The sequence below is a fragment of the Phaseolus vulgaris genome, chromosome 5 (assembly GCF_051622355.1).
Source record: "Phaseolus vulgaris cultivar YP4 chromosome 5, ASM5162235v1, whole genome shotgun sequence".
Lineage (NCBI taxonomy): Eukaryota > Viridiplantae > Streptophyta > Magnoliopsida > Fabales > Fabaceae > Phaseolus > Phaseolus vulgaris.
Genome location: NC_143502.1, coordinates 7,722,429 through 7,866,607, shown reverse-complemented (window position 1 = coordinate 7,866,607; position 144,179 = coordinate 7,722,429). Strand labels below are relative to the sequence as shown.

Genomic DNA, 144,179 nt, shown 5'->3' with positions numbered 1-144,179 from the left:
TACAAATGCGGTCATTTACCAAGACTGCATTTGTAAATGTGAATTCACTATTTACAAATGCGATCTTGGTAAATGACCGCATTTGTAAATGTGATTTATGAATGCGGTTTTTACCAAGACCGCATTCATAAATCCTAAACCCCTAACCCTCATTCCTCATTCAGAATAATATACAAATGCGGTTATTTTAAGTAACCGCATTTGTAAATTCCAGATTTACGAATGCGTGCTGATCAAATGCGGTTCTATGACCGCATTTGTAAATTTAAAATAGCCGCATTTGTTTTACATTTCTAATGCGTGATGATCAAATGCGTGCTGATCAAATGCGTGCCTAATTTTCGTAATATTTCATATTAAAATATTGGCACTTATGAGTATTAATTGCTAATTTACATATAAAATCATCCATAATTTATGAATATATATATATATATATATATCTTTATACATTTTTTATGATCTTTAATTGAATAAGAGCATTTTATTTCCAAATTTGGTGTTAATTGCAGGTTTCTAGGGAAGAATGGAAATTCAGACTAAAGAAGAATGATATATGCTAAAAGGAGAAAATTGGAAGGCTCATAACACACAAAAGAGAGAAAAAAAAGTCCAACTTAACAAGGAGAATGGAAGGTGCTAGAAGTAGGCATGGCTAATTCTACCCTTTGGGATTTGGAGTAATCTGCTCAAACTCTTATGCATTGAGGTGACATTTAATGTGATATAGTATTCCATTCTTGATTGATTATTGGTATTGTTATTTTACTTCTAAATTTCTGTGACAATTGAGAATCTTAAATCTGACTGAAAGGTATTTTTAGAGTTCTGACCTAAACAACTATACTTAACATATTTGAATGCTAGAAATAGACTTGAAATGTTAATTGCCATTAACGTTCGAGTGTGTAGTTGATTTTATAAATATGCGAGAAATTGATATCTAGGAAACATTTTTAAGAATTTTATATGCGAGATATCAATATAAATGAATTTTCTACGGGCATCAATTTCGATCAAAGAACTTAATGTTGACATGCTAATCAAAATACATGAGAGTGAGAGAGATGAAACTTAATCCCTATTTTTCCAACTTGAAGCAATCAATTTTTTGTATGTTTTCTTATTGATCATTGCCAACACAATCAATTTTCAACACTTTTTTTATTGTTTTGTTTTATATTTAGTGATTATTGTATTTGATAATTCATTGTTCCTTGTGGGATTGATATCCATCCTTAGGGACAATTATTACTTCTGACAACGCAGTGCACTTGCCGTAGAGAGTCATTAGTAGGTCGACTTATCTGTGCTTAAAAGTAAAACAAATCAATTCCCCATGGCGCCTATACTCAGGTATACACAGTTCACCCGAGGTAGGTCGACTTACACAAGCTTAAATAAATCAACAAACAAACAATTGAATTACAAATAAACACACTTACATAGACTTACACCGAGCTAACTCATCTTCACAGGGCGTCTATACTCGGATGACTCTATTCATTCCGATCTAGGTCGTCTTACCATGTGCTAAAACAAACAATTCAACAACAAATTCATCTTCACAGGGTGCCTATACTCGGATAACACTATTCATCCCAATCTAGGTCATCTTACCATGTGCTAAAACAAACAATTCAACAACAAACTAATCCCACAAGGCGCCTACGGTCAAGCATACATACTTATGTCGAGTTAAGTCGACTAACCGTGTGCTAATTCAAGTAGATCAACAAAACTAAATGCATCATCTTCTAAGAACAAATTTATCATTAGGTGACCTCATTATAAAACTCATTCAAGGAAAAAAGAACATCACCTTAACCATCACATTGTTCAAAAAGAAAGCATTAAACAAGAATATTTTAGCTAAAATACACTAACTAATGAATAAATTAATGAATAGAAAGGGAATATTTTTAAAAAATTAATGAATAGAAAGGGAATATTTTAAAAAAATTAATGAATAGAAAGGGAATATTTTAAAAAAATTAATGAATAAATTCTTTTACAATAACTAAAAATGAAATTAGCTCTAAATTATATTTTTCCCTCATAGCTTTAAATTATACTTATCCAGAATGATTCTAACTTATATTGAATAAATCATATTTATAGTATCATTAATAAATTTCTCTGTAAAAAAAATTAAGCAAAAAATATAAATTAATTTTCAGAAATTAAATTAATTTTTAACATAAATTAAAGTTACCAATTTTATATTTACAAATTAGATTAATTTTAGTTTATAAAATAATTATTTTATTTTCTATTAAAAATGTTTTAAATAAGAGGAACCAAACAGATTGGACTGTTTCTTTAAATGTAATAATAATAATAATTAACGGAAACATAAGTATATCCTATTTTTTAAAGTTTGTTGTGTTATTTTTTTTATAGATGCTAGCAGAAACACAGCCACAATGTTGTATATCCGTGTTTTCTTTTTTACTCAACTTTCACGATGATAGAAATAAAAAGGAAAAAATAAAAAATAGCAGGTAAAAGAAAATTGATGAATTAATTAAACAACCACTTTGTCTTCTTCTTCGGTTTGTGTATCTCTTTTTTATCAAATTTTTTCTCTTCTTCCATGGCTAGTTTTGGGATCGGAGAGTGTGATAATGTTCACGTTAAAGTTAAGATTGACTTGATGGTAGATACAAAAGAATAATGATTTTGAAGTGAAGAGAGTGATTAAGGATGAAAGTTATTTTATTTGATATGTAAGATTTGGTGTGAAAAAGTGTGAAAACGTGTGAGAATGTGTTTTCTCTTTCATAAACAAGACAACAAAAAGGGAGCTTAAAAAAAAAGACTTTTTTTTTTATATTTTATCTTATCTCTCTTTTTTAAGGAGGGGCTCTTATTGAAACCTAGGTTGGCAGTTCCTAGCCCCCCCGCCGTCCGCAATGAAGGAAGCACTCCACTACCTTCGAGAAAAATAGAATCCAAGCGGTCTAAACCCCGGGACGGACCCCAACCGAAAGAAAGGTACTAGACCGACTAACGACAAGCGAGATAAAACACCTGAGATATATTCTTCTTTTTTTTATGCACTATCTTTCTAAGATGACTCATAGACCTTTACATATTCGAATTCTATATCATTGATCATTGATTCGAAGCTCGAGTACGGTCTGTGCATCGTTTTCTTTTCCTGTTGTTACCATTCAATTTTCTCTCAAATTTGGTTCAATTTGAGCGATTTTCTTGTCATTGCACTCCAAAAGTACACACCTAACAAAGCAATGAAAGATTTTTTAGTTTTTTTTTTCTTTTATATGAAATTTTTGGATCCTGGTTTGCGGGCAAAGCTTTTATGCTTATCGTTGCTTTGATCTATTAGATATTACATAAGTTGAAAGTTTGGTAATTTGTATTTAGTTTATTATTTTATTTTTTTCAACTTGTTTGTCCTGAAAGACGCAGATTCAATTGATATGGTGATAAATTCTACAACTTCCAATATACAACCATTGCATAAGGCGTTTGATGAACATGAAAGTTACTCTAAACTTGAAATGGGAAGATCTTGAAGAACATTACCATCTGCATTATGTTTTGACATTGTTTGCTGCTCCAATTTTTTTAAGCCTTAATCTTAATTTTGATAACATTCAACATTACACTCAAGTCAAAACAAAATTTAATATTAAAAAAAATAAAATGAAAATATAAAAAATTAATATAAAATCTTAATAAAACTATCAGTGGTGCACTTGTATAATTTACATGTCTTCTCATATAATTTAATATTTATTAAAATTACATGAATACATAAATAATTAAAATGAAAAATGTGGATACACAGGCACATGAGTGTCAGTGTTCCCGCAAGTCTATACCTATATATAAGTGTTCCCGCAAGTCTATACCTATGTATAAAGGGGATTCCCCACTATAACTGCTCTCAAATTTTTTCCTATTTTATCTTTAGATTAATATTTGATTTTATTTCAGTATTTTGGGCATTACATCATTTCTTATTTTAGTGTTCCCGCTAGTCTATACCTTTATCTTTAACTTTAAGTGTTCTTTGACTCTGAGGGACATTGCTGAACTCTTTGGTGAGTATTTGTGGTTTTAATTTGATTGCTTCCATGTCAAACTCGCGGTGCCTCTTACGTCCTGGATCTCTCATTGGCTTCCTCTCCTCTTAGTGCCTTATAAAATGAGACGCGTCTCTACTTCGAATTTGGGAAGTGTAAGGAGGAGGAAGCAATGGTGGTTGTTGTTGTTGTAAGGGACTGAGACGGGTGAGAGTAGGAGAAGAACATGGAGCGTGAAGGAGGAGGGTTATGAGCATTTTTTTTCTTTGGAGTCGAAATCTAAAAGAGAAAAGGAAGTGGATGTAACTACTCCTTCGTGAGAAGTGGATGTAACTGGTGAAAACTACTTATGATAAGGAAGTGGATGTAACTGGTGAAAACTACTTCTTCTAAGGAAGTGGTAACTCATGAAAACTACTCAGTCGAATGGAAAATGACAATATAGTCATTCAAAATCTCACGTTTCCTAATATTTATTTCTCTCTCATCAAACAAACACTCCCCTCATTATATGCAATTAAAAATAAATTATCTCTTTCAATTTAAAATCGTTGCTCCATTTATTTCAAATATTTTATAAATTTATTTATCTCTCATAAAATAGACACTCCCTATCATTATGCAATTAATTTTCAAAATAAATTATTTCTTTCAATTTAAAACAGTTGCTGCATTTATTTCAAATATTTTTTAAATTTATTTCTCTCTTATAAAACCGACTCTCCATCATTATGCAATTAAGTTTCAAAATAAATTATCTCTTTCCATTCAAAACGGTTGCTATATATTTTTAAAAATAAGAAATGACGCAAGCCCAAAATATTGAAATAAAATCAAATATTAATAAAGTTGAGAGCAGTTAGAGTGGGAAATTCCTTTATATATAGGTATAGATTATTGAAATAAAAAATATTATTAAATTGTAAAAATACTTTTATTAAAAATAATTATAAAAGTAAATATTTTTTATTTTGTTGTAAGTAATTTTTTATCATATTTTTTTATGGAGAATTATATTAAATTTTAAAAAAAGTAGTTATTTAAAAAAATTGGGACTTTTGTTTTTTTTCAAATTCAAATTTTTTTATATTTTTTAAAATTCAAATTTTTATTTTAAAATAAATAATCATTAAATTTATTATATTTTAATATTATAAAAAATAAAAATAAAAATAAAATATGTAAAAAAAGTAAATATGTACACTAAAAAAATGTATAAAAAAATCTGTATATAATGTTATAGATAAATGAACGAAGTTAACATTAATACAGCGACACCCTTACTCTGTTCATTTCCCTATCTGTTTCGTAAATATCTCTTTTTGCCACGACAAATGCTACCATCCTCCACTGTCCTGTCTCTCGCCGGTGCCGGCACCGTCGTGATGGTAGCTTTTTCCGGCGAACTGGGTAATCTCGAAACCAAGTGTTCTTCCCGACCCAGAAAGATTTTCAGCCGTTCGTGCATAAAGGAGCTTCCTTTACAGCAACACACCATCAATGGTTTCAAATCCAAGAAGCGAAACTCAGTTTCGAGCTTCGCACTCGGTAAAGAAACCGAAGACAACTTTTTCTCGGTACAATAAATATTATTCTTTGCAATTTCCCTTTTTTTTTAAATTGTTGGTTAATTTAATATATGCATAATAATATCATGCTTAAAGTGCAGTTACAGTTTGGATAACATAGCAGCACTTTATAAATCTTCTGGGTTGAGTTTGAATTTTGGGTCCAAGGGAGAAAAAGACTTAGATACAAGTATTCTGTCTTGTTTGAATTGGAACTTTACCTTATTAACTAACAGTATGTTGATTACCAACCTTTATTATGACAATTAGTGATGTGAAACTCCAATTTTGGTTGGAAAACATCATAGGTACCTAAGGAACAACTAAGTTTTGTCTTCTCTGAAGATTGAGGTATTGAAAATTTGAAAGCTTAACTTTATATAATGTTGACTTAGGCGTGCAATTACTTACTTTGAAGTTTTCAATTATATAAATTTAGTACCCCTATTTAACCCTGATTTTGTTGGAAAAAAAAAAAAACTGCTTTCTGAGGAAAAAAGAGAGGACTAATCTCCATGTCCTTTATCTTCGTGACAACAAGTGAACCTTGTCATCTTCACCACATTTCTTTTTCCATTCCCCTCATCACTGGTGATCCAAATATGGTGTTAAGGAGGATTATGTAGGAATTTCATTCTGTTGTTATCAATCTTTTCTTGCTTTGGTTGTGTTGATTCTTTGAAGCAATGCTATTCATCACTATATATTCAAGTTTTGAAAACAGTGTACCTTATGAACTCACTTGGATGTTAACTGCTAAAATTGAGAATATAGAATCCAGTGTCTTTTATAGGACTGTTTTACACAATTTATTTATTTGTGTGCTGAATGGATTTATAACATCAAATTTCAACTGACTCCCTTTCTAATGAAATTTTAAATACTTCTGTAAAGCTAGTCATGTGAATTGCGGTCGATGATCATCATTAAGGGCACTTAAGTAACAAAAGTTGTGTACTTTGCAGGATGTAAATGAAGACACAGATGACATGTATGACGATTTAATTAATAAGTATGGAAAAGTGGTATTTAGTAGAAAAGACAAAAAGCCTGCTAGCGCAGAGATTGATGATGATGCTGAAAGCCTGTCATGTAAGCTGAAAAGAAGTTTTATCAAATAATTTATCTCCACCTTGTTTACATTACAATCTGTCTTTTCCAACCTTTTGGATTATATCAGGTTTCTTTAAGAAGATTCGTTTGTCAGATTATCTGAAGGATGATAAATAACAGAAGAATCTTGTAAAGCAATTTAGGAATAACAATATTAAAAGTATGCAGGTTGATTTGTATAGTTTATAGGTAGGCATATTACTTAGAGATTGAAAAATATATATACAATTTTTGGAGGTTAGGCAGTGATAGAAACTTGGTTATTATGGTGTGCTTAAGTCACACGTTGAGTAATATGGAATGTTTGGTCGAGTATCTAAGTGTTTTGTTCTTCCCCACTTAATTGCTATCTTTTGAGGTTGAGTTTCCAAGTTTTTTCTAGTACTATCAATTGGTATCAAAGCTAGTCGTTGGTGTCTCATGAAGGGCTACCTACGGTTGGTTCTGACCAACATGGAGTTGAATGAAGTACTGTAGAATGAAAGCAGCGATACGTCAGCTCTTATGAGTGGTGCTATAATAGGAACTTGGGTATTATGGATCTTCGGTGATGTATTGAAATGCATGGTTCTTTCCCCTTAATAGCCTAGTTTTTTAGGGTGTGTTCCCCATGTACATAGATACATATGCAGCTGTAAAACATAAATTTCTGGTAGAAAAAGGTTTTGTATAGTTGTCTGGCAGTTTTGTAACATAAATTGAGAATAAAGGTGGGATAAATTAATGCAGAAGAAACTAAGAATATTCTGCTGTCGTGGGGTTGTAAAAGGAAGTGGATACCCATAAATACCCTGATCTGCCTTCACCTTTGGTGGGTGATTGGAGCCTCATTTAAATAAACAACCTAAGCTCCAACTTTGTTACTGGACTAAGCTTGTTTGATATTTTGAATTGTTTGACATATCTATATGTTGATGAAAGATTTTTATTGATATGGTTGTTTAACTGATAAATGTAATTGTTTCCATGTGTGCTTGTGAACAAATCATGCTACTTAGCATGCCTCCATGGCCCCTCTCCACCATATTCCTGTTATGCTTTGATTGGGCCATGCACTCAGTTCTATGTCATTCTGACTTAATTGATGAGTAAGTAGATTCTGTTTGTAAGAATATTACTTCATATGTGTGAACACAGTTAATCTATAGTTTTAGAACATTAAACATATACAAAGAAATTTTCCTGGGACAATTTTAATTTTATTTAGTACTTGAGTGAATTTTCTTTGTGTGTGTTTCTAAGTAGAAAATCCTCTCTTCTAAGACCTAATTTGTAAATATGACTTCTCAGTTAGGTGCATTGCTTTTTACTTTTTTTTTAATTGCTCTGTACCATGGAATCCATCTGTAAGATCATGTTATTTTTTTCCTGAATACTAATATAAGTGTGTTCAACTGTTAGAAAAACTAGTTCAGTTACTTTCTGCTTATACAAAACTATTTAAAAGAGGGAGAAATATACCGAGCCTCAAGTACTATCTAATTGTTAAGTGTCATATTTATAGTTGCTGTGGAATTGGCTACGGTTGCAAGTGAGGTTAAGGCAGCAGATATTAAGGTCTTGTTTGTGAAGCCACTTGTTTACTGGACCCGATTTTTTATCATAGTTACAGCATTTTCTCGTCCCCAGATCGATGCTATCGGGTAAGGAGGGCTTTGTCATTGATATTTTATATTGAGAAGGCAAAGTTTGAGAATCTCATTTTTTGTTGATATTGCATTTTAGGTCTAGAATGAGAGATCAAGCTGAGAAGAAATATGGAAAATTTCCAACAGGAGATACAAAACCGAACTCATGGACCTTGTTGGACTTCGGTAAGTGATTTTAAATTATAATAGCATAACCTGCTAATAGAAAAAAAAAATTATCAGTTAAGAATAAAGCTTTACGTGCCAATGCCATCGCATTCCAACCTCCCTTTAAACAGGTGCCATGTAGTGCTGCCACTCAAGTTGTCCCAGATGGGTATTATTTTACTAAAAAACATGTTTCTTAAGTTCTATATTTTAAATTTCTACCCAGTTTCTTTTATGATGAAAAGAAGAAAACTTTTAGAAAGGGAGGAACTGTATTTTCTTGAAGGATAAAATATCCACTTGAAAATTAACAAAGAACAGAACCTGCTGCAGAAAGCAGGAGTACATCAATACAGTAAAGCCCTTTAATTGTCTGCATTTACCCCGAAGAAATCCCTTGAAGTTGGCTGTTGCACTTCAACAAGATGTATAAAAAATACACCTGCAAATACAAAACTTGTTAAATACATTGTACTCCAACATGATGCATAATCAGAAGCCTAAATACAGCATACCTAGAGAAGATTCTACCCTCTTTGATCCCACCACAGCCGGTTTAGCCAATCACCGAAAAATTGTGTCCGAATACAAAAAGCCTATATAAATGCACAGCTCAAGAGTTGACTTGGCCTATGCGTGTGTCAGTCAATTAATTAATGGAAACAGTTGCTTCACTAGTTCTGGATTAGGCTTGGTTTGGTAATCTTGTTAAGTACTGTCTGATCCTGGTTGGCCTTGGGATTGTTTATTGGTTACAGGTGATGTTGTTGTACACATCTTCCTTCCCCCACAAAGAGCTTTCTACAATTTGGAAGAGTTTTATGGTAATGCAACACCAGTGGAGCTTCCTTTTGAAAATCAACCACCATTTCGCAGTTGACAGCACCTTTGATTTGCTGGTAATTGAGAAAACTCAGGATGATCAAGATATTTATGACCAGCTTGGAGAAGTCCACTAATCACTGTCAGCTTTGGTTTGTTCATGAGTTATCAGCAGGAGACTTTGAGCATTCTTTTAGCTGGGATGAGAGTGGAGAATCACTCAATGGGGAAGCGAAAAGGCACAATTTCGCTGCATTCGGAAGTCTTTTTTCTGAATTTTTACATTAGAGTGGTAATTCCTCTAAAAAATCTTTTGCAAATGGGAATAGAGACAAATTGTTGATGCCTATCTTGAAATTTTATATCGGCTAGTTTGATTAGGTAGGGTTTGTGAAATCTTGTATTCTTTTTCTTCTATATTTAAAACAAGAAAGAGGACAAGAAAATGATGATTTAAAGGAACCTTCTACTCTTCTTTTCCTATTTCTTTGGACTAAAAGGTAAAATTTCCGAATATTTTATAATAGTTATTAGAGTGATCTTGATCTATGTATTTGAAGGTTGGTAAACGAGCAAGCTTAAAAGTTTGTGAAGTTGGTTAAAATTTTATTGACTTAGCAAAATCATTAAGAGAACAAGTTTTGTTACCTGTTGCAGGTTTCAAGTAATTAATACATTAAGGGTTCTTTTGGTAGTTAGGATATGATACAAGGAAAGGCTAGAGAATATAATATAAGAAAAGCAGGATAAACGTTAATCATATCTAATATTTGTTATGTATAGTGACAAATACTAAATAATAATAAGTTATTGTGTTGAATGGTAGTATAGTAAAGATGATGGTGATGATTATTTAGTAATGACAACTATAACAAAAGTAGTAATATATTATGATAATAACAATTTAGAGAATGAAAGTAGTAGTGATTGTTATGATAACCATGGTGATATATTTATGATAAAATAATAATTTTGATAATGGAAGTAGTAATGATTGTTATGATAATGATGATGATGATATTGACAATCGCAAAAATAGAATGGTGACAACACAATGATAATTATTAAGATGACAAAAAAGTGGAGATGATGTATATAAGGTTGGTGACACCAACAATAAGGGTGGTGAGAGTAGTTACAAGCATGAGAAGGATATCAAAAACAAAAGATAATGATGACAAAGGTGTTATACTAATAGTAGTAGTAGTTCTAAGGAAAGTAATTGATTGGTCTGAATGGAAGGAAAATTAAAAAATTATATTGTATTAATGCATTAAATAATTGATTACAAATATGATATTATAATTATCTACTATATCCTAATTATGAAAGGAAACCTAAGCAAAAGACTTAAAGCTTTAAGGTATTATAACTATTCAAACTTGTTGAGGAATTTGATCAAGACAAAAAAACACTTCAATAATTCCATTATTTAGTTGAATGAACTGAAAATTAGTGTTGCATGTGACTGAAGTGACATAATTTTATCTTTGAAACAAGAGGTGCACTGAAAACTGAAGTAAGAATTTGACTCAAACCATTGTAAAGAATTCTCATCACACTCTGAATGTTGCACTAACTAAATATTCGGTTTCATAAAAAAATTGAAATAACAGTAAATTGAACACAACGTGATGCATGTTCTCTCTGCTGAGATGTTGGGAGTTGTTTAACTTTTGTAGACGTTGGGCTAATAGAACTTTTTATAAATATTTTTGTAATATTTTAATTTAAACAATTTTATCTTCTATTAAATTAATTTCACTGTTTAATAAGATACGTACAATTTCTCTACTCAAGTAATCCTATAACCCTTCAACTAAATTATAAGGCATAAAACAATAGCATAACTCCTCAAACTTTTAGCCTAACAAATTATTTAAATTTTGTATTTTGTAAATTATACTATTTTAAAGTAATATAAATACAGACACTGAATGAGAATGAGATAATGCCTCTTGATATGCCCAGCCTCTAATTTTTCACAATAATGCAAAATAAGTAAACAGGTCAAGCTATAGCTGAACATGGCACAAAATGCAGCTCTATCTACAATGAAAAGAAAAGGCTACAACGCTATCTCACCACATAAAGCTATCATGTTTACACTTCCCGGTAGCTTGACATAACTCAAGGATAGAAAGTTCCAACCAAACTTGTTGCGATTTGACAGCCATTGCATTCCTCCAGCTTAAAATAGTTGCTCTATTGATCTGTAAACTGTATTCTTCATTTTATATATGGTTGATTGATAGTAGCATGCAAAACCTCCATCAGCTTTAGAGCTGAGTCTACCCTTCATTTTGATTGGATTGGCGTCTAATAATCCAAAGGTCTCTAAGAAATGTACAACAAACATCTATGGAATTCAAAGCAGCACGTTTCTTTCATTCATCTGTTTCAAATGTTGCATATATAGACACCAGGCATAAAACCTAGCTACAAATAGGTTCAGAGCCCTCTTGATATAGGCCTATCTTCAGAACCTGATCATATATCGCCCATACGTTGGAAATCAGGGGGACTGATTCCTGCAAACACCAAAATATGAACATATTCAGTTAAACTTATTTTGTTAAATTAACATAGAGAGTGGACTCCGTAGATGCTAGTGGACCTATACCTAAAACAAATGCATGAGAATAGTGTGCTATTCTACAAAATCCTAGAATCAAGGCAATGCATATCATTATATTAAAGTTACACTACCACAACATTATTTCTGGCTCTTCTCTCAACCACTTATCATTATATAACTAGATTTCAGGTGCCCATCAACAAGCTTCCGCTCTTTGTTTTTTTATTTTTCACATTACATAACCTCCGTGCTTTATGTCTCAAACATTGCTATGTAACATATGGGAATTTGGTTCATTCCAAGTTAAGTAACCAATTAAACACAAAAGGAAGTGAAGGGTAAAGGACCACGGGCTCACAGTCTTTCAACAAAAGGATATTTCAAAGGATTGGCAATCTCCATGGTTCTTTCAATATGTAATTAAAAGTGCTTAACATTCATGATGTTGCTAATCATAGCATTGAACACGCTGATTGGGTAATGAGGATAAACTACAATTGTGTAAATTAATCATTTATGTTAAGCTTCAGCTTCCCTTAACCTTTTCATCACCCTGAAAAAATTACGCATATTTTCAGCTTTAGATACACTACAACTATTTTACCAGACAGTTTTAGATAAAATGAAGCATGTGAATAGCCATATGGACATGAAACTTGCAAAAAGGAGTTACAGTTAAAGTTAGCCGAGTGTTGACTAGCCTGTCTGAGTTTTGATGGGCTTCTGTCCAACCAGGTTCATATGCTTCAAGAAAACCCAGCTTTGCCTTGTTAGGTAAATCATGAGGATGGACAAAAGGAACACCAAGAGGCCACCCTATCTCCATTCGTATATTTGCACATGGGCTATCTACACTGTGAATGTGACTTTCACATTCCTTGAGATTACAGAACCGCAGCTTGATGCCTTTCTTATCTGCAATATCCTGTACCCTTTCTTTCAAAACTCTTTGTGCCTCCAGCCTTAACCTCTTGGAAGGTGGCAAGGGTTTGCTTTTGGGATTTTGCTTCCTTCTCCGCATCAAAGTCTTCATAGATCCTGTACCAGCATTTCATCGATCCAAGGACCTGCTGTTAAAAACTTTCCACTAAGGACTACACTCAAAGTAGAATTGACACTAATTCATTCTCAATACAGTCATACCCATGAAACAAAAAAAATTGAAAAACCAAAGACGGAAATTTTTGTTTGAACTTCAAAAAATCAGGAAGAGAAAAAGCTACATTTCTGCCAGAAAAATAATCTAAGTGCAAACTTTATGAATTCTTGACCTTTTCCTTATTCTTAAGCAAATAAGCATTTTCACAAAAGCTCAAAATAGAATTGATATTAATTCAATCACAATAAATCATACTCATGAAACAGAAAAATTCTCAGTTCTGCCAGAAAAACAATCTAACTGCAAACTTCATGAATTCTGGACCTTTTCCTTATTCTTACTTAAGCAAATAAGCATTTTCACAAAAGCTCAAAGTAGAATTGACACTAATTCAATCACAATAGAGTCATACTCATGAAACGGAAAAATTCTCATGAAACACAAAATATGGAAATTTTTGTATAAACTTCAAACGATTAGGAAGCGAAAAAAGTACTGTTCTTCCAGAAAAACAATCTAAGTGCAAACTTTATGAATTCTGGACCTTTTCCTTATTCTTACTTAAGAAGATAAGCATTTTCCCAAAAGCAAATGAACATGTTACCATCTTATCACCTAACTTGTGTTGGGAGCTGATACACTACAAAAGATAAAGTAAGGTCATATTTGAGAGGCTTGGTCATACTATATGATATAAAGAAAATAAAGTTGTTTTATCATTTTAATTTAATTTCCTATTTTCTCTATATAGTAATATTCCTGAGAATGAGGCAATATTGGGATTTTCAATTAAAGGAAAATTAAGGAAACCATCATGCACTCATGCAGTGTGTAAGATACCTACATCCCTCACATTTTATTTTTTTTATCAGCATATCCCTCACAAAAAAAAGGATAAATGTTCCGCACATTCTTCTAGCAGCCAAATAATTTGTTGTGACATTCATTCCCCACCCAGCAGGAAAAAAAGAAAGCTTTAAAATTCATTCTAGTTCCTTGAATGACTAGGAGAGAACGGAATATAATGTGTTTCATCACAATCTAAGTTGAAAATAGAAAAAGGAATGATAACTGTTCTCCAAATTATTAACAGAACTCTTGAAGGCTAACGATATCTCTAATTAACACAGGCCTCATCCAAAATTAAGAATGTTCCTAAATGAAGTTTTGAGGAATACAAACAAAGTGACTTGTCGTCGTCCTATACTAGTATACAACAAACCTTACAAAAATATAATTAGAATGTGACATACCATCATGAGTTGGTTGGAAATTGAAGCACTGGAAACTAGGCCGGTTAAAGAGATGATCTGTTGGATGAGATCTTTGCATAAAATCATCCACTGGGACAGGAAGCTGGAACTGAGCTTCAATTCCAAAACCTGCCGCTCGCATTTCAGAACAATCCAAGTTGGTCATTGATTTAGGCAAAAGTTTGAATGCTAAAGAACATCGTCCATACATATTAGCCTCCATATTAATCTCATTTTTGTGCAATGCAGGGTTTACATATCCTGCAGTTGCTTGATAAAGAGCAAGCCCTGGATAAACAATAGCTTCTTGAGGTCCCAGATCTCCATCCACAAGAATCCATCGGCCTTGAAAGTCTCTTACATGTAGACCTGCCCTGTCAGACTTGACAAGTGATAGCAAACTTTTATCAACCTGGTGATCATGGTCAGGATACATAATCAATTGGCCATCCTCTTGAGTAGTTATATTATGATGCTGTGGCCCCTGGAATGATGGCCTTCCGTGACAGCAAACAGACAAGACTGAAGATGAAATTTCCCTATTTCTCAGGGGAACATTATCCAGTATTTCTACAAATGGAGAGCTGCGCAAATTCAAATGGTAACTAATTGCATCCAGAATATCCCTTGCTGCTTTTCCAAATAAGGCAAATATGTCTGGCAAACCTGCTGGGGTTAACTCAATGGAATTATTAGGTTCTGAAGGAGTCAATCCAGGCCTATAGTCATACGTTTCTTGCCACAAATGAGGATCTGCGTAATAACCAGATGTTTTGCACCACTCACGAGACTCGCTATTATGGATTATATCTTCAGGTGGGTATGTTTCCCTTTGATGAAAATACAGGCGAGCAGATTCTAAACCAGATCTCAGAAGAGCACCGTCGCTTGCTGGAAACTGGATGATGACCGCAGAAAACTGAGCCAGAGATTGTGACAAAATTGAAACTGATATTTTATAAGAATCAGACGGTAGCCCGTCGGAAGGGACTAAATCACTAAGCTTCACACGACCCAAAGATTGCAGGCCACTGCCAGCCATGAAATCTCTTACTCTACCTGCTACCTTAGTCTAGACAAGAAGAACCAAGCAAACTTTCAGCACATGAAAAAACAAAAAACAGAAAATCTGACAAATTCATGTGCAATGCTTCATCCGGAAATTTAGACTTGTGAGCAAAACAACAGCACAAAAATCCATATGATCAAAGGCAAATTCAGGATAAACTGGGAGCCAAACCAATGAAACCATCATATGAGTTTTCAAATTCTGACACCACAGTGCAGAAAAAAGAGAACATTAAATTGAGTTCAGATAAAGGCAAAATAATAGCAGGTCCAAAGCTCTGGCTCGGACCTGAATTATCAATTCTTCTACTAAACTACTAATGCATGAGACACTACTACGATCATACACACACTGCATAAACATAGGAATTTGACTGTATCAATAATAGCCAAATGAATATTTGAAATTGAATCAATTTCAGTAAAATTGGAGATTAATAAAGCTCTAAGATATTGACAAACAACAAAATTAGAGCTTCAAGACATTGAATAAAATTATGTCAGAAGAAAGTCTTTTTGTATAATTCTGTGATTACCCAAATTTTACCTCGTTGTGTCTGTCTTCTTTACCATTCTGCAAGTATTCAACTTGTTCAATTTCGGAAGCAGTGATCGCGAAGAGAAAGACCAATTTGGGAATGGATGTTCTTCGAACGAAGCTTCAAAATGGAAAACCTAAACAGAAAATGGCTGGAAAAACTGAAACCTAGAGAGAGAAAGACACACGGTGGCACTGGCAGATGACGAAATGTATTGGGCCGAAATATAGTTCCAAGTTTAGATGGGCATTTCTTCCTCCACCCCCACTGATTTAATCCTGCACTTCCATGAGGATAGTGAAATTACCATTTTCATCTTTCTCACCCCTTCTTCATCTTTTTTCACGTGTTGTTAATTGTAAGTTAGCATGGTTAACGCCGTGTGTAAAATGTTGTCATTCTGCAAAACTTGTTGCATGTTTTTGAAACTTTTTTTCCTCCCATTAAAATCTTTCAAGCTTCATCATCATCCCGAATATAAATGCATAACTCAAAATATTTTTCTTTTATATTTTTTATTCTGCAATTTAGAATAAAAAAGTATCAGGTGAGAAAACAAGAAGGAGGAAGAAAAAAGAAAAAGATATATAATGAATACGAAAAAACAAAAATATCGTAAAATGTGTCAAATGATATTAGACTCGATCTCTTAAAACAATGTTTTGAGTTCAAACCTTGTAAATGAGAAAAAGATTGTTGGGATGAGAGACTTTTTTAAACAATGATGAAGATTAGTCATAAACAAAGTTAGTATAAATTTTATATTACTGCCATTTTTTAAGAAAAAAAAAGTGAATAACACTTACATTTATAGGTATATATGTATCTATTAAGTATTAATTATAAATGAAGATAATTAAAGTTTTTACTAGGGAAATGTAGGTATTTTACCCAATCTAAATTTTACTCCCTTATTTCTATTTTACTCACCTCTTCTTCTTTTTTTCTCTTTATTCTTTTTCAATTCCTCTCGTCATTTTCTTCTTCTCGTCTCTCTCTTCCTCTCTTTTTATCTCTTCCTTCTCCAATATTACTTCTCTCTATTATTATTGTTATAAAAAATGTCAATATTTAATGTTTAAATTTTTTTTTCTTCTGAAAAAAAAAATCGTTATGTTTAAAAGACGATTTGAAAGAAAAAGTTTAAGAAAATGATATGTAAGATTAGAATAAATAAAATAGAAAGTGTCCTTAAAATTTATGAGAAATTTATGTGTGATGACTGTAATTAAAATTATATTTTTTTAATTGATAAAAAAATAAAATAAAATTTATTCTTTTATTTAATAAATTATTGAAAAAATAATTTTATTTACTTATTTATGAATTATAATTATTTTTAATTAAAATATTATTTTGGGATAATGTGAAAAAAACGCGATTTATCGGAACATATTTATGATTATTAGAAAAATTATTTAATATCTTAAATATATAAATTTTCTGAAATATTTAAAATTTAAAATAAATATAAATTCAAATTATTTAATGTCTTATTTAGATAAAAATTTAAATTTTTAAAATATTTAAAATCTTAAATAAATATAAATCTTAAATCACTTAGTTTTTTATTTAAATAAAAATATGAAATAAATGAAATTTTAAAATTATTCAAAATATAAAATAAATACAAATCTTAAATTATTTAATATCCTATATAAATAAAAAATATGAAATAAACAATTTTTTTAAAATATTTAATGTTCTATTTAAATAAAAATTTAAAATATATAAAATTTTAAACAAATACAAATTTTGAATTACTTAATGTCCTATTTAATAAAAATATGAGATATATAAAAAATTTAAAATATTTAAAATTATAAATAATATAAATTCTAAATTATTTAATATCTTATTTAAATAAAATATAAAATATATATAAAAAATAAATATTCAAACTTCTTATAAATATAAATTATAAATATTTAATGTCCTATAAAATAAAAATATGAAATATATAAAGTTTTTAAAATATTTAAAATCCTAAATTAATGTTCTATTTAAATACAAATATATAAAAAATTTAAAATATTCAAAATTTTAAATAAATAAAAACTATAAATATTTAATGTTCTGTTTAATTAAAAATTAAAATGAACTTATTATCAAAATCAATTATATTACAATAAACATCGATTTCCCATGAAACAAGCTAACGGATTATGAGCCAACAAATATCGATTTAAAAAAAAATACACAACATTGATTATTGATACACAACAATATCGATTATCCATAGAAAACGAAGACAAAATCAATTAAAACAAACTCAACATCAATGTTTGTCTTCCTGTGCATGAACATTTACCACTAAAGATAGCAAATCTTTAATCACAAAATCACAATTTTGAATGTGAATAAACAAGGATGGCGAAGTAAAACAAGATAGTCCAACCGTCTTTTTTTTCCTCTATTCTTCATAGTGCATTGTGTCAAGATAAATAATAATCAACCAGATCTTTGACCAAGAAGGTTTACCCTTCCCGATTCTTCTTTCTAACTTCGTTTTTACGTTTCACTTTCCATGAACAAATTTATAAAGTAATAAACATGTTAGGCCAATACCAACTAACCTAGTACAAATCTTACTAAAAGAACAATTAGCAAAATTTAAAATGCGACTTCCAGTACTAGTTCAAAAATTTAACCAGGTTTCCTTCAAAAAGTATAAATATTAACAAACAATCTTAATTTTTTTTTTTAAACTTGAAATAGCTCAACATATCTGGTGGCATGTATAGCTTGTTTTCTCAAAATTCACCTTCACAAATACATCATGGTCTGAATTGACATTAAGTCATAATAAAGTCTTAAAAAAAACATCATATTATTGTATCAAGATAAAGTCCTGCATTTCGTGTTAATGCTAAGAAACCAGATCACATTGAACATTTACTACTTTATTCGCATAAACATACTCAAATTTCTAAAGAAACTATCATTTACATGGAATTCCACAAAATTTCTAGAGATTATGCATTTTTTTAGCAACGAAACAAAGTAGGGTGGTTCAAACGAAAATGAACAGAAGGATTAGTTTCCCAAACAATTTTAAGTGCTAATAAAAAAAAATGTGTTAATAGACAACAACGAAAAGTAAATATATCCCAATCACATCGAGCTAGAACTCAGCTGGTACTACAGAATCTCGATAAATACACATCAACAGGAAGAGACAATAGATGTACATGAAATATCTATGGTTTGCGAGCTGGTGGTGGTGGTGGTGGTGAACTGCTGCTGCTACTATTGCTACTTCCTCTTCCTCTCAAAGGCCTACCCATTAGGAAATATATTTACATTAGCAAAGTACTGAAATGAACTATATTTACATTTCGATACAACAACCAAAAATTATAGAAAACATCATAGCAATCACCTAGGCAGTTTCCAAGTTAAACTTTAAAGCCAACATTGCTTATCAATATCCTTATAAGAAAATCTACAAATACCAAACTATTTTAACAATCCAAACAGTTTGCTCTTGAGACACGCACTTGAAATAATTATCTAACATCTAAAATCTTATTGCTGAAAAAAAAAACAGACCGAAGAAGAGAAAGTGATAAGATTTCCGGAAAAGATTAGTCAATCCTATTTACACGAAGCATATTTCAGTGTTTGCTTAAGATAGCATCCATGTGCCATTTGTGAAGCAAGGTGACAAATTTCAAGGCCTAAATACGGAGAAAACAATTGTCTGACAGGAATCCAAACCATATATCAGTTAATCTGCTTCCATATTATCTTACATACTAACTTTTGACCTTTCAATGGAGCAGGTGATGTTTCATTTATATGATATTTCTATGCGTCTTTTTTAAAAAACAAATTTTTCACCACGCAAAATTTTTAACAAGAGGGTCACCAGTGAAAATATTAATAAATTATTTTAATCTTGCTTTAAACCATAAATTATTTAAGTAATTTGGAAGTTGGTAAAGAAGAAAAACACATCAAGCAATGGATCAATGCAGTGAAACAAAATCACATGAATCTTCCGAAGTAAATCAAATAATAAATGTTACTGAAAGAGACAGGAATCAACATATTTAACAAGACAACATTATACCAAAATAATATAATTACCTTCTTGGGCTACGACTCTTTGATCTACGGGAAACCTGCCAAAGTTATGAAGGACTAAGCCATAGACTATTCCAAGTAAAAATAACACCATCCATATAAACAAGAAAAGAACACATACCTTGCGAGGACTTGGTGAATCTGAGTACGATGATGACCTCCCACGCCTAACAGGTGGCCTACCTCTGTCAAGGAAATAAAGTTCACAAAGTGCTCAAATATTTTCAAATTGCATTCAAACATACTATAAAAGAATAACAAGAAACTTGGAAAACTTCTTGTGTATTCTCTAGCATACTTTGTAAGACGTTGATGAACATTGAAAATATTCTCTGAAATAACATTTTTCAACAAATGCAAGTCTAAGGGCCAAGCTAAATTTCATCAAGAGCATGTATGATCAGTCAAAAGGATCTGGATAACAAAATATCTACCAAGTCCAAGCATTACATTTTCCATTCGCATTAACCATCTCATGATTTTTTCCTTCAATCTAAATATCCAATTATGCAAAAAGCAAACAAATTGCAAAATTTAAGACATAATATATGGAACAAAAAAGTATACAGCAGCTCATTTTAACAACCTGACTACTGAAACAAACAAAAGCATGAAAGAGAAATACCTGCGAGGTGAGAATGACCTTGACCGTGAACGTGCCGACCTACGTATTGGAGAGCGAGTGCGTCTACGACCAATTGGAGACCTTCTAGGAGGACTGCGAGCTCGTCTAGGTGGTGGTGATCTAGAGGAAAATTTTCATTTTTTTTAGAAGGCAATCAAGGGAAATATGTACTGTCTATCACAAAATGCAAAGTTATAATTGATGGAAATAACTATTAAAGAAAGCTACCGGCGCCGAGGAGGAGGAGGAGGTGAACGTCGTCGCCCTGGGCTTCCACGCATCCTTCTAGGTGAGATCCTAAAGAGGTTATATATAAATTAGTAGACCAGACTATAGAAACAGTTAACCAAAGTATGTGTTGCAACTTTGAAAGCCAACCTTGCAGGGGATCTAAGGCGTCTTGGTGGAGATGGAGAACGGCCTCTTCCAGGGGACACAGGCCGCCTCCTAGGAGGGGTGTCTCCTCCACGACGATAAGGAGAGTCTAATCGGCGACGAACAGGAGAATCTGCACGGCGGCGAGGAGAATCTGGTCGTCTTGGAGATCCAGCTCTTCGAGGTACAGGAGACCTCCTCCGTGGTGAAGGAGGCTTTCTTCGAGGAGCTGAAATTGAAAACTAAAGTTCAATATACATAAAAAAATTACCAGTATGATAATTAGAAACCAAAAAATGTCCAACACATCACATATATACATTCTCTCTGACGCTTTGGCCCATCCTTGTCAACATCTGCACTGGCATTATCAGTCCTGGGGGTGTCTCTCTTTGGAGCAGCGACAGAAGCCTTAGGGGGTGGTGAAACTTTCTGCCTAGGAGGTAAAGTAAATCTTGCCTTGATGACATTGCCATCTATTTGGGCCTGCATTAAAAAATAAAGGCTTCAATTTATAAATGTAGAAGCCAGCAAGCTTGATTACGGAAATCATTCCACACCAGTCACAGAAACCTACACCATCCATGAACAATAATGCTTTTTCAGCATCCTCTCTTGTCTTGAACTGCACATATCCATATCCCTTTGGAAGATTGACCTAGAAATGAGATGAAAGGAATGAAAATTCCATATCGCACTAAATTCTCTAACTATGCTGTTAAAGTAAATATAAACTTACGGTTCGATCCATTGCCAACTCCACACTTACAACCTCACCAAAGTTACCTGAAAAATAATGCACAAGGCTGGATTACTAAAAGGTCAATAAAAGTGGATAAGAGCACTTCCAAGATATAAATATTACTTAAAGAATTCTCTGAATTACTGATATTAGTTCCTTAAGGTCACTAACATGCCTCTCAATTATGCAATAAGATATCAGGCCAATATGCCTTAACAGTTGATAATATTAATATTACAAATATTGAAGTCTCGATGATTGAAAATAAGGTTTAATGAAGCCACATAAATAAAAATGAAACATAAAGGGAAGTTGCACTGGGCTTAATTCATAGATGCTACCCTCATGAGACATTGCTTACAGTCCTTGGACCAGACCGATTAGCTAAATTGCAAACAATATATTCCCAAGTATTTGGCAAACATAAGTAGCCTACATATTGCACTCACAATGTAAAAGCTACATAAAACTAAAAGGTAGGAATAAGTAATTAATAAATCTTTTCCCAGGTATTTGATTACCACAAGTAGCCGCCTATATTGCATTCACAATGTAAATGTAAGATAAAACTCGGTAGTAGAAATAAGTAAATATGCATTGTCAATTAATAACTCTCTTCCCAAGTATTTGGCAACCACAAGTAGCCAACATATTGCATTTAAAAAAAATGTAAATGTAGGATAAAAGTAGAACGTAGAATAAATTAAACGTACTGAAAATTTCCTTCAAATGACCCTCATTGACATTTCTGCTGAGCTTTTCCACGTGAAGAACAAGTGATTCTCGTACAGGAGAAGGTTTCCTGAGTTCAGACACCGGAGATAAGTACATAAGCAAGAAGTTCAAATAACAAAAGTGAAGAAAGATGTGAATAGATTAACTTTAGAAGGATCACATATAAAGAACCCAATAGAATTTAACATTATGAAGTGAAACACCAAAGTTTAAATATATTATTATTACAATGATCTGAAGTATCTGGACAAAAGGAACATTAGACTGTTAATGCCAGAGAGAACATAAAACTCCTCAACTTCGTTTTCCCAATACTAATTTACACCTTACCGAGTTGTTATACCATGTTAACTTTAATAAGGAACACATCCCAACTTTAACAATATTGACAATCCCAATAGCATTCAAATTATACATTGAAATAATAACTGACAATATATCCAATAACTATAACAAGTAAAATCAAAATACCTTGGGGGAGGTGAAGCTCTCTTGGACAGAGGTGGAGGCGACCGACCACGCCTAACTGCTGCTGCTGCTTCAGCTGGACTGTAGGACAAAAAAATGAAAAAAGCAGCACTATATCACAGCGCAAAACTCATAAAACACAAACAGCAAAAAGAAAATCGAAGAGACCCTTGTCAAAAGGTCCACAACCCCACAAAATCAAGATTTATAGAATCACCACAAGCACATTGCAGCCACAATTGATGCCAGCATACATACATACACACATCAACCATAATTTAAAACACTGACCATTAATCCTCTTCACAAAAGGAAAACAGAATGAACAATAAACATGACCGCAAGACTCCATTAAACTCAATTTCCACGTATCTTTACATCACACAGCACACAAAAGTCAACACCGCAGGGGAATAAAAGATAACAATAAAGATCTAATAAACAGCTAAGAGAACAGCGTATGCGTCGGACACAAATTGTAGAATGTCGAGTTCCTTCGACGCTCCGATCGAAGAAATCAACGGTACCTTTTGCGCTTCTGCGGCGGAGGGCTGCGGCTACGGGAGCTGCGGGAGGGAGAGGAGGAGGAGGATGAGAAGGATCTGGAGCGCGAGGGAGAACGGGAGCGAGAACGAGATGAGCGAGAGGAGGAGGGGGATGAGGAGCGAGAGGAGGAGTCGGAGACTGAACCGGAGGGAGAGCGACGACCTCGCCCAGGTTTCGCCATTGTTGCAGAGAGGAAGGAGGAAACCCTCTATAAACCCTAGCTCCTCCAAACCAAGCTAAGGTGTGAACGAAAACTTGAAAGAAATGAAAGATAAAAAGGGAAGGCAAGAGAGTGAACAATGAGTGTTTGATGACACGAGTGAGTATAGTGTGTATCCCTTGGTTAGAGGATTTTCTAACTACCTTTATTACACAATTAAATAAGTTTAAATAAATAAAATGATACACATAAAATTATAAATAAGTAATTAGGTTGATATTTAAATATATAATTCTAAAACAATAACATTATACATTTTACATACAATTTTAATGCTGTATTAAATTATAAAATTATACAAAATAATGTAATATTACATAAAATTATATTAATTTCTAGAATTATATTACATTAGAAATTATCAAATGATTAAAATTATATTATTATATTAAATTATGAAATTATATTTTAATATATTATGTAAAAATTATAAAAATTAAAAATTATATAGCTATAAAATCGTGTAAAATTATAAATTTCAATAATTTAAATAATAAAGTATTTAAAATATTATTTATGTAATTTAAACAGTAAAAATATTTAAAATATATTATTTACTAAACTAATTTATCATGGATTGATATCAAATTTTACTTTACTTTATGTGTTTTTGTATATAACAAATTTTAATTAAATAATTTTATTAGACTTTTATTTTCTTATGTTTTTATTTACATTTAATATCATTACAACATTTTGCAAAATAAAATTTTATTTTTTCATTTTTTTAATAATTATAATTTTAAATTAAAACCGTCTCATATCTTATAACACATTCTCTTCTTGATGATTTTTTATAAGACTCAAAATTTAAGTCCTATATATTATTTATAACTTCTATACTAAATATTACTATTTTTAATATAAATTACTATATTTATTGTAATTTTTTATAAAACAATGTAAATGAAAGTGAAACAAAATGAAAGTTAAGAAATGGTAATATGTCTAAAAATAGATGGAAATTATCATCATTTTTAACATTTTTTTTATCTTATTTCTACACTCATAAATACCAAAGCTTATATTCATTCATCTTTTTACCTTGTTACAAGGATACACTACAAGAAAAAATGGTTTTAACGGAGCTTTATTTTTATATTATCAAGGATTAAAATCTTTGTTAATTCATTTATTCAAGATTGCAATTTTCCCCACCAAATCATTCTTAGAGAACGTGTTTCCAAAGGTTTTTTTGAACCCCAGAAAAGTTAGTATTTAACGAAGGTTTCAAAATCTCCGTTAAATATCATGGGTTAAAGAACCTCCGTAAAATACTATGAGTTTCAAAGTCTCCATAAAATACCATGAGTTTAAGAACCTCCATAAAATATCATGAGTTTCAAAACCTCCGTAAAATACCACATATTCTAGAGTTAGGGATTTGTCAGAGATCTACTACAAATCCTCTCCAACCTTGACGTTTCTTAATCATGAATCAAGATTGACTTGGCTTAGGCTTCAAGAGAAATCTCCTTCTTCCCAAACATGGTGCATGTTGGCTTGAACCATTTCTGAGCAAAAACTGGTTTCTTCATGTTTAAGTATGTTAATTCCCTCAGTCCTTTGGTCTCTGGAATCCTTTTATGTACTGTCTCAATCCGCTCAACATATGTAAATGCGCTCAGCGTTTTGAGTGTTTTCCATGGAGTTTGCTCTCTGGACTTAATCCGCTGAGTCATTCTACATGTGTTGGGTAGATTGACTTTGTTGCTTCGTTCATTTTTGCTTGTTTTTTTGCAATAATTTGTGTAAATCTTTTCTTTTTTTCTTCATCTTCATGTGCAACTGTAGTTTTGAGGTTTTTGACATGTCTCTCACTCGCTTTGGTACATATTTTACATAATTTACATGTTTTTTATCTATAAAAATTACTACAATTAAGCACTTCTAAGTAAGATTTCATCTTGTGAGGCTTCCTTTATTTCCCTAGGCATTAATTTGAGATATCATCAACTTAGCAGTTTCATTTCTGAATGAAAGAGTTGATCCTTATGCCATCATTTCTCTCTCCTAAGATCTGATCTTCAGGATGTGATGAGACATATCTTCACTCTTTATAAAAAGATTGACTTTGATGAGAAGGTTCAAATGTACCTTTGTTTGGAGATGCATCTTTGTCTAATTTCTTGTATGCATTTGATCCTCTAATTGCATTAGCAGGCAATCCTTCATCTACTCTTTTGATTGTTGACTTGCTGATATGCATATCTCTAAATTCATAATCAAGACATGATAGTCTCCTATCAATCTGGGAGATATTATTAAATTTTACATTTATGGTTTCTTTTGTGATCAAAGTTTGAGAGTTATATACTCTTTAACCCTTTGATCTTTCATTAGTAACCAATGAATGTTCCTTTGTCAATTTCAGAGTCAAATGTCCCAATTTGATACTTGGAGTTAAGGATAAAACATGTACAACCAAAAGCATGAAAATAATTTATATTGGGTTTCCTATTTCTCCATTGTTCATAGGGAGTCTTTTCTAGAGTAGGTTTTATCAATATTCTATTTTGTACAAAGCAATAACGTTAGCAGTCTCTACTCATAAATGCTTTGGTAGAGAGTTTTCACTGAGCATGGTTCTAGCCATCTCCTAAAGAGTTTTTTTTCGTTCCACAACCCCATTTTGTTGAAGTGTTTCTAGTGAAGAGAAATTGTGGTGTATACCCTTTGATTCTCAAAATATTTGAAACTCTCCATTTTCAAACTTCGTTCCATGGTCATTTCTGATACTAGAGATTCAATAATCTTACTCAACTTGTAAGAAATCTTACTTCTCCATTGGATTCACCCATCAAGACTAACTTGCAAACAAGTCTCATATCTACTTGACCTTATCCATATGGAATGAAGTGATAACTATAATAAATGGAAGGATCATGTGGATTTGTTTGAACTTCAAATGATGCTCAAGGTGTTGTTGCATGAACGTCATAAATGTTACAAACACCATTAAGTTGCACAACATTTGTTCCTTAGGCAAAATCTTTGCTTATGGATCTATACATCCCAACATTACGTAGAAAATGAGGTTCTTTCTGAAGTTGGATAAGCAACACACTTACATGTCTTTTTCGTCATAAATAGGAAAATAAAAGGAATGAGTAGATAGAAATGATATTATTCCCCATTGTCTTGCTTGGAACCTCCCAATCAGATCAACCAAGTTAGAAATGTTGAATTTAATGGATAAAGATCAAACTTTTAGTCTACTTGTGTTCTCAGATGAATGCATTAGTTTTATGCATCGTCTGCTCACACCTTTGGACTCTCTGAAATCAACTCAACCCTCACCTTTTCAGGAACTCCCTATGTGAATTTGTTGTATCCACCTTTTTGAGCCAAGTTAAGTTGGACTACAAGGATGTACTTCCATCCCTTTCGTATGCAACATGTGTTCATAGTTGTCTTGCCAATGTGCTCCATTGTGTTCTTTCCTGAACCTACAAGACAAGCATTTGTTGTCCTTAGTGTTATATTTGAAGGTTTCCTTGGACACGGTCAATGCTTTGCTTCAGTTTGCACTAAAGGGTCATGCTCAAAATATCAACAAGCTCCTCAATGGAAGGCTATGAGTACCTTTTTGCTCAACCTCGAGCCTAAACCGATAAAGCTAACAACTTCCTTTAATCCGTAAGTTTTATCATGTGATGATGAAAAGATGGAAGACGTTATCTATTAATGGTCCGCCCCTTTATTTTAGGTGCTTAAGAATGAGGAGAAAGGTAACATGAGGGGCATAAATTAAAACCAAGAAGAGGGGAGTGCATGTAAAAGGGAAACTATCAAAGAGAAGTAAATATCAAGTTCAAAGGGAGCAAAGCTTGAAGAGCTGAAGTGAAAATCAAGTTCAAAGTTTTTGTTTCTTTTCTTTCTAATATTTTATTCTTGTGATTAAGTGTAACAAATTAGTTTATAAATTCTGATATGCTTGATTGAACAAAATAATAGATTTTTATATTGTAACACTTTGTACTAAAATTGTTTTGCCTTATGTCTTAGACTATTTATTGTAATCATTTATGAATTAACTTTTTAACCGAATGATAAAGATTATATATTTTTTATATGATAACTAATGAAAATTCAATTTGTGATTCAAAAGGTTTGATCACGACACTTCCATATTTACATATATCAAAGTTTGTTTAGTGTTGAAAAATGTTTTATGAAAACTTGATCTAGTGAACCTTGTTTTTTTAGAAAATATCATGTTTAAACTTTATTATTTTAAGCACTATAAAAAAGGTAGAAATTGTTAAGGAAAAGTTCAACACCAATGATTTTGATTAAGTGTTGAAAACAACAAAACATAAACCATGGTCGTACTTCACTTGTGAGACACAAACAAATATATCATGAAAGATGTGAGTGTTTAGTCTATCTTGTTTTTTCGTCTAATAAGCATTTACAATCTAAGACAATATGCACATAGTTTTTAAGTTAACATCATACTTCACGAATATCCAAATGCATATTCTATGTTGTAGGGAATGTTCGTTCCTTACATTTGACCAAGAAGATTAGCATTAAAGCTTCTATCACATCTACTCACACTAAAAATGTTTTGCTTCACCAAATCCCTGCTACTTGCTTTGTCAATTTTGGAAATGACTATACGGATGTGTCTTTACATAGATTCAAGCAAAGGTTCTTTAAGTTCAACCATCTATCAGAATGTTGCTTCAAGAAGTGAAGTGCATTAAATGCATGCATATAACACACTAAATGTATCTTCTCCGTCAAAGTTCATTAGATGCAAGTAAGTTTGAAGTTGACTTAACAACCATGAAAAGATTTGGAACGACTATTTTTCGTCCATGCCTATATAAAACCATCTTTCATAGAGAATAAGAAGAAAGAAAGATTTTAAAAAGTGTTGAACCCTGCCAATATATTTTATGCCCTAAAGCTTTGAAAAGAACATTGTTTATGTTCATTTTAACAAACTAGTAGATAGAGTTTAACCTTGTAAACATTGAAAGTTGTTACCTCTTCTTTAGTAAGCGAGTCAAGTGATCCATTGATCACAAAGACATTTGATTATCTTAAACAATGAGTGACTTGTTGTTTAAAGAATTCTTGTGTCGAGTTAGGAGTGACTTGTTGTTGAAAGAATACTCGTGCAAGGTTGAATGGATATGATCCAAAAGAACACTCGGGATTTCTAGCAAGGAATGGCTAAGTGTCAAATAATATTTGACGAAGTTAGCTAGGAGTAGTTACGGTCCAAAAAAGTACTCGTACGAGGTTAGTTAGTCATTATGATCCGAAAGAATAATCATTTGTACTTCATAGTAGTAGTAGTTTGCCTAGTGAAACTTACCTAATTGGTCAAGAATTGAACGTAATATATGTTATCATACAAATCAATATATATATATATATTTATATTGAGTAGTCATTTTCTCCTTAATTTATTATATTGCATGTTATATTATATGCACTAACATGAGAACGAAGAATCTTTTGAACTTAGTTTCTCATAAAAGGTTTTTCTCATAAAAGGTTTACACAAATCATCTGCCAAATAGAAAAATATCATCTATTATGCAATATTAGACAATACTTATAAAAAAAATATAATTTTTTTTTGGAATACATTTCAATGATCCCTTCTTAGATTCTCTTATTTTATAGAGGAAGTAAGGCTACTTGTGTAACTTTACATTGTGTAGTGAAGTAACGTGTCCACAAATTATTTGATCATAGGCTCACACACCAATTTTCCCATGGTAAACTTGCAATGTCATACTTTTTTTCTTCGTACCCTAACAAAAAAATAAAAGATTCCAAAACTAATAAAAGATTAGTATTTTATTCTTTATCTAAGTTAATAACCTTATAAGACCACATCTTTAGAATATAAAGGTATTTCTAAACTATTACAAACCAATGCCTATGATCGCATTGACTTCACACATATGTTTTGTTTGGATTAGGAGTGGAAATGAGGGAGTGGATTTGAGATGATTTGAAGTGAAAGTGTAAAGAAAGTTAGGGTGTTTGGATTAAGGTAAATTGAGTGGAAAGTGAAAGAAAAGTTTATAAAAGTTTGTGAGTGATGTGATGAGTGTGATTGAAATTGTATTTTTTTTAATTGATAAAATGTAACTTTACACATTTGCCCTTGCATTTAAAAATTGATAAAAAAAATAATTTGATTGATTATTTGTGAATTATAATTGTTTTTAAATTAAAATATGTTTTCGGCAATTGAAACATTATTTCCGATACCGTGTTCGTCAACTTCGAAAAAATATAAATTTATAAAATTTTCAGACTATATTTATGATTGTCATAAACTTTATTTAGAACAAAGTTGTAATTGTGAATTATTTATTTTTCAATTATAGTTGTATGCAATTAAAATATTATTTTTTGTACTGGATCAAATTATTTCTGATAATGTGTTGAAGCTATAATTTGATAAAAGAATTTTTTTTATGAAATAAATATTAATGTAGTTTTTAGTTTATTAAAGCAAAATTCATTGATAAAGTTTGTTAATAATAATAATATTTCGAAAAATCATATGAATGATACATTGAAATATGTATTATTTAAAAGAGTCATGGAAGTCCTTAATTTGTTTAGGGATTTGTGTTATAAATAAGATTACAAATTCAAAAAGAAAAACACATGCATAATAAAATACAACCAAATTTTTACGCAGTTTAGGGATTTGTAGTCATTATTTTCACCAGCTTTCTCCTTCGTCGCTCGAGAGGCAAGCCAAAGAGTTGTTTTACCACATTAGGATGACCACACAAGAAGTCGTAACAGTTATCCAACAAATCTCCATCCTGTATGTTCATCTCCACTAACATTTCCCAAATATTAGATTCAGAGTACTGGAAAGTCAATGTACGACGGAATGTGCACGTGTGTTCACGAAATATGGAGTTTCGTTCTTCTTCTACAACAACATGGCGTCTGTTATATTGCAAATTTTCTTCCGTAGCATTAGCCACTCGTTGTGATGACAAAGCGACAACCTCAAAGGAAATGGCTTGTCGGTCAGCAATATGACATAACCTATCTGATTGGTCACTACCCCTCCTAAGGATATCAGTTAATCCTTCAAACCTTGTGTTAACCCTTGAAGGCGCTAAGGCTCGTTAGGGTTAGGGTTTCCAAGGGTAGACTGCATGCATGGCACGTGAACACTTAGGGCACCCATAGAACAGATGGCCCTGCAGCATTGGTGCATGAGTTGATACCTTGACGATTATTCTGTTAGTCGTTGCACTCCAGTAAAGGGAAGTCTTATGTGCTAGATTACACTAAGATTGTGTAATAGCGGTGCAAGGACGTTCTCCCAGGGACCCTAAATATGGGTAACAAAACAAAAGCAAACCCTAGTGACAACCTACATAAAGGGTGGTAAGAACCCTAACAAGGTACACGGTTTCTAAGCTTGAAACTGTTGGGTTCAATAGTGTCTAAGTTCAAGAGGGGGGTGAATTGAGCTTATAAAAAATTCAACCAGATTCAGTTTTATCACAGGACAGAGAAAAAGAATCTATTTATTTAGCAATGAATAGATTTATTTTTCCTGCTTAGATTGACAAGATAGCTATTCAGATTTCTGATATTAAGGTTTCAATTGATTTTAACAAAGATCACGGAAGCATATTGATAATCACAGATGAGAGAAATCAGATTGTTCAATTCAAATCCAATTTATGAGAGTCAAACCAGAATAATATGTGCTAATAGATATACTAGGTTATATGCAAAACAGATTGCCTCAAATGAGTGCAAATTATTTGTCCAGATGCTATTTAGATAGTCTTATCAGAAAACAAGAACAAACCCAGAAAGAACAGATTCAATTTTAATCGAACAGGTTTATTTTTCTAACAGATCAACAAAGGAAACAGTAAATGAGTGCAGAGATTGAGAGAGATTTGAACACATCGAGATTATACTGGTTTACTCAATTGAGCTACATCCAATCTCACCTAATCCAAGGTGAAATCCACTAAAACACAATTCAAAACAATTACACAACCACTGTTCTTGAACCCTACAAGAACATGACACACCTTGCTGAAAAACACTATTCATGCACACACGACTCTTCAAGAAACCCTATCAAGAAGAGTCTTACAATCACACTTTACAAGATATTGAAAGATGAAATGAATACACCTGGAAAGAGAATGCAGAAATCTGACTTAGACCAGTAGAACAAATTGCACACATAGTGACAGCACCACCAACCAAGCTTTAGAACCAAACAAGAACAAACACAATTTCTGGTTTTGAAAATCTTTCAAGAACACATGCTAATTCTCATAAATCTCTTACTCTCTGTGTAAAAACCGTTTTCTCAACAACCACCCTTAAGTCAGAACCAACTCTCCTTTTATAAGAAACATTTTATAACAGACTTTTAAAAAACAGTTAAAGCAGTTATAAAATGAACAGATTGAAAGTAAAAAGAATAGATTTATTTTCAAAGGCAAAGAGAGTTTCTGAAAGGTTGCAACTTAGTCATAAGGGACTTAGCCAATCTACTTGGTGCAAAGATAAAGATGTGAAAAACCTTTTAAGAACCAGGCACCAGATTAAAAAGAATCTATTCATTTAAGAAAAAACATATTCATTTTCAAAAAGATAACTAGAGATATTTGAATAGATGAAACTCAGTCGTTTTGATAGTATGAAGACTAAGTCAAAAAACATGATGTACAAAACAAGGTTATCAAAAAATCTTAACAAAACATCAGTTTAAGAAAGAATCTATTCATTTAAGAAATAACATATTCATTTTTTGTGCAGTAAAGCATATTTTTGCAAAGCATGTGAAAAACATTTATAGAAAACATTGTGCTTGCTCTTATCACATGGTTAAGGGTTAAGAGGTGGGTCATGCAACAAAAAGCTCACTTTAAACAATCTCTAATCTAAACACAAGACAACCCCTAACACCAAACTCAAACAACAAAGCAAAATACAAAAGGCTTCATCAAACACATTGTCTTGAAGGGAACAACATCCATCTTCAACAGAAACTACTTTATACTCTTACTGCTTCTTTGCCCCATAATTGACTTGAGCATTGGAGTGCAAACGACCGATAGGGTGCCCTTTGTCTTTGCAGGTAAAGAGCGCTTTGATCAAGTGAAGTGCATACCAGAAGAAGACAGGCGGAGCCAGAAGCTGTCGTTCGAGTCAACGACAACCGAGTCAACCGGTGAGAACAGTCATGTGACCAAATGAATATTTATTGCACTTGAAAACACACTCAACTAACCTTCCAAAATGACCAATGGATCCTCTCGTACAAACGCATCCTTCAATATCCTGGAACCAGAGGTTGTTCCTTCCCACCCGACAAGCACATATGTGAATTTCATGTCAAAATCATAAGCAACAAATATGTTTTGCGTTGACCAGTCTTTTCTTCCACGAAAACGAGGAGCATCAGCTCGGGGGACTTTAACACAGACATGAATGTCATTTATGGCACCTAAACAATCCTAATACACAAAAAATTCACATTTATAAATAACTTACATTGCATACAACATGAATTAAATATTTAACTATTGTTTCTCATATTCATACCTTAAAGTATTGAAAAAATCAATTATTGTTTAAGATATGAGGTTCAATCTCGATCCCAGTTGGTTGAATTAAGAACTCTCCATGCAACATCAATATTGCCTTCAAAACATTATGAAAGTGACGAGACACTCTTTCTCCAGATAAAAAAGAAGAACGAAACACTTCGATTCTTGACGTTATGACCAATGATGTGTAAAATTTTAGTCACTTGTTCTTCAACTGTAGATCATAATGCATCTTTAACCATCCCCGTTCCTCTTATTCGTTGACATAAATTAATAAATGCTTTTGAATCCATGCGAATAATGTCACAACATCTTTCAATATGGACCAAGTACGATATCAATTCTTGTTGACGACGTTCTTTTTGTGGAACAAACTCTGGTATAACATTATTTGTCTCAGTTAATACACGCAACACATTCAATCCATATCCAATCATGCAAAGGATTGTCATTGTTGCTATTTGTGTCCACAAATTGATTTGCTCTTGTATTTGTGGAATTAGTGTGAAATCAACACCAACTACATCGGGATTCATCTCATTCGTGCTAAACTTCTTGACATTGTCGAAATACATATACCAATGATTATCGTTATCCATAATCACAAATCTTTAACAATCATATAAGTTTAACTATTAGGTCTAAATAACCACATTTTAGAAAAATAATAATACGTAAAATTAAAAATAAAATTATATAATTCATAAAAAAAATATTCTTTATACTATTTTTTTTTTTGAAAAAAATTAAATATTATATGTAAACTCTGTAAAGTGGAATACTTATAATTATTCTACAAATTCAGAATAATATTTATAAAATTATTTTACTTGATTTTAGAAAAAATTAAATATTATATGTAAACTATCTATTAAGTAGTATTTTAAAATATTTAAATATTCTTTATACTTATAATTATTTTATAAACTCAAAATAATATTTATAAACTTCTTTTACTTGATTTTAGAAAAATTTAAATATTATACGTAAACTATCTATAAAGTAGTATTTTAAAATATTTAAATATTCTATATACTTATAATTATTTTATAAATTCAAAATAATATTTATAAAGTTATTCTACTTGATTTTAGACAAAATTAAATATTATATGTAAACTATCTATAAAGTAGTATTTTAAAATATTTAAATATTCTGTATATTTATAATTATTTTATAAATTCAAAAATAATATTTATAAATTTTTTTTACTTATTTTAGAAAAAATTAAATATTATATGTAGAATATCTATAAAGTAGTATTTTAAAATATTTAAATATTTTATATACTTATAATTATTTTATAAATTCAAGATAATATTTTTAAAGTTTTTTAAATTTTTTTTAGAAAAAATTAAATATTACGCATAAACTCTATGTATTTTCAAATAGCAGAAAAAAATTAAATATTAATAATTTTTTTTTTATCTAAGTATCAGATAAAATTAAAACTCATTTAAAGAGTTTTATTCTCCAAATTTGATTATCCAGATTCCAAATCCATTATCTATGAAATTTATACCGGTAGAAAATATAGAGAACCACGGTGCCAGAACTACCAACAATCACCAACAGAACTGTCCACCAACCACCACCAGCGGAACTGTTCACCAATCACCACCAACGCCACCAACGGAACTCCACCACGAACGGAACCCCACCCACACCTTGCACCTCTGACAACCGCGCACTTCCAACGCTTGCGAACCTCTAACGACCGCAGACCTCCTACCATTGCGCACCTCCGACCACCTCTAAGATCCCCCCTCAACTCAAAACACATAACTCACCTCCTCTCCTCTCCCATATTTATCATCTCTATCATATTTATCACTCTATTAACTCATCACCCACCACAGTTAAAGTAACTCACCACAGTTAAAGAACCTTGTACGAATTTGTGTTCTTGCAGATGGAATCTCATGCAAAGCGAATATCTGAAACTTCATGACACTATTATGATACATGAGGATAATAGGAAGGATAATATAGTAAAAGTCAAAACTTTCTCACCAAATCTTCACAAGTCAACAAAGAAGCTTTCTTCATTTTCTTTGTTTCTCCTCTTCCTTTATTAACCGCAAACTCCTAGATGCAACATGAAGTTTACTTATTTTTCAATAGGAGTAAACCGAGTAAAAAGTATTAACCCATAGTGAAAATGATAACACTAATCAAATATGAGCCACAATGTCTCCACTTGAATGCCGACCTTCGCCTTTAACATGCAACCTACCTAATCCTATCGCTTTTCTAGTAAATTGTTCCCCTTTTTTGCCAATAAATATTACTTTTTCTTTCCCCACTCAAAACGATTTTTGTTTTCATCTATATCTATAGAAAAATGTCCTCATTTTGTCTTGTGAAAATAAAAGACGTCATTTATTTAAGACTTAAAACTTTCAGTTTACAAATCTTTCTTCTAATGCTAAAAGTGTTGCCAGGGTAAAATTTTACCTATATCATGATTAAAAAAATTAAAATTAAAATGATATTTTTAAAACTATATTTTTTAATTTATGGGAAAATATTAAAGTAGATGCAAAAGTTATTTGTGTGACACAATTTTATGATTAAGTCAAGGTAATATTTATTTTTCCATTTTATGTTTATTATGTCTTAGTTAATTTTACAATTATATATATTGCATCATAACTATTTCTAATTAGATATTCGGAAAAACGTGTTTAATAAATGTTCTTACAAAAAGGAACCAAGAACACTCGAACCAAAATGACAAGACGACCTTTTATACAAATCTTCCGGTCTCGGGCTGGACTCTCGGTTTCCTATTGGGCTGAACTACTTCTCGGGCTGGACTCTCGGTTTCCTCTTGGGCTGAACTACTTCCTGGGCTGGACTCTCAGCTACTTTTCTCGGCTGCTCCTCTCGGCTGCTCCTTTCGGCTGGTATTCCTCACAGGTGGGGGGATGTACCTGCAAGTCGCTCCGATGCCAAAGTCAGAAACAATTCAATGGTTTTTCAGATAAAATCACTCTTACCTTTTTCTTGTGCTGACCTCCTATTTATAGGGTTTCGTTGATGGGCCTTCTACAGTACTTTTGGACTTTCTTTTTACACCTTTTTATTATTTTTACACCCCCTTGTGCAAGTTCCTTATTTAAATTGGGCTTTATTATAATTTCTATTATCCTTTCAGGTTTCGGTTCAGACCTCTCGGTTTTAACTTATCACTTTGGTTATTTAACATGTAGTTCTCGGTCTATACCTCTCGGTTTTAGGCTAACAGTACACTGGCCCCCGAGACAAAAATAGTTTATTTATATTTAAAGAAAAGTATTTGTGTCTTAATATAATATAATAGTTTTGAGTTTTGATTTGATTTGGTATTTAATGCCTTGGTTTTCGTAATTTACTTTTCTGAAAATATATGATTTGACATGAAATGCCTATTTTAACCGTTAGATCATATATATTTTTGAATAGTTGTGTGATCACAACGTTTCAAATTCTAGGGTTCGCGTGGGTTATAAATAGGTTCCTCATTGAGCCTTTTTACGATTGTGAAACTTATTGCTATTAAACAAGAAGTTCATTTTCCATCTTCAGTTGATTCTGGCAAAGGTAATGTCTCTTTCAAGGTTTTCTGCTAGTGATGATTGTTCGAGCGCTGATGGTGAATCAATTGGGCGAGTGGTTCGAGAAGAGGATCATCCAGACTCAAAGTCTTCATCTGCTACCCCTTCTTGCATGAATGATTCCAATGGAGCCCCTACTATTGATGTTCCTCAAGAAGTCGAATTTATATTGCCTCGGAAAAACCTTCGTCCAGGTTATCTGTGGGTTAACCCTAAAGTTCGGGAATATTTTTCGAAGTATCGTTCTGCTACTGAACTTCGTAGTTTTCTTTCTCATTCTCAGATTTATTATTCTGACATTGAAAATGATATTATTTCTTTTCGGCGTGTTGGAGATGTTGATAATGTTTGCCATGGCCGAGAAGATGATAGCTATGAATTTTTTTATTTTTATGCTTGCTTTTTTAGAGACCTTCATATTCGATTGCCTTTGAACAACTTTCAAATAGGCGTTCTTAATTTTCTTAATGTTGCTCCTACTCAGCTTCACCCTAATGGTTGGGCTGCAATGCAAGCTTTTAGTATTTTGTGTAAATTACTATCGCTTTCTCCTAGTCCTGCTTCTTTCTTGTGTACTATTATAGTTCTCGGCCTGGTAAACGACCAGGATGGCTATCTCTTATTAGTAAATCCAACGTTTGCTTCCTTAAACCTTTTACATCATCATATAAGGATTTTAAGGGAGGTTTTTTCAAAATTCTAATAGAGCCGATAGGAAAAGAGTATTTTTTTAATGGAGATTCTCCAAAATTTCCTCTTTACTGGACAAGAGATCCCGTGAAGTTTAATTCATTATCTTTTCACTCAATGGGGGCGGCCGATCGTCATGTTATTGAAGTTTTCAGTCACCTCTCGTACCAAGTTCCCACTCGCACCTTGCTACAATTGTATACTTCATCCCATCCTCGAGAAGATCTTATTGGTAGGTGGTTGTTCTTCATTTTCTTGTTTTATAGGATGAGTTTTTTAACTTTGCTAAGTTTTTTATTGATTTTCAGCTTTGATGGCAAGCACAAATCCGAAAGCTCGGTCTTATTTTTCGAAGCTGCTAAACAAGGTAGGTGATGTAACTCCTCGGCGTGAAAATGTGGTGAATCCTGTTGTTGAAATGGAAGGAGCGGAGCGTGTTGCGCCTGTTGAAGTGGTTGAAGTTACACACAATGTTGATGTTGCCGGGCCTTCGAAAAAATCAAAGAGGCGAGATAGAAGCAGCAAGAGATCACACTCTTCTTCTCGGCGTCATCGCCGCGTTGAGAATGTTTCGTCTGAACCGCTCTCTGAAACCATTTTTTGTGCATCAACGAAGTATGCGAAGTTTGTCCAAACTTCTTTTAACGAATCGTCTTATAACATGTTGAAAAATATGGATGCTGCTTCATTAGCGGATTCTATTATTGAATTGTCGAGTAGAAGTTTGTTGATTGGAAAAATGATGAAAGAGAAAAATGGAAGCTGTGTGTCTTTATCTGAATTTGAGAAATTGAGGACTGACCTTGCTGAATATAAGGAGAAAACAAGCTCTTTGTTCGAACAACTAGAAGAGATGAAGAAACAGAAAAGTGAACAAGAAGTTGCAAAGGAAGATTTTAAAAAAAAAAATTGTTGAATTGAAGAATGAAAGCTTGAGGTCTAGTGAAGAAAACGCTCAACTTCGTAAAGAGAATCAATTGTTGAATGAGAAGGTATCAGCGTTATTGTCTACGAACGAAGCCGACAAGAGCACCATCAAACTTATGGATGAAGAGATAAATCAGCTGAGGACCAACGTTTTTGAAGCCGAAAGCTTTATATTTGAACAGCATCAACTTGGTTTTGAGAAGGCGCTTCAGCAAGCAAAATATTTTTACAAGATTCCACTTGATGAAGGCAACTTTGATGTTAAGAAGGATTTTTACAAGGGTGAATTGGTGCTGGCTAACGAGATTCCAGACACTGATGCTGAAGATATCAACATTGAGAGCTAGAGGGGCGTAGGTTTATTTGCCGAAAGTAGATTTATTTTGAACTACTAATCCATGTATGGATGCTTTTTGATATGCTAATCCATGTGGGGACATTCGTTTTGTTAATGTAATGTCTTTTTGAGAACCTTAATACGTATAAAGTTTATTGGTTTGTCAATTGTTATCTTGCGTTATTGATCGGATACTTTGCGTAATTGTGACCTGCCGGTTTAATTGTGACCTGCCGGTTTACATGTTTGAAATGTTTTAGTAAACATTTTGACGTTTATGTCTAGATGTTTACTTTTTTAGTCTCCTATCATGAAACATGTTTGTAACTACTTATTCTTTTCAATTGTAATATCTCTAATACAATTACGTTTTGTTCGCACCCCAAGTATCTTTCGGTTTTTATCCGAAAGTTGTTTCAAAATAGCGGATTCTTTGCGAATTTTGTAATCTATGAACGTATGAAATCAAGTTTATGCAAAATATTATAATGGGTTATTGATTCATAATTTATTATAGTGACCAAGAACATTTCTTATTTTGTCGGCTTTCTTATCCAATTTATTATCAACATAAGTATGGTATGCGAGTGAGTTTTTATTTGGAATGAAATCGTCCGAGACCACTAGTTTTATGAGTGTACGATTTTTCGGGTGGGTTTTCACTTAGAGTGAAATCATCCAAGACCGAAAGTTTTATGAATAGATGCTTTTTCGGGTGGGTTTTCACTTAGAGTGAAATCATCCAAGGCCGAAAGTTTTATGAATACATGTCTTTTCGGGTGGGTTTTCACTTAGAGTGAAATCATCCAAGACCGAAAGTTTTATGAATACATGTCTTTTCGGGTGGGTTTTCACTTGGAGTGAAATCATCCAAGACCGAAAGTTTTATGAATACATGTCTTTTCGGGTGGGTTTTCACTTAGAGTGAAATCATCCAAGACCGAAAGTTATGTAAATGAACAAAACATTGTTAATGGATAATGCTTCTTCATTGATGGATAGATATATACACGGAGTCTTCTTTTTACATCTTCCAATTCAACTAAAATAAAACTTTAAATGACTTGTATTCCATGTTCTTGGTACTATTTTTTCTTCTAAAGTTTCCAATCTGTATGCTCCATTTTGCAAATTTTCGAGTATTCTGAATGGACCTTCCCAGTTAGATGCCAATTTTCCATGTCATGGATCTTTTCGTGCATCAGTTCGCATTCTCCATACCAAATCCCCCTCCTTAAAATCTCTGAATTTTACTTTCGCATTGAACCTTTTCATTGCCCTTCTTTTTACTGCTGCCTCTTTTATTTTTGCTCGCTCTCTAAGTTCTTCAATAAGATCAAGGTCGGTTCTCAAGCATTCATTGTTAATGTTCCAGTCTTCTATCTGCCCTCGTAATGTTGGTTCATTCACTTCTACAGGTAACATTGCATCCATCCCATATGTGAGGTTGAATGGTGTTTCACCAGTTGAAGTTTGTGGTGTGCATCTATATGCCCATAAGATTTCTGGTAACTTCTCTGCCCATAAACCTTTGGCACTTCCTAACCTCTTCTTCAATTGTCCCAAAATAACTTTGTTTGCAGCCTCCGCTTGTCCATTCGTCTGTGGATGTTCAACTGAAGTGCTTGTTGACTTGATTCCCAAATCTGCATAAAATTCCATAAGTTTTTTGTCAATGAATTGTCGGCCATTGTCAGTTATTATGGTGTGTGGGATTCCAAATCGACATATTATATTTTTCCATATAAATGTTTGAACTTGCTGAGCTGTTATCTTAGTCAGTGCTTCTGCTTCTATCCATTTTGTAAAGTAATCTATAGCGACTATCATGAATTTAGTTTGTCCCCGACAGAGTGGAAATGGACCGAGTATATCAATTCCCCATTTTGCAAACGGCCATGGAGAAATAATTCCTTGTAACGCTTGTGCTGGTATATGGTTCAAACTTCCAAACTCTTGACACTTCTTGCATGTTTTAACATAAATTTCACAATCTTCTCGGAGTGTTGGCCAATAATATCCAGCTCTGCAAACTTTTGTTGCCATTGTTCGAGCTCCACAATGTAATCCACACATTCCTTCGTGAAGTTCTTTCACTACATATTGAGCTTGCTCTTTTGAGAGACATTTTAACAAAGGTATTGAATATCCGCGTTTGTAGAGTTCATCTCCAATTAACACAAAACTAGCTATTTTTTTTGTCATTTTTGTATCCAGTTGAACACCTTGCTCTTGATTCTTTATGGCTTCCATATATGTTTCTATCCATTCATCTTTTGTTGTGGTAACGTTGCAACATTCCTCGAAACCGACTGTCGGATAACTGAGGGTTTGTTGTATAACCGAATTGTGCTGGAGTTGCCGCTGTTGACTTGCCAATTTGGATAATGAATCTGCTTTCATGTTTAGTTCTCTCGGAATATATTTTATTTCAGCTTGTTTGAAACATTGCATGACATTTAATACCTTATGATAATATTGCATCAATAATGGATCTTTTACCTGATAATCTCCTCGTACCTGTCCCACTGAGAGCTGAGAATCACTTTTGCAAATGACGTTTTCAACTCCCATGTCTCTCGCCAATAGTAGTCCTGCAATAAGAGCTTCGTATTCGGCCTGGTTGTTGGATGTTCTGAACTCGAATCTCAATGCCATCTCTATTTGGAAGTTGTCTGGTCCTTCAAGTACTATCCCCGCTCCGCTTCCTTTTTTGCTTGACGCGCCATCTACATACAATATCCACTGCTCCTGTTGTGCTGTTGTCGGCATCTGGATGATGAAATCCGCAAGGGATTGAGCTTTGATTGGTCCTCTCGGTTCATACTTGATTCCATATTCGGAAAGCTCCATTGACCATGTCACCATTCTACCTGCAAGCTCTGGTTTTCTCAAAATTCTTGATATTGGATAATCTGTCCTCACAATTATTTGATGATTCTGAAAGTATGGCCGAAGACGTCTTGCGGCGTACACCAAGGTTAAGGCAATTTTTTCTACTTTGGGATATCTGGTTTCAGCATTTTGAAGGGATCTACTTACAAAATATATTGGTTTCCGGTCCGGATTCTCTTGGATTAACGCTGCTCCTATGGCTTCATTGGAAGTTGCTAAGTAAACTATGATGGGTTGGGTCAACTCAGGTTTGATTAGGATTGGTGGTTCAGCTACCATACTTTTGATTTGAGAGAAGGCTTGCTCACATTTTTCATTCCACTCAAAGGTTTCAGATTTTTTTAACAAGCTTATTATCGGTTTAGTTTTTTCAGCTAAGATTGGTAAAAACCTTGACAATGAATTTAGTTTTCCCACTAATCTCTGCACCTCTTTCAGGTTTTTCGGGTTCCCCATCTTCATAATTGCTTCGCATTTATCAGGATTAGCCTCAATCCCTCTGTTGGTTAACATAAAACCTAGAAATTTCCCACCTTTGACGCCGAACACACATTTTTCTGGGTTGAGACGTATATTGTACTCTCTTATGCGTGAAAACACCTCCTCAAGATCTCCCAAATGTTTCTCCACTTCTTCTGACTTCACAACCATATCGTCCACATATACTTCCATGTTTTTTCCAATTTGATCTTTGAACACCTTATCCATCAATCTCTGATACGTTGCTCCAGCATTCTTTAAGCCGAAAGGCATGACTTTGTAACAATAATTTGTCGTATCTGTGGTAAAAGCTGTTTTGGGCACATCCGGCTCATACATCTGTATTTGGTTATATCCTGAATAAGCATCGAGAAAACTCATCATTTCTTGTCCAGACGCCCCATCTACCAATCGGTCTATGTTGGGCAATGGATATGTATCTTTCGGACAAGCTTTATTCAAGTCCGTATAATCTGTACACATTCTCCACTTTCCATTCGGTTTTTTGACAAGCACCAATTGGATAACCATGTCGTATATTGAGCTTCCTTAATGAAACCAGCTTGCATTAACTTCTCAGTTTCTTCTATTGCTGCCTTTCGTCTCTCTTCACCCAACTTTCTTCGTTTCTGAGATATCGGTCTCGCTTCTCGACATACCGACAACTTGTGACAAATTACCTTTGGATCAATTCCAGGTATATCAGACGGTGTCCAAGCGAACAAGTCTTTGTTATTGCGTAACAATGTGATAAGTTTGTTTAACAATTCTTCGGGCAAACTTCCACTTATATAAGTGCATTGCTTCTCGTCCCGGCCTAATACTACGGCTGTAGTCTCTTCTTTTGGTTCCAATCTTTCATCATTTAATCTTGGGTCCAAATCCGCCATTGCTACCATTCTTTCGGTATCTTTGTGTGTCTTCAAATTCATCTTCAAACCGGCCGCATAACACTCTCGAGCATCTCTTTGATTAACATAGACTGTTGCTATCTCCCCCTTTTCTGTTGGAAATTTCATTGCTAAATGTGGTGTTGAAACTATGGCTCCCAACTTATTCAAAGAAGATCGTCCTAACAACACATTATATGATGTAGGAGCATCCACCACTGATGAGCATATATTTATTCACACACAATAGCCTTAATCATAGATTATTGGACTATAATAATAAATAAATCCATTGTTTTAATTAATATTCTTATAATTGGGTTTATTTGGGCCTTAACTATTATTATTGTTAATTTTGTCTTTTTAGAGTAAATTATCCAGAGGAAGCATCTACCTTTGTGAATGAGCCAAATATGCAAAAGTCCAAGTGCTTCTTGAACCAAAACAGAAAAAATATTTTGAGGAGAAGAAAGAGAAAATAAAAGCTACAAGATTCCAGAAACAGAATTGGAAGCAAATCTTCTGCAAAATAAAAAGAATTATGGAAAGATAGAAACTTGGAAACGGTTAACAAAATATAAACTACAATATTCTCTCAAGATCCTTGGAGCAGAAAAGCCTATAAAAGGACACAAGCATCAAGGAGAAAAAGGGGGAGCTTCATAGGGTTTTCTTAGTTTATTTTCTTCTTAGTAATTCTTTTGTTTTGCCTCCGCATGGAAGGCTAAACCTTTTTGGTTGATTCTTTTGTAATTCCCCATTGAGTTATGAGGTTTTGTTCAATAAAAGTTTCGATTTTTAATTCTCTATAGCAGTTGTTTTTATTGTCTAATCTCCTGGAAAACTGGTTTTTGTGAGAGGTTGTACTTAAACGCATGATTGAGAGTCTTCCTTATCTTAAACTTTGGTTTCTTAGTTAGTTCGCATTGTTCTAATTAATTTCTTGGGCGCATGATTCAAGGGAGAGGAGGTAAGCATTCCCATGGAGTATACGCATGGAACAAAGTGGGTATTGATTAAACTAGTAGACGCATGCTTTATTAGTGAGTTTCAGTTGAATCAGATCAGCGCATGTTCAATCTGGTTTAGCTCTGTTGGAGGATTGAGAAAAGATTAATCTTTAGAGAACCTGTGAAGAATTCAATGGTGGAAGAACTTGGGATCAACCGCTTTTTATTTGCTATTTTAATCTCTTTTATATTTTTTGCACAACTATCTCAAACCCCCTTTTTATCTTTATTGTTATTGCTAACTTTTATTGCTTGCAGATAGATTTTAAATCCTGATCAACTGATTTTACTATTGGATTCGTTGGAAGACGACTTGGGGTCATCTGACCACAATTATACTATCATCTCTCTAGTGTTAGACAAGTCTACGCTAGAATCATATTAATTTGACAGCAAAACGACAGCTATCAAAAATATCTGATTTTGATCTTTTTAGTCTTACTCCCTCTTCCAAACGTAGTCATCAAATCCACATATCCTTTCGTGCTGACTCTTTCCCCTGAGAAGCCAATGATTTGTTCTCGGAAAGGTACAATGTCTTCTTCTTTTAGATGCAATCTTTTGAAAGTATCCCAAAACAGAATATCAACTGAGCTTCCTTGATCAACCAAGGTTTTCATGACGGCATATTCGGCTATTTCTACTGTTATCACCATAGGATCGCCATGATCAGGATCAATTTCTTGAAAATCTTCATCTGTAAAAAGCATTGGTGGCAAAGTTCTTCTTTTGAAAATGTGGTTAATGGTCCTTATACTTCTCCAATGTTGTTTCCTTGCTGATGATGATTCTTTTCCAGAGAAACCACCTGAAATAGTATTTATAAACCCCCTGACGGGTCTCCCCAAACTTCGTTCCCTACTTCTCCTTACTGATTGTGTGTTTTGGTAAGCTCTATCATTTCTTCCTTTTGATCTCCCACCTCTTCTATCATCTCTTTTTTCTATTCTTTTTTCTCTTTCAAATCTGTCTGCCCTTCTCTCTCCTGTTCAATTCCTTTCAATCTTCTCTCCGGACTTGACCTCAGTCTAACATTTCCTCCTTGAACAAAACGTTTCAACTGCCCAGCCTGAATCAATTCTTCTATTCTATCTTTTAACCCAACACACTCCTCTGTATGATGGCCATGATTTTTATGATATTCACAATGTTTGGTGTGGTCGGCCATTTCCGGTGTTCGTGCTTTTCTAGGTGGTGGTATTATCTCTGCCGCCATGGCTTCTCTCAGGACTCTTGTTCTGTTTGTATTCAAGGGTGTGTATTGCTGGAACTTTCGGCTTCTGAATTCTTCTTTGGCTCTTCTAGCCATAGGTCCACTTTCTTTTTCTATCACCTTTCTTTCACCTCCATCCATCCTTGCCTGATTCTGAAACTCTCTCAGTTCTTCCATTTACATGAACTTCGACGCTCGTTGTCTTAGTTCATCTAAATTAGTCGCAGGTTTCTTGCAGAGACTATCAGCAAACGGCCCTGGCTTTAGTGCTGTTATCATATGATGCATGGTAACCTCTGGGCTGAGATTTCGAATTCCCAGGGCAACCTTCCCAAAGCGTTCCATGAACATTCTTAACGACTCTCCCTTTTCTTGTCTTATATTCACTAAAGCAATCGAGGTTAGATGATGGGGACGACTGGTTGCGAACTGAGCTCCAAACTTTTCCACCAATGTATCAAAACAATCTATGCTCAAGGGCGGAAGGCGTGTGAATTAACTTAATGTTGCCCCTTTTAACGTTGTAGGGAACACTCTGCACATAATAGCATCGTTCCATGTATATAGACTGATTTATGTGGTATATACCGCAACATGTTCATCAGGGTCTGTGCTTCCGTCATATTTGTCAATAGTTAAATTTCTCCAATTGTCAGGCAATGGAGTATCAACTATAACATCATAGAAGGGATGTTTTCTTGAAGATGCTCCTGCAAAAACTTCAGAATCTCCGAGCAATCTTCTTTTCGTTTGGGAACTTTCATTGTGATAAATCCTCTCATTGACTTGTGCTCTTGGCTGAACGGTTTCAAATGATGCGTTCAAAATTGTCTCCTCTTGTAATTTTCTCCTCATGCGTGCGTTTTCGGCTCTTAGCACACTCAATTCTTCTTCATTACTCTTTTTTAACGTCTCAAACTCTTTCTGCAGCTGCATCAACATTGTCATTGGCATGCTGACATTATCTGCTTGCTCTCCTTCTTGTTCTTCTCTTTGATCCATCTTGTCTTCTACCTTTCTTTCTAACTAGTTCTCGGCCCCACGGTGGGCGCCAAAATGTTCTTACAAAAAGGGACCAAGAACACTCGAACCAAAATGACAAGACGACCTTTTATACAAATCTTCCGGTCTCGGGCTGGACTCTCGGTTTCCTATTGGGCTGAACTACTTCTCGGGCTGGACTCTCGGTTTCCTCTTGGGCTGAACTACTTCCTGGGCTGGACTCTCAGCTACTTTTCTCGGCTGCTCCTCTCGGCTGCTCCTTTCGGCTGGTATTCCTCACAGGTGGGGGGATGTACCTGCAAGTCGCTCCGATGCCAAAGTCAGAAACAATTCAATGGTTTTTCAGATAAAATCACTCTTACCTTTTTCTTGTGCTGACCTCCTATTTATAGGGTTTCGTTGATGGGCCTTCTACAGTACTTTTGGACTTTCTTTTTACACCTTTTTATTATTTTTACACCCCCTTGTGCAAGTTCCTTATTTAAATTGGGCTTTATTATAATTTCTATTATCCTTTCAGGTTTCGGTTCAGACCTCTCGGTTTTAACTTATCACTTTGGTTATTTAACATGTAGTTCTCGGCCTATACCTCTCGATTTTAGGCTACCAGTACAATAAATAAACGTACTTAAGGATATGAATAAACTATAACATGTATTATTAATTTTAAATTGTATTAGATATTTAAATAAATATGGGTTTTAATATATTATTGAGAATAATAAACTGAAAAAAGGTTATAAAGAGAATCATTTTCATAAATACTAAAATGGTTGTTAATCGTATTGATGATATAAAAGAAACAGAAATGGTGATAGTAATAAATATTTGTTATTCTTCTATATGAGATTAGAGATTTTGTCATTCTTAATTTAATTATATTAATTTAATTTAATTTTTATTGTTTATTTTAAAAATTAGGTAAAAAAGGATAGGGTTGAAAATTTTAAATTTCATCTAAAAAGTAAAAATTTGAAATTCTTCACATTTTCAATCAAACTTGTGTTTATTTTCATATTCCCTTTAACTTGATTTTAGTTTTGAAAGTTGTGGATGTGATAAAATAGAAACATTATTAGGATGAGATATGGACCAGGTTTTTTTTTATTGATATTGATATTTTTTTTATTTAAATTGTTAGATTTTTTTTAAAACACTATTATTTTATATTCGATATTGGTTAGAATTTTATCAACAATACTATTCTTTTATGCAATGTGAAGTATATTTTTTTATTAATACTTTTTTTAATATTTATAGTGATTAATTTTTTATTATAGACTTGAATGTTATTATTTCTCAATAATTTCTTTTAATTTTTTTAAATATTAATTGAAAAATATTCATTCAATACTAACTATAATTGTTTAACATTTAAATAATTTTATGTATTAATGTAATTGGATTTGATGACAATTAAAATACTTTAAAAAAAAATTGGAATTGATTTATTTAAATAAATATTTAGAAATATAATAATTTAAAATAATATCAATTTAAATTTAATATATATAATGTGTTAGAAATTGAAAAAGTTTTCCCATTCAAATCCAAGGTAAAAGTGAATCGATTTGACACGGGGATTCCTCTTTCTCCTTTTAATTCTAGTGTGTTTGCTCTCCTTCTTTTGCATATAATCCTTCTTCTCCTTCACAATTCTATTTGACAAAATGCATTTACACAAGTTGTATTTAAAAAATAAATCAATAATTCAAAGTAAATTATAATATTCTCATCAAATCAAACCAATATAAAGTGAGTTTCAAACTTCAAACTAAATTGATTTTGAAAAAAAAAATGGTTAAAATAAATTATTCTTACAATTACAAAACATAAATTGCTTTTATTTATTACAATTACAGAAAAAGAAAACATTTTTATCATTAAACATGTGCCTTTGCATTTTTTAAAACAACATTCGCACCAGTTTTTCATAATAAAATAATCCAAGTAACTTATCAAAATAAATTGTTTAGTTAATTTTAAACTTCTAGTTTTTTCGAAAAGTTTGACCAAACATCTAAAAATATATAATAAGTGGTCTCTTTGTTTTTTTTAAAACAGTGACTTTTTTCTTTGAAAAAGAAAATACTGAAACAACACCAAGAATTAGTTTGACGAATTTAAATAGTTTCATTATTAAGATACTACAGGATAAATTTCTCCATAAGTCTTGTAACAAAAATAAAAAGAAATAAAACGAAGTAAATGTCTGCTAAAGTTAAAATTATTTTATTTCGTGAATTAAAAATAACTGTAATAAACAAACTTCTGCATATTAATTATGCATAAACTTACTTTATTTTTCTTTTTTTTCCCTTCTCTTATGAGTCTATAGGAAAATTATCCTAATAAATTCTTAATATATGCATTGACTAGACATAAAATAAGTTGAAGGAGAAAAATAGGTTATTCAGATTGAAGTTTGGCCAGAGAATGACTTGAAACTTGGGTTAACATTCCAAACTTTTTTATTAAATGTCTTTTTAACTTCAAAATATAAAATTCAGAGATAAATCTCCAATTCAGAATATAAAATTTGAAAAAATTGTTTTCTAAGATTGTGCAATCCAAACTATCAATTTTTACATTGTATAATCTATAATACAAAATTTACATACTATTTTAGTATTGTATATTTTATAATACAAAATTTACATACTAAATTTTACATTCCAAAATGTAAATCAATACAATTTTTTGTATTTTCATATTGTATAATCCAAAATACAATTTAGAATACAAAATTTGAATTAGAATGAATATTTTTGAAATTTTTAGAACAATGAGGTGTAGGAAGAAACCTCACGGAGGTGCAGAAAGAAATCGCCCTTGGAAAAATAGATTGCAACTTGGGTTTGAAACAAGTTATCAGTGAGAACACTTTTGACAACCAATCTAATAAAAGAAATTGTTTTGAAATTATCCTAATTTTATATTATGCAGAAAAGGGGAAATAACACATGATAAAAATCCAACTCAAGCCATTGGTTCATCACAGTATATAAATAATTGTGAGTGGCATGGAATGTGTGGTAGCAGTTAACTGGCAAAGTATGCACACGTTAATTGAAAAGTGACATACTTTAGTTCAGAAATTCAGGCATTTTCAGAAACTAAATGGCCCTTCAAGACCATAAATCATTGCCCATAGTCACATAATTGACAATTTTCAGAGCAGCTAAACATAAACACAGTACCACAGTAGTCATAAACAGCACATTCCGGGGTGATTAAAATTATAAGTCAGTTTTTTTGCGGCTATTGAAAATAATGCTTGTTTCACTGAGGCTCCTCAGTACTAGTTGAGGCTTCAGAGCGCCTTCTCTTGGCCTCATTGTCACCAAGCTGCAGTGAAACACACAAATCTTCATCACAGTTAGTCCTCAATGAAGACAAGTTCTCTGCTGCTGTTCTGTCATGTATGCTGTTCTTGTGCAACGGAGACCGACCGATGAAGCTCGGGATGAACTGGTGTTCGATACTGGGACCAACCTTGATTCCATCTTCTAATTTAAATTCAGTCTCCATGATTGATGGTTTCATATCTTGGCTGCTAGGTGCAACTCCTATGGGAATAGACTGAATTTGAAGACCAAGTGGCTCATATTTGTCTTCAGCTTTCTCTTTTGTAAGTATGCCTTCAGGAGGCGAAGAATCACCAACGGTAGAGCCGATTACTGTGGCTGACATAGCTCTTTGTTCTTGTACTGCCACTACAAGAAACAACAGCAGAAAATAATCCTAATCAATATAAAGAACAATCTTTTCAGACCTGTCTCCATATTATTCCTACATGAGTTTGTGTCCATATTTTAACACCATATTCATTGTAAATAAGCAGTGCCATAGTAATATAGTAAACGGTCTTAAGAAAATTATTTATGTAGCTGGATTTAGACATGCAAATAAAGAAACTAACCCTATTAAGGTCACCAATATCCCTTCTATCACCACTAAAATTACCATCAACACCAGATGTTTTTGTGGACTTCTTTTAAGCTCAATTTATATAGAACTACCCTTTGGTATATCATGAGGGAATAAAGCACCCTAAGGTAAATTCTAATCCCATATTTGAGAATGCTAAATTTAAAAGAGAAAAAAAACAAATAGAGGAATCCAAGACAATTAGGAAAGGAATGAAAAACCTTGAAGTCCTTCATCAGTTGTTATCAAATCAAGTTCAAGTAGATTGAGAAGTCGCCCTAGATCCACCCCACTAGTCCAATTCTCAGGAGGTTGCCCAACTTTTAACTTAAGGCGGCCCCTGTTAGCAGTTCCTCCCCATATTATCCCAATTGGCCGTGGTTTCTCACCATTGTCACCTTTTAACATGATGAGGCTTCCACTGTCTCCTTCAAGGTCAAAAGTTTGTTGGTTCTCACCGACAACAAGAAGATCCGTAAGAAAGCATATGCCTTTCTCATCATTGTACTCAAGGGCATAAGCCAAAACAACTCCTGTAGTCAAGCCGGAGCTTCTTCCAACCTTCACCACTTGTTTTCCAATAAGGCTACTAATTGGAGCCTGTAGGTCAATTATTTTCACATCACCAATATCTCCAACACCCCTCACTGAAGTAGTAACAGTGGACATGTCAAAGTCATCAGCAAAAGGAATGAATGCACCATCAGCTCTCACAAAAGTCTCTGCAAGAAAAACACATCATGATGACTGAGGACTGTGGACTATACACAGGGAACAAAATGTAAGTAAACCAATTAAATCAATCAGAATTCTAAAACTATGTTACCTGGATTTATTCCAGCAAATATGCCGTACCAAAGCTCATCTGTTATAAATGAAGTTGCTCTCTCTACTGCACCAAGATAAACCCCAGGCCCCAAAGTGGGTGGAAGAGGATGAAACATCTTTTGATTTGGATAGTCTAGATCAACTGCTACATGACGGTTTGTGAGAAAACCAACTTGTCGACTGCCTGTTTGGCTTTTCACGATGGCACCCAAAGTTCCATATGTCTCTTGGTTTGCCACCTGAACTTAAGAAAGTAAGTGGTTAGAGGTCCAATATATTGATCAAGAGAAGCATACAGAAATTTGCTACTAGAGATGCTTCTATGAACTGCATTAATTTCTGAAGACATCAAGTGAACTGTTATCGCATAACAAGAGAGGTATTTTATGATAATGATGGATGACTTAGAATGTTGACATTCAGCTCACTTAACAACACAAAAGGTAGATGAAATATGCGAAGGAAAGTCTTGCAACAATCTTGAACAATCTAATTTTGTGGAGGCCTAGAAATGGCTTAATATTTAACAATTTCTTTCACAAATTTGAGTTATCAGATAGATGATGGTCAACTGAGAGTTCAATAGTTTAATTTATCATACACATTGAATTACTACACCATAATATAGATCCTGGCAAGAATGAGATATTGTAACTAACTATGATGAAAAGATACAATGCATGCATCAGATACAATACAATTATTCTAAAAATATATACGATATGGTACATCTAACATTCATATTAAAAATATATATAAAATTTCATATGACATTACGAATATATAATTGCAATTCTGCAAATCCAAATTAAAAACATACTTAGACATTACTAAAGTAAATTATAAATCATTGTCATCATAAATTATTTCCTATGATTCACTACCAATCTCATTGTCATCATAAATTATATAAGAATAGTACTACCAATCTCAATGCTTTCTTGAAGCCATTCATAAAGAGAACAATTTCTAATTTTGTTTCATCAAGAGGTGGGCGGTCTTTGTATGTTTCTACATTATACATACATGTTTCCTATAGTTGTACTGGATTTACATAAAATGCTTAAATCCTTGGACTTCACATATACATATCACTGAAGAATTGGTATTTCAAAGGTTGGGATACTTTACCAATATGTAAGTATCGGATATGGGTATGACATACAAATTAAATAGAAAATCACAGGGGATTGAGGATCATACTATTTTCACTCTTCAAATATCTAAAATGACTGCTTTCATAGACCAACAAAATCACAAGGTCCGTATTTCTGGTTTTCCAAAATTTATTGCTAATTCAGGCCATAGATCAGAGAAAGTCAAATAATGAGATTAATAAAAGACAGTTCCAATTAGAATATGATTAAAGTTAGCATTCATAAAACTTAATATGCTTTGTTGAATTTGCAAGCATAAACTGCATAGCTAGACTCAAGCAGACAAGACTCTGACTGCAACAAACCACCAAAGCAAGTTCTTTGATAAAATTAAAGGATAGTAGTTACACTGTGGTTTCTAAATGGAACGGCTAAAAGTGCTCCTTTAATCATCACATATATGCAATAGTAATTGACTCAGCTAATCTTTTGTAAACTGGAATGGTCCTTCCATAGGAAACATTAACTAATAAAGCCCAGAAACACCTGAGATCCTGAACCGATGCATGGATCACCCCCACGCAAGTCATCTACAATCTCTGTGTACAGCTGTTCTTTTGGAACTGGCTCAGGTGCACCAAAATAAGAAAACTCCACCACATCCACATCACACCATACTCCACCAGGGCCCTAGTTCAGAAATTAAACATGGATTTTAAAAGCATCAGTAGGCCTTAAAGAACAACTTAACAGCTATTCATGATATATAAATATTTCAAACTCCAAATTTGAATCAGGGAGGTTCAATTTGAAAATCTTTGAGAACCTCAAGTGCAGTAGGTAGGCACTGGATTGGACTTAGCCATTGCTTGTGAACTTTCCTGGAAACAAACACTAGAATGGCAGGAATATCTGTTAATACACCTTGTCGTATGCGAAAACCAATTGCTGTTCCAAGGCTGTAACAACGCAGTATCTTGCTGTGAAATGCCCTGATGGTCATAAGTTCAAGCAATGTGGTGGCCTGATGCCCCTTTGGCAACCGACCAGGGGTTTCAGGCAGCACCCCCTTTTGTAGATTTAAAAAGTAGTTTGCTCTTTCTTCAGCAGCATCATTCAAGCGGCTTGGCCATGAGAAGTAAGCAGCACTGCTCTCACAATGCTGTCCAGCTGAAGCAAAGGGTTGAAGCGTTGGTGGACTAAGGGAAGGCAGATTAGAATGACTGCAACAGTTTCTTTCAAGATCCAAAGCAGATTCTTCTGAGGGAGTTGAACCAGAGCAACGGCCTCTCATGTTTAGCCTGGAGCGCTCCATCTTTCAATTAACCTGAAGTGATGTTTTATTTAACAAAAGGTAAAACAAAAAATAACACTATATATATAATTTCTACGTTCAATAATATGGACGAAACTAATATTGCTTTGGATAAAACTTAACCACACCACATAATCAGAAAAGCATACAAGAGTGACAGACACTACCATGAAAAACATCAACAGAAGTTTGCTATTCCCACTCAATATAAGAAAACAAACTCATTTACCAATCAACAAGCCACAAAAATAAAAACATTTAAAACCTGAGAAAAGAATGGTAAAATAAATAGTATTACTCTCACATTCGGGAGCACACACAAGTCATGGATGATAAAATGGGATTGGGAACATAATCTGGCACCCTCATCCCTTCCAACTCTTAGATTCGAGCAAATGGAAATTTTAAATTCAGCAACACACCGTGATGACCAACAGCAACAATTACACAAAAATAGAGTTTCAAGCAGCGAAACAGAGCAAAAGAACATGTTTCAAGTCCAAGAACATACTTCATCCACAAAAAAGAAAAGCACGAGGTTTATTCCTCCAACAGACAAATCAAGGTTCTTGGAGCACAAAAGGCATGCCCTTGTTGCATCCCCTGCTCAGTCTCTAAAAATCTCAACAAGGGCACTCTTCAGTTCAACAATCAAACACATAAAGCAAAGATTTTTCAGGTTTCCACAGAACCCCAGTTACCCAAAACAAAAGAAAAAAACAGGAGAGAGAGAGAGAGAAGGTGAGGGATACCAGTTCAGGAGCAGAGTGGAAACTGGAAGAGCCTCATTGAGACGGCTAGTTCACCCAAAAGGGGAGATGGAATGAGAATCTGCAGAGAAAGTTGCAGAGTTGTGAGGGTGTTTGAACGGTGCTAAGTGGTGATTGCAGTTCAATCCCATGAAGCTGCATAGGAATGGGGTAAAAGTAAAGTAAGCTCAGTGTCTCTTTGTAGTGTGTATAGTATAGTTTGGTGTGTGCGCGCGTGTCTAATTTTATTTTTTCTGACGTTTTAAAAAATAATCATGGATGTTGAATTATTTCTCCCTTTAGATTCTTTTATTAATTACTGAATTATTATTGCATGTTTTGTGACTTTTAATCGGATTATTAATACATTTTTCTAATTTTTTAAATCAACTCATTTATTTTTTTAAATTTTGGTTTGTAGTCTACAGGTGATAATAATAACACATGTGTAGAGATTAAAATAAAAAAATAGAAATTTAAATGAAATTTTAAATTCTTTAGAGATTTATTTATTTTAGTTGTAAAACTAATATGAAATAAAATTTAATGGAGGGACTAAATGAATCGTTTATTTATTTATATTTGATATTTAAACGTGTTTCAAATAAAATTATATCCAAAAAGATTGCTCTTAAAAAAACTAAAATTAAATAAATTATTGTATTAAGTTGGAATTGTCCTTTACAATTAGTTAATTACCGACCCCAGTTATCTCTACCATTATGCCAAAAGAATGGACTCAACCTTATGACTGTAAATTCAACTATTCATGACTTTGTCATTTTTTAATCATTTTCATGTCTCACTATAGAAGTGAAACAACTCTATAAATTGAAGATACAAAACTCATCTTCATCAATTTCTCTCTCTTCCATTTTCTCACTAGTAAGTTTCTTTGCTGAAACGAAAAGAAAAAAAAAATGAAAAACAAGTTGAAATAAAAGTATTACTTTTTTACTATTTATTTAGTGAAAATTAGAAACGAAATAATTTTTTATTATTCCCGCGTATAAAACGCCCTTTCCTTAAACTGGGGCAACTTACAAGTGTTTGTTATTTTTTTTTCTTAAACTTAAATATTTTTTAAATAACATAAAACATTATAAAAGACTTTTTTTTTCTATTAAGAAAATAAGTATTATGAAGAGATGAGGTCAATCATAGATGTTCAGGTGTGAGGTAATACCATTTATTTAGTTTATACAGTGTATAAAACATAATGCTATGTGTATTGGAATATGTCATATGTAAAGTATTTAATCTAACTTAATATATGCAAATTGTGTGGCTAAATAGATGCAAATAATGTTTACATTTTTCTTCATTTGAGAAAGGTAAAGTGGTGTATACATCCTTTATTTGATAAATTTTTATTTGAACAAACAACAAGTATAATTTGTTTAATTGATGTAAACCCAAAATATTTTATAGTAAATGTTAAACTTTAATAAATGCTTATTTTATGTTTGCGGAGTCTACATACTTCTTCATTCTTTTCGAATGTTGAAAGTTACCTTATGCAATCAACTTTTCTAGAAAAAGTGGATATTAGTGCTATGGAGTCGGTCAATTGTGTCAAACCATGTGCTTTTCTCAAAAGATTAAGAGGAGTCACATGCCTTGACCTGGAAGCTTTGTAATGATCTAGAGGTGCTGTCAAAGAAGACACACATTAATGCTAAGTCAAGAACATTTAATAAGTCTTGAAACTTCACAACTAAAATACAAAGGATGTGCAACAACTACTTTCTTCTCAAGCTCTCTATATAAAATATCTATTTGAATAAGGAAGGTTGACGAAAGTTATTCTTAGCATTCATAGTTATAAGGAAGAACAATGTTTGTGTTCAAGATCAACTTAAAAGAGTGAACTAATATTTTAGCTATCGTAAGATAAAACCTCTCTTTTAATGATCTATATAGTGATATTTTATATCACTTTCTTTGTAAACCTTTAGGTCTTAACCATAAGTGGTTGTTGTCCAAATAATACTCCGTCTTAGCCAAGAGTGATTGTGTTCCAAACAATACTCAGTGGGTTAGGAATGGTTGTATTCTGAAGAATACTTCGGGATTTTAGCTAGGAGTGGTTGTGTTCCAAATAATATTTTTTTGTATATTCGCAACATTAATATACATAGTGGAACTCAATCAGTTCATTAAGAACTAGACATAGTCTACAATATTAGACAAAGCTATATAAAAATCTAAGTGTAAATATTTTTTTTTTCCTTTATCTCTTTGTTCATTGCATATTATCACTTTGCACTAACTAAAAAATTAGAGTTTTACAAACTAAGTTTTAGAAAAGTTTTTGACAAATCATGTATTATATAAAACTATCATCTAACTTGTGCGAAATTTTCAAAAAGTTTAAATACTTTACAAAATTTATACAATTCAACCATCCCTTCTTGTGTATTTGGCATGTTTTTCTTTAAAAAGGGTTTTATGTGTTAAGTCGAGATAAACATGTTTTCATTCTTATCAATAAAAAATTGCTCAAGGCATGAGGTTGAGCCAAAATTGCTCAAGCTATGGATTCGAGCTACAAATGCTCAAGGTGTAGAGTCAAGCTAGAGAGGTTCAAGGCATGAAATCCACTTAACGATGCTCTATTCATATAACCAAGCTATGTTTTCATGCATGTCAATGAAAATATTTACATGGGCATGAAGTTGAAGTAGAGATTCTTAAGGTTTGAAGTTGAGTTAAAAATGCTAAATGGTAAACAAACAAAGGTCAAATGTCCAATCATAGAAAAGTTGACAAATTGTTAGAACAAAACAAAATAAATTTTGTAATATACCAAAATAAATTATTTTAGCTATTTTTAAAATTCAAGTTATAATTGAGCAAGTCAAACGTGAAATTAGTTAGTTGCACTTTATCATGTGTATTAGTAAAGATGTTTTTTTTTATATTTTATCATCTGTAAGTATTCTTACGTGACAAATGTAGATAAACATTAAGATATGAACAAATATAAATATCTTATGTAAAGTTTAATAAGGAAGAGCTTTATGAATTATGTAGTCAAATTTGTTACCTTATCTAGTTCACCTTCCTTCTAAAATAACTTGGGTGTGAGAGGTGCGCTTGTAGAGAAAATTGCCTTAGAGGGTTTTGCACAAAGGTGCATTTTTGTCCATGGATGTGAAGTTTGTGCTAATGCAAGAAATTGAGTCAAATGTTCACCTATATGAGTGTGGTTGAGTTCATAAGGGTGTGAGAGGCGCACTTGTAGATAAAACGCATAAGAGATTTGACTAAAAAGGTGTAGTTGTGTTCACAAATGTATGAGAGGTGTGTTAGTATAAAAAATTGATTGAGTACAAATTGACGCGAGAGGCATACTCATAGAAAATTGTACTAGAGGTTAGACCAAAGGATGTGGTTGCGTCCATATTGTGAAAGGAACACCTATAAATTATACTAAAGTTTTTACTACAACAGTGTGTTGTGTCCACATGGGAAGTGATAACTCTCATTTTTCTCATATTTTTCTAGACTAATTGCATCTCCTAGATGTTTCGTTTGTTCTAGTTTTTTGTTCTTAGTTTAGATTTGTATTTTATGTATAAAATTAGAGTTTTAACAAAAATGGAATAAAAATTGTCCTTTTCACCTTAAATTTTGCATAAATTGTGTAATAGTTTTTCATGACTTTTTATACAAACATTTTCGAATTGGACATTGGCATGAGGAACTTTAATGAAGATACTTAGACCATGAAGACTGGAAGAAATCTTGATGATTGAAGAAGTTGAAGAGAAAATGGCCACCCATTTGTAAGGATTTAGAACTCTATAAATAGAGACTAGTTGATGCAATTCTACTTTGTAGCCTAGCTTGATTTTATGTTTCCATTGTGTTGCGGATTGTTGGAGCTGATTTGGAAGATGAATGAGGTATGAATTTGCGTGTAATGTTGAAATGAACTGTGGAAGTGAAGGACTAGAAGAGGTGAGGCCAACTTCTGGAGGTGCCTAGGCTAATCACAATTAGATGTGCTAACATAGAGTGAACTTTGATAAGTAGAAGAGTCTCAACATTTAGACAACATTTCATTACTTAAATCAAATTTATTTTTATTGGAGGCTTTCACACTTATTTATAGTGCTAGGGTCAACCCAAAAGAGAGCCAAAATTAAAAAATTTAAATTCAAATTACAACCCTAGATCTAAAAGAGCCAACGAGAATGTGTCAAGTGGAGCTCATGCTTTCCATGTGCCTTGATCCTCTGAAATGAGAGGTTGACAAGTGTCACCTCTTCATTAGTGCAAATCTTCTCCATTGAGGAAGTATCATGCCTTCTCCCATGTGTAGCACATGTTAATTTCATCCTCCTTTTGTGTGCATCTCCTCTTTAACGTTTAGGTTTACCTTGGGCTTAATAAAGCCTAAATGTAAACCTAAATGGTTTATGCTATCATATTCTAACCCTATTCCACCCCTAACCCAAATACAAGGCCCAAAGTCCTATTCTTCTTTGCCCAAAATACAAGGCTCAATTATTTTACACTACTATGCCTAATACATGGCCTGTGGAGTCCTATACGATTATTTAAACTAAAGCTTGGCCCAAAAATGATGATGAATTATCCCTACTGAAGTTAGTTGAGTTCCAATCTTCTTGTAGTTCTTTGACCAAGGCTCTGGTATTCTTTCTGTTGATCAAGAGTGATCAAGTGCTTTGAAGAATCCAAATCCAAGGTGTTTGATGAAAGGCTGGTGTTGCTGATGTGTTTGGGTGGGATCTGGGTAGATTAAAGTGTGATCCACTCCTTTGTTGAATCTAAAACTAATGTAAATTAAAACCTTTTTCAAATTAAGTGTTTTTCCAACTAAGTGAAAAACAACCTGTTGTTTTGTCGAATCAACCGATTGTTTTACTCTTAGGAGTTTGAAAAAGGTTGAAAGTTGTTTAGTTTTGTTGACTTAACTGTCAAATCAAAACAATCGGTTGTTTCGTGATTTCAACCGATTGTTTCTTGAAAATCCTAACAGAATTCAGTTTTGTTTGGTGAATCTATTTTAAATGATTTCTAACTGAATACACTCTTTCATTAAATGCTTTGACCAATCTTTGGAAAATATAAATGGTTTGTTTATGTTTTCAACATGTAAGAATTTTTTTTGAGAAATTCAGTTTTGATAGATTTGATTTTAAGATTTCAAGATTCACATCAAGCTTTGGATATTCAAGTGAGAGTGGAATAGGATTGCAATTGTATTCAATTCAGATTGTACCGTGATCATGTGTAATCCTTTCTAAACCTACTGTATTTCTGTTGTTGTGTTGCCAAGGAGTGTTGTGTGTTCTTGAGGTGTTCAAGATCAATACTCTTGGTGTGGTTTGCCAAAGGTAGTGTGTTTCTTGAAGGGTTCAAGGTCACTACTTTGGTGGGTTGTGTTTTGTAATCTGGTTTGATTGCTTAGTGGTTTACCCAGTGATTTCTGGGGACTGAATGTAGCTGTTGGCTTAAGAGTGAACCAGTATAATCTATTTATGTTTCTCTCTTACCCTGAACTGCTTTAAATTATGTTTTTAAGTTTAAACTGGTATAAACAACCGATTGTTTTTTTGTGTATTGCTATATAATTGTTTGTGTTCTTGGCTAACTTGATTTCTGGTTTGGATTTATACACATAATTTCATTAAACCTGAAAAAGTTTTCAAAAACCTCTTATAAACAACTCACCCCCCCCCCTCTTGTTTAAGGTCATATATTCTAACATTTGGCATCAAGAGCTAAGTTCTTGTAGTTACTCAAGTTTTCGATCCTAAATCTTTTTTTCTATGGCTGAAAAACTACCTTTTGGGGAGGGTGCCTCAATTAACAGGCCACCTTTGTTTTGAGGTTTGAACTATCAGTTTTGGAAGGTTATAATGAAAATCTTTGTTGAATCTCTTGATGAAGGAATTTGGGATGCAATTGAAAATGGCCATTTTATTCCTAAATTTGAAAAGGAAGGTGCTTCTATTGAAAAACCTTGGTCCCAATGGACTGATGCTGAAAATAAAAAGGCCAAATTTGATTGCATTGCCAAGAATATCATCACCTCTGCTTTGAACTCTGATGAATTTTTCAGGATCTCACAATGTGCATCGGCTAAGGAAATGTGGGATACTCTGGAGGTCACTCATGAAGGAACAAATGATGTGAAAAGGGCTAGGAAACATACTTTAATCCAAGAGTATGAGATGTTCAGAATACTCAAAGGAGAATCAATTGCTGAAGTACAAAAGAGATTCACTCACATTGTCAATCATCTAATGAGTATTGGAAAAATCTTTGACAAAGAAGAGTTGAACATCAAGATTCTAAAGTGTCTTGATAGATCTTGGCAACCAAAAGTTACTGCAATCTCTGAGTCCAAGGATTTGACATCCTTAACCACAACCTCTTTGTTTGGAAGAGCTCTGATTGTCAATTGCTGAAGTACAAAAGAGATTCACTCACATTGTCAATCATCTAATGAGTATTGGAAAAATCTTTGACAAAGAAGAGTTGAACATCAAGATTCTAAAGTCTCTTGATAGATCTTGGCAACCAAAAGTTACTGCAATCTCTGAGTCTAAGGATTTGACATCCTTAACCACAACCAAAAGTTACAGCTCTGATTGTTTCTTCTCTGACAACACTGCATAAAATTGATTTAATTTCTTTATGCATTCTATCTTTTACAGATTTCATTTTTAAAGGAATTTTGAGTCAATAAAGCAGTCATGAAAGTTTGATTTGGTTAAGAAGGAAGTTACTTCTTGTCATAAAAGGAATATATTTCATATCTTGGAAATTCAAAGTGCCTTTATGACTAGTCAAATCCACATGTGTTGACCATGTGATTTTGTGGTAAGGGCTGACGTGGTTTTGTGCAAAGCTTATACCAGATTCTCTTTCTTGAAGACTGACCCAATGCAATCAAAGGGTCAAAGAGGATTTCTATTTTGCTATAAAACCCCGTGCAACTGTTTTTCTACACAAAAACAACCCATTGACACATCTCTTGCTGCATCTCATATCTTCCTCTATTTTTTTTTGTTTTCTCTCATTCTGGTATCATGGATTCCACTCCTCCATCATCAAAAAGGATTAAAACCAGAGCTGTAAGATCAGGAGGGCGTCTTGAAGGCTGGTTTTCAGGAGACAATGAACTGATTGAGAAATATCGCTTTGAAACAAGTAGAAAAGTGATAAACAATCCAAAAGTTGTCTCTTTTAGTTGGTTGAAGAGTCAAAAGCTGGATGATGTGAGAAATCTTCTCAAAGAACAACTGCTAAAGAGGTTCTTGGAGATGAAAGGGAACATCTATTCAGATCTTATTCGGATTTTCTACACCAATTTAAAGTTTGAAGGTAACAATCTTGTTTCTCATGTCAAAGGTGTGGATATGGAGATTACTCATGAGATATGGACTGCTGTGACTGGCTTAAAGTATGCTGGATTGAGAATCAACAAAGGGAATATTGGTGTGGTGGAAGATTTCAACAAGATTCAGTATTATAAAAGTTGTTTGAAGAATCCTCATGCACAAGTAAGAACTTGTTATGTTGGAGGGTTAAAGTTGAATGAAAGGTTGTTGGCTCTCATTGTCACTTGGATTCTAACACCAAGAGGGAGCAACCATTTTATTATCACTGAGGAAGATCTTGTCTACATATATTGCATTATGAACACAGTCAAGATAAATTGGATTCATATCATAAAGGAACACATGCAAAAATCTATGAGGTTAAGTGACTATCATTATCCTTATGCTATCTTGATTTCTAAATTCTTAAACTATTTTGAAGTGAATCTTGAGGAAGAAACATCTGAATTGGTGAAATCAACACATGAAGTGAATAATGGTTCACTAAGCAAGATGGGTTTTACCAAGATTGGTGGAAAATGGGTAAGTAAGGATGGTGAACATTGTGGTTTCTCAAGTGGTGCTCATGCTGAACATGATGAAGAAGATTAAGAAGTTGTTAAAGGTGTTGATGTTATTGTTCAAGATGAAGATCAACCTGTTGCTGACTTAGGTGCTGAAACAAGTGTTGAACATCAAGGAAATAGGATTCTCTCAATGTCTCCTTTTGAGAGATTCATGGTCAATAGGCTAGACAACTTTGCTAAAAATCAAAGAAATCTTCATGATCTTTGTGTTAAAAATTTTCAGAACTTTGACAACAAGTTTCAAAGCATGGACACACGTTTTCAGACCCTGGATGAACAGATTGAAGCTGTTCAAAATCAACTTTTTGAGCTACAATATGGGAAAAAAGATTGAAGTCAAGTTTTTGTTAAATTTCTATGCTAGTATTGCTTTATTTTGAACTATTATGTTTTTATCTCTTCCTAAAGTCTATTTGTGAAGACAAATAGGGTGAGAATATGGTTTATGTGTTGTCTTAAAAATGGCTATAACCTGCTATAACTTTGATTTAAGTTTCTGTTGCATACTGGTTTGATATGGTGATGCAGTTTGGTGTGTATTGGCATTGTTTTTGGCTGGTTTTCCTACTTTTGTGTTTATGCAGAAAACTAGTTGTTGTGTAACCATAATATGCTATAAGAGATGCTCTGGATCGCATAGTTTTTGTTTTGTAGGTACTGTTTCAGATTCAGTCAAGATCAACACAAGCAACCAGGGATTTGTCTTCATCAAATAGGGGGATATTGTTGATCAAGAGTGATCAAGTGCTTTGAAAAATCCAAATCCAAGGTGTTTGATGAAAGGTTGGTGTTGCTGATGTGTTTGGGTGGGATCTGGGTAGATTAAAGTGTGATCCACTCCTTTGTTGAATCTAAAACTAATGTGAATTAAAACCTTTTTTAAATTAAGTGTTTTTCCAACTAAGTGAAAAACAACCTGTTGTTTTGTCGAAACAACCGGTTGTTTTACTCTTAGGAGTTTTGAAAAAGGTTGAAAGTTGTTTAGTTTGGTTAACTTAACTGCCAAATCAAAATAATTGGTTGTTTCGTGATTTCAACCGATTGTTTCTTGAAAATCCTAACAGAATTCAGTTTTGTTTGGTGAATCTATTTTAAATAATTTCTAACTGAATACATTCTTTCATTAAATGCTTTGACCAATCTTTGGAAAATATAAATGGTTTGTTTATGTTTTTAAACATGTAAGAAACAGTTTTGAGAAATTCAGTTTGACAGATTTGATTTTAAGATTTCAAGATTCACATCAAGGTTTGGATATTCAAGTGAGAGTGGAATAGGATTGCAATTGTATTCAATTCAGATTGTATTGTGATCAGGTGTAATCCTTTCTAAACCTACTGTATTTTTGTTGTTGTGTTGCCAAGGAGTGTTGTGTGTTCACCCTTCAGGAGACGGTAGAGGCGTCTAGGGTTGATCAGGAGCGTATCCAGATCGACCTAGCCGCGTCACAAGCAAGTAACAAAAAACTGCGCAGGAGTTTGCAGCAGGCAGGGGAACGCGCGGTGGATGAGCGAGCTCCGCCTATACCACCCAAGGCTCTCCCCATGTCATTCTCTCAGGTGATCATGGATGTTGTGATACCAGCCACCTTCGTGGGTCCAAAGGCCACCTTCACAGGTATAGAGGACCCCAAGGCTCATCTCACAGCCTTCCACACCCACATGATGCTGTCAGGAGGCTCTGATGTCGTGCATTGCAAGCTAGCTATTCATGAGCACACTGACAGGCACAGCGTTGGCCTGGTTCGTTGGTCTTCCAGACGGACAAATAACATCGTTCGAACAGTTTTCAACACTGTTCAGGGAGCAGTAGAGGTGATGGCAGTAGAGGTACAGGAGGTAGATCAGACTCCCGATGTCGACCTCGTCTTCACCAAGTCAGATCTACGGGACGTCGTTCCACACGACAACGATCCAGTGGTGATCTCAGTGGTAATACTGGGAAGAAGAGTTTATCGCGTACTCGTGGATCAAGGAAGCTCGGTCGATGTGATGTTTTGGTCGACCTTCAATAAGCTGTAGCTGTCTCCAGACCAGCTGAGGCCTTACACCGGCTACTTGTATGGTTTCGCTGGAGACCAGGTAGAGGTGCGCGGGCACATAGAGCTGAGGACGACCTTCACAGATGGCACAACTTCCCGCACTGAGAACATCAGGTACCTAGTTGTTAACGCTCCCTCAGCTTATAACATACTTTTGGGTAGACCTGCTTTGAACAGGATTGGAGCGATAGCCTCTACAAGGCACATGAAGATGAAGTTGCCTTCCCTTGATGGGATGGTGATCACTATCAAATCTGACCAGAATGAGGCTAAGAAGTGTTATGAGAATAATCTCAAGACAAAGAGAGGAGTGTTCGCTGTCACCACCCAACCCCCAAGGGAAAAAGGGGTCACTTGCGCAGAGATCGCCCATGAAAGACGGCCTGAACCAGCTGAAGACTTCTTGGAGAGGGAGATCGGTGGGAAGATGTTCAAGCTTGGCAAGTCTTTAGGCCAAGAGACCTAGGACCAGATTGCCGAAGTCATAGCACGACACCTGGACGCATTCGCCTGGTCTTCCTCAGACATGCCTGGCATAGACCCCGATTTCCTGTGTCACCGTCTTACCATGGACCCACAGGTTCGACCTGTTCGGCAAAGAAGAAGAAAGTTCAATGAAGAGAGGCATCAGGTCATCAGATAAGAGACGCAGAAGTTGTTGAGCGTTGGCCACATCAGGGAGATTCAGTACCCGGAGTGGCTGGCGAACATGGTGTTGGTGAAGAAGGCTAATGAGAGGTACAAAATGTGCGTCGACTTCACAGACCTCAACAAGGCCTGTCTGAAGGACTCCTACCCACTACCTAGCATCGATGCCTTGGTAGATAGTGCGTCTGGTTGCAAATTGCTTAGTTTCCTGGATGCTTTCTCTGGTTACAACCAGATCAAGATGCACCCCAGGGACGAGAGCAAGATAGCGTTCATGACAGAGCTGTCTTGTTACTGTTACAAGATGATGCCCTTTGGGCTGAAGAATGCAGGTGACACCTATCAGAAATTGGTGGACAGAGTACTTGCGCCCATGATAGGGCGAAATGTCCAAGCGTATGTAGATGATATGGTGCTCACCTCCCAGGTAAAGGATCAACATGTAACAGATCTAGAAGAGCTATTCACCACAATAGGTAAATATAGGTTGAAGCTGAACCCTGAGAAGTGTGTGTTCGGGGTAGAAGCAGGCAAGTTCTTAGGGTTCCTACTCACTGAATGTGGGATAGAGGCGAATCCTGAGAAGTGTGTTGCGATCATAACAATGAGGAGCCCGATCTCAGTGAAGGAGGTGCAGTAGCTAACGGGGCAGATGGTCGCACTGTCCAGATTTGTGTCAGTTGGAGGGGACAAAGGACACCCGTACTTCCAGTGTTTGAAGAGGAATAACAGGTTCATATGGACTAAGGAGTGCGAAGAGGCGTTCCTCAAGCTGAAGGAGTACCTGGCCAGTCCACCAGTGTTATGCAAGCCACATCTAGGTACTCCACTTCGTCTGGACTTCGCAGTCACAGATCGGGCGATCAATTCGATCCTTGTGCAAGAGGAGGACCAGGTGAAAAGCCAATCTACTTTGTCAGCAAAGTGTTGCAAGTGCCTGAGGTGAGATACCAGGCCATAGAGAAAGCGGCCCTAGCGGTAGTGTTCTCAGCATGAAGACTTCGCCACTACTTCCAAATTACATTGATAGTGATGACAGACCTTCCCATTCGCAAGGTCTTACAAAACCCAGATGTAGCAGGGCGAATGGTGCGTTGGGCGGTGGAGTTATCAGAGTTTGACGTTCAATATGAACGTAGGAGACCCATCAAGGGCCAGGTTTATGCTGATTTTGTGGTAGAGCTCTCCTCGACAGCCACACACCAAGAAGGAGGAGATTTCAAGTGGGTCCTCTCTGTGGACGGTTCCTCCAACCAACAAGGTAGTGGGGTCGGCGTCATCTTGGAAGGACCAAATGGGCTATTGATTGAGCAAGCCCTGCGGTTCGCTTTCAAGGCCAGTAACAATCAAGCAGAGTATGAGGCCTTGATCACTGGAATGCTGCTAGCTAAGGAGATGGGTGCGAAGAGTCTGCTGGCGAAGAGTGACTCTTTGTTAGTCACGAGACAAGTAACAAGAGGGTACCAGGCCAAAGACCCTCAGATGGCAGCTTATCTAGAATATGTCTAGATTTTGAAGGAGACATTGTGGTGTTCGAGCTAGTACATGTCCCTAGAGAGCAGAATGCCCGAGTTGACCTGCTAGCAAAGCTCGCCAGTTCAGGCAAGGGGGCAGACAGAGGATAGTCATTCAGGAAACTTTGAGACACCTCGAACCACCACCACATATGATTCAGCAAAAGTCCAGCAAATTAGCACTTCGGAAGGGCTGAAGAGGAGTCATCGGTCATTGACTCATGAGACACTGAAAAGGTCCAGGATAAGCACATACCCAATTTCAGGGGAAGTGTCGTTGCAGGTTTGCCTAGTTGAAGAAGGAGAAACCTGAATGACGCCTTACAAGCGTTACTTGGCAGATGGGATACTCCCGCTAGAGCCCACAAAGGCCAGAAAAATGAAGAAAAATTCAAGCAAATATACCCTCATTGACGGGGAATTGTTCAGACATGGGTTTACTCACCCTATTTTGGTATGTGTAAGTGGCAAGCAGTGCATGCGCATAATGACAGAACTCTATGAAGGGATATGCGGGAGTCACATCGGTGGTTGATCTCTCGCATCAAAGGCCAATCGTGCAGGATATTATTGGCCAACCATGAGGGAAGACTGCACGAGGTACGCACAATAGTGCAAGCAATGTCAACAACATGCTGACTGACACAAGGCGTCACCGGAAGAGCTTAGATCGATCTATAGCCCATGGTCATTTCATACTTGGGGGATCGATATTCTGGGGGCATTCCCTTTAGTGGTGCGACAAATGAAGTACCTTGTGGTTGCCATAGAATACTTCACAAAGTGGATAGAGGCTGAGCCAATAGCGCAGATCACAACCCACAAGATCCAGCACTTTGTGTGGAAGAACATAGTGTGCCGCTTTGGAGTCCCAAAACGGTTGGTGTCCGATAATGGCACCCAGTTCGCAAGCCAACAGTTGGGCAAGCTATGCACAAAGCTTGGAATAAAGCGAACACCCCCAGACAAATGGGCAGGTCGAATCTGCCAACCGAGTTCTGCTCAGAGGTCTAAAGAGAAGGCTGGGAAAGGCCAAGGGGACCTGGGCAGAAGAAGTTCCTAGAATTGTGTGAGCTTACCACACCACTCCCCAATCCACTACCAAGGAAACACCCTTTAGCTTGGTGTATGGTTCAAACGCAATGATCCCAGTAGAAATCCAAGAGAACTCGCCACGTTTCCAGAACTTCGTGGCCGAAGAGTCCAATGAAGAAAGAAAGGTGAACCTGGACCTACTGGACGAAGTAAAGGAGAAAGCAAGAATCAAGGCTGAAGCTTTGAAGAGAAGGGTGGAGTACAAGTACAACTCCAAGCTGAGACCTCGACAGTTCCAGGTCGCCGACTTGGTAATGAGGAAGGACCACCCATACAAGTTAGTGAACAACTTATCTCCCAAGTGGACTGGTCCCTTCAAAGTGACAGAGGTCCTTGGGAACGGAGCGTACAGGCTCGAGACTTTGGAAGGTGGGGCGATCCCTCGTACATGGAACGCAACCAACCTTAAGTTTTATTTCAGTTGAATTATTGCATTGTACACAGTTTTTAGGGGACACTCTTTTTCCCTTATAAGGATTTTTAATGAGGTCACCCAATAAAGTTTCAGTTAAAAAAGTATATTTTCGAGTATCTTATGCAGTGCAGTTATAAACCTCTCCCTTGAGTTAGAAGTCTCAATATTGGGAACAATATGGTTTTTCGTGAACCTCCCTCTTGAGTGAAAACGCCAGGGTTAAATAGTATGGCTCACTAGTAAGGATGAGGTCAGTTACAAAATCCTCCCTTGATTTCATACAATAAGGATGAGGTTAGTTATTAAATCCCCCCCTTTTTTGTTACTTCATGCAGCAAGATGGGGCCAGCCAGTTAAATCCTCACCTGCCCTCAAGGGGCAAGGACGAGGTCAGTTACAGACCTTTCCCTTGGGTTAGAAGTCTCAAAACGGGGAAAGGATGGTTCGCAGAGAACACCTCCCCCTTGAGTGAGAACGCCAAGGTCGAACAATATGATTCACCAATTAAATCCTCCCCTGCTCTAAGTGGCGAGGACGAGGTTAGTTACGAACTTTCACCTGGTTTAGAAGCCTCAACATTGGGATAGGATGGTTCGCAGAGAACGCCTCCCTATTGAGTGAGAACGCCAAGGTCAAAGAACATGGTTCAACAGTTAAATCTTCTCTTGCCCTCATGGAGCAAGGTTGAGGTCAGAAAAAATCTCTCCCTTATTTATAGATCAAGGTCGAGAACAACATGGTTCACCAGTATCACCAGAAAGACATCTCCCTCTTCCTTAGGGGCAAAGATAAGATCAGCAGGTAGACCTTTCCCTTATCTTGCAAGGCAAGGTCGAGAAACAGCTAGTAGAGGTCTTCTTTATCTCAAAGTGATAAAGGTAAGGCCAGTTAAGAGTTTGAGCACACCTCACCATTGCCTTAAGACGTTGAAGAGCGGAAAGAAGGTAAAAGCAGGTGAGAAGGAGCGTGCTACTTAAGAGGCATATATTCGTTAAAGGCGTCGTTAGCAAAGTTAATACAAGACAAGCAAATAACAACCAAGATAAGGAAAGCATATTTCATAGATGAATATATAACTTATCAAATTTGTTCATCAGGCGATTAAGTTACAGAGGTTACTCTTCGGCAACTAGTTGCCCATCAATGACTCGCTTCATCACATTTACTTGGGAGAGATCCACCCCAGGATGCACGCACGCAACTTGGGCTATGGCATCTTCAAACCTAGCACTATAAGTATCGGCGACCTCATTGGTGAGCTCTTCCTCTTTCTGCTTGAAAAGTTTGCCCTTGTGGGCCAGCTCTCCCTCTAGCTGGCCAAGATGTACCTCTTGCTGAGTGGCCCTCTCCTCGAGCTTGGCCATTTTGCTTTGAGATTCCTCAGCTTTCTCTTGCAGTTCGATAACCTCTTTTCGGATGTCCAAAATCTTAGCATGGGCGCGCAAAACCTCTTGGGACTTCTCGAAAAGAAGTTTCTTGGTCTCCTTGTCGGCTTGACAAAAGGAAGACACCTTCAGATATAAGGCGGTTTCACGCTGGGTGAGGTTCTTGATTTGGAGGGCATCTTGACCAGCAGCCTCCTTCATTTTTTGCACCTCAGCCTGTAAGTCCTGCACCTCAGTATGCAGGACTTGCACCTTAGTCATGGCGAGACTGGATAAGATGAGGAACTCTCCAAGGCCTTGTGCTGCACGACCTTGTAGGGGGTTCTCACCCAGGCTCTCCACCACCTCCCATATTTGGAAGCATTTGAGGGCTTGCTGGAGGAAGGCTGGAAGATTAGCAGTGGGGGGCATGCCTTGATCACCCCCAGGGGCGCTTTCCCCTCCGCCTTCGAGCATTATGAGGTCACGAGGGGAGGAGGCACTTGGTGGGTTTTCCCTGAATGAGGGAGCATGGCCATCGGAAGCAGAGTGCGATGGGGTTACGTCATCACCCGCCCTTTTCCTCTTAAAGACGAGGCCTGTGCAGGTATCCTCGTCTTCAGAGGCAGTGGCCTCCACCACCCCTTGTTGCCCATGGTCAATAGGGGCTGGCTCGTGAGATATCGGAGCAGAGGTGGCAACTGGAGGAGGGCCCGCGGGGGTTGAGGTACCTGCATCAGCAAGGGTCGCCCTGCGTCGAGCAACCAATGCAGCCAGCTTGTTCTTTCTCTCTGCATCAGGCACCATATCTGCACAAGAAGGCAACAAGGCATAAAAAGCTAAAACATGCAACTAGCAACAAATATACAAGTAAAGGCAAGGACAAGTACCAATATGGGCTTTCATAAACTTGGGGTGGAACTCATTTTTTATCAAATCGGCAGTGTTGAACATCGCCCCTAGGCTAGAGAGGAAGCCACACACCTCACGATCGCGTGGGCTCATGTCCTCTAGACTCTTTGGCTTCTTGAGCCCAGGTTTCTCCACCTAGTAGAGTGGGAACCCATCCAGCAGGGTAGGGTTGTGCACACTACAACATACTTTGAAGAACTTCTTCCTAAAGCCCTTGTAGGACTGTTGGAAGAGAGTTAGGAGAACTCTCCCTGCCACGCCATTGAAACTCAGCCACAGTCTCTTGCTCGGATTCTTCGCCTCGAAGAAGTACAGGAAGATGTCCACTGAGAGCGTGTGGCCGAAATGGTTGCATAGGATGGCAAAGGCCCTCACGAAGGCCCAACTGTTGGGGTGCGGCTGAGCAAGGGCCACGTAAACCTCTGTGAGAAGCGCACGCTCGAACCCCGTGAATGGCAAGCGAAGCTTGATCCACTGGAAGATGTTAGAGTACATAAAGAAGAAGGGCTCCTCAGGGCTTGCGCGATCATCAATGCAAACAAGTTCACCTTCCCTGCAAGGCTGGACCGATACGTATGCATCGTGTTCCCTCCCAAACACACGATACGCCCTTGTTAGAAGTAAACTTGGAAGTCTCCACTAAGAAATCAGCAGAAGCCCAGTCATAGAAGGTTTGGTAATCTACGGGGGGAGGAGGGTTCAATGTGGTTTTGGTTCTGGCCATCTCGAAGAAAGCTAAAAAGGGAGAGGAGAAAGGAAGAAAAAGCGAAGGTTTAGAAGAAGATGATGGTATGACTCAATAAACCAGAGAAACAGAGACTCAAAAACGAAGAACAGAAAAAACGTAAAGTGCAGAAAACATAAACAGTCCCAGAACAGTTATAACATGTTACGAGCATCGGAATCATAAAGCAAGAGCAATCACAGAGTAAAGATCGTACCTTTGAATAACTTAGGGTTTGAAGGTAGAGGTTTTTGAAGGAAAAGACAGAGCGTTCGAAGAGAAGAAATGTTTGGGAAATGCTTAAGTGATGTAATGAAACAATGAAGGAAACGTAAGGGTTTAAGGGTTTAAACGTACACGAAGAAGCGCAAGCGGCAACGAGCCTTAGCCGTTGATCCTGCCACGTGTATGCTGATAAAAAAGTATGGTGAGATGTCACTTCGATACACTGTTCACGTCCTATCACCCAGTGCCACGTAGGTCGCCGAGGGCGATCAATTAGTCTCTTCGCTGAAACAAGTTACAACTCGAGACTGGTGGGCTTGTGTGCCGACCAGTCCTCGGCCATCGGCGCTAGAGAAAGACCTCAGACATCAGCGTTAGGAATCGACATCGGACCTCGCCAACAGAGGGAGAGATCAGACGTCGGTGGTCTAGACAGCTATATTGTGCCACGTAAGGTGGGCCCCATACCAGTTACCAGTTAAAACACCCAGATATAAGAGGAAGTCCTAAGACACGAGGGAATTCATGTGTTTGATGAAGACTTTTATGTACAATTCATGTATATTTCCTTTTGCTTTAAGTGTGTCTTAGGTAGTGTTTAAAGGTTGTTTAAGAGTGGGCTTTTTGCTGAGTAACTCACCTCCTAACCACTGGCCATGTGATAAGAACAAGAACAAAATTTCATAAACTGTTTTTCACATGTTTTACAAAAAAAACACGTTTACTGCATAAAAATAAATCTGTTCTTTTCTAAATAAACAAATTCATTTTTAAACTGATGTCTTGGCTAAGTCTTGTGAAAATTGGATTTTGTGCATCAAGCATTTTGACTAAGTCTTCTACCTTTCAAAACGATTGTCATGAAAAGTGAGTTTGAAATGTCAATGATGGGTGAGTTGAACTATTTTCTAGGCTTGCAGGTCAAACAACTCAAGGATGGCATTTTCTTAAGTCAAGCTAAGTATTGCAAGGATCTGCTGAAGAAATTTGAAATGGACAAGTGTAAACCAATCAGCACACCCTTCTCAACAAGCTGTCATTTGGATCATGATGAAGTTGGAATTTCTGTTGATGAAACCAAATACAGAGGACTCATAGGATCACTACTGTATCTCACTGCTAGCAGGCCAGACATAATGTTTGCAGTGTGCATGTGTGGAAGGTTTCAATCTGCTCCTAAAGAATCACACTACAATGCCGCCAAAAGGATTTTGAAGTATTTGCAAGGAACTAAAGAAGTTGGCTTGTGGTATCCAGGTAATATTTCATTATGTTTAACTGGATATTCTGATTCAGATTTTGCAGGTTGTAAAATTGATAGGAAGAGCACAAGTGGAACCTGTCATTTGCTTGGATCAAGCTTGATCTCATGGCAATGCAAAAAGCAGGCTTGTGTAGCTCTCTCCACGGCTGAAGCAGAGTACATTGCAGCAGGGAGTTGTTGTGCTCAAACTATATGGCTAAGACAACAATTAAATGATTTTGGTATTTTACTCAACCATATACCTCTGCTGTGTGATAATACAAGTGCAATCAACTTAACCAAAAATCATGTCATGCATTCTAGAACCAAACACATTGAAATTAGGCATCATTTTCTAAGGGAACACATATGTAATGGAACATGTGAGATTAAGTTCAGTGGTACTGATTTACAACTTGCTGATTTGTTCACAAAACCATTGGCTAAAGATAGGTTTAATTTTCTGCTTAATGAATTGGGTATTATAAACGTCAATTGTGCCAAGTAGTGAAAAATTAAATTTGTTTATTCGTAATTGAATGTGTTTATTTTCTGTACTGATATGCATTGATGACTAGGAAAGAGAAATTCTGATCTTTGACTGATTGACTGTCTTAGTGGGCATTAACCTCTGTACCTTTGACGGTTTTGGTCATGGTTGTGTAACCGATTTGATGGTTTGGGTGCTCAATGAAAGTATGGATTGTGTGCATCGTGACCCTAAATATTTGGTGCATATTTTCAAAGATTCTCTGCACAATTTCAGAGCATAAAATCTTTATGCATATCCATTTATAACTGCCATATCAATCCATTCATTTTACTATAAATCTGTGTGAATATCTGCTACCCACATTGGCTACCTATTTTCGATTCTCACCATTAGAAACAAAAGATATTTCTGGTTCAACCATGGCTTCTTCTTCAAGACAAAAACAGAAAAATAAGGGCAAGCAAACCACCTTTCAAGGTGTGCTAGGAGGTTGGTTCGCTGAAAATGAAGAAGGCATCAATGGCTACATTCAGGAGACAAGCAGAAAGTAGATCAACATACCCAAAGTGCTGGATTTCAACTGGCTGAAATCAGAAAAATTGACAGAAACAAGGGTTGTGTTGAAGCACCAAAAACTGAAAAAGCTGCTGGAATTAACGGGTAATGTATATCCTGATTTGGTTAAGGTGTTTTACACTAACCTAACGTTGGATGGAAAGAGCATTGTCTCTTATGTGAAAGGGATCAAGATGAAGATCACAAGTGAGTTGTGGAATTCTGTGGCTGGAATCAAGTATGCTGGACTGAAAGTAGGAAAAGGAAACGCCAATGGAATTCAAGAATTCAACAAACTGTAATATTATAAAAGCTGTATGAGGAACCCTACACAGAGCATAAGCAGGTTCCATGCAGGCCATTTGAACCTCACTCCACGTCTTGTTGCCTACATTATAGCATGGCAACTCATCCCAAGAGGTACAAATCATGCTGTTTTACATGAAGAGGATTTAATCCTTATCTATTGCATCATGAACCAAATTAAGGTAAACTGGGTTTTCATTATCAATGAACACATGCTGAAATCCAAAAGGTTGGCTGATTATCGCTTTCCCTATGCTATACTTGTTTCCAAATTGATTGATTACTTTGGTGTTGATGTTACAAATGAGAGAAACGACCCTATCAAGGCTGTTAGTGAGATTGACAATTCAACTCTCACAAAAATGGGATTCCACAAAATTGAGGACAAGTGGGTGGTTCTCAAAGGCAAGAACCCTCAAGCAGAACATGGAGCCTCAAACCTCAACAATGAAGATGAGGATGAAGTTGTTCCCATGGAGGATGACACTGTCCAAGCTGCAGAACACTCGTGTTATGTTCTCCATCACTCCTATGGTCAAGAGCAATCTGCTGAACATGCTGGAAATCAAAGGACAAGCTCTCCATCTGTAGAAATCAGAGGAGACTCACCTGCTCCCCAATCAGTGCATGAAGAGGCTGCTGCAACCCATCAGAATGCCATTGTTGCCTATCAAACTCCAGAATACTGTGGTGAACCTTTATCAATGTTTGAAAGGCAAGTTTTGTATCGTCTTGATGTCATGACAGCAGAACAGAGAGCATACTTTGAGACTACTCAAGCAAGGTTTCAACACCTTGATGATCAAATTGAAGGGGTTCAGGTGCAGCTTGCAGAGTTATACTACAAGGATCAGTAGTCTATTGCTTTTCATGCTTTCCTTATCAGTTTTCAAATTTCTGTAATGCTGAACAATTTGGTTTTATTTTCTGGACTATTATGGTTATGTTTTCTGTTTTATTTTTTCCCTATGCTTAAATGCTGTTTGATGAATCCAAAGGGGGAGAAAAATAGCTCACCATGCTAGGTGAAGCTAGCTGAAACAGGAAGTTAAACTCTGCACCTTAAACCAATTTCATATGTTATGCAATGTTTCTGTTTTTCTGGTTTAATATTTGGTGCAGTACAGGTTCTTAAAGCAACAGAGTTATGGGGATAGCTATGGGGATTTGTCTCCATCAAACAGGGGGAGATTGTTGAAGATGGTTGTTGCCCCTTCAAGACATGTGTTTGATGAAGACTTTTATGTACAATTCATGTATATTTCCTTTTGCTTTAAGTGTGTCTTAGGTAGTGTTTAGAGGTTGTTTAAGAGTGGGCTTTTTGCTGAGTAACTCACCTCCTAACCACTGGCCATGTGATAAGAACAAGAACAAAATTTCTTAAACTGTTTTTCACATGTTTTACCAAAAAAACACGTTTACTGCATAAAAATAAATCTGTTCTTTTCTAAATAAACAAATTCATTTTTAAACTGATGTCTTGGCTAAGTCTTGTGAAAATTGGATTTTGTGCATCAAGCATTTTGACTAAGTCTTCTACCTTTCAAAACGACTGTGTTTTAAATAGTAAAGCTTTTTCTGCTTTCGTTTTGATAAATAAATCTGTTCATATGTAAATGAATAGATTCTTTGTCTCTGGTGCCATGTCTAGCTTAAACGGTTTTCAGTTTTGTCTCTGCACCAGAATGGTTGACTAAGTCTCCTCACATGACAAATTCTCTAACTGTTTTTTGAAAATAAATCTGTTCATTTTATTTTCAATCTGTTCATTTTATAACAGCTTTAACTGTTTTTCAAAAATCTGTTATAAGTTGGTTTGCTATAAAATGAAAACTTGTTTCTGAGTTTAAAAATCGTTCACACATTTGAGAAAACAAGTTTTACAACAGAGAATTAAGAGTTTACAAAGAATTAGCAACTGTTCTTCAAAGATTTCGAAAATCACAAGGTGCTTGTTCTTGGTTGGTTCCAAAAGCTTGGTGAGAGGTGTTGCTACTGTTCTAGCAATCTGTTCTACTGGTTTAAGGCAGATTTTTGCATCCTCAATCAGGTGTAGTCGTTTCACTTTTCATTTCTTGTAAAATTTTGGTTGTACACTCTTCTTGATAGGGTTTCTTGAAGAGTGTGTGTGTGCTGAAATAGGTTTTTTCAGCAAGTGTACCTAAGTTCTTGTAGGTTTCAAGAATAGTGGGATTTGTGTTGTTTGAATTGTGATTTAGTGAATTTTACCTTGGTTTAGGTGAAGATTTGATGTAGCTCAGTTGAGTGAACCAGTATAATTGCCTTGTGTTCATTCTCTCTCAATCTCTGCACTTAAGTTTCTGCATAACTGTTAAAACAGCAAAGAAATAAATCTGTTCAATCAATAATAAATCTGTTCTTTCTGGGCTCGGTTCATATTGTTCTTAATTTCTGGAAAACTGTTTGATTTCAAGAAGAACACTTATAATCTGTTAAAAGCCACTGGAACAGGTTGATTGTAAAGGTTACTCAATAAATTGTCAAGCCATTAATTGAACCTTAAATCACCTTGCTTGGAATTGAAGGTTGTTGTTTTGTGATTCACTGTTTTTCATTCTAATATCAGTGTGTGTGCATCTGGAAAATCTATCTGCATAATCTTGTGATTAACCTTGCTGTATAAACGTTCTTCAAACACACAAACAGTGCCAAAATAAATATGTTCATTTTCAGATAAATCGATTTATTTTCTGTAAATTGTGTTAAACACTGTTTCTGCGAGAAGCTTTTAAAAGGTCAATTCACCCCCCCTCTTGAACTTTGGCACTATTAAACCCAACAAGAGTAAGGTCTCAGAATGATGAGGTAAGTTTTAATCTTTTTGATGATCTAACTAACTGTATTGCAAATAAGAATGGGAGACAAGAATAGATTTCCAAATAAGAGGTCATCCCTATAACAGAAGAGCAGATGGAGGGCTCAAAGCCAAAGGAGGAAGTTACACGTCATGAAAAGTTAGAGACAAAAGGAGACTGGAACAATTAAGGGTAGCTAGTGGAAGAAGATGGGTATCAACCAGGACAACCTAGCATGCTCAACGCGGGTAGGGTGAAAGGAATGAAGAAAACAAAGAAATTGTGGGTTATCAAGGAGTTAAAGAGGGATGGAACAATTAAATTTGAAACCCGTATTCAAGAATAACAAAAGTGATAACAAAAGCACTGACCAAACAGAATAATTATCACCTTTGATAAAAACTTTCGTCAAGCTATATGGCGTTGAATAAAACGCTTGTTGGGAGGTAACCCAGTAGTTTTGATTGTTTATTGTTGTTAGAATAGGTTTTAGATGTTTGATATTAATTATTGTCCTGTAAACAAGAAGAATTGGGCAAGCTCATCAGGGCAATCTTTCTCAAGAGAGATTTTTGGTTTAGGGTTTAGGGTTTCGCTCAATCTCTATTCTTGATTGATTATTGGTATTGTTCTTTTGCTTATAACTTTTGATCTAGAATCTTAAATTTGACTAAAGTATTTTTAGGGTTATGACCTAAACAACAATACTAAACATATTCGAGTGCTAGGAATAGACTTGAAATGTTAATTGCTATTTAACGTCTGAGCTTGATTATAAGTTGTTTTTATAAATATGCGAGAAATCGATATTTAGGAAACATTTTTAATAATTTTATATGTGAGGAATCGATATAAATGACTTTTATACGGGTATCGATTTCAATCAAATAACATAATGTTAACATGCTAATCAAAATACATAAGAGTGAGAAAGATGAAGCCCAAACCCTATTTTTCGAACTTGAAGCAACCAATTCTTTGCCTGTTTTCTAATTAATCATCGCCAACACAACCACTTTCAACACACTTTTTATTGTTTTGTTTTATATTTAGCGAATATTGTACTTGATAATTCAACTGTTCCTTGTGGGATTGATATCCATCCTTAGAGACAAATTATCACTTTTGACAACGTGGTGCACTTGACCCATTATTTTTTTCAGAGTTTGAAAAATTTAGGGTTTAGGTTTAAAACCTATTTGAGACTTAATTCTACTCAAAACAGATATATAAATCACTTGTAGAATTTTTTAAGGGGTTTAGTGATGAAGATCTCCTTGGCTCCATGCTTTTTCTTCGGTTGAATTGGCAAGTTGATGGAGGATGCAACAAAAAATGGAAGATAATTTTGTGGATGAATGATCGTTAGTTGTGTGTAAAAGGAGATTAGGTTGCTTTGAAGAGGTTAGACCAACTTCAAGCTAGTTCTCTAGGCAAAGTGATAGCAAAAGAGTTGAGACTCAAAGAGAAAGGCTGGAAGAAATTCAACAACATTTCATTACAATATTCAAGTCTGAATTTTACATGGTTCTTATGCCTATTTATTGATGGAGGAAGCTTGCAAACCAAGTTTCTAACCCTAGTTTGCATGAGAAGTTAAGCTAGAAACTCTAACTTGTTGCCCAGGCCTTCCAACCCTAACTTGGAGTGCAAGCTTCTCCTAGGGTTAAGGTTAGGCATTTGTTTCATTGTAGGTTTAGGGTTTGAAGCAAACCCATCCTCTGTAATTTAGGCACCTCATTTTACTCTAGTTAACTTAGAATACAAAGTTGCAAAATAGTTTAGCCCAAAGTACAAGACTGTAAAAACCTAGATTAATCTATACATTTATGTCCAAGGCTTAAGAGAATGATATTTATGTATTTTTTATTTCTCTTATGCATTTCTCTTAGCATTAATTGGTGAGGGCTAAATGGACCTCCATAGTTTAGTTTTCCTTATTTTCTATCTATTTTCATATTCTTATATTATTCTCTTGTTGCATTTTAGTTATTTTCTAATGGAAAACTATATCTCTAAGGATCAATTCACAAAATCAACTTTAAACAACATGAATTGAGTTTTGCACCAATCGTTCGTCGATTTGAGTTTATTTTTCTTCTCTTCTCTAATTTCAATTTTTCTTTGTGATATCAATTTGCGTTTTTGAATTTAGAATTCAAAATTAGGAATAAATTGAATTTTAATTTCATATATTGAATGATATTAATATTTTAATTTTTAGAAATCCTTTTAATTGTTTAATTGAATCGATTAACTATTTAAACTTGGATAAATTTTTAGAGAACTATGACTTTCGAATTGTTTGGTTGTTTGAATATAAGGATTTATCTATTTTAATCTTATGGAATTTCTCTTTTGATATTTAATTTTGTTTTACAAGTTACGTTTATGTTTTTGAACCCCTAAACCTCAATTTTTTATTTGTGCGGAAAGATTTCAAATATTCAATGCAATTTATCATGTGTCCTATGAGAACAATCTAGGTTGTGCTCTATGTTACAAAATTTAGAAAAAACTTACTATTTTTGTTTTCACATATGACAATGGAAATCACTCGTCCCTATACTAAAACACCTTTAATTTATTAGGTAACTTACAAATTTATATTTACTTTTTTTGTCCTTAATTTCGTAATATATTTCTTGGTCATATATTTGATCTTTTATTTATTTTCTATAATTATTTGATCTATTTCATACTGTAATTTGCTATTTATACAATTATAGTTTATTTCTTGATATTTGATATTGAAGAAAAAAGTGTTTCTTTTTAACATTATATACTTGATAATATCATGCTTTTTTTACTGTAATTTTTTATTTTTATAAAATATTATTTAATTAATATTTGAAACGATAAGACAAGGAGTGCGTGGATACTTGTTTCTCGATGGGAATGTGAATGGGATAAAAAAATCATATTCATTGAATAAGAGGATGAAAATGATTTTTTATTTATTTTTAAAATAAGGATGAAAATGAATTTTTATTTTAAAAATGATAATAAAATAATCAAACTGACATTCATCCCGTCTAGTTATAATTCCTAATTAAAAATAAAAGAAAAACTACATAATATTGTATTATCTCATAATGATGTATTATTAAAAATAACTGTCTTATAAATTTTATTTCATATTTTATTGTTTTATTTTTAGCATTTAATCAAAATAATACGGTGTTGAACTCTTGGTCTATAGTTAATTAATTTGATATCACTGTATGCATTTGAAATTCGAAGGTGTGCTAACAAATAAATATGTAACTACAGGCTTAGAAATGACATTCATATCAACTATAATTTACAGATTGAATACAATAATTAATTTAAAGGATAAAATTTAGAATATTTTTTTTCCAAGGTGCAAATGCAAAATAACAACGATATCATCAATGTTTAGATAGTTAAACATTTGGTCAACAAAAAGACCCTAAAGAGTGCAGATGAGTTGATTATTCAATTTATTAAAATGGGACAAAGTTATCTATAACAAATATTATAATTCGTAGGATAGAAAACAAACATATGAATGCTACACATGTAAAAAATAATATTATACAAGTTTGTGGAAACCCCTTAATATCAATAATATTTTTTTTAATATTTTTTCAGTGTTATCTTTCTCCACAATGATCAATTGCATCTTTAAAACACCAATAAATTAAAACATAAAAAAAAATAACTATCCAAAAATTATCTAAATATTATATTCAATTAAATATATTTTTTAATTATAATTACTTGTTGCGATAACTTTCATTGTTCGCATAAAATTGATCTTCAATTTGTGGTTGGTTGTTTTCAACTTTGATTTAGACTAACCAACCAACAAATTCCACATCTTAGGTAAATCATTCTCGAATCATGTTTGATTACATATAAATACATATGAAAAATGAATCACCAAAACTGTATAAATATATATGAAATAAGTACAATTATTACTAATTATTAACAGATTTTAATATGATTTTTCCTTAATTTTTACATATTTTTCATATAATATAATTTGTATTAGGTTATTTTACTTATATAATTCACATTTTTATACAATTTTTTTAGGGAATTTTTACAATAATATTTAGTAGCATATTTTCATTATTAACAAAATTTTAAACATTTTAAATAATTATGCATATAATAAAAAAAAGCAGTTATTATTTTTTATTTATTGTGATGTTATCAAAATACATTTATCATTACAATAGCTTCCTTATGTCGTATTTTTTTCATTATTAATTTACCACATTCTTATTTTATTATAAATCATCAGAAATTTTATTTGATTTTTTACAAAAATTATATATTTATTATAAAATATAACCATTGAATTTTAAAAAATATTTTATATTGCATGATGTGTGTATTAAAAGTCATTCAAATTAAAAAAATATTTTTTTCATAAATCTTAAAAATTATACATTATTTGTAATATGTGAAAATGGTTTAATGATTCATTAATTACGATTTTTAAATAATTTTTATTTTATTTAATATATAATAATGTCGTATCAATAAATATTGTAAATATATTAAATTATTATTATATTGTATATGGGAATGAATGAGTGATGTTTATAAAAGTGTCTATAATAATTTTAAATATCATGTTATAAAATAAATAACTTTGTAATGTGTATATTAAAATATTATTTTAATTTTTTTATATTCATAATAAATATGACATTATAAATATAATAACTACTATTTGATAAAGTGTATTATTTTCTCACTCTTATAATTCAAATTTTAAAATTAAACTTTAATTTCATTTTTATCTTAGTCCATATTTTCTGCTGAACTTTTGGTGTTGTCTTCTTAGTATCTTTTGAAAAATCTTATCTCATATTCATTCCCTTAATAATTAAAGGATATTATTAATTATGTAAACAAAATATGTATATATATATTTATTGTTTATATATAATTAATACTATCCTTTAATTAATATTTATACACACTTTATGACTTAATATTTATGCACACTTTATGACTTAATATTTATGCACATTTTGTGTAACGTCAGCATAGTCTATTAAGAAAGTCTTACAAAATTAGGTCTTAATTTAATGACACCCACTGTATTATCCTCTAAAAAGAGAAGCTGTTAATAACATTTCATTAATATTACATTTTAAAATTAATGAAGGAGAAGATAAAACCAATAAAAAAATGATATATATATATATATTATAATGATTCAATCAAAACATAACAATACAAAATAAACCTATTTAAAATTTAAAATCATATCAAAATTATGATTTTTATAAAATAAGAAATTAATATCATTAAAAAGAAAGAAAATCATATACTAAAAATTAGACAGGATTAACATTATAAATTTAAAAAAAAACAAGAATTCACCTACAATTTCCAATGTTATTCTCAAATTTTGTTCATAAATATTTTTAATTGTCCAAACGTTAATTTAAAAAATAGAAAATAGACAAAATATCTCAGTCTCATTATACTTTTACGTAAAAAATAAAAAATAAAAACAAAAGCAAAGAACAATTTCTGTAATAAATTTGGATCAATAATATCTCGTTTGTAGGGTTCCTCTCAGTCTTTGTCTCTCTCCTCTCTTTGTCTCTCTCCTTCTTCTGTTTTCTCTTTGATCCAAATCCCAACTCCCTTTTTTGTTCTTCTCTTTTTCCATGTGCTAAATTATCAGCACAGATCTTCTTCTCCCCCTTTTCCTTCGTTCAAACGTTCTCAAACACTCTCAGAAAACATAAGAAAGGAGAAGGGGTTTCAGGATTGAACAACCCTTTTCACATTGGGTCCTCTAATTCTCATTTTCTCTGTAAATCTTCGATCTTTCGCGGGTTTCTCTGTCTGGGGTTTCATCTTCCTTCGTTTTTATGGTGGATATGGATGGGTTTGGAGCTGGGGGTGGCGTTGATGGCGCTCCCATCACACAGAATCTTAGAGAATTGGGGAATGTTACCTCAGGTTTGCTTCGTCTTCTGGGATTCAAATCTCGTTTTCTCTTACGTTTTTCTTTAATGGGTGTTCGTTTCTGTGTTGTTTGATTCTGCTTGGTCTTGTAGATCTGTGGTGTTTTAGCCTGTGGTTTAGTTTGAATTATGGGGATTTATAGGCTGCATTTCAAAGTGTTTTTTTGTTTTTGTTTTTAGCTTCAGCTCATAGAAACTTAATGATGAAGCCTTTTAAGTTTCTTTTTTTGGAGGAAATTTTCTTGTTATGTTAAGGTTTTTGCTGTTGCTGGCTACTTTAGTTGATTCAGCATTGTATTACATGACTGTATAATCTCTATCTTTTTGGTGTAGTGCGTTTGCTTATTCTTGTCGATGATTGGGGTTTTAGTATATTAGTTGCATTGATGTCTTCTGAATTTTTGGATTGAAAAAATTTGTTGTACTTGCAATGATTTCTGCCATTTCCCCTGGCTATGTGTATTGCAATAGATCTATTTATTTTAATTAATCCGTGTTGAGTTTATCTCTAATATATGTTCTAAGATATTGGTAGGTACTTGACTGGAATTATTTGTCTTGCAGAAGGTGCAGTTTTTGATGCATCGCAATATGCATTCTTCGGTAAAGAAGTCGAGTTGGGAGGGTTAGAAGATAATGACCGTTTGCCTACTCTTGATTCTAACGAAGAGGAGTTCTTTTTCAATGGAGAAGATGTTGGTTACACAATTTTCAATCTTCTTAGTTCTTATGATTTTTGTTTGTAATTTAAAATTTTAAAATTCTGTGGGTATAAATTTTTTGGTAAAAACATGTTGTGCTTATACTTTTAGTCCAGCAGCACTTTACAGACACAATGCTATAATTTCATATCAACTAACTTGTACTTTCACTCTGCAGGCTGAGGATGTGAGATCTCTTTCTGATATTGATGATCTTACTACCACTTTTTTGAAGGTAAGGTTGTTAAATTACGATCATCATACTTTCTGTTAATGCTTGATACTTTTATGAAATATATGTGACAACTGTTGTGATGATGATAATTTATGTGCATTCATTTAAAAATAGATAAGCTGTGTTTTTTTGATTTATAATGTTTTTATAAATTGTGCTTCTGTTGTATGATTGATGCAATGCTTCAAATATATGAGTTGAGGCATGATTTGGGGGATGAGTATCCAAATGAATACTGAACTGTAAATAATTTAGCTGAACCCTGGGCTTCCTTGATTGTACAGTTTTATCTGTTTTTGTTAGCAGACTGCTCTTTTTAATCTTCATTGATCATAGCGAATTTTCTGTATTTGGCCAGTGATGTTGCCCTATACTTTTCTGTTGGTTGAACCGTTTATAAGTTGTTTGGTAGTGTTACTTTACTTGACATATTCTTTCGTCAAAACTGAAGAAAAAGAAATAATGTTACTAGTGACTGGCTATGTGTTATCTTGGTTTTCTTTCATTAGTTTTTTAGTCTGAGCAGGATGTATAGAGCTGATTTCATGATATGTTTTGCACCCAAGATCAGGGACAGTTCCAGAAAACATCCGAAGCACCAAAATAAATAAAATTTGATGACTTCTTAAATTTTTTATATAAAATATTATTATGTTATACTTTATCACATAGATGCTAGAGTGGGATAGTGCACAGTGTGGTGACTGCTACTCTGAACTTCTTTACATATTAAATAATTGATTAATAATACACAAAATTCATGAAGTTTTTTGTAATTTAAAAGATTGAACATGAGTTTAAAACCACTATTACAAAATCATCTTTCACTGGCCAGTTGAAGCAGGAACTGGGCCTAGGCTGGTTCAGTTTTATTATTCGATAGGGTTTTGATGTCATCAAACTGGCCTTAAACCAGATTCAACCTGTACAAATTGTTTCCATGTGAACCATTCCAGTAGATTTAATGAAAGTCAGTTCAGCTGCCATGCTGCTGCAGTGAAGTGTCCTTTCACAAACACGGACACACTCCTATATATGATCTTGTCACTCACTGTAGGCTTCTTCTGTATGTCCCACTTACGTTTGAGGAGTGCAAAATGACATTCATAGGAATTGTCAGTGGTGGACGGCGGTGCGAACAGTGACCGATAGACAATTTCTTTGCCAGACATAGACAGGCAGAGCGGGATTGACCCGCTCTGATACCAACTTGAGAAAAATACAAAGAATTAGAATGAATTTGAGAGAGTGAATTTCCCTCTTAGGAGCTCATATTTATAATAACTTTGGATACATCAGATACAATGTATGAGAGGGAAGAGAAGAGAATATGAAAAGATATATCTAGGAACTAGGTACTACACAATGCACACAGCACCTTTACAATAAATTCTATTTAAGAGTATTTATTCTAACAGGAATCAAACCAAGACTATGTGGCTTGCAATAGGAAGTTCCTCCACTGTGCCTAAAATAGCTATTTAATGTGTATCTGGCAATGATAAGACATATACCTAAGCTTAGCTATTACATTATGATTTATAATAACTAGTTTGTGCAATTTAACCAATGAGTCATTGACTCAACTAGTAAACCATTGATCCAGCCAGTAACTAGCCTGAGTTTTATACATTGTTAAAATCAACAACGCATAAGAAGAAAAGAAAAAAGAAAGTAAGGGAAAATAATGTGGGTTCCTGACCTGCCAAACAGTAAGCAGAAAAACAAAGCAACTGAGGAGAAGCAAAACAAAGAGATGGGAAAACTTAAACAGAGACTGGATTCACTGTAAACTGCCAGGTGTTTGTGACAAAATACGGGTGCTGGCTGGTAAACATGGGTGAAAAGCCCAAATTACACACAGGAGACAGAGCGTCATACAAAGAGATCTGTTTATTTCAGATATGACAGAAACTGTACTGTTTTCTTTTAAAAAATAGTTGGAAATCACTAAATACCCCCTGCAATGTTAAAATTCAAAACCAAATGTTTAAGGCCATTTTTTTGGATTTTTGGAAGGACCGCACTTCTGCAACCAAATTACATGTGACAGGCTGCGGTGTTCTTCCACTATAGTGGCAGCAATGGCCATGACAAATGGACATTAAACTGTGATGCTACAGTGTCCAAATAGTGGTCACTGGCTCTATAGGGTGCTACTGACAACCTAGCTTTGTCAAAGTTGATCATTCCGATCCTTAATGTCACATTCATCACAAATTATTTTTATCTTAGTAATCCGTTCAACATAGGTAATCAAACAATCATAAGCAATTATTTTTCCATTTTATTTCAGTCTATCTTGTTTCAAAAGCTTCATTGCTGAAAGTTATCTTAGTTCTTCAGCTTTCCCATTTTATGAATAATAATGGCACATTTTTTGTGCAGGAAATTAAAAGAAATTCAAATCATTAACTTAGAAAGGCATATTTAAAGTAATTTTAATAAATCAATGGAAGATCGAAATCAAATTTGATATTAATTTAAAAAACAGAATAGAAGGCAAAGTCAACAGTGTCTGGTTCTGTGGAAATGGAAGGGAGGGGAAGAAACTTTTTCATTTTATCTTGTTTAGAAATTTAATCATGTCTGATTTAGACGTGTAATACAGAGAAAATAAACAAGGATAGAAATAGTAGGGAAACTAAGTAGAAAAAATGTCTTGTTTGGATGAATGAAAAATAAGAAAGAAGTTATGTAGTTTGGGTGAGTGAACTAAAGAATGAAAATAGTGTGAACCTTTTTATCCTGTTTTAAAATTATTAAATTCAATCTCCAAATGGAGTGTAGCTTTTTCTGGTGGGTCCAAACAAAAAGACATTCTATTTCACCTCTCAAACTAATGGTAGAAATTTGATATTTCTATCATATCTACACGTCCCTCCTTCCATTTCTGTTTCCATAAAAGCAACATGTAGTGGAGAGGGGACTATCCCTCCCCTCCCATTTTTGTCTCCCCTCTAATATTAGGGTTTGCGGAGGAGAGAAAGGGAATTATAGTTTTTGAATTATGTTAACTTTAATGTAATTAGCTTTGAAGTTTTATTTACCTTCCCTCCCTTCCATTAATATTTGTAAGCTTTTGACTGTATCATACTATTATTTTGTCTCTTCTACTACCCTTAATAACCAAACAAGGGTCCCTTTACCCCCCTTCAACCATAGTGTAAGAAAAAATTGTATTACCTTACATCATGATGACAATTTGTACTTGTGATTAAATCTAAAGGTTGGGTAGTTAAAAGAACTGAAAGGAACTAACAATGGCTTGTGACTTGGTGGAAAAAGCCTTTTTTAAATATTGTTAATTAATTTAAAAGGGGGTGTTTATATAGAAGTGAAAATTTAGTTTCCCATGTCTCTAAAGTTAGGATAATATGTTCCTCACGTTTGATTTACTTTTTAAAAGATAACATTCCTAGGAAACAAGGTTTTCCAAGAATGGTTGAGCCGAGTTTCCCACAAAAGCAATCTCATGGTGGGACGTGGGAAATTAACTACCTCATGTAAAAATAAATTTTTTATATAAGAAATACTATATTACTTTTATCAAATAATTTAATGTGGCAACGAATTAAAAGCTTTAATAAAGATAACACATTACCTTTTGATTTCAAATAAAACTTGACTGATATTCCTTGAAATACTTTTCACCAACCAAACAAAATTTAGTCATTCCTAGAGATCATAATTTCCAGGATTCATAATTCCCGATTTCTAGGTATGAAAACATTTTCCTTCAACCAAATGCCCCTTAAGTGGTGAGAGGAGGAAAAATGTTGGAGATCCCATGTCGACTAGTGATATGGCCAAATCATAATATATAAGTGAGGTGCAAATCTCACTTTACTAGCTGTTTTTTTTATGTTGAATTAGTTATAAACCCACTTAATAATATTGTATTAGAGCTTGTCCCAACGAAGTGATGTAAACCTTAGAAGGTTGGAAAGATCTTGATCAACTCAAGAGGTGTTGAAGAAGAGAAACTCCTTGGATATTCATTAAGCCTTGGGGGAAGCAAAGAGTTTCATGGAGAAAACCGTTTGATTTGTATTAGTTTCAATGTAAAACAAGAACAAGTAATGCAATGAAAATACAAATGGATTGAGACAAGAGAATGAAGAAGAACATGCCACCATCAATGAAGAATCAAAGGATAAGTGCATGATGAGTTTGCAAATGGAGGAGACTCCCTTATATTGGTGAGTTCATCCAAGGAGTGGAAAAAACGACAAAATTGAGTTAATTTGCTAATCAAGAGTAGACTCCACTAAGCATGATTAGTAATTGTTAATCCCTTGAAATTAGGGAGTGCACATGGGTAGTTCCTTGAATCTAGGGAGAGTAATGGTGACTCTTTGAAAAGCAATGATGACTTGAGGAGAAGTCACATGGGAGGCACCTAAAAGAGCTCCAATGGACACAAGAAGACTCTTAAAAGCTTGAAGGGTCAAGTGGAAGAGTCAAACTACCCCATGTGCACTTGAAAGTGACATGTGGTAGTTTAGAAGCTCTAAAAGACACTTCTAACTCTCTAAAATTCATCCAAGATAGTCACTTGCTATCAGACCATCCTTGAATGTCTAGTCCCACGTTTGAGATGTCTAGTCCTCGGCATTAGGGGTTGTGTTGGAGGTCCCACATCAACTAGAGATAAGTCGAAATTACATTATATAAGTGGGTGCAAACCTTTCCTTATAAACTGGTTTTGTGAGATTGAGTTAGATTTAAAGTTCACTTTCTAATTAAAAGTGATTGGAATTGTGCAGCCAGTCATTTTTTTCCGTAGAGTTTGATCTTTTATATTACTTGTAAGATTGATAATTCAATGAAAAGTAAAATAATGGACTTAAACATGCTTAACTATGTAGGTTAGTGTGGTTATTGCAAGAAAGGGAAACAATGAATATAGACCAATTATTTGAAAGATCAACATTAAAAGATAACTGCACTTTTTAAATTGTTACATGACTAATTTTTAATATTGACTATCTGTGTAATGTTATATGGTTAAAATTTATAGTTTTCAGTTTTCACATTCTTAAGATGAAAATTGTTCTTATCATTTAACCTTAGTTGAAGCAGACCACAAAAGCTAGATATTATAGCTGGAGAGCCCTTATAAAGTCCACATTAGAATCTTGTACTTGCAATGTGGACACAAGTCCCATACGTTGCAATTGGAACCTAACATATAAATGTCCCATATATCTACGTGTGTGCAACTGTCATGCACTTATATTCTTCTCCACATTGTAATCTTGTATTTCGAATGTTAACTCAAGTCCTGATGCCTTGCAATTGGATCCTAATGTATAGATGTCCCATATATATATGTATGTATGTGTTGTGCGACTGTCCATGTACTTATATACTTCTCCCTTTTCCATCAGGATCTTCAAATAATTCTTTTAAATATTGTGGCTTGTTGTGTTTTATATGTGTTCCTCCTTGGGCACAGGTTGGACCAAGGATGTCAATCATTACTCAAAATTTAGAAATGTGGGAGAAAATTTAAAATATGGTAGTAGTATGTAATTGGTAGGGACTCTAGACTTAGTTTCCGAAGATGTTGGCTAAAGATATTTGTGATACTGCCTCAATGGAGCTTGTCAATATTCTACTGTATTTCCAAGATTCTCCGAGCATCATGCTAGTTTTTTCTGTTCCCTTTTTACCCTTCCTGACAGCTAATTTGCTCTAGTTGGTAAGATTATTTTTACAATGTAGCTGTTTTCTATTTCATCAAAGAATAAGGAAAAGTGGAAGAGGTAGTTAAAATGATTCCTTTTGCACTTCAAACTAGTTTGAATGTTTTTGGATCAACTAAAAAGTTATCTCAAACGCTGTGGTTGTTTGATTTCCTCTTGATATATGCCCGTGTACTTGATTTTATTATTCAGTTTCGCAGGTACTGTAGTTTATTAATTTTTCTGAATGCATATCAATATGAAGATTAAGAATATTTTTTATTTTATTTTAAAATTTCATTTCAGTTGAACAAGTTCGTGAGTGGACCAAGAAGTGCAGGAGTTATTGGCGAACGAGGATCAAGAGAAAGTGAGTAAACATTTGTAAAGAACTCACCACTTTGCTCTTTCTTTTGTCAAAATAAAATTAATACACCTTTTACTTTCTTGAGTTATTTATTTAATGTTTCTACTAAATATTTTTCCATTGTGCTCTGATAACCTGGTTGTTTGAATACCCGATAGTGGATTTACACTTGCATTTTTGAACTTTTAATCAGGTTTAGGACCCTTTTTGTTTATGGATTTTTAATGGCAATAAATAAAACACGTGACCTCGTTTAAGTGTAACTGTGATCCAAAGAATTTTGAATATACACTATTGGCTATCCTTTAGTTCTTAATTGGAAAACAGTTTTTCATGAGATGTGGGAAAGCTATGATTCAATAAATAAAGTAGTTTTGTTTAATAGTATTATAATTATTGATTTATTTTTTTTATTTTTGTTATATGTTGTTTTTTGAGAAAATAATTGATGCATGTAAGCAAACTTATTTATAATTTTAAGTAAGAATTGTATTGTCAATACTAGTATAGTATTATAGTCATGTAGTTATTATATGTTGCTTCTAAAGAGTGTTTTAGTATGGCTGGCACAATCATACAAACACACCCACAATTTATATTATTTTTCAATAAACGAATGTAGGAAATTACCTTAAGTTAGGGAACAATGAGAGTGCAACTTGTAAGCTAACTTGCATAAGCATTTAGACGTATGAAACCATGAATACAAACCATATATTAACAACTTGTGATAGTGTGTGTGTAGAACTATTCTTTGCTAATGGATAGGGGGCTGGGTTTTCTGCTTCAAGTTTATCCTTAACTTATGGATTTTAGCCTTTTAGGTAGAAAACTTCCTCTGACTAGGAAAGGGGTCTGACTAATTGATGGTAACTTAATTTATTGTAACTGTTCTGTGCTTTCTTGTGTAACATAGTCATCACACTAATATTGTGCTTTGAGATGGGGTTACGTGCATCCTGTAATCAAGTTGACTATGTATTCCTGTCATTTTAGCTCCACTCTATTCCACCTTTTTCAGTATATACAATATTTTTTTTCAGTTGGCTGATTTTTTGCTATTTTTGTGTTGTAACCAGATTCTACATCTGAATGGTCACAAAGAGAAGATAGTGTTAACTGGTTTGATCAGAATCCTTATGATGGTGAAGGTTCTACAGATGGCAAAAGATGGTCATCACAGCCCCATTCTTCCCTAGCCCATTTGCAGGATTCAAAGCCCTTGTACAGAACATCTTCATATCCCGAGCAGCAAAGGCAAGAACAACACTACCACCTCCAACATTGCTCTAGTGAACCAGTTCCTAACTGGCTTGATCAGCACATTTATGATACAGAAACTGCTCATGATCATGATGGTAAACGATGGTCATCACAGCCGCATTCCTCCATTCCACATTTACCAGACTCAAAGCCTTTGTACAGAACATCTTCATATCCTGACAAGCAACAGGAGCTTCCTCGTTTTTCTAGTGAACCAATTTTGGTACCAAAGTCTTCTTTTACTTCTTATCCTCCCCCTGGTGGTCTATCCCAGATGGCTTCTCCCAGCCATAGTACAGGACACTTGAACATTCCTTATCATACTGGAGCAGCTCAGATGGCGTTGTCATCTCAAAATCGTTCTCATTTCTCCAATTCTGCACTACAGTCAGGTGCTTTAAATCTTGGGTCACATTTTGGCGGAAACACACGCCAATTTCCTACTGGTTCCCATCTTAATCAGCGATTACAGAATCAATTGGTTAACCAGGCAGGGTTTTATCCTGGAGATCATTCAAATCTCCTTAATAATATGTTACAACAACAATTGCACCTTCATAACGGATCAGTATCTCCTCACTTAATGACTCAATTACAACAGCAGCATAGATTGCACCATCCTGTTCAGCGTTCTGCAGGCTACTTATCAGGCTACCAGTCTCATCTATTCAATCCCCACCTTTCCTCTGGCTCATCTGTAATTAGCAAATATGAACATGTGCTTGGTCTTGCTGATGGTAGAGATCATAGACCAAAATCAACTCATAAAGGTAAACACAGTCTTCGTTATTCCCAACATGGTTCTGATGCCAGCCAAAAGAGTGATAGTGCTTCTTTTCAGTTCCGGTCCAAGTACATGACAAGTGATGAAATTGAAAGCATTCTTAGGATGCAGCATGCTGTGACTCATAGTAATGACCCATACGTAGATGACTACTACCACCAAGCTTGTCTGGCAAAAAAACCTTCTGTGGCCAAGTTAAAACATCCATTTTGCCCAACCCAGATAAGGGAAATTCCTCCACGAACCCGTGCTAATGCTGAGCCACATGCATTTGTGCAGGTTGATGCCCTAGGGAGAGTTTCATTTTCTTCTATTCGTTGTCCTCGCCCTCTACTTGAGGTTGATCCTCCAAACACTTCTATAAGCTCTGATCAAAATGTTTCAGAGAAGCCCCTAGAGCAGGAACCTAGGTTTGCTGCCAGAGTCACAATTGAGGATGGTCTTTGTCTTCTTCTAGATGTGGATGATATTGATCGGTACCTACAGTTCAATCAGCCACAGGATGGTGGAACACAATTAAGACGAAGAAGGCTAGTCCTGTTGGAAGGACTAGCAACTTCACTTCAACTTGTTGACCCACTTGGAAAGAATGGACACAAAGTTGGACTTGCTGCTAAGGATGACCTTGTTTTCTTAAGGTTAGTATCTATTCCCAAGGGGCGTAAGCTCCTTGCAAAGTATCTTCAGTTGCTTCCTCCCGGCAGTGAGCTTATGAGGATAGTCTGCATGACAGTCTTTCGTCATTTAAGATTCTTATTTGGTGGTCTCCCCTCAGATCTGTCAGCTTCAGAGACTACAAATAATCTTGCCAAGGTTGTTTGCCAATGTGTGCGAGGAATGGATCTTGGTGCTCTTAGTGCCTGTCTTGCTGCAGTTGTTTGTTCTGCAGAGCAGCCTCCTCTACGTCCCATTGGAAGCACCTCTGGGGATGGTGCTTCCCTTATTTTAATTTCTGTTCTTGAGAGGGCAACTGAACTTCTAACTGATCCACATGCTGCTTGCAACTACAACATGGGTAATCGTTCATTTTGGCAGGCCTCATTTGATGAATTCTTTGGCCTTCTCACCAAGTATTGCATGAATAAATATCATAGTATCATGCAATCCATGCTCATACAAAGTACCTCGAATGTGGATGATGTTGGTCCAGATGCTGCCAAAGCTATTAGTAGAGAAATGCCTGTTGAACTCTTGCGTGCTAGTCTCCCTCACACCGATGAGCGCCAGAGGAAGTTATTACTAGATTTTGCTCAACACTCCATTCCTGTGGTTGGATTTAACAACACTGGGGGTAATGGAGGTCATGTGAATTCAGAAACAGTGTTAAGTTGATAGATAAATACATGAGAAGTTCACCTCCTGATACTGGTTTTCAGGTTGATGATCTCACCAATGTCGGAAGGACAACCTTGCATATGTTCAAGTACTTCTGGAGCAATCTTAAATGTGGAAAGTGTGATTCATCTATGACATAGGCGTCTGCCTCGCCTTAGTTGTCTGCTTGTCATAATGTGCAGCTTTGTGATAAATTTGCAATCGGGCCCTTTATGATGATGGACCAGGCTTGATCTGTTCCTCTTGTCTTTTCTTTTTCTCTTGACAGAGGAGCTTATATAATTGTTACTATGTGTGGCTGGTAGGGCCACAGTAGTTGTTAGCATGTACAGGTTTAGGTACATATTTGGTTCCCATGTTTCCTGTTATAGATAGAAGGGTGGGAATGGATGATGATGTGTGATAGAACCATTCTACTGAAAACCATATGGGCCATTGAGGGTGTGCAAATTTCACTGAGACACAGGTTGACCAGCTAGCGTGCTGAAATTCAAAGGAACACTGGGGAAGAATAAGTCATGTTGAATTTGTTGCATAATTTATATTTTTCACTTGACTTGTCAATTTGTAGATATGTGTTCTTATGTATTCCCTAACTTGAGAGTATTTAGTTTCCTTTTTCTTTAATATTTCTGTCTTTGGCATTATTTTCTTTGGAAATTTGCTGATGGTCAATGCTCACATTCTCCTTTTCCTATAGGGAATGGCCATCGTGATGATGGATGGTTCAAAATATGTGCTGATTCCTTTACATGGATTTTTACCAAATGATTTTGGGCTGCTTGGTACCTATTGACCAGGGACGTTTAATGAATATTTGCTTCTAACCTTTCTTTTTATTTTATGGTGTAATTAACTCTGTAGTCTTTATAGTATAGTTTCCTTTTTAAATATCCTTCATCATTTTTTTTAATTCTTGTCCCTGTTACATATTTTGGTGCCTTTATTAAATCGATGGTGTATATAGTATATGGAATCTCATAATTCATGTTTAGTATTTAGTTATGTTATGCATGAATTTGATTTTGAAAAATCTTATCTAAGTCTAAATATTCAATTCCAATCAAAATCTAAAAAATTGAATTCAAATTAAATTCAAGTTCTTAATATTTGAGGACAACCCTTTAGCTAGTATTACAGGCAGGCAGATCAAATTATGTGCTATTTAAAAAAAAAAACCACTACAAAATTGAAAAAATTATAGATTAATTAATATATCTTTTTTATAATAAAAAGAATATATCAAAACTTAAGTTTGAATAAATTTTTTATTACATTCCTGACAATTTTAAGTATGTTCCCCAAGTTCACATTCATTCTTTTCACTTAATTATTTACTTTGTTCACATTAAAACAACTACAAACTTGTAAAGAACATACAAAATATAACTAACAAACAAAAATATCTGTATGAAGCCTAGTAAGAGAGGGAGAAAGTGGTACCATAACAAAATTTTCATATTTGACTTGATATATGAAAAGACAAAATATAAAAAAAAAATAGTTTAAAGTGTACAATTTACGTTGTATGTACCCGACTAAAGTAGACTTGTAAATATTTAAGTTTTAATAATATTAGATGATATAAATTATTCATATAATTTTATATGTTTATAATAATACTAATTTTGTTTCATACAGAAATAGTTCTAAGATCTTAGTAGACTAGAATTCTACAATATTTTAAAGTAATAAACGAATTAATGTTGCAATTTATCTTACCTGATAGTAATACTTAATTCAATATATTTATTTGTTATTATTAATTAAACAAGTCGTAATTAAACATAGATTTTCTATAATAAATCAAGAAAGCAAAATAATCTTCAAACTATCCATCTAAGGAATCTAAGGAAACATGTTAATGTGAATTCAATCACATGGAAAAACTTTTTTGTAAATAATTTAAACATATATCACAATTCTTTTTTATATATACACTGTTGTGCGAATTTTTTTTTTTCTAGGTTTATCTGAAGAAAAACTTTTAAAGACATATCAAGAGCTTCCATAAAGAGAGGATACCTTAAAAGAGGTTTTCCAAAAAGAACTTCTTGATCAAGTATTAAACTGTCTTATCTAAGAAGTTATATAAAGAAATCAAGGATGAAGAAAATAAAGAAGAAAAACATACTAGCTATACAATAAGATATACACAAGAGAAAAAGAGTATAAAAAGAGAAAAAAATGCATAAAGTCTTATAGTTTTATTAATTATTAAGCGTATATTTTTAGGTTGTGTGTAAATCTTTGTAAATTCTTCACTCTATGAAGTTATACCATTGTAAGCTTTATTTGTGCTCTTTTTGAGAGTTCTTAGTCTTAAACAGAGATTGAGAAGGATAACTTGGAGAGGTTTGTGTACCCGTTGTAACTTGGATAAATTTGTGTACTTAGTGTTGTTCTTGCTAGCTTGAGGTCGGTTTCGACCTCAAGTCCGAGATATAGCATCGCTAGGTCAATCACCGCATCCGAGGTATTGTCTGTTTTGAAGGTTGGTGCTTTGACACGGTTTTTTCCTTAAAAGACGCTTCGGTGGGTTGGAGGGGAAGGAAGTATGTAAAGTGCCCTTAGCCTCGACTCTTGAGCGATGTGAGACTATATAGGCTATCGGAACAAGCCCCCCAGTCGAGGTCTAGGAAAGTGGATTCCCCTTAGCTGAGGGACTAAGGAGCCTCTTCGACTTGCGAATCCGTATCAAATACACAACCACAAGGGCTCCGACTCGTCCTCCCCTGTGCGTCGCCGAGAGCGGGAGTGGGTGTCTTGATGATGAGGACATCCAAACCAAAGGGCATAGTGAGGAGGAACTTGACCAAGCCATTCCAGACTTAGGCGAACCCATGACAAGAGGAAGGCTTAAAAAGGCCCAAGAGACTTTACAGCACAATTGGATCCTTAAAAATATAAGGATATTATTATTTTTGCCTCAAGTAGGATTTGAACCCATAACCAGATGGAAAGTATCAACTTAACCACTGGGACAAATGATCCTTCTTAAAATATAAGGATTGTAGTTTCGTCTTATGTTCTTACAAACAAGAAAAGACCTTTGTAATTTATACACTGTTGAACCTCAGAATAGGGACGAATATTTTGATAATTTTAGAGAGTGTTTCTCTGCTAGGGTTTTTCCCTGTATCTTGCGATCTTATCAAGAATCCACTAATTCTTGTGACGATCATCCTTAGGCTTATCAAACTTTGTTTGAGGCGCCTTTCTTTATCCAGGTTTTTATTGTTACTGTTTTGAATTTATTCCGTTCCGTAACCCTAAATTCCCAATTTTATTGTCATGTCTATTTGGATTCATATCAGTTGGTATTCAGAGTAAAGGTTTGAGTCATAATATAATTGTGCATCCTGAAATATTTTTTTCCCCTCATTACTGTTCATGGTACTGTTCATGACAATGTTCACGGTACTGTTCATTTTTTTTTATTTTGTTATTTTTAAAAAAAAAAAGCAGAAACAGAAAGAAAAAAAAATAAGAAATAGAAAAAAAGAAAAGAAGAGAAAAAAAAGGAAGAAGAAGAGGAAAACAGAAATAGAAAAAAAAACAAGAGGAAAACAGAAAAAAAAATAGTTCTTATTCAGTGCATACTTGGTGTTTGTTAAAAGTTCTAAAAGTGTCATGTTTACATATTTTATTTTCTCTATATATTGTTTTTGCTTGCTGTTTTTTTAATTGTCTTGCTTGTTTGTTGATAGTGAAATTGTTCTTCACTATTTTGTTCTTTACTATTATTTTTAATTGATTCTGATTGCTACTTTTGAAAGTGATTCTGCATTGATTGCTTGATTCTTGTAAGAACCTTAAGTAGAGAAAGAGTGGTAAAAGGCAGTGTGATCATTAGAAAAAAAAAGCCTTATTGTGTGAAACACGAGTGTTGAGTGTAAACACGTGAGAAAGTGGTGTGAGGCCCAAACTTATTGTTATTTGTAATCTGTTTACTTGAGCATGGCAGGGGAACCATCAGATAGTGGACTGTCTCAACTACAGATGCAAGCCTTAACACAACACTTGGAAAGGATAATGAAACAACAAAGTGATGGACTCCATGAGAGGTTGGATCAAATGGAGCAAGCACAACAAGTAAATCCAGAAAATAGAGGAGGAGATAGGAGGAGGAGAAGAGAAAATGATGGAGAACAAAGAACTCTGAGAATTGATGGAATAAAATTAAATATTCCCACATTCAATGGGAAAAGTGATCATGATGCTTACTTGGAGTGGGAAGTTAAAGTGGAGCATGTGTTTGCTTGCAATGACTATAATGAGGAGCAGAAGATGAAGTTGGCAGCAGTTGAATTTTCAGCTTATGCTTTAACTTGGTGGAATAAATACCAAAGTGACACAACTAGATATGAAGAACCCATGGTAGAATCTTGGACAGAAATGAAAAGGATTATGAGGAAGAGATATATTCCAGCAATAGGGAGTTGCAACTCAAACTCCAAAGAATGACTCAAGGAAATAAAAGTGTGGAAGAGTATTTTAAAGAGATGGAGGTAACCATGATTAGAGCTGGAATGAATGAAGAAAATGAAGCAATCATGGCTAGGTTTTTGAATGGACTGAACTACGATATTAGGGATGTTGTGGAGCTGCAAGAGTATGTAGACATTGAGGACTTGTTGCACAAGGCTAACCAAGTAGAACAACAACTCAAGAGGAAAGGAATCATGAGGAGGAGTTCTAACAATAATAATAATTCCAACTGGAAAGATAAGGTGATGAAGGATAAAGGAGTTCCCTCAAGTTCAGCCATGTCTTCAAGTAGGAAGTCATCTAATAGATATAATAATTCACCACCTAAAAGGAAGACAAGTGATGTAAAATGTTTCAAATGCTTAGGAAGGGGACATTATGCTGCGGAATGTCCAACAAAAAAAACTATGTACATGTTATCAAATGGACAAATAGACAGTGAACCTTCAAGTGAAGAAGAGAAGGAGGATATAGAGGTGGAGTTGGATGCATTGGAGGGTGATTTGTTGATGATTCGAAGGCTTTTAGGAAGCAAAATGCAAGCTTTGGACCAAACCCAAAGGGAAAATATTTTCCATACTAGATGTTCCATTCAAGGGAAAATATGTTCACTCATAGTTGATGGAGGAAGTTGCACCAATGTAGCTAGCTCACGACTAGTTACCAAATTGAATTTGGAGACAAAACCGCACCCAAGGCCATACAAGCTTCAATGGCTTAGTGAAGATGGAGAGATGACAGTGAGTAAACATGTGGAGGTGAACCTATCCATAGGACAATATAATGACAATGTCTTGTGTGATGTGGTTCCAATGGAGGCAACTCACATTTCGTTAGGGAGGCCGTGGCAGTTTGACACCAAGGCTATTCATGATGGTTTCACCAATAAAATCTCTTTCATGCAGAATAATAAGAAGATCATTCTCAAACCCTTATCTCCTAGAGAGGTGTGTGAGGATCAAATCAAATTGAGAGAAAAGAGAGTCCAAGAGAAAAGAGAGATGAGTGAAACACCTAAACAGAGCAAGAGTGAAACACCTAAAAAGAGAGAAACACGTGAGAGAAAAATGAGTGGATTATTGAAAGTGAATGAAGTGAAAAAGTTGCTACTTTCTAGCAAACCCCTTTACTTACTTTATTGCAAAAACAATACTTTGGTTGCTGACCATTCTAATCAAATTAATTTTCTTCCTAGTGTTGAGTCTTTGTTGCAGGAATTCCAGGATGTGTTTCCAAGTGATGTTCCTAGAGGACTCCCACCCCTAAGGGGAATTGAACATCACATTGACCTTCTTCCAGGAGCATCTTTGCCTAATAGGCCAGCTTACAGAAGCAACCCTCAAGAGACAAAGGAGATCCAAACTCAAGTAGAAGAACTGATGAACAAAGGATGGGTGCAAGAGAGCATGAGCCCATGTGCTGTTCCAGTTATTTTGGTGCCTAAAAAGGATGGTTCTCAGAGGATGTGCACAGATTGTAGAGCACTCAATAACATTACCATCAAGTATAGACACCCTATTCCCAGGTTAGATGATTTATTAGATGAACTGTACAGGGCTTGTATATTTTCAAAAATTGACTTAAGAAGTGGTTACCATCAAATTAGGATTAGGGAGGGGGATGAATGGAAAACTGCCTTTAAAACAAAATATGGATTGTATGAGTGGCGTGTGATGCCATTTGGGCTAACAAATGCCCCAAGCACTTTTATGAGATTAATGAACCATGTTTTGAGAGAATTTTTGGGCAAATTTGTTGTGGTGTATTTTGATGACATCTTGATCTATAGCACTAGTTTGGAATTACATGAGGAACATTTGTGTGCTGTTTTGAATGTTCTTAGAAAAGAAAAGTTGTATGCTAATCTTGATAAATGCAGATTTTGTACTGAACAAATTGCGTTCTTGGGTTTTGTGGTAAGTGCCAAAAGGAGTTGAGGTAGATTATGAAAAAGTGAAGGCTATCCAAGAATGGCCTATCCCTACAAATTTGAGTGAGGTTAGGAGCTTTCATGGCCTAATTAGTTTCTACAGGAGATTTGTAAGGAATTTTAGCACCTTGGCAGCACCCCTAAATGAGATTGTTAAAAAACATGTTGGGTTTAAATGGGATGAAAAACAGGAAAAAGCCTTTGCTGCCCTTAAGCATGAATTGACTAATGCCCCCATTCTTGCCTTGCCAAACTTTGCAAAATCTTTTGAAATTGAATGTGATGCATCTAATGTGGGTATAGGAGCTGTTTTGATGCAAGAAGGTCATCCAATTGCTTATTTTAGTGAGAAATTAAATGGTGGTTCCTTAAACTATCCCACTTATGATAAGGAATTGTATGCCTTAGTGAGATCATTACAAACATGGCAACACTATCTCTTACCAAAAGAATTTGTGATTCATAGTGACCATGAGTCTTTAAAGTACTTAAAATGCCAAGGAAAATTAAATAAAAGACATGCCAAGTGGGTTGAATTTTTTAGAACAATTTCCATATGTCATTAAACATAAAAAAGGAAAAGGAAATATTGTGGCTGATGCTTTGTCTAGAAGACATGTTTTGATTTCCACTCTTGAAACAAAATTGTTTGGTCTTGAATTTTTAAAAGATATTTATCCACATGATTCTGAATTTGCTGAAATCTATAATGCTTGCACAAAGTTTAGTACCAATGGCTATTTTAAGGACAATGGTTATTTGTTTAAGATGAAAAGATTGTGTGTTCCTAAATGTTCCATTAGGGATCTTTTAGTAAGAGAAGCACATGAGGGAGGGCTAATGGGGCACTTTGGGGTTCAAAATAGCTATGACACTTTGCATGAACATTTTTATTGGCCTCACATGAAACGTGATGTACAAAAGTTTTGTGAAAATTACATTACTTATAAAAAGGCCAAATCAAAAGTCAAACCTCAAGGTTTGTTCACTCCTTTACCTATTCCTGATAGCCCTTGGATTGATATTTCCATGGACTTTGTATTAGGTTTGCCACGAACTCAAGGAGGGAAAGATTCTATTTTTGTGGTTGTTGACAGATTTTCCAAAATGGCTCATTTTATTCCTTGTAAAAAAATTGACGATGCTTGCCATGTAGCTGACTTGTTTTTCAGGGAAGTAGTAAGACTTCATGGGCTACCAAGAAGTATTGTGAGTGATAGGGATACAAAATTCCTAAGTCACTTTTGGAGGACTTTATGGGGTAAGTTAGGTACCAAACTTTTGTTTTCAACTACTTGTCATCCCCAAACAGATGGACAAACAGAGGTAGTGAATAGAACTTTGGGTACCTTACTTAGAACTATTTTGAAAAAAAATTTGAAAGCTTGGGAATTATGTTTACCTCATATTGAGTTTGCTTACAATAGGGCTGTTCATAGCACAACAAATTGTTCTCCATTTGAAATTGTGTATGGATTAAATCCTTTAACTCCATTAGACTTGTTACCTATGCCTAACGTTTCTGTTGTAAAGCATAAAGATGCACAGGCTAAGGCTGACTATGTGAGAAAGCTACATGAACAGGTCAAAGCACAAATTGAAAAAAAGGTTGAAGGTTATTATAAGCAAGCTAACAAAGGAAGAAAGAAAGTAATCTTTGAGCCTGGAGATTGGGTTTGGATACACATGAGGAAAGAAAGGTTCCCTGAACAAAGAAAATCAAAGCTCCAACCTAGAGGGGATGGACCTTTCCAAGTGTTAGAAAAGATTAATGACAATGCCTATAATATTTTGAAGGCACAATTGTCGAATTGCCCACAACTTAAAAAGACTTCGTTGATTACATGCACAACATGTTTGGATCCTTAAAAATATAAGGATATTATTATTTTTGCCTCAAGTAGGATTTGAACCCATAACTAGATGGAAAGTATCAACTTAACCACTGGGACAAATGATCCTTCTTAAAATATAAGGATTGTAGTTTCGTCTTATGTTCTTACAAACAAGAAAAGACCTTTGTAATTTATACACTGTTGAACCTCAGAATAGGGACGAATATTTTGATAATTTTAGAGAGTGTTTCTCTGCTAGGGTTTTTCCCTGTATCTTGCGATCTTATCAAGAATCCACTAATTCTTGTGACGATCATCCTTAGGCTTATCAAACTTTGTTTGTGGCGCCTTTCTTTATCCAGGTTTTTATTGTTACTGTTTTGAATTTATTCTGTTCCGTAACCCTAAATTCCCAATTTTATTGTCATGTCTATTTGGATTCATATCACTTGATGTCTCGTGCATCCGGCCGCAAAATACTAACCCTGACGCTTTATGGTCATGATCCTGTCTTAATTGAGTGATTAAAACTAATAATTGACTGAGATTTTTTGACTTGTTCTCCCTCATAACGTTAGATACACAAATCGGAAAACAACCATAAATGACCAACTATCGGGCCAGATCTATGACCTAACAAGTGTAATCAAGGTGTCTTAACTAAAGGCATTTATTAAATAGTTGGCTTAAGGGGACTAGACGTAATCCGGGTTCAGGTGAACTATTTTCGATGTTTTGTTTCTATCTCTCCTACTACTAGTTCTTCTTTGCTTGTTTATTGTATCTTGGTTCGTTAGATGGTCTGTTAGACATTTGCTTTATTCGTTATGAAATAGTATCCCATCCTCCATTCAACCCCCTTTTTTGGAGCCTTGTCCCTATAGATGGTATCAAAGCTTGCCTTTGGATAAGCTATTTACAGAACTAGAGGAAAATATGCTTGTTACTATGGACTCTAATGGATGTGTTGTCAATTGTTCACCATTGTTTGTTGGTAAGGAATATGTAGAATGGAAACTTGAAAAGCTTTCTTTTCTAAAGTACATTAACATTGAATTGTTGAAATTTAAATGGTATATCAAGTCTTGTGGATATAATTGGAAATTAGTTACTTAGAGAAAACTAGATAGAAGATTAAAAATGTAGATATCAACTAAATGTCAAGGCAAGATACATCTTGAGGTGCGCCTTATCCAAAGAAAAGTTTTCAAAAGTTAACTTCATGATTAGTGCCAAAGAAATTTGGGATATATATAACCAGGAGTCTAAGAAGGATGCTCTTGTAGATGTTGTTGTGGAAACTTCTACAGATGACGCGATAGACGCTAATGCATTAGGAGATTCTAATAAGGTAAATATTTATGATATACAATCTATTAGGCATGTGTATATTGAAGTTATAACTAGTAATAATATAATTATTACTGCTTACAAACACTTCAAAGAAATTAGTAATATATAGGAATACATCTTTAATGAGATTGTCAAGCTTTAAATTACCATCAAACAACCCTAGAGAGGTTAGGGGGGTTGTTGTTGGTTGTAGTTGGGCGGTCGACCTTTCTAGTTGACCGCTCGTTATCTTGGATACGATTGGGTTGACCCTCGTGTGATTGAGTTGATTACTAATTTTCGGAGTTTGTCTGCTAGACAAATTTATCACTAGGATCTCTATGTTAAAACTCGACGCCCATCCACACTAGCTTTGCAGAACAGAGAGTCATTCAAAACTTACAGAAAAGTTATCAAGGACATTACCATTTAAAGAAAAATGATGGCAATACAAACAAAGGCCATAATTTGGGCTATAGAAGGCACAACAATTCCAGAAAAGCTAGAATGAAGTCCAAAATCAGTAATTAAACTAAATAAATAGCTCAAATCTGATTCCAAATTTGGCTAAACCACTCACAAATCGAGTGATAGAAAAACGCAATATCAAACAAGCTACGATTCCAAAAACGAATGTTGAATATTACGCCAATGGTTAATTTCACTTCAACCCACGTTAGTATTTCTCTAAAACAGAATGCTAATTAAGCAAAAATGAAGTCTTGGGTACATAAATTTAGATCAAATAGAAATGACACACAACAACATCGTATGAAGCACAGTTATAATAGAAGATAAACAAAATCAAATCAAATAATAACATAGTGACAATTGTAAAGAAACAAGATTGTCCTCTAGTGCTCCTTTAAGGACTAGACTCAGAGACGTTGATGAGCAATGGGGAGGACTATCAATTAGGTTTTAGGTTGCATTTGTATCCAACGATGGATTTTGAGAGGGTGAAGAAATGCGGATAAAACACACAAATAAATGAATAAAAAAGTAATAAAATACAATAATCAAGGTAAAAATATCTTAACATTCTTTCTTCGCAGTTTTGCGATGATTGTTATTAAATATATATTATAATAAACATATATTTTATAATTAATATATTAAATATATATTATATTTTTATATTATTAATCTATTTATATTTTATATTTATATTATAATAAAATAAGTATAATTAATTATATAACATAATATAAATAATAATAATTACTATTAAAATATTAATAAATATATAAAATGATATATAATTAAAAAAATTAATATTAAATTTATGAAATAATATCAATAATTATAAATTATAAATAATAAATAACAATAATAAAAATAAATAAAAGTAAAATTAAAGTTAATTTATAATATACATTTTTTAATTATTAAAAATTTACATAATATCATTAAAAAGTTAAAATTATCCTTAATTTTATTTGTATAAAATATTTAATAATATTATTAATAAATATAAATAATAATATTTAATAATAATAATTAAAATAAATATAGTTATTTATATAATAATAATATTATTAATTATAAAATAAATATATAAATAAATTAATTATTTTTTATTATATATATACTTTAAACATAAAGATAAATTTATAAATTTACATTTTACACCTTTTAATAAAATTAAAAATTTAAACACAACTATCACATCATTCAAAAAATACAATAAACTTTCTTACCAAATCTATTCTAACATATCTCAATCCAAACAACTTCACTTTCTTTTTAAATCACTCCAAATCAACTCCCTCAAATATTCTCCCCATTCCAAACACACCATTAAAGTGCAAAATAAAAAAAAAAAGCAAATGATTTGGTGGTATTGGACCCACCTTAAATATAGTGAACCTTAAGATTTGGAAACTAACTATTGAGGACTTAATTGGGCCAGGCCTTTGTTATTTACACACCCTTTTTCACTTTGACAAAAAGTATTTGTTAAAATGGGTTTTTGTTTTAACAAAATGAAAATGCATATTTGATAAGTGGATTTTGTCTTTTCCTATGCAAAACTAAAAGTGATTTTTATTTTGTATAATTTATCGATATCAATAAATTTAGAAAATAGTTTTTAAAAATGATTTCATATGAAAAAATAATTTTAAATATATAATTTAGAATTAAAATATTTTTTTAAATATATAATTTAGAATTAAAATATTTTTTTAAATATATAATTTAGAATTAAAATCATTTTTAAATAAAAATAAAAAACTGTTATAATTTTTTTTAATAAATAATAAAATTATATTTTAAAAAAGAAGAATATATTAAAAATAAATATTTAAATTAATTAATTTTATTTATCTATTATTGTAAGTATATATTTATTATTAATAAAATGTTAAATTAATTACTTTATTTATTATTTTATTTGTTATCTTAATTATTTGTTTTATAATAGAAAATCTATATTAGTAAAATATTAATTAATTTATTTTTTATTTTAACATTTCTATTTTATTATAATAAAAAATATACATTAATAAAAAATTAATAATATAGTTATTCGTAAAAGTAATATACACACTCTATTATCTTTTTATTTAATTGATTACACTATTAATATTTTTTACTATTTAGTATTTAGTTAATTATCAATTATGAAAAAAGGTATAATGGGTTATATAAATTTTACATATAAATATTTGTTTTAATTTGAAAAAGAAAATTACTAGCACAAAATTAGTCTTTTTTTCATATTTTAATATCTTGTATTTTGTTCTTTTCATGCTTCTCTTTCGATCTTAATAATTAACTCCTTTAATAAGTGCAATATAGCAAGGCTTTGGCTTCTAAATGAATGAGAAAATAATTTTCGCATTGATGAATCCAATGGTTAACAATTTCTCCATTTAATCTGGGGAAGTCAAGTCAATGAAATAGATCAATTCAATTATCATGAATCAAATTATATTGCTCATATCCTGACATCATGACCTAATAGATCATAACATCACGTTAGACTAATTTAAATAAATTGGTAATGTTATGCAAGAAACATTGCCAGATATGAAAGTGGCAGAATAATTTGATTACCAACAATTCAAATTAATGTCCTGCTCATGCACACTGAGAGGATTGCATTCGATAAAAAATAATCCCACAAACCCACAAATAATACTTTTTTTATGGATAATGATATCGAGGATCGAATAGAAAACTTCATACATTCTACTCAGGTTGACCAATTCGAAGAGTCCACACATGGTTCCTAACTAACATGCAAGGAAAGCCTATCTTAATAACCAATCAAAAATAGCAAAAGCTAGAAGAAAGCACGTAATATGGAGAACCATAACTAGAAATATGCATGTTGTGGTAAAATTTTGTTGACATCAAACAGTCTGTTATCAATTAATGATAAAACATGAAAGTGAATAGATTAGGAATCAAGTACGAACATGCCTCCAAGAGCTTTTCATTCAAGTTTGGGAAAATCCCCTACCATTATCCTCCAAGGACACCAATGAAACTTTGGTCTCATGAGAGGCACTGCTTTTCCAGGAGAATAAGAATCAAGTATGAGCATGCCTTCAGAGCTTTTCATTCAAGTTTAGGAACATCACCGCCCATGATCCTCCAGGGACCCCAATAAAACTTTGGTCTCATGAGAGGCACTGCTTTTCCAGGGTGCTCTTCCCAGTACTTTTCCTGTGATGTTGCTATAGATGTTAGTTTTTGAAAGACGGATTACCCTAGTATATATTACAATTAAGTCTTTTTCAACCAAAATCAGCAATCACTATTATTGCACTAGACTGGACCATGTTTTCTACAGTAATGATTAATCATTCTTTCATCCAACAAACAAAACCCATAAATGACATTTCTTTAAGGATCAACATCATTCAAACAACCACATTGATAAAATCATAGTCATAGTGTACCTAAATAAAAACCACCACTTGGCACACACAACAAAATTTCACTATTTTTCTCCTTCCAATTCCATCAGAAAATGCAAACAATAAAACCAACTCAGTTTTAAAAACTACAAATAAGTGATAGTAGAAATAAGAAAAACAAAACAAACAAAACATATTAAAAATAACAGAATTAAAATTATAAAATAATTAATGATAATAATAATAAAAGAACCTTGTGGAGTTGTTCGGTGATGGCAGCACCAATTACACCAGAGTAGAATGCAGCTATGTAAATAGTGACTAATGGAGTAAATGATTTGGGCCTTCTGTAAGGCTCCACCATGTCCCAGATAAAGGTTTTTTCCCACTTTGTGTACAAATAATCTGCATATTTTCTCCACAGGTAGCTTGCCATTTCAATCACTTCACCTTCAGTGATCACATTTAGTATTCAAGGTTCTGAAAGCAAAAGAGAAAGAAAACTGTAATACTACCTTAAATTGAAAAGAAGACTGCAGTAATCATTCTTTCAAGAGCAAATTCAGAAATTGTTTATTATTGACTCTGCTAAGATGAGTCAACGGATTACTTACATGAGTTTTCGTTGTAAGCCAAAATGGTGTCTTTAGGATTCGCGTTTCGTTTTGGTGGTCGTGCGTCTTCTCTAGAGTGCGGAGGTTGTGCGTCTTCTCTGACCAAATGCGGCGGTGGTGGCGATCGATGGAGAAGGTCGCGTGGTGGTGGCGATTGTGCAGAGGAGGTCGCACGGTGGTGGCGGTTCGTGCGATTGCGGTGGTTGCGGTGGTCGCAGGTGGAAGGTCGACGGTGGTGCTGGAATTAGGGTTGCATTCCGCTCTGATTTAGGGAATTAGGGTTTTTTCTTTTATTGGACTGCACTAAATTGGGTTTTTTTATTGGGCTGCACTAAATTGGATTTTTTTTTATTTAAATGAGGTGAAAAAAAAATTTCTGTTTGCATTGTTTTTTTTTAATTGAGAAAATTTGGTGCAAATATTTTTTTTCATGTGAAAGTAAACCCTTAGAGTTACGAGATGAGTCTATTGCGCTCTCACGAGTTTGCAAACCTTGGATGCTACTATAGAAAAACTTCTACTACATAGCAGATAAAAATTAGACCAGGTCTAGACCATCTTCACTATGACACCCCATAGCATTTTCCCAACCCATATGAACTCAATAGTCCTAAACAGATATCACTAAGAAATATGCAATATGCTTGAGTATTTGCTAGTTATTTATTTCCTTCAACACTTCCCTTTTACTTCAAAGAATATTATCAAATAGTTTATGAGAAAGAATTGAATGGCACAAAACATGAATGATTAATATCACAAATCCAACATGAGTTCAAAAATACACAATAAAAATGGAATCAAAATAATCAATGACACTCAACAAACATGTCATCATTTTTTGAAAACCAAAAAAATCAGACAAACAAGGGAAGAGACGAACTTTGAATGAATAGGAAAGCCAATGGAGAAGAGAAGGGAAATTTGAGAGAACCACACCGAAGGCATTCCACCGATTCCACTTAGGGAGAAAGTTATTCCCGTATCTATACTTGATCTGCTAATTTCTATCTGGTAGACTTGGTAAAGCAAAAGGGCCCCAAACTTATTTGATTTCCAGAATTCAAGTTCAACCGCAACTGCCCCTTTTGTGTTTTGGGGGGATCCAGTTCCTTGCCAACTATCGACCTCGTTCTCTTTTCATTTTTGGTAATACTAGCCTAGAATTCGCCATTGTAGGAATCGAGACCTTTCAATAGAGCGAACTGACCAACGAGAAACCTCATTGCTTCCTTTCAATCCATGTTTATACATTCAACTGGCCCTAGGTTTTGTTATGTTACACAAATGCCACTAATGAGAATAACTAGTTCTCATTGCTTTCATCAGTTTGCGAAAGATAAATGAAAAATTAAAAATGAAAACACCTAAAACCTCTATATTTTTTAGTCTTACAAAATTTACCAGTCAAACAATTTTCAAATTTGAAAAACAAAACTATTTCTAAAATCAGTAACCTAACAGGCTCTAAATCTTTCACTTTCAAGAACAATTCAGCATTGAAGACGAAAACCACAAAACAATTAAGAATAATCATCTATCGAGAATGTAAAAAACACTCTCTTTTTAACACAACTTTTTATGATGGATGAAATTCATGTTCAATAGACGGAGAGAGAGAAAGAGAAGTGCTCAGAAAGAATATTGAATGGATGAGAAAAGTTATCCTCATGAATGAAGTATTCATCAGCTTAACGAGATTATTGATCTCATCGTCATAGCACCTTCTCCCCAGAATTTCAAATCAACAAACAACATGCAAAAACAATTAGGTTTATAAACCAAAACGAAGAGATAGGAAAATGTACAAATTGCTTTCTAGCACAGCGTCTCTAATGGCGTAACCATTGATGGGTTTTCAGATTACTTATAGTCACGCGCCACCGTTTCAGCTTTGTTCGGTATAAGAACTCACTCACAATGTCGTTTAATTTATTGGCAGCCAAACACCATCTCGTTTAGCTAGACATTCATAAACTATATATTTTTGTTTTGAGGCCCTTCGCATAGAATGAAAAGGCAATTGCTTCCTGCACCCGATCAATTGTGATTGGCACCCGACACATTTTTTAAAATCCAAAAATGCCCTTGTCTTCTTCATTTATGAAAACATTGAATGGTGAGGAAGAAGAAGTTCATGAATGTGTGAAGCTTTGGTTTGAGCTGCAAAAGAGAAGGTTGTGCTTCGTTCATTGTTGCTAAGTTGAGTGTAAGCTTCGTTTGGCAAGTTAATGAGATAAGTAATCCATTTTCGTTCGTTTTTTGTTATTTTCTCGAGCTCAGCTGGTCCCGGATATCGGAATCCGGAATTCAAATTTTCTGCCTACGGATATTAATATCCGGAAGTCAAAATTTTCTATACGGATAATAATATCCGAAACTAGGATTTGCCTACGGACGCTGATATCCGTAGTTCATATTTGCCTTACGGATGAAAATATCCGGAACTAGTATTTACCTTACGGATGCAAATATCCGTAGTTCATAATATTGCCTTACGGATATATATATCCGGAAGTTAACTGTTGATATTTTTTTGGTTATGGATTAATTTATCCGGAAGTGAAGTGTTCATTTTTTTCAGCAACCGAATGGATACAACAGAGTCATACATGGGAGTTTTAGGGGAGATTGATGTGTGGGATGGATTAGATGATGTTGATCTGGAGCAGTCAACAAGTTATAACGCATTAGATAATGAACACAGGGCACATGAATGTAGTGAGGCATTTTCTACAAATGAGGTATGGTCAATGTTGGGTTGTGAATGTTTTTTATATGAATTATTTTTAAATTTGGCATGATGATCAAGATGTTCTTTTAAATTTTTAAGAATGTTATTGTAGGTATTTCGTGATCGAGATGAGCTGTTAGATTGGGCGAGAAGTGTTGGCTATAGTTATGGGTTTGTCATTGTTATATTAAGGTCAGATACATGGACGGGCCAACGAGGAAGGATGACCTATGTATTGTTAGGTTGTGAGAGAGGAGGTAAATACAGACGGTATAAAAAAGAAGTAGATGTCAGTCAAACTGGAAGTAGGAAGTGTGAGTGTCCTTTCAGATTGCGAGGCAAACCAGTCAAAGGTGGTCAAGGGTGGAAGGTTGAATTAATTTGTGGTTCTCACAATCATGACTTGGCAGAGACAATGGTGGGTCATCCCTATGCTGGAAGGTTAAGTATAGAGGAAAAGGTTATGGTTGAGGATATGAGTAAAACTGCGGTGAAGCCAAGAAATATTTTACTAACCATGAAAGAGAGAAATGAGAAGAATGTGACAACGATTAAGCAGGTTTATAATGCAATCACTGTTCACCGAAGATCACAACGAGGTCACAGAACAGAAATGCAACAACTGATGTTGTTACTAGAGCGAGACAGGTACGTGCATTGGTGTAGGTGCGATGAGGTCTCTAATATTGTGCAAGATATATTTTGGACACACCCAGATTCAGTAAAATTGGTGAACTCATTTAACATTGTCATATTAATGGATAGTACGTACAAGACGAACAAGTATAGGATGCCGTTGCTTGAGGTTGTTGGGATTACGTCTACAGGTTTGACTTTCTCCGTTGCATTTTGTTTACTAGCAGCAGAAAAGGAAAATAATTTTTTTTGGGCCCTTGACAGACTTAAAGGGTTGTTTTTAAGAGTTGATTCATGCCCTAGGGTGGTGGTATGTGATAGAGATGTTGCCTTAATGAATGCAATTAGAATGGTGTTTCCTGAAGCTTATAATTTGCTATGTCGGTTTCACATTGATAAAAATGTGAAAGCAAAATGTAAAATGTTGGTGCATCCAAGAGAGGCATGGGATCAAGTAATGGAAGTGTGGGGATCTGTTGTGGATTGTGATATTGTTGAGGCCTTTGAAGATCGTGTCAATGCTCTTTGAGTTGTCTGTTCTCCATGGCCTATATTTGTTGATTATGTGATGGATACATGGTTACGTCCACATAAAGAAAAATTTGTCAAGGCATGGATAGATAAGGTGATGCACTTAGGAAACACAACAAGTAACAGAGTTGAGGCGGCACACTGGAGCCTAAAGAGAGTTCTTCAGAATTCGATGGGGGATTTATGTTTCTGCTGGGATTCCATCAATAAGATGATTATTTTACAACATAATGCAATCAAAGATTCATTCCAAAAGAGTTTGCATGTGGTTGGACATCGGTTCAAGGTTACAGCTTACAAAAAATTGTTAGGTTTTGTGTCTAAATATGCTTTGAACCTTATTTCAGAAGAACTTGATAGGGTTAAATCAGTGGGGTTTGATAAAAGTAGGTGTGGATGTAGTCTTACATGTACTCATGGTCTTCCTTGTGCGTGTCAATTGGCTTCATTTGGTGTTGGTAGCATACTACTTAAATCAGTACATGTGATGTGGACTCGTTTAAGTTTTGAAGACATTGCTACTGAACAATCTTCATCTGAGTTGTCAATTGATAAAGAGTTTGAGGTCATCGCGAAGCGGTTTAAAGAGTTGGATGTTGCAGGTAAGGTTAACATCAAGAGTAAATTGCAGGATATTGCCTTTCCAGAGAAAACATCTATTTACGCACCAGATCATAAGGTGAAAACAAAAGGTGTTGTAAAGATGTCTCGTCCTACCAAATTCATGAGATCAACTAAGCGAATCCCTTCTTATTTTGAACATGTGGATTTCTTACACTCACAACATGATAGTTGTGCAAGCAAAAAATCTAATGAAGAAAGCTTACCAGAAATTGTACCAGCAAAATGTATTCCTTTCCTTGATCAGTTCCCTGTAGGGTATCATCCATATATTGTTGATGTTGTTGACGTTAGGGCTGATGGCCATTGTGGCTACCGTGCTGTTGCTGCCCAATTGGGAATGGGAGAGGAGTCATGGGCTGTTGTTCGAATGAATTTGTTAAAAGAACTAAGTGAATGGAGACAAGAATATGTTCAACTCTTTGGTGGTGATGATAGATATGAATACTTGAAGAAGTCACTTCTAGTGGAACACATGTCTATGGTACCAACCACTAAAACCATTTCATTTTTACATTGCATTTCTTTATTTAACTTTGTTTGTCAATTGTACTTGCAGGCAGGAACAGATAAGTGGATGACAATTCCAGACATGGGATATGTTATTGCAAATCGGTATAATGTCATTCTTGTTTCTTTGTCCATGTTACAATCATTGAGTATTTTTCCTTTAAGAACCCAAGCACCAAGTAACTTCCGTCAACACCGAATCATTGCAATTGGACATGTCCACGGAAATCATTTTGTCCAGGTATAAACTAAACCAATCAAGATTGATGTGCTAAATCAAGATTTGTGTACCTTATATTTATTACCTTTATAGGTCAAGCTCAAAGATGGTTGTCCAATTCCACCTACGGATATATTGTGGGCATCACATCGTTATCCGACGGCCCAAACTTGGTCAACATACTACACTAGCCGGATACAAGTTTATACCCAACTAATGTCCATTAGACGATATTTGTAATTATAACATTTGTAATAGCATAATTTAGATTTATGGATGTTTAGTACATTGCAGTTGTCCTACACACAATGTTGAATTCACTGAAGTTTGTGAATACGGATAAAAATATTTGTCTACGGATAAAAATATCCGTAAGTCACACTTTTTGCCTATGGATAAAAATATCCGGAAGAGTCTGCTATGCCTACGGATAAACATATCCGTAAGTCACACTTTTGCCTACGGATAAAAAAATCCGGAAGTCACAGTTATGCCTACGGATAAAAATATCCGTAAGTCATACTTTTGCCTACGGATAAATATATGCGTAAGCCAGTGATTTCTGTACTAATGATCATATTGAAACATATAAGGATCATATTGAAACATATAAAATAAAAGTAACGTGAAGCAAGAACCGATAAGGATCATATTGAAACATATAATTAAGGTTCAGATACATTGTCATGGATCAAAATATTACATAAAAAGAAATCGTAATACATCTGACATATTGAGAAATCCTAATCAATCATTCCTACGTGCATGTCTCCTGACATAAACAGCTCTTTCATCAGTCGCTCCTCGTGCTAACATAATGGCTGCTTGTATGCCTTCCCAAACAGGGCTGCCCTCCACGACATCGCCATGATCAAGTAATGGCTGCAATGTCTCTGTAATTCTACGACAAATACCCTACAAGCATGAATGACATACTATTAGAAAAAAACAATAGAAATTAATATCTTAACAAGGTTAGAAGCATACCAGAGCAGGATGTGACTCCTCATGATGACTTGGCACTGCTTCGTGATGACGTGCATCTGAGGGTACCGGTACAGGACGGTCATCCTCATCTGTATTAATCACATATGGATGTGATACAGATCTAAACCAACCCATGTACTCTTGAACGCAAGCGTCAGGATGACGTGCTATGGCATAGTCATGTATGACATAATCATTGAAATGTAACCATCGACGGTCCATTTCATTTGTATCCGGATGACCATGTCCAATTACAGATGGGTTGCGAGGGATGATCTGTGTATAGCCATACTGACGCAGAACACGTTCTGGCATGTGCAGCTGTGTCCAATTTCCAAGCCTCAAATAACCACAGAATAAGGAAATCCACTCGAATGGACGTTCTTCCCTGTGCTCGTTGTATGGACAAAACCGAATGGAAGCTGGTGTCAATGTATCCAACTGTGATCGTACAACAACAATTGAAGTACCTTTTCCAGCATCATACAGCCTGCACCGAGGTTGATCTTCAGAATACAATGCTTGCATACGTCTCATCCCTATAGACGGGAAATGCTCATAAATCCACCCCTGCAACAATGTTGCATAACCAGCTAGTTGCTTTGTGTTTGCATAACTACAATCTCCTAGCTGTTCATACATGTGAGTTAGGGCAGCTGCTGCCCAAGAATATCCCCCGGTAAGCCTCAAATCAACAAAAAATCCAAGATAAAACACACTTACTGATGTAGCACTCTTGTCCGCAAAAATAGTGCAACCGACAAGGTGAAGTAAGTATGCTCTGGCAGCCACAGTCCACTGCCTCCTTGAGCATGCATCTTGATACACTTCTCTTAACCAGCTAAGGCGCACATGAGCTCCCCGACAGTGTCTTGTTTCTTCAGATGCAAGTGCATGGTCAACACGGAGGGCTTCTACCAATAAATCAATCGCCGAATCAGAATCTAAGGTTTCCTGTGTGTAAAACTGACCGACAATGGGTAAATGTAACAAATTTGACACATCATCAAGAGTGATGGTCATCTCCCCAACCGGTAAATGAAAACTGTTTGTCTCTGCATGCCACCTCTCTACAAAAGCACACAGCAGTCCTCGGTCTAGATTCTCATAACTAGCATGAAGCAGACCACCTAAGCCAGACAATTCTACAGCAGCTTCTATGCGCTCATGAGGTGCTCCTAACTTATTTATCTTCCTCCCATGTGAAACGACCTTCAGCTCACCACGATCCTACAATAATCAACATATATCATCAATAATCAGGAATACATAACAAATACAAAAATTTATTTTTCATTACTTACCAAACCATCCCACAACTGTTTGGCTACGTGATGTTCATAATTAACAAGTAAGGACTTATCCAATGGCCCTCCTGGATAGCCTTCATCATCAACTTCAACTTCTTCTTGTTCAATATAATCTTCAAACTCTTCATTTGGAATTGAAGTACTAGACCCACCCCGTTTTCTTCTAATCGATGCAGTTGGACGCACACGATCCAAATTAGAACTTCCTCCACCTCTAGTCCGCACCATCTTACATTTCATAAAAGTAACATTCAATCCAACATATATAACAAAATTATAACACATATAGTTTAAAACACTTGTGAAAAATTTCACACTAATACGGATATTAATATCCGCAGACCAATAACAACAATCCGGATAAAAATATCCGCAAGTCAAACGTAGCTTACGGATAAAAATATCCGGAACCCACTTTTGAATTACGAACAAAAAAATCCGGAACCAATTCTTGCACTACGGATAAAAATATCCGTAAGCCATTATTCAAGTCCGGATGAAAAAATCCGGATGCCAATATTCATGTGCGGATAAATTTATCTTGAACCAAATGGTGGTCTACAGATAAAATTATCCGGAAGCAAATGGTGATCTGCGGATAAAATTATCCGGAATGTACTACTCTACGAAGAAAAAACCATGAACGGTACCTCAACTTCTTTGACGATGAAGCACTCACGACGAAGCAAACCAACTCTGCTCACGGTGGCTCACGGTGTCTCCCTGCAACTTCACGGTGGCTGCTGCTGCTTCACGGTGAAGAAGAAGAAGAACCTTATTTGTTGGGTGCTTGCATTGGGTGCAGATCATAATTTATGTGTTTTTAATTTCATTAAGGGTAATATGATCTTTTCATAAATCTGATTGGGTGCCAGTCACAAAGCATTGGGTGCAGGGAGAATGTGCCGAATGAAAAATGGGTTGGCCCAATGGATTCATTGGCCAGTCCAACATTAATTTGTGGGGAAGAGATACCGAATTTAACCCATGTACCTCTAGCTCACATGTTTATAATTAGTTTATATTGTATTTATAAAATATTAAATTTTTTTATTAAAATAAAAATAAAAATATTATAGTCTTTACGAGAAAATATATAATAATACTATTATTATTATTATTTGAATTATACAAAATATGATTTTTACAATGGTGGTCGTTAGAATTTTTTATATAATTTGGCTTAATTATAAAATAAATATAGTCGCAATTTTTAAAAAAATTCAACATGTTTTTAGGTATTTTAACAATTCAATGCGGTGGTTTTTTGCCCTCATTAGAGCATATTTATCTCAAATAATTTGTCACTACACAATGTGGTAATCATTTTAAAAAAAGCTAGATGAGCACATTGATTGATTTAAGAAAGTAGCATGGATTTTCAGAATGTCTGATATTACATGCGTGCATGTGTAAAATCCACTTCATAATATTTGTGCTTTGAGATGGGGTTACGTGCATCCTGTAATCAAGTTGACTATGTATTCCTGTCATTTTAGCTCCACTCTATTCCACCTTTTTCAGTATATGCAATATTTTTTTTCAGTTGGCTGATTTTTTGCTATTTTTGTGTTGTAACCAGATTCTACATCTGAATGGTCACAAAGAGAAGATAGTGTTAACTGGTTTGATCAGAATCCTTATGATGGTGAAGGTTCTACAGATGGCAAAAGATGGTCATCACAGCCCCATTCTTCCCTAGCCCATTTGCAGGATTCAAAGCCCTTGTACAGAACATCTTCATATCCCGAGCAGCAAAGGCAAGAACAACACTACCACCTCCAACATTGCTCTAGTGAACCAGTTCCTAACTGGCTTGATCAGCACATTTATGATACAGAAACTGCTCATGATCATGATGGTAAACGATGGTCATCACAGCCGCATTCCTCCATTCCACATTTACCAGACTCAAAGCCTTTGTACAGAACATCTTCATATCCTGACAAGCAACAGGAGCTTCCTCGTTTTTCTAGTGAACCAATTTTGGTACCAAAGTCTTCTTTTACTTCTTATCCTCCCCCTGGTGGTCTATCCCAGATGGCTTCTCCCAGCCATAGTACAGGACACTTGAACATTCCTTATCATACTGGAGCAGCTCAGATGGCGTTGTCATCTCAAAATCGTTCTCATTTCTCCAATTCTGCACTACAGTCAGGTGCTTTAAATCTTGGGTCACATTTTGGCGGAAACACACGCCAATTTCCTACTGGTTCCCATCTTAATCAGCGATTACAGAATCAATTGGTTAACCAGGCAGGGTTTTATCCTGGAGATCATTCAAATCTCCTTAATAATATGTTACAACAACAATTGCACCTTCATAACGGATCAGTATCTCCTCACTTAATGACTCAATTACAACAGCAGCATAGATTGCACCATCCTGTTCAGCGTTCTGCAGGCTACTTATCAGGCTACCAGTCTCATCTATTCAATCCCCACCTTTCCTCTGGCTCATCTGTAATTAGCAAATATGAACATGTGCTTGGTCTTGCTGATGGTAGAGATCATAGACCAAAATCAACTCATAAAGGTAAACACAGTCTTCGTTATTCCCAACATGGTTCTGATGCCAGCCAAAAGAGTGATAGTGCTTCTTTTCAGTTCCGGTCCAAGTACATGACAAGTGATGAAATTGAAAGAATTCTTAGAATGCAGCATGTTGTGACTCATAGTAATGACCCATACGTAGATGACTACTACCACCAAGCTTGTCTGGCAAAAAAACCTTTGGCCAAGTTAAAACATCCATTTTGCCTAACCCAGATAAGGGAAATTGTTCACCATTGTTTGTTGGTAAGGAATATGTAGAATGGAAACTTGTTGAAATTTAAATGGTAGATCAAGTCTTGTGGATACAATTGGAAAGTAGTTACTTAAAGAAAACTAGATAGAAGATTAAAAATGCAGATACCAACTAAATGTCAAGGCAAGGATACATATTGAGGTGCGCCTTATCCAAAGAAAAGTTTGTTGAGGAAACTTCTACAGATGATGCGGTAGACGCTAATGCATTAGGAGATTCTAATAAGATAAATATTTATGATATACAATCTATTAGGCACGTATATATTGAAGTTATAACTAGTAATAATATAATTATTACTGCTTACAAACACTTCAAAGAAATTAGTAATATATAGGAATAACTTTTATAAAGATTTTCAAGCTTTAGACTACCATCAAACATGACCTTGAGATAAAAAAACACAAACCTGAGAAGGTTAAGAAGGAACTGTTCTTGGTTAGAAAAAGATAAGGTAATAAAGTTATTGAAATTGATAACAACCAGATGATACATAATCAACTATAAAAAATTAATGCTATGAGGAAAGTTCTATCCCAATCAAACATAAGGGGAAATGTTTGATTCACTGATGAAGAATTCTAGAAAATCTCATAACGAAATTGGGATAAGATATGAACCTTAAAATGAAACAAAGACTCATACATCATTTATTAGACTATCTGCAATCGTCTGGTGGAACTCCTAATAAGGATTCATGGAAGAAAGCTAATAAAATAGACCATAAAAGTATGAGAACCAAAAGACAATTTTCTTTTGGCATGTATTCTTAATCCTAGAAAAAAGACTCCAACACTGGAACCAGGACATTGGATGCTTAGTACTCACGAAGGCAAGAAAGTCTACATGACCGAAATAGAGAAATAAAAAAAAGAGATTGAATATGATTGAGAGAAGAAAAAAAGATGAAAATAATATTGGAGCTGATGAAATGAGAATGAGACATTCACCTTTTTCTAATTATTCACACTCAAATTTTTCCAGATAATAAAATTTATTTTTAATAAAAAAATGAGAATGCTCTAATCACACCACTCTCCCACTCACATCACTCACCATCACACATCCATGTAAAACACTTTTATCACTCCTCACACATTACACAATTTGGGCACTCACTGCAAAAAGTTCAAGAAAAAAAAAGAAAAGCATAAAAAGCTTTTGGGAGAAGAAAAATGGGGATTCTTGTCTCTCTCACAACCAACATACTCTTTTTCTTCTGCACCCATCTTCTTTCTTGAGCATTAATATAATGGCAACTGATGACGTGGTTGCGCCACTTTACAATCACTAATGATGTGAATGCAATAACAAGAATACATGATTCTTTGACATTCTTAGGAGCAACTTGAGTTGGTCATGAAATGACACTTTACTTAGAATTGGATCAGTGTTCTAATTCAAGAACTCACCAAGACTTTGCACCAAACCAAAGCTCATATGGAAGTCCATATATTGTCAAATGGAATCAAACAACAAGGAATGAAGAACAAGAAAGGAAAACCGAACAGAATTGCAAGATTAAGTTACTGTACCGAACAGAAATTGAAAACAAAGCTGGAAAACACAAATTCAATCGGTGGAAATGAATGGAAAACACTAAGCATTGGAAACTACCGAATAAAAATGAAAGAAATGAAGGAAGGAACACTTATGGAATGAAGCTTGCTGAATTTGAGACTTTGGAAATTCAGTCACGCCACTTGGAGCCTTGTTCCAAGATAAGTGCAAGGTTGCCGCCACTTGAAGCTCACCATTGGCACACAAGATAAGGCAAAGGAAGAAGAAGACAACAAGACTCACAATTTCTCTCTAAATTTGAGTATAATCTCTCTACTTCTTCTTTCCAAATCTGATTTGTACAAGGGCAGCACCTTTATTTATAGCCTATAAGGTGCTGAAATGCAAAGCCAAATGTGCCCCAAATGACACTCAAATTCGGCGCCAACTAGTGCATGAAGGAAGTGTGACTTTCTTTCCTAGTTTGGCACCTCCTAACTCCTATCTACACTCCCCCTAACATCCCTTACTACTTACACACCTATTTATTACATCCGCACCCCTACTCTATAAAAGAAATAAGAAGAGCCATCTTTTGATACTCTTGTCCCAAAGCTCTTGCCATGCTCCTAGTGATTCATTGGGCTTGGGTCCCTTGTTGGGCTTGGGCTTCATGGGCTTGAGCATCCTCTACTTGGTTTCCATCAACTAACCTGGATTGGAATTTTTTTTATTACATTGTGGGGCACACACGATGAGGTGGACGAATTGTAAAGTTTGGATTGATTTCCGCAGTTACATTTGCATTAGGAGAGCGGTTTTCACTGTGATTTGCAGCGAGAGTTCGATTTGGAGTGTATTTTGCATGCATAACAAAACCTTCAATGGTTTCCTTCCGTTTGCACAACCACAGATGAAACCTCTTTGGCAAAACCTGTTAGAATGTATGGCTTTAAACTAGAGGGGGTGAATGGTTTAAAGAGGGTTTTCACAAACTTTTTAGTCTAGAATGAAATTCCTTTGAGAAAACTTGATTCATAACTTAGTTTGCCAAAAACACAAAGCAATTTAGCACAATACCAGAAAAATAATCGGTTGTTTCGCAGAAACAATCAGTTGTTTATACCAGTTAAACTATATAAACTTAAATTAAAGAGTTTAAGGGACAGAGAGATTGCACTAACAATTTATACTGGTTCACTCTTAAACCAAGAGCTACATCCAGTCTTCCCAGAAACCACTGGGGGAATCCACTAAGCAATCAAACCTAGATTACTTACACACACCACCAAAGAAGTGACATTGATCCCCTCAAGACACACACCTCCTTTGGCTCAACACATACACCACCAAGAATGCTGATCTTGACAACCTCAAGAGCACACAACACTTCTTGGCCTATCACACCAGAGTTTACACAGAGTATAAAAGGATTACACTTGTTACAGAATGATCTGAAATCAATACTAGATGAAAATCCTATTCCACTCTCTCTTGATCAAAGCAATCTTTCAACTCTTGAAAAACACCAAATCAGTGAAAAACTCAAATATGTTTTTCTATGATTAAATCTCAGTTGTTTTTTGCTACAAAAGCTTAACAAACTATTTATTGCTTTCAAAGACTGGTCAAGGCATTTAAAACAGGAGCGCATTCAGTTATAAAAACATTTAAAGCTCAGTCAAAACACAAAACAGTTTTCTGTTATGGTTTGAAAACAAACAATCGGTTGAATGTGCGAATCAATCGGTTGTTTGGGTTTGACTACAAGTCAATCACCAAAAACAGTTTTCAACCTTTCTCAAAATACCTAAGTATAAAACAATCGGTTGTTTCGACAAAACAACAGGTTGTTTTTCACTTAGTTTGAAAAACACTTTCAATTCAAAAGGTTTGAGAATACTTAAGCTTTGGATTCAATCAAGAGTGGATTTACACAGATAATCTACCCTAAATCCTATTCTGAAACACCTCAACAACAACAAGCACATCCAGCCTTCCATCAAACTCAAAGGATTTGGATTCTTCAAAGCTTTGAATACACTTGATTCAACAATCTCACCTTATTTGATGAAGACAAATCCCTGGTTGCTTGTGTTGGATTTGATTGAATCTGAAGCAGTTCCTGCAAAACAAAGCACAATATCTCTGATAGAAGGTTAGAGCAAAAGAACATAAACAACATATCAGCAGCATTAAAAACTAGTCTATCAGTAGAAAAACAGCAGAAATAAATCTCACTTAAACACAATATCACAACATAGAGTTTGCAGAAAATAAAAGATAATAAAAGACAACAAAAAGATAATAAAAGACAACACAGCATAAAATCTACCCCTATTTGTCTTCCCAAATAGACAATAAGAAGAGATAAAAAGACAATTGTTCCAGATTATACAGAAATTTAAAACAAAAGCTCTTAAACTGATACAGGGCAAAAAACAATCGGTTGTTTCATGAATTCAACCGGTTGTTTTTCCTTTAATCATCCTTGCCATACTGGAGTTCAAAGATCTTATTCTGAATAGCTTCAATATGTTCATCCAAGGTCATAAACCGAGTATCCATGCTGTTGAACCTATTGTCTATACTCTGGAAGTTGCTCACACATAAATCATGGAGATTTCTTTGATTCTCGGCAAAGCCATCAAGCCTATTTACCATGTATCTTTCAAAAGAAGACATGAATGGCATTTCATCTCCTTAATCTCCTGCACTGGTTCCAACACCAAAATTGGTTTCAGGCTGTTCTTCATGGTGAAAATCCATGTCAGCAGCTTGATCTTCTTCATCAAAATCAGCAGTTGCAGCACTTGATGAACCACCTTGATCACCATCTTTGCTCACCCATTTTCCATTTATTTTGGTGAATCCCATCTTGCTTAGAGAGCCAATGTTCATTTCTTGTGTTGACTTAACCAACTCAGATGACTCATCTTCAAGATTTACTTCAAAATAGAACAAGAATTTAGAGATTAAAACAACATAGGGATAATGGTAATCACTTAACCTCATGGCTTTTTGCATGTGTTCTTTAATGATGTGGATCCTATTGATCTTGATCTTATTCATGATGCAGTAGATGTATACAAGGTCTTCTTCTGTTAAGACAGAATGGTTGCTCCCCCATGGAGTAAGAATCCAAGTTACAATAAGAGCAAACACCCTTTCATCCAGCTTTAAGCCTCCAACTGAACAAGTTCTCACTTGGGCTTGTTGATTCTTCAAGCAACTCTTGTAGTATTGGACTTTGTTAAAATCCTACACTACTCCAAGATTTCCCTTATTGATCCTTAGACCAGCATATTTCAGGCCAGCTACAACAATCCACAAATCATGAGTGATCTCCATGTCAACACCCTTCACGTCAGAAACAAGATTGTTTCCCTCAAACTTGAGATTGGTGTAGAATACCTGAATCAAATCAGGGTATATGTTTCCCTTCATCCCCAAGAACCTTCTTAGTTGCTGATCTTTGAGAAGCTTCCTCACATTATCTAGCTTTTGGCTTTTCAGCCAATCAAAGGAAACAACTTTGGGGTTGTTGATCACCTTTGTGCTAGTTTAAAAGTGATACCTTTCAATGAGATCATTATCTCCTAAAAACCAGCCCTCAAGTCTCCCTCCAGACCTCACAGCTCTTGTTTTGATCCTTTTTTATGTAGGAGGAGTGGACTCCATGATAGTAGAAAAAGGGGCAAAGAAGTCTCACACAAAGAGAGCAAGAGATGTTGCAAGAGATGACTTAATTGATTGTTCTTGTGAGAGAGAACAGCTGCACCAAAATTTAAAGAGAAACAGAACCAAACTGCATTCAATTGATGTGAGTGGGTTTCAGTCTTCAAAGAGAAAAGACTTGACCAAGACCTACACTGAAAACGTTAGAAAAAGCAGAAAATCACATGGTCATCACATGTGTTCTTTGACTAGTCATAAAGGCTCTTAAATTTTCAAGATTTTGGAATATATTCCTTTATGACATGTTGTAACTTCCTCCAGAACGTGATCAGGCTTTCAACACAGCTTTATTGACTCAAGATTCTTTCATAATTGATATCTGCAACAGACACAATTTGAAAAAGAATTAAATCCATTCTTTCACAGTGTTTTCAGAGAGAAAACAATCGTTTGTTTCGTGGAAACAATCGGTTGTTTCGTGGAAACAATCGGTTGTTTTTCTGCAGTAGTAAAACAAATTTTGAATTATTAAGAATGAGCAGATAATATTCAATGTAGATGTAATTGAGCATTTAACAAGAGATATTTAAGCATGAATTTGAATTTAAAAAAGAATTAAAGATAGAGATAAGGAAGGTCTTATCCTTTATGAAGTTTCTTCAATGAGTCATTTGTTTGTGATCAAGAAGCCTCTTTTGACTTATTTGAGAGACATGACTAGTACATAACATTGATTCAGCTCCAATGTTAATCTTTTCCTTCCAAGAACCTAATCAGATGACTCAGTGCTTCATGTTCTTCTAGATTTCCTACATAAACATGAATTCAAGCAACAAGGTTTGGTCCCCTTACAAATGTAGGTCCATTTGGTTTATATTTATCATTTGAGACCTCACAACCTTTGGGAATCCATTTCATAAAGCCTCTGGGAACAGAAAATTTCCTTATTTTACATAATCAAACAGAATGGCCTTTCTTCATGCAATAAAAGCATGTAACAACCGGTTGTTTCGACTTAACAATCGATTGTTTTACTGGCTGTTTTGAAAAATTCTTTGAAAAATTATCTTGCTTGTTTTGTGGATTAAAACATAATCCAGCTTTTCCAAAAACACAGTTTTGAGATGCCAAGACATTCTCAAAGTTGGATTTTCCTTTTGAAAGCTTATCCACAGTACTAACAAGATAATGTACTTTTTTTTTTCCAGCTCTTCTTCAAGTGTCTTAACTCTCTTTTCAAGCCAGCTGTTAAGCCCTTTTAGTCGGTTGTTTGGAAGAACCAATCGATTAGCTTCTTCATGTGTTTCTTGAAAAGCTTCAAGCAATTTACCATAATTTTCAGCATTTAGAGAAGCACATGAACTTACATCACTTGAGCTACATGACTCATCATCTCCTTCTGCAATCAAGCATATATTTGCCTTTTCTTCTTCACTTGATGATGAGCTTGATGAGGAGACTTCATTCTCATCCCAAGCTTTGTAGGCCCTTTTTTACTTTCCTTTCTTTTCTTTGTAGCTTGACTTCTTCTCCTTGCTTTCTTTATTTGGGCAATCTGCCTTTATGTGCCATTGCTCACCACAACTAAAACAGGTATAGTTATTGGAATTAAAATCATTGGATTTTTTGTTTCCATACCTTTCCTTGTTGATGTCTTTGTTGCGGTTCCTTTTCAAGAATTTGCTAAACTTTCTAGATAATAAACTAAGGTTCTCTTCATCACTTTCATCATTGGATTCTTGCTTGCTTTTGTGCTTGACAGCTTTTAAGGCAATGCTCCTTACATACTTGTCTTCACTTTCTTGAACATTGAGTTTATTCATCTCCAACCAACTCATGTTCCCTAATCTTGCCAAACAAAGAAGCCATACTCAATGATGTTAGATCTTTTGATTCAAATATAGCAGTCCTTAGGTTGCCAAGACCTATCAAGACATTTGAGGATCTTGATGTTTAGCTCTTCTTTTTCAAAGTTTTTCTCAAGGCTCATGACGTGGTTGATGATGTGAGTGAACCTCTTAAGAACTTCAGCAATAGTCTCACCCTTGAGCATTCTAAACATTTCATACTCTTGGATTAGAGTATGCTTTCTGGCTCTTTTCACCTCATTGGTACCTTCATGAGTTACCTCCAAGGTGTCCCACATTTCCTTTGCTGATTTGCATTAAGAGACCCTGAAAAATTCATCTAAATTCAAGGCAGAAGCTATTATGTTTTTAGCAATGCAATCAAATTTGGCCTTCTTGCTTTCAGAATCAGTCCATTGAGACCAAGGTTTTTCAATGGAAGATCCATCTTTTTCAAATTTTGGAACAAATGGGCCATTTTCAATTGCATCCCAAATTCCTTTGTCAAGAGATTCAACAAAGATTTTCATTCTGACTTTCCAAAATTGGTAGTTCAAACCACAAAACAGAGGTGGTCAGTTGATTGAGGCACCCTGCCCAAAAGGTAATCTACGAGCCATATACAAATAGTTTTAGGATCACACTTGAATAAATTTCAAGAACCAAGCTCTGATACCAATTGTTAGAATGTATGGCTTTAAACTAGAGGGGGGTGAATGGTTTAAAGAGGGTTTTCACAAACTTTTTAGTCTAGAATGAAATTCCTTTGAGAAAACTTGATTCATAACTCAGTTTGCCAAAAACACAAAGCAATTTAGCACAACACCAGAAAAATAATCGGTTGTTTCGCAGAAACAATCAGTTGTTTATACCAGTTAAACTATATAAATTGAAATTAAAGAGTTTAAGGGACAGAGAGATTGCACAAACAATTTATACTGGTTCACTCTTAAACCAAGAGCTACATCCAGTCTTCCCAGAAACCACTGGGGGAATCCACTAAGCAATCAAACCTAGATTACTTACACACACCACCAAAGAAGTGACCTTGATCCCCTCAAGACACACACCTCCTTTGGCTCAACACATACACCACCAAGAATGCTGATCTTGACAACCTCAAGAGCACACAACACTTCTTGGCCTATCACACCAGAGTTTACACAGAGTATAAAAGGATTACACTTGTTACAGAATGATCTGAAATCAATACTAGATGAAAATCCTATTCCACTCTCTCTTGATCAAAGCAATCTTTCAACTCTTGAAAAACACCAAATCAGTGAAAAACTCAAATATGTTTTTCTATGATTAAATCTCAGTTGTTTTTTGCTACAAAAGCTTAACAAACTATTTATTGCTTTCAAAGACTGGTCAAGCAAGGCATTTAAAACACGAGCGCATTCAGTTATAAAAACATTTAAAACTCAGTCAAAGTACAAAACAGTTTTCTGTTATGGTTTGAAAACAAACAATTGGTTGAATGTGCGAACCAATCGGTTGTTTGGGTTTGACTACAAGTCAATCACCAAAAACAGTTTTCAACCTTTCTCAAAACACCTAAGTATAAAACAATCGATTGTTTCGACAAAATAACAGATTGTTTTTCACTTAGTTTGAAAAACACTTCCAATTCAAAAGGTTTGAGAATACTTAAGCTTTGGATTCAATCAAGAGTGGATTTACACAGATAATCTACCCCAGATCCTATTCTAAAACACCTCAGCAAGCACATCCAGCCTTTCATCAAACTCAAAAGATTTGGATTCTTCAAAGCTTTGAATACACTTGATTCAACAAAACCTTCCCACTTTGTGTTTCAATATTTCTCTTTTCTTTTTTCAAGTACAAAAACACCATTTCTTTGCTAATTTATGATTTTTCCCAGAAATGAAGAAAATGCCCTTCACTATGTCATCAAACCATGCCACCTCATTCGTTGTATACAAGGCATATCCGTTGTTGGTTGTCAACTTATCATTTTTGTTCTTGAGAATTGATATATTGACACTTGATGATGTGACTGCGCCATTTTACAACCACTGACTTGGATTGAAAAAACAATATTTTATTACATTGTGGTGCTGATTAGGGTTATTTTGAAAGTTTGGATTGAATTTCATAGTCACATTAGAGCTCTCGCATTTGGGAAATTTCGTTTTGCCTCCCTCACGAGTGCGATTTCTAGTGGGAGAGTGATTTCCACTATGATTTGCAATGGGAATGCAATTTGGAGTGCGCTTTGTAGTGCACAAATTGAACTTCCTTTGGTAAAGCCTTCCCGCTTTGTGTTTCAATATTTGTCTTTCCTTTTCAAGTACAAAAACACCTTTTCTTTGTTAATTTTTTATTATCAAAGAAATGACATATTCCCTTTGCCATGTCATCAAACATTGTCGTCCCATTTGTTGTATACTATGCACATCCATTTTCGGTTGTCAATTTATCATTTACGTTCTTGAACATTGATATATTAATCCATGATGACATGGATGTCCTACTTTACAACCACTGACCTACATTAGAATAATAAATTTTTATTACATTATGGGGCCTACATGACGAGGTGGACGAATTTGAAAGTTTGGATTGAATTTCGCAGTCACATTAGAGCTCTTGCATTTGGGAAATTTCATTTTGGGAATTCGAAGAGTGTGATCAACAATGGGAGACCAATTTTCACTACGATTTGTAGTGTGCGCGTGATTTGCATTGTGTTTTACAGTGCACAAGAAATCCTTCAATGGTGTTCTTCTGTTTACACAACCACAAATGAAACCTCATTTAGCATATCGTTCCCGCTTTGTATTTCAATATTTCTCTTTCCGTTTTTAAAGTACAAAAACGCCATTTCTTTACTAGTTTATGAATTTCAAAGAAATCACAAAAATGTCATTCTCCATGTCATCAAACCCTGTCACCTCATTCATTATATATTTATTTTCGGTTATCATAATATCATATTCATTCTTAAGCACTGATATATTAACACCTGATGATGTGGTTGCGCCAATTTACAAACATTGACCTGGATTGAAATAATAATTTTTGCATACATTGTGGGGCCCACATGATAAGGTTGAAAAATTTAAAAGTTTAAGTTAAAATTTGTGGTAAAATTAGAGCTTTCATAGGGAAATTTAGTTTTGGCTCTCTGAAGTGTGCGATTTGTACTGGGAGAGCGATTTTCACTGTTATTTGTAGTAGAAGTGCGATTTGGAGTGCACTCTACCGTGGGAGTGCGCTTTGCAGTGCACAAGAAACCCTTCAATGGTCACCTTCTGTTCGCATAAGTACAAATGAAAATTCACTTGAAAAAATATTCTCGCTTTATGTTTCATTATTTCTTTTTTTTTTCAAGTACAAAAACACCTTTTCGTTATATATTGGGCATATTCATTTTCGGTTATCAATTTATCATTTTCGTTCTTGAACATCGATATATTGATACCTAATGACGTGGCTGTGCCACTTTACAACCACTTATCTGGATTGTAATAATATATTTTTTACATTGTACAACTCACATGATGAGGTGGACAAATTTAAAAGTTTGAATTGATATTTGTGGACAAATTACGGCTCCTGCATTTGGGAAATTTTGTTTGGGTCTCTAATGAGTGTAATTTGAAGTTGGAGGACGATTTTCACGTGATTTGTAGTGTGAGTGCGATTTGGAGTTCGCTTTGCAGTGGTAAAGGGATTGGAAATCTTCTTTGCAGTGCACAAGTAACCCTTTAATGGTCTCCATCCATCCGCATGAGCATAAAGGAAACCTCCTTTGGCACAACCTTCCCGATTTGGGTTTTAATATTTCTCTTTCCTTTTTTCAACTACAAAAACTCCCTTTCATTTTTAATTTATGATTTTTCAAGGAAATTACGAAAACACCCTTCACCATGTCATCAAACCATGTTGCCTCATTTGTTGTATATTGCACATATTCATTTTCAGTTGTCAACTTATCATTTTCGTTCTTGAGCACTGATATATTGATACCTGATGACTTGGTTACATCACTTTCCAACCACTAACCTAGTTTGGAAAAATAAATTTTTATTACATTCTGGGGCCCACATGCCATTGGTGGGAGAATTTGAAAGTTTTGAATTAATTTCGCAATCAGATTAGGTCTCCCTCTTTTGGGAAATTTTAATTTGCCTCTCTAAAGAGTGTGATTTGCAATGAGAGAGCTATTTTCGTTGTGATTTGCAGTGTAAGAGCAATTTGGAGTGCACTTTTCATTCCACAAGACACCTTTCAATGTTTTTTTTTTTTCTGTTTCCACAACTAAAAAATAAACCACCTTTGCAGAACCTTCCCGCTTTGTATTTCAATTTTTCCTTTCCTTTTTTGAAGTGCACAACACCCATTCTATGTTACATTTTGATTTTCCAGGAAATGAGGAAAACGTCCTTTGACATCTCATCAAACTTTACCACCTCATTTGTTGTATACTGCACATGTCCACTTTCGGTTGTCAACTTATGATTTTCGTTCTTGAGCACCGATATATTGACAACTGATGACGTGGCTGCTCCACTTTACAACCACTAACATAGATTGGAAAAATAATTTTTTTTACATTGTGGGACCCAAATTATGAGGTGAAGAATTTGAAAGTTTGGTTTGAGTTATGCAATCATATTAGGGCTCCCGCATTTCAAAAATTTCATTTTGGTTTTTTGAAGAGTGCGATTTGTAGTCGAAGAGCAATTTTCACGAGATATTCAGTGGGAATGTGATTTATAGTTCGCTTTGCAGTAGCATAACGATTGGGAATGTACTTTGCAGTGTACAAGTAACCCTTCAGTGGTCTTCTTCTGTTCGTACAAGCATAAATGAAACCTCCTTTTTCAAAACACACTTTGTGCTTTAATATTTCTCTTCCCTTTTTTAAAGTACGAAAACACCCTTTCTTTTCTAATTTCTGATTTTCCAAGAAATAACGAAATGTACTGGGCATATGCATTTTCGGTTTTCGACTTATTATTTTTGTTCTTCAGAATTGATATCTTGACACCTAATGATCTGGTTGAACCACTTTACATCTACAAACTGGATTGGAAAAATAAGTTTTTATTACATTATGGGGCCCACATGATGAAGTGGACGATTTTGAAAGTTTCGATCAAATTTCGTGGTCACGTTAGAACTCCCGCCCTTGGGAAACATCCTTTTGGCTCTCTGAAGAGTGTGATATGAAGTGGGAGAGTGATTTTAACTTCTATTTGTAGTGGTAGAGGAGTTTTCACTGCGGTTTGTAGTGGGAGTACGTTTTGGAGTGGCGTTGCAGTGCATACGAAATCTTGCAATGGGCTTCTTCCGTTTGCACAAGCAAAATTGAAACCTCCTATGGCAAAACCTTCCCACTTTGTGTTTCAATATTTTTTTTTTCTCTTTTTAAGTGCAAAACACCCTTTCTTTCTACATTCTAATTTTTTTTTAAAATGAAAAAAAAAACGCCATTTGCGATGTCATTAAACTTTGCTACCTCATTCGTTGTATACTAGGCATATCTATTTTCGGTTGTCAACTTGACATTTTCATTCTTGAACACTGATATATTGACTCTTGTATATGTGGTTGCACCACTTTACAACCACTAACGTCGATTGGATAAACAATTTTTATTACATTGTGGGGACCACATGATGAGGTGACGAATTTAAAATTTTGGGTTGAGTTTTATAATCACAATAGGGCTCCTACACTTGGGAAAGTTTGTTTTGGATATTTGAAGCACAAATAAAACCTCCTTTGGAAAAATCTTCCCGCTTTGTGTTTCAATATTTTTCTTTCACTTTTTCAAGTGCAAAAAAAAACCCTTTCTTTCTACATTTTGATTTTTCCAAGAAATGAAAAAAACGCCTTTTGTCATGTCATGAAACCCTGCCACCTCATTTATTGTATACTGGACATATCCATTTTTGGTTACCAACTTATCATTTTCATTCTTGAGCACTAATATATTGATACCTAATGACGTGGCTGCACCACATTACAACCATTTCCTGGATTTGAAAAAATATTTTTTTATTACATTGTTGGGCTCTCATGTTGAGGTGAACAAATTTTGCAGTCACATTATGGCTCCTGCATTTGGAAAATATCATTTTTCCTCTTTCAAGAGTATGATTTGTTGTTATAGAGTGATTTTCACCGTGATTTGCAGTAGTAGTGAAATTAAGAGTGCGCTTTGTAGTGGAGTGCGCTTTGCATTGCATAGGAAACCTTTCAATGGTCTCCTTCCGATCGTAGAAGCACAAATGAAACCTCTTTTTTCAAAACCTTCTCACTTTGTGTTTCAATATTTATCTTTGCCTTTTTCACGTACAAAACACCCTTTACTTGCTACTTTCGAATTTTCCAAGAAATTACGAAAATGCCCTTCACCATGTCCTCAAACCTTGCACCTGATTCGTTATACTAACGATTGGAGTGTGATTTTTACTGCAATTTGCAGTCGCAGTGCGATTTGGAATATGCTTTGCATTGGAAGTGTGAATTAGAGTGCGCTTTGCAGTGCACAAGAAACCCTTCAATGGTCTTCTTCCATTCGCACAAGCACAAATGAAACCTCTTTTAGCAAAACCTTCCTGCTTTATGTTTCAATATTTTTCTTTCCCCTTTTCAAATGCAAAAACACTTTTTCTTTGCCAATTTCTAATTTTCCCAAAAATGACAAAAACAACCTTTGTCATGTCATCAAACCCTGCCACCTCATGCGTTATATACTTGGCAAATTCTTTTTTGTGGTTCACTTATCATTTTCGTTCTTGAGCACCGATATTTTGACACCTGATGTCGTGGCTATGCTACTTTACAACCACTGACCTAGATTGAAAAAAATAATTTTTATTACATTGTGGGGCCCACATAATGAGGTGGGCGAATTTGAAAGTTTGGATTTAATTTTACAGTCACATTAGGGCTCTTGCATTTTGGAATTTTTGAATTGGCTCTCTAAAGAGTGCGATTTGCAGTGGGAATGGGATTTGGAGTGCACTTTGCAGTGGGAGTGGGATTTGGAGAGCGCTTTACCGTGCACAAGAAACCTTTCAATGGTTTCCTTCCGTTCTCACAAGTACAAATGAAATCCCCTTTTGCAAAACCTTTCGGCTTTGTGTTTCAATATTTCTCTTTCCCTTTTTCAAGTACAAAACACCCTTTCCTTGCTATTTTTTTATTTTCCAAGAAATGATGAAAAGGCCCTTCGCCATGTCATCAAACCTTGCCACCTCATTCATTGTATATTGGGCATATCCATTTTTCGGTTTTCAACTTATTGTTTTTGTTCTTGATCGTCGATATATTGACACCTGATGATATGGTTGTGCCACTTTATAACCACTAACCTAGATTGGAAAATAATTCTTTATTGCATTGTGGAGCCCACATGATGAGGTGGACAAATTTAAAAGTTTGGATTGTATCTTGCGGTCACATTAGGACTCCCGCATTTGGGAAATTTCGTTTTGGCTCTCTAAATTGTGTGATTTGTAGTGGGAGAGCAATTTTCACTGCGCTTTGTTGTGGGAGTGTGATTTGCAGTGCACTAGAAACCCTTCAATGGTCTACTTCCATTTGCACAAACAGAAATGAAACCTCCTTTGACAAAACCTTACCGCTTTGTATTTCAATATTTTGCAATGTGTTTAAAACCTTCCTATTTCTCTTTCCTTTTCCAGAATTTATGTTTTGAAATTCATAACTAACATTCTGAATTTTACTTTTTGAAATATGTTTTCTATTTCAAAATCACTTTCAGATTTCCATTTGCAGAAAAAAAAATACACATAAATGAATTCAAAAATCCTATTCTTAAAGCATTTATGGATTTTAAATTCTAGTAACATATCACTATAAGAAAATAATTAAATAACAATCAAATTTAGAGACAAAAAATAATTAGTCACTATATTAATTAAGGTTTTTTGACCATGATGGGGTTATTTTTTTTTGTTTTTACTAAATTGGGGTCTGTTTAAAAAAAATTACAAATTTAGGCAAGTCGTGTCAATTCGGCACGACTTCATATGCAGAAATCGTTCCAATTAGGCACGACTTCTGCCATGGCATACTGAAGTCGTGCCAACTTGGCACAACTTCTGCCCCGTCATATTGAAGTCGTGCCAACTTGGCACGACTTCTGCCTTGTCATACAGACGTCATATTTTTTTTTTTTAAAATTTTATTGTTTATATATTGGATAGTAAGTTATGTAATGTTAAAAATTAATTTGATACATAATTTTCTAAGAGTGTTAGTTTTAAGGAACAAAAAAATGGATAATCGTGTATGGATCATGTTTGACGGTAATGTAATACAATAACTTGATTATTTGATTAATTAAAAAATGAAGAAAATTGTTATTGAATTTGGAAATAAATAGATAAATGAAAAATTATTATATTTGGAAAATAAGTAGAGGATTATTGCTGTGAATTTGCAAAATAAATAGCTTGAGAAGTAATGATTTTACAGAACACGTAATGGTGAGAATAAATTAATTTTTAACATTACATAACTTACTACCCAATATATAAACAATAAAATAAAAAAAAATTATGACGTGGCAGAAGTCGTGCCAAGTTGGCACGACTTTAGTATGACAAGGCAGAAGTCGTGGCAAGTTGGCACGACTTCAATATGACATGGCAAAAGTCGTGCCTAATTGGGACGACTTCTGCATATGAAGTCGTCCCAATTAGGCATGACTTGCCTAAATTTGTAATTTTTTTTAAACGGACCCCATTTTGGTAAAAACCAAAAACAATAACCCCATCATGGTAAAAAAAAACCCATTTTTTTCAAGTACAAAAACACCTTTTTCTTTGCTAATTTCTTTTTTTTTTCCAAGAAATGATGAAAATGCCCTTCGCCATGTTATCAAACCCTACCACCTCATTCGTTGTATATTGTCGTATATATCCATTTTCGTTTTTTCTTTTGGAGTTTTTGTGTTCTTTTGTACTCCACATTCACATCTTCCAAAATCACAATTCAATATCAATCCTGCTTCATCAAGGTCACCACTGGATACTGCTTCATCCATGCTAGCTTCGACCACCTGTGACGACTACCAGTCCTACTGTTTAAGTATTGTTGCTCCATTGGCACTCATTATTTTGTCTATACGTGTTGTTTTTTTAAATTTTATCACTGTATTTCTTCACTTTAATATTATAATTTATAATGTTTTACATTTACACTTAGGCACTTTTTCTTTTCATTGGTTCACTTTTACTATCTGGTAGTGGATTTCAGATGTACGCATGGGCCATTTCCTTATCTTTTGCTTCTTCCACCATATCATTTTGAAAGTTACATTATATCACAGTTAAAATGACATAAAAACCTTATAAGTTTTGTAAAAAGTCTTCCAGAAATATAAATCTCTAAGCCATAAGTGTTTTATAATGTAAGTCTCAAATATATTTGGTTTGCGTCATGAAAATAGATTTATTAGGTAAATACTTATTTCAAGACCAAGAAAATAATCAAATTGACCAAGTTGTTTCAAGGAAAAAGTTGCATGAAACTTTGTCGTAATCTCTTGAATAAGAATAGACGATTTACCATTTATTATGATGTCATCCACATTGACCAAAATATATAAAACCAACAACTATTTTTTATAAACAAAAAAGAGAGGAGTCACAAGCACTGCTCCAAAACCCAAGTTGACGAAGAGTATCATTGTCGTGGTGTCATGAAAATGGCCAAATGAAGTAAAAGATAGAGTGCCAAAATAAGAACCGTGAACACAGAGAAGTTCAGAGAAAGAATGAGGAGAAGCTTTGAGAGAGAGAAAAGATGATGGAAAAGGGGTTTCATTAATCAATCTATGAAAAATGTACAGTGTGTTGTGTTTACAGAAGGTAAAAGAATATAGGCACTAGTAAAAGCCCAAAGACCCACAAAGAGAAAACAGAAAAATAGAAAAACAGCAGTAACAGAAAGATATTCTAATACAGTAACAAAATGATATTTTAACATCCCCCCTCAAGCTGGGAATAAATATTTTTCATTCCCAGCTTGGAATATAAGGTCTTGAACATCTTAGGTGGAAGGGGCTTCGTGAAAAAATCTACAGTTTGCATGGAGGAGGAGACAGGAAGCAACTTGATCAGTCCTTGATTGAGTTTTTCTCAAACTACATGACAGTCAATCTCTATATGCTTTGTTCGTTCGTGGAAAACTTGATTGTGAGCAATTTGGATTGCTGACTGACTATCACAATATAAGAGAGCAGGCTGGATAAATGGAATCCAAAGATCTTGTAAAAGGTAGACATTGAATTTCGCATGTGGTAGCAGCTAATGCTCTGTATTCAGCTTCAGAGGAGCTTCTTGAAATCGTTTGCTGTTTCTTTGATTTCCAGGAGATCAAAGTTTCACCCAAATATACACAGAAGCCCGTGATGGATTTTCTAGTCTCAGGGCAAGTGGCCCAATCAGAATCGTTGTACGCTTTGATCTGTACAGGAGTATTGTTATGGAGAAAGAGACCAACACCAGGTGAGGCCTTTAGATATTTGAGAACATGGAAAGCTGCCTGAGAATGAATGTTGGTAGGTGCAGATACAAAATGACTGAGGTGGTTGACAACATAGGCAATATCTGGGCGTGTATTGGTAAGGTAAATGAGGCGTCCTACCAGTCTTCTATAGGATGTAGCTTCTTCTTCATTGAGTCTTTCTCCTTTATCAGCAGTGAGGCGAAGAGTATGTGCCATGGGTGTGAGAGAGGGAGCACAAGCAAGCATACCAGTTTCTATAAGGAGATCTAAGGTGTATTTTCGTTGACTAAGGTGGATACCAGTGTTGTTCCTTGCAATTTCGAGGCCTAGAAAGTATGTAAGATCCCCTAAATTCTTGATGCAGAAATGTTGATTTCAGCAAGGTTGTTCCCAGTTAAGACTATGTCATCCACATAGACAAGAAGTGCAGTTATTTTCTCTCCATCATGTTTCAAAAAAAGAGAGTGGTCAGCAGTGGAGATATTATAATTATGAGATTTGAGGAAATTGGAAAGTTTGGCATACCATTGGCGTCCAGCTTGCTTGAGGCCATAAAGAGACCTTTGAAGTTTGCACACTTTATTTCTATTTGCTGCTGGAAAACCAAAGGGAAGCTTCATGTAAACTTCTTCATTTAAGTCTCCATGAAGGAAAGCATTGTTCACATCCAATTGCTTAAGATCCCAATCTTTTGCTGCAGCAAGAGCCAGGAGAAGCCTTAAAGTAGTTAACTTTGCTACTGGTGCAAACGTGTCCAGCAAGACCCTCCATTTGGTTGTAGCCTTTCGCTACTAGCCTGGCTTTATATCTTTCTATGGTACCATTTGAGTGATATTTGATCTTGTAAACCCATCTACAACCAATGGCAGATTTTCCAGGGGGAAGATCTGTAATAGTCCAGGTCTGATTAGCTGCAAGAGCTGCTAATTCATTCTGCATTGCTTGGACCCAAAGAGGTTTATGAATGGCAGCCTCATAGTTTTGAGGCTCATCATGAGAAGAAATAGACATTATGGTATGTCTAAAATTAGAGGATAAGGAATTAAAATTAATGAAAGTTTGTATGGAATACTTGGTACTAACCTGATTACTGCTAGTCTGGAAGTCCTGTAAATAGATTGGCATCCTTCTATTACGGTCAGATCTTCTGAGGGTAACAGCAGGCACGTCATTTTTATCAACACAAAGATCATCATTATTTTTATCAGGAGAACCATGGTCATTATGCATATTTATGTCATCATAAGTTTGAGCATAGTGCTATGGTATGGGAAACGAAAGACTGTTGGGATCTTTTTCATTTTTCAAAAGATATGGAAAATAGTTTTCATAAAAAACAACATTCCTGGAAACTTCAATTTTGTGATTTTTTAAGTTTAGAAAGATAAAACCTTTGGTGTGTTGTTTAAAACCAAGAAAGACACCAGGAACAGCGCGGCTGTCCAACTTCTTTCTATGAGCAACAAGAGTAGAAGAATAACACAAACAACCAAAGATACGCAAGTCAGAAATGTCACATAACTTTCCATGCAATTTTTCATATGGTGTTTCATGTTTTAGCAAAGGAGTAGGAATACAATTAATTAAGAAAACAGCATGTTGGACAGCAAAATTTCATAAATTAGCAGGGATTTTTGATTGAAAAAGGAGAGATCTTGTAACGTTTGAAATATGTTGATGCTTTCGTTCAACAACACCATTTTGCTCGGGTGTTTCTATGCATGAAGTTTGATGTAAAATGCCCTTTGAAACAAAAAAATCTTTCATCACAAATTCAACACCATTATCAGTACAAATAGATTTGACTTTTGTTTGAAAATGGTTTTCAATGTAAGAGACAAAACTCACAACATTAGCTCTAACTTCAGACTTATTTTGAATAGAAAAAATCCAAGTAAAGCGGGAAAAATCATCAACAACAGTGAGAAAATATCTATGACCATGCATAGAGATAACAGAACAAGGACCCCATATATCCATATGAATTAAATCAAATATATGTGCAGAATGAGTAGTGCTAAGAGAAAAGGGCAGTTTCTTTTGTTTAGCTTGATGACAAGCATCACAAAAATAAGACTTTTCAATAGATATATCAGGATAATAGGTTTGTAAAATCTTTAGTCTTTCATCAGAAGGATGACCTAATCTTCGATGCCAAAGACCAACAATTTTAGTTACACAATTCAAGAAAGGAGGAACATGCTGTGAAATAGATCTATCTAAACAATATAAGCCACCAATCAAATCAGTTGAACCAATCTTGTCTCTGGTTCTCTGTCCTGTATGATACACTTAGAGCAGAAAGTTAAATCACATTGAAGGCAAGAAGTAAGTTTGGATATAGAGACAAGATTGAAAGAAAAATATGGAACATATAGAACATTTGTGAGACTAATATTGTAATTGAGATTAACAGTTCCTGAATAATTTGATGCAACATAGTGGCCATTGGATAATTTTATGAGAATCGGATTGATACGATGATAAGTTGAAAAATCAGATAAAGTAAAACAAACATGATTTGTTGCTCCAGAGTCAAAAATCCAAGTATATTTATTTACTAAAGGAGTCTTTAAGGCATGTGTGTTACCTGCAGAGCTAGAGTCCCGATCTTGTTGACTTGTATCAGCAGCAAAAGATCCAACCTGATTCACTTGAACTTGTCCAGCAAAAGTGTTTGCTTGTTTGAGAAGGTTGGTTAAGATTTGATATTGCTGATGAGTAAAATGAGTATCACCATTCTCATTGTTGTTGGAATCATACTCCTCTTGAGTGGCAATGTTGTTGACAGAATAAGTTTTACCATTTTGGAATTTGTAACCGGGTGGGTAACCATGCTTCTTATAGCATGTATCAACAGTGTGGCCAATTCTGTTGCAGTGTGTGCAAACTTTTCTATTACCATTGTTGTTAGAAAAGATGGCTTTAAACTAGAGGGGGGTGAATTGTTTAAAAGGGTTTTCGCAAACTTTTCAAAGTTAGAATTAATTTATTTCAGAAACCAATTGATTCAGCAATTCAATTAGCCAAAACAACAAGCAAAACTGTAGTACTAGAAAAAACAATCAGTTGTTTCTTCGAAACAATCGGTTGTTTATACCAGCAAACAACAAACAAACTGAAATTAAAGAGTTAGGGATAGAGAGATTGTACATAATTGTTTATACTGGTTCACTCCAAACCCAGAGCTACATTCAGTCTTCTCAGAAACCCTGAGGAAATCCACTAAGCAACCACACCTTGATCACTTACACAACAACCAAGAGAATGACCTTGAAAACCTCAAGAAACACACTCTCCTTGGCCAACACTAAGATTGCTGATCTTGAACACCTCAAGAACACACAGCCAATCTCAACAAAACACACAAACGAATTGTTCAGCAGTTTACAAAGATTACACTTGTTACAGATGAATATCTGAAATCAATACAAGTATAATCCTATTCCAGCACCTTGATCAATCTCTCAACTCTTAAGCAATCTCAGAACTCTTTGAAAAACTCTTAGTCAAAAACTTTGTTTCAAGATTCTTCATACTTAAAAACAGTTTTTCTGAATTTATACAAAGATATAGTTTGTTATCAAATCTTAACAAACTCGTAATTGCATTTAATGATTGGAGCGTATTCAGTTAAAGAATTTAAAGCTCAGTCAAAGAAAACAATTTTTCTGTTATGGTTTCAAAACAAACAATCGGTTGTTTCCTCGAATCAATCGGTTAGTTTGTTACTTAACAGATTTCACCATTCAAAAACAGTTTTCAAACTTTCTCAAAACACCTAAGTGTCAGTTGTTTCGACAAAACAATCGGTTGTTTCAACTTAGTTTGAAAAACATTTTACTTTGATAAAGATTGAGATGCTAATTGCTTGAGATTTAATCTAAGGGTGGATTACAACATTAAAATACCCTAGAACAAAGCTTAAACCAGTACAGCAACATCAAGCAAAGCAGAGGCTTCAACATCCTTCAAAGGATTTGGATTCTTCAAAACATTGAACACCACTTGGTTCAACAATTGTGACTGACCTTTTTCTCATTCTGATTGGGAAAACCATGTTTCTTAAAACACACATTATCATTATGACCATTCTTGCCACAAAAAGAGCAAACAACAGAAGACTGCACATTACTCTTGTTAACCATGGGTTGAACATTCCTTATATTAGCAATCAAAGCATTATTACTCAATTGTTGCTCTTGTTGAGCTACTAAAGAAACGATTTTTGATATAGGTGGGATGGGTTCCATTAAAAGGACATGGGATTTAACATTGCTATACTGATCGTTTAGACCTCTCAAAAATTGCATGCCTTGGTCTTCCCTTTTTTGTTGGGAGACAATAGAGGAAATATTGCAAGTACAATTCTTGCAGATGCAAACAGATTCAGTCTGAAATTTTCCAACTCATCCCAGATCACCCTTAACTTTGTAAAATAGTCTGTTATTGAGAGCTCACCTTGGTTTAACGAGGATGCCTCCATTTGGAGGTCACAAATGCGTGAGAGGTCACCTTGAGAATATCTTGTCTTGAGATCATTCCAACTTTCTACAGCTTTGTCCATCCAGACGATGCTTTGACGAATGGGGACGGAAATAGAGTGGACCAGCCACGAGACCACCATGTTGTTGCACCGATTCCATGCCCAGAAGGTGGGATCTGTCTTTGTTGGTTCTGTAGTGGTTCCATCTACGAACTCGAGTTTATCCTTAACGCTTAATGTCGTGAGCATCGACCGACTCCATGGATGATAATTGCTAGAATCCAACACCGGCGAGACAAGAGGAGTCGCTGGATTCTCGCTTGGATGGAGATACAGATAACTTGGGGTTGATTTCTCCTCTTCCTTCTTCATCCCGAAAGGTAATCTGCCCAAAAGAAAACAAAGAAGGAGTAATATTAGAAAAAACAGAACAAGAAAAACGAGAAATCAAAGAAAAATAGAAGAGTGAAAGAAAAAAAAAGGAAAAAGAAAGATCGGTGAGATAGGATCAATAAGGGATCAGAGATAAAATGCAGCAGAGCTCTTGGAAGAGCTCTGATACCATCATGAAAATGGCCAAATGCAGTAAAAGATAGAGTGCCAAAACAAGAACCGTGAACACAGAGAAGTTCAGAGAAAGAATGAGGAGAAGCTTTGAGAGAGAGAAAAGATGAGGGAAAAAGGGTTTCATTAATCAATCTATGAAAAATGTACAGTGTGTTGTGTTTACAGAAGGTAAAAGAATATAGGCACTAGTAAAAGCCCAAAGAGCCACAAAGGCCCAAAAACATAAAACAGAAAAATAGAAAAACAACAGTAAGAGAAAGATATTCTAATACAGTAACAGAATGATATTTTAACATGGTGCTTGTTTTAGCTCACATATAGCTTTATTCCGTTTCAAAACAAAAAACTTATCATTTACTTCAACACCAGGTGGTTGAGTAATATAAATAGTTTCTTCTAGAAAGCCATTTAAAAAAGCATTATTAACATGAAGTTGAAACAATTTACATCCATTAGAGACAACAAAAGTAAGAATAATACTATGGTGGGTGAATTCTTTGTAGAACAATATCATATTTGGACCTAGTTTGCATAGGGTGAGTATTAACAGAAGGTGATGTATTATGTACAAATCTAGTAGTTATGAAAGGTTTAATATTAGACATAACTCAGACAAAGAGGATTATTCCATGGAACTAACAAGTTCACTAATTACAAATAGTGCAATATTAGACATAGATTCATACAAAGAGGATTATTCTATTGAATTATCGTGAATTTTGTGTTAAATACTATCATATTTGAACCTAATAGGTGTTATTATGTACAAGTTCAGTGGTTACAGTATGATTTTTTTTTTTTGGAATTAACAAGTTTTGTAGTTATGAAAGGTGAATTATTAGACATAGACTGAAATGAAGAGCATTGTTTCGTGGAATTAACAGGCATATAAGCAAATGAAGTAGTGTTAGACGATAGAAGTGGTGTAAGAATGGGATTTAAATTAAAATACACATTAAGATCTTTAATAGTATTGGTAGTATTAGGAAAAGGACGAGTAAAAGGAAATTCATGTTCATTAAATCGATCATCCTTTGAAATGTAAATTATTCCACTAGATGATTGTAACTTTTGTGTATTTGAGAATATCCTAGGAAAATACACTCCTAGAATTTAAAATCAAGTTTGTGAGAATGATAAGGTTTTAAAAGAGAAAAACAAGCACATAAAAAAATTTATAAAAACAAAGTTTGGATCTTTATTAAAAAGCAAAGAATAAGAAATAACAAAAATTTAAAGAAGTTATAAGAAGTACATTAATAAGATACATAGTTGTAGTAAAGGAATAATCCCAAAAATGTAATGAAAGATATTTGTGCAACAAGGTAAGACCCAAATAAACAATATGTCTATCTTCCTCTACAACACCTTTTTGGTGATGTGTTGGTGATGTGTATAAGGACAAACAAGTCTATGATTTATACTAGAACGAGTTAAGAGACTCGTCAAAGGTCTATATTCTCCATCATAATGTTTTTAATTTTGAAACCAAGTTCTAACTCAACCAGTTGTTTAAAATTCAGAAAAATATGTGTCACCCTTAGATTTTATTGGAAATATCCAAGTATATCTAAAACAATCATCAACAAAGGGAACATAATATATGTACCCTGCATAAGAGGTCAAATGAGCAGGTCCCCGAAGATCTGTAACCACAAGTTCTGAGGGATAATAAATTGATTTTAAGGCATGAGATGAGATTTTCAACTTATGTGATTTACCAACACCACAGGATGAGAAAAAAAAAAGAATCGACTTTATTGAACAAAGAAATTTTGCAATCTTTCAGTACAAATCATGGAGACCACGAGAGCCTCCAATCAGTAAACGAAGAAGCCAAGGCTGACCAACTGAGGCCATTCCTCGAGCGTGGAATGTGGGAAACCTTGAGTTGTATTTCAGCTAAGATATTCTTGCTTAATGCTTTCTTTTTGAATGATGTGTGATAAATTTGTTCTTAGGAGATGATGAATTTAGCTTTGTTGATTTATTTTAATTGACACATGGTAAGTCGACCTAACTCGGTATAAGTACGAGCATAGGCGCTCTGTGGGATTGATTTGCTTAAGCATAATATAGGTAAGTCAACCTAGCTCGGTGTTAGTACTACCACTCGAGTATTGGCGCCCCATGAGTAAATGATTACCTAGTGGCAGGTAAACAGGGGGCATGTTGATATGAATATGATATGAGTTGGAATATGAATAGGCACCTTTAGAATTGGATCAAGATTCTTTACCCATTCAAAGAACTATTCAAGAACACAAGAACCAAGTCATACTCACATAGAAACCCATTTTTTTAAACACAAGAACCGAATGAAAACAAGAATAGAGATAAATGCACCGATTGAACTTCAAACAAACACAATTAAAATCACAAGAACAACAAACCTAGACAAACTACCAAATATATACAAAAACTAAGCAAGTTCAACCGTTTGAAACAACAAGAAACAACAAAGACATGTTTTAGAGTTTGATATGGCATGGGTATGGAAGGAAAAGGAAACTTATATGGTTGAAGCTCTTGGAATTGTGCACACCACTTGAAGGGATAGATTGGCTTCAAGATAAGTGTTGCCGCCACTTGAGAGCCCAAGATCTCCCAAGATAAGACTAGAAGAGGAGAAGACACAAGTCTCTCACACTCACTCACCAATTTGGTAGAGATTCTTTACTCTAAAAAATCAATTTCAACTTTTTATTTCAAAGAGCCATGCACCTCTATATATAGGAGGTGGTGACCGGTTCTACAAGTCAAGAGAAGGGTGAAGAGTCAACTTCTAGCTCCTTCCAAGTCATTCTAGCGCCTAAAGAGAAAATGAGTGTGAAAAGGCACTCTTCTAGTCCCTTCCTACCAAAACTAGCGCCTATGTGCCTTTGTACAAGAGAGGTGTCTTTTGGTTTTCCTCTTTGGCACATCCTAAAGCTATTTCTATATTTATTGTACAAATTTATACAAAAGAATTTACGAAGAGAGATATTAATTGGAGCCCATTCTTGAATGCTTGTAGTCTTCTTGTTAGCTTTGGGCTTGGTCCTCTCTTTATTTAATTCTTCTTTATTTTTTAGAAGACTAGAAGGAAGAACTTTAAATGCTTGGGTGGATGACCTCTTCCTTCATTAGTGAAATCCTCTTCTACTTGATCTCCATCACATGTGTACCATGCAGGAGAGCTCATCATCTTGACCCAGGTGTTTTGGGGAGGTCATCTCAGGGTTTGGGCACAAGAGGTGAGTCGAGAGCTCAGCTCAGATGTGGGTCAACCTAGAAAAGGTTCATAGAAGTGTTGAGCGCTCAAAGCCTGTTAGTGAAGAATGACTCGCTGTTAGTAACTGGACAAGTCACAAGAGGGTACCAGGCTAAGGATCCTCAAATGGCTTCGTATTTGAAGTACGTGATACTCTTGAAGGAGACTTTTCCTGTGTTCGAGTTGGTACATGTCCCAAGGGAGCACGAGCAGACCTGCTGGCCAAACTCGCCAGCTCAGGAAAGGGAGGTCGCCAGAGGTCAGTCATTCAAGAGACCTTGAAGGTGCCCAGGGCTGCCACAGATGGTGTAGGGGAAGTCCAGCAGATGGATACCTTGGGGTTTGGGCGAGGAACGCACCGGTTGCTAACTCAGGAGACACTGAGGGTGCCCAAGGTGAGTGTCTATGGCGTGTCAGAAGGGGAATCACTAGATGTCTGCCTTGTTGACATAGAGGAGACTTGGATGACACCCTATAAACGTTACCTTGTTAATGGTATGCTTCCAGCAGAGCCAGCGAAAGCTAAAAACATTAAGAAGAACGCAAACAGGTATACCTTGATAGATGGAAAATTGTTTAGACATGGCTACACCCATCCTATCTTGACTTGTGTGAGCAGAGATCAATGTACACTCATCATGGTGGAGCTCCATGAGAGCATCTGTGGGAGTCACGTCGGGGGACGAGCTCTCTCGTCAAAAGCAGTATGAGCAGGGTATTATTGCCCGACCATGCAGGAAGATTGCATGCAGTATGCGTAGCTGTGCACACAATGCCAAAAACATGTTGACTGGCATCATGGACCCCAGAAGAGTTGAGATTTATCCACAGCCTGTGGCCCTTCCACACGTGGGGAATTGACATCCTGGGTCCTTTCCCTCTAGCAATTCGGCAAATGAAATACTTGGTGGTGGCCATTGAGTACTTCACCAAGGGGGATAGAAGCTGAGCCCGTGACGCAGATAACCGCTCACAAGGTTCAGCATTTTGTATGGAAGAATATTGTATGTCG

At 34.7% G+C, this 144,179-nt stretch overlaps 10 protein-coding genes and 1 non-coding gene across 19 annotated transcripts; 5 read left to right on the top strand and 6 right to left on the bottom strand.

Annotated features, from left to right (window-relative positions):
- The first annotated feature begins 5,306 nt into the window (after positions 1-5,306).
- LOC137835053 (Lojap-related protein) lies at positions 5,307-9,837 on the top strand. Of its 2 annotated transcripts, none has more exons than XM_068643389.2 (5): positions 5,307-5,632; positions 6,589-6,715; positions 8,241-8,379; positions 8,462-8,550; positions 9,291-9,837. In XM_068643389.2, the coding sequence occupies exons 1-5, from the start codon at positions 5,390-5,392 to the stop codon at positions 9,410-9,412; spliced, it is 720 nt and encodes a 239-aa protein (XP_068499490.1). In that variant the 5' UTR covers positions 5,307-5,389; the 3' UTR covers positions 9,413-9,837. The 2 variants fall into 2 exon arrangements, with proteins under 2 accessions (XP_068499490.1, XP_090158577.1); XM_090302451.1 differs by having other exon boundaries at positions 5,315-5,632; positions 6,589-7,824.
- A 1,377-nt stretch (positions 9,838-11,214) lies between these two features.
- Positions 11,215-16,112, bottom strand: LOC137835052 (2-oxoglutarate (2OG) and Fe(II)-dependent oxygenase superfamily protein). 6 transcript variants are annotated; one of them, XR_016521118.1, is made up of 4 exons: positions 15,900-16,087; positions 14,285-15,356; positions 12,606-13,002; positions 11,215-11,885 (listed from the first exon to the last, which is right to left on the bottom strand). XR_016521118.1 is itself a non-coding variant. In XM_068643387.2 (4 exons), exons 2-4 carry the CDS (start codon positions 15,324-15,326, stop codon positions 11,790-11,792), a joined length of 1,503 nt encoding a protein of 500 aa, XP_068499488.2. In that variant the 5' UTR covers positions 15,327-15,356; positions 15,900-16,112; the 3' UTR covers positions 11,215-11,789. The 6 variants fall into 6 exon arrangements, 2 of the variants coding, with proteins under 2 accessions (XP_068499488.2, XP_068499489.2); XR_016521120.1 differs by having other exon boundaries at positions 12,606-12,999; XR_016521119.1 differs by having other exon boundaries at positions 12,634-12,999.
- Positions 16,113-18,915: 2,803 nt separating this feature from the next.
- On the bottom strand, positions 18,916-23,820 carry SR45 (arginine/serine-rich 45). Its single transcript, XM_068643392.1, has 12 exons — positions 23,453-23,820; positions 22,929-23,006; positions 22,436-22,524; positions 21,720-21,766; positions 21,558-21,638; positions 21,301-21,466; positions 20,984-21,209; positions 20,834-20,902; positions 20,606-20,725; positions 20,102-20,165; positions 19,984-20,018; positions 18,916-19,170 (listed from the first exon to the last, which is right to left on the bottom strand). The coding sequence occupies exons 1-12, from the start codon at positions 23,650-23,652 to the stop codon at positions 19,092-19,094; spliced, it is 1,254 nt and encodes a 417-aa protein (XP_068499493.1). The 5' UTR covers positions 23,653-23,820; the 3' UTR covers positions 18,916-19,091.
- Positions 23,821-42,667: 18,847 nt separating this feature from the next.
- Positions 42,668-44,819, bottom strand: LOC137833914 (uncharacterized). The gene is made up of 2 exons (XM_068641982.2): positions 44,552-44,819; positions 42,668-43,317 (listed from the first exon to the last, which is right to left on the bottom strand). Exons 1-2 carry the CDS (start codon positions 44,817-44,819, stop codon positions 42,668-42,670), a joined length of 918 nt encoding a protein of 305 aa, XP_068498083.2.
- Positions 44,820-49,293: 4,474 nt separating this feature from the next.
- On the bottom strand, positions 49,294-54,480 carry LOC137835051 (Trypsin family protein). 2 transcript variants are annotated; one of them, XM_068643386.2, is made up of 6 exons: positions 54,247-54,480; positions 53,006-53,506; positions 52,726-52,869; positions 51,081-51,321; positions 50,476-50,976; positions 49,294-50,040 (listed from the first exon to the last, which is right to left on the bottom strand). In XM_068643386.2, the coding sequence occupies exons 2-6, from the start codon at positions 53,492-53,494 to the stop codon at positions 49,607-49,609; spliced, it is 1,809 nt and encodes a 602-aa protein (XP_068499487.1). In that variant the 5' UTR covers positions 53,495-53,506; positions 54,247-54,480; the 3' UTR covers positions 49,294-49,606. The 2 variants fall into 2 exon arrangements, with proteins under 2 accessions (XP_068499487.1, XP_090158295.1); XM_090302169.1 differs by having other exon boundaries at positions 52,588-52,869; positions 54,247-54,416.
- A 27,587-nt stretch (positions 54,481-82,067) lies between these two features.
- On the top strand, positions 82,068-93,796 carry LOC137835050 (protein PAT1 homolog). 2 transcript variants are annotated; one of them, XM_068643385.2, is made up of 6 exons: positions 82,068-82,503; positions 83,073-83,203; positions 83,388-83,444; positions 89,441-89,504; positions 90,581-92,839; positions 92,925-93,796. In XM_068643385.2, the coding sequence occupies exons 1-6, from the start codon at positions 82,413-82,415 to the stop codon at positions 92,927-92,929; spliced, it is 2,607 nt and encodes an 868-aa protein (XP_068499486.1). In that variant the 5' UTR covers positions 82,068-82,412; the 3' UTR covers positions 92,930-93,796. The 2 variants fall into 2 exon arrangements, with proteins under 2 accessions (XP_068499486.1, XP_068499485.1); XM_068643384.1 differs by having other exon boundaries at positions 82,099-82,503; positions 90,581-93,077.
- Positions 93,797-105,775: 11,979 nt separating this feature from the next.
- Positions 105,776-108,904, bottom strand: LOC150027457 (uncharacterized protein At4g29660-like). Its single transcript, XM_090302846.1, has 3 exons — positions 106,955-108,904; positions 106,594-106,820; positions 105,776-106,146 (listed from the first exon to the last, which is right to left on the bottom strand). Exons 2-3 carry the CDS (start codon positions 106,774-106,776, stop codon positions 106,039-106,041), a joined length of 291 nt encoding a protein of 96 aa, XP_090158972.1. The 5' UTR covers positions 106,777-106,820; positions 106,955-108,904; the 3' UTR covers positions 105,776-106,038.
- On the bottom strand, positions 108,585-108,677 carry LOC137836297 (small nucleolar RNA U30). The gene has a single exon (XR_011085248.1). It is a non-coding gene; the product is annotated as a small nucleolar RNA U30 (small nucleolar RNA).
- Positions 108,905-109,506: 602 nt separating the features above from the next.
- On the top strand, positions 109,507-110,853 carry LOC137833910 (protein FAR1-RELATED SEQUENCE 5-like). The gene is made up of 2 exons (XM_068641979.2): positions 109,507-109,698; positions 109,801-110,853. Exons 1-2 carry the CDS (start codon positions 109,546-109,548, stop codon positions 110,851-110,853), a joined length of 1,206 nt encoding a protein of 401 aa, XP_068498080.2. The 5' UTR covers positions 109,507-109,545.
- A 174-nt stretch (positions 110,854-111,027) lies between these two features.
- On the top strand, positions 111,028-112,446 carry LOC137833909 (uncharacterized). Its single transcript, XM_068641978.2, has 3 exons — positions 111,028-111,960; positions 112,036-112,227; positions 112,300-112,446. The coding sequence occupies exons 1-3, from the start codon at positions 111,028-111,030 to the stop codon at positions 112,444-112,446; spliced, it is 1,272 nt and encodes a 423-aa protein (XP_068498079.2).
- A 3,502-nt stretch (positions 112,447-115,948) lies between these two features.
- On the top strand, positions 115,949-117,317 carry LOC137833907 (protein PAT1 homolog). Its single transcript, XM_068641976.1, has 2 exons — positions 115,949-115,967; positions 116,086-117,317. The coding sequence occupies exons 1-2, from the start codon at positions 115,949-115,951 to the stop codon at positions 117,315-117,317; spliced, it is 1,251 nt and encodes a 416-aa protein (XP_068498077.1).
- Positions 117,318-144,179: the final 26,862 nt, after the last annotated feature.

What these genes read in the sequence shown, in the direction of transcription:
- LOC137835053 (XM_068643389.2), top strand. Translation starts at nt 5,390, where the DNA reads ATGCTACCATCCTCCACTGTCCTGTCTCTCGCCGGTGCCGGCACCGTC. An exon ending in CCCCAGATCGATGCTATCGG is followed by an intron (nt 8,380 to 8,461) that starts GTAAGGAGGGCT and finishes ATTGCATTTTAG; the next exon opens with GTCTAGAATGAGAGATCAAG. An exon ending in ATGGACCTTGTTGGACTTCG is followed by an intron (nt 8,551 to 9,290) that starts GTAAGTGATTTT and finishes TATTGGTTACAG; the next exon opens with GTGATGTTGTTGTACACATC.
- LOC137835052 (XM_068643387.2), bottom strand. Translation starts at nt 15,326, where the DNA reads ATGGCTGGCAGTGGCCTGCAATCTTTGGGTCGTGTGAAGCTTAGTGAT. An exon ending in TTTCCAACCAACTCATGATG is followed by an intron (nt 12,971 to 14,284) that starts GTATGTCACATT and finishes ATGCTGGTACAG; the next exon opens with GATCTATGAAGACTTTGATG. An exon ending in ACACTCGGCTAACTTTAACT is followed by an intron (nt 11,886 to 12,605) that starts GTAACTCCTTTT and finishes TGGTGTTTGCAG; the next exon opens with GAATCAGTCCCCCTGATTTC.
- SR45 (XM_068643392.1), bottom strand. Translation starts at nt 23,652, where the DNA reads ATGGCGAAACCTGGGCGAGGTCGTCGCTCTCCCTCCGGTTCAGTCTCC. An exon ending in TCATTTGAAGGAAATTTTCA is followed by an intron (nt 21,767 to 22,435) that starts GTACGTTTAATT and finishes ATTATTTTTCAG; the next exon opens with GTAACTTTGGTGAGGTTGTA. An exon ending in CATTATTGTTCATGGATGGT is followed by an intron (nt 21,467 to 21,557) that starts GTAGGTTTCTGT and finishes TTTTTAATGCAG; the next exon opens with GCCCAAATAGATGGCAATGT.
- LOC137833914 (XM_068641982.2), bottom strand. Translation starts at nt 44,819, where the DNA reads ATGCTTTTTACAGATGAAGATTTTCAAGAAATTGATCCTGATCATGGC. An exon ending in GACTACGTTTGGAAGAGGGA is followed by an intron (nt 43,318 to 44,551) that starts GTAAGACTAAAA and finishes TATGCTCATCAG; the next exon opens with TGGTGGATGCTCCTACATCA.
- LOC137835051 (XM_068643386.2), bottom strand. Translation starts at nt 53,494, where the DNA reads ATGGAGCGCTCCAGGCTAAACATGAGAGGCCGTTGCTCTGGTTCAACT. An exon ending in GCCTACCTACTGCACTTGAG is followed by an intron (nt 52,870 to 53,005) that starts GTTCTCAAAGAT and finishes TTTCTGAACTAG; the next exon opens with GGCCCTGGTGGAGTATGGTG. An exon ending in GCATCGGTTCAGGATCTCAG is followed by an intron (nt 51,322 to 52,725) that starts GTGTTTCTGGGC and finishes TCTTAAGTTCAG; the next exon opens with GTGGCAAACCAAGAGACATA.
- LOC137835050 (XM_068643384.1), top strand. Translation starts at nt 82,413, where the DNA reads ATGGTGGATATGGATGGGTTTGGAGCTGGGGGTGGCGTTGATGGCGCT. An exon ending in ATTGGGGAATGTTACCTCAG is followed by an intron (nt 82,504 to 83,072) that starts GTTTGCTTCGTC and finishes TTTGTCTTGCAG; the next exon opens with AAGGTGCAGTTTTTGATGCA. An exon ending in TCTTTTTCAATGGAGAAGAT is followed by an intron (nt 83,204 to 83,387) that starts GTTGGTTACACA and finishes TTCACTCTGCAG; the next exon opens with GCTGAGGATGTGAGATCTCT.
- LOC150027457 (XM_090302846.1), bottom strand. Translation starts at nt 106,776, where the DNA reads ATGGCAAGCTACCTGTGGAGAAAATATGCAGATTATTTGTACACAAAG. An exon ending in TCACCGAACAACTCCACAAG is followed by an intron (nt 106,147 to 106,593) that starts GTTCTTTTATTA and finishes GCAACATCACAG; the next exon opens with GAAAAGTACTGGGAAGAGCA.
- LOC137833910 (XM_068641979.2), top strand. Translation starts at nt 109,546, where the DNA reads ATGGATACAACAGAGTCATACATGGGAGTTTTAGGGGAGATTGATGTG. An exon ending in AGGCATTTTCTACAAATGAG is followed by an intron (nt 109,699 to 109,800) that starts GTATGGTCAATG and finishes ATGTTATTGTAG; the next exon opens with GTATTTCGTGATCGAGATGA.
- LOC137833909 (XM_068641978.2), top strand. Translation starts at nt 111,028, where the DNA reads ATGGGGGATTTATGTTTCTGCTGGGATTCCATCAATAAGATGATTATT. An exon ending in TAGTGGAACACATGTCTATG is followed by an intron (nt 111,961 to 112,035) that starts GTACCAACCACT and finishes TTGTACTTGCAG; the next exon opens with GCAGGAACAGATAAGTGGAT. An exon ending in ACGGAAATCATTTTGTCCAG is followed by an intron (nt 112,228 to 112,299) that starts GTATAAACTAAA and finishes TTACCTTTATAG; the next exon opens with GTCAAGCTCAAAGATGGTTG.